The 136,668-nt window shown below is 40.8% G+C and overlaps 1 protein-coding gene and 1 pseudogene across 1 annotated transcript; both read right to left on the reverse strand.

Moving 5' to 3' along the window:
- Positions 1-28,546: 28,546 nt before the first annotated feature.
- On the reverse strand, positions 28,547-108,941 carry OTOL1 (otolin 1). Its single transcript, XM_044914964.1, has 8 exons — positions 108,893-108,941; positions 51,029-51,134; positions 50,765-50,926; positions 41,330-41,383; positions 37,455-37,826; positions 33,472-33,561; positions 30,139-30,210; positions 28,547-29,502 (listed from the first exon to the last, which is right to left on the reverse strand). Exons 5-8 carry the CDS (start codon positions 37,816-37,818, stop codon positions 28,604-28,606), a joined length of 1,425 nt encoding a protein of 474 aa, XP_044770899.1. The 5' UTR covers positions 37,819-37,826; positions 41,330-41,383; positions 50,765-50,926; positions 51,029-51,134; positions 108,893-108,941; the 3' UTR covers positions 28,547-28,603.
- LOC123326871 lies at positions 58,465-58,560 on the reverse strand (annotated as a pseudogene).
- Positions 108,942-136,668: the final 27,727 nt, after the last annotated feature.

Genomic DNA, 136,668 nt, shown 5'->3' on the forward strand with positions numbered 1-136,668 from the left:
GAAAATGAAATAAAGGAGCAAGGACTGTTATTAGAGGCTATGTTTTTATCGTATTACCACCTGTAAAAAAACTAAGACAAAGCACTCTGGTTTCAGGAAATACAGTAATAAGAACAAGAAGAAGAATAAGCTTGGCATCTATCTGTATGCTAACTTGCAACTTAAAAACTCCTTGAACTTTCCCAATGTGGATATTACTATTCCTGCTTTATAACTAAGGAAAACATTAAGTGACCTGCCCAAAGTATCCCAGCTCTACACCACAGAGCCAAGCCTGCCTTCTCCTCCTATGCTCTCATGAAGTGCTACTTAGCAAACGGATTTGCTAATGAAGATAAACACTGCTGTTCAGTGACTGAATTCAAGTAAAAAGTTTTTAAGAAAAACATAACCTGGGAGGCTCAGTTGGTTAAGCATCTGCCTTAGGCTCAGGTCATGATCCCAGGATCCTGGGACCGAGCCCCGCATCAGGCTCCCTGCTCAGCAGGAAGCCTGCTTCTCCTTCTCCTTCTGCCCCTCCCCCCCCCACCCGCACTCTTGCTCTCTCACACTTTCTCTCTCTCAAATAAATAAATAAAATCTTTTAAAAAAGAAAAAAGAACAGAAAATAGCACGTGTTGACGAGGATGTTGAGAAATTGGAACCCTCGTGCTCTGCTGGTGGGAATGTAAATTGGTACAGCCACCGTGGAAAACAGTTGGAGGCTCCTCAAAAAACTAAACATAGAATTACAAGTTCTGGGTAGTTTTGCCATAAACATCTTTGCCTCAAGCATCTTTGCTACAAGTATTTTCACCACAAATATTTTCAGCGGAAATATTTTCACCACCTAACTAATTGGACATAAGGTGATTTTGCCATAAAAGATAAAATCATGAAAAATAAAGAGATGATGAAACATGAAAATGAATTTAAAAATTAAAAAGATGATTACAAAAAAAAGATGATTACAAAATAAAAAATATTTGAATACATTCAAAATGTATAGTGTAGATTCATGACAATACTGGAAATAATAATGGATTTGATTTTGTGCCTTGTACCTAAGCACCTGTCTTCAAAATCTTTTGTTCATATTACACATTTTTGTTTGTTCAGCTGTTCATTCTTCTCTTTTGGCATTGCACTTTTTCCTTTTTCACTAAAATTTCTTCTTTCAGTAAGAGAGGTATCAGTGTCCATATACTAGGGTGCATATTTGTAACTGAGCTTTGTATTGCACTGTAAAAGCCTTCTACATTGTTCTTTGTTCTTGGCATGTTGTAAAACGTTTGTTGATACATGTTCCCAAGTTCTACAGGAAATGTAGGCTCAAAACTCTGTCACTGTATAGACCATTATGAGGCTAAGATTTATACAATATAAAAATGGGAGTATTGCATCAACGGAGAAATGAAACCAAACTGTCAATAAGTTGTATTTTTATCTTTTATGGCAAAATTGCCTTACAGCCAATTAGCTATGCGGCAAAAATGTTTGTGGCAAAAATGTTTGTGGCAAAAATGCTTGCAGCAAAGATCTGCGGCAAAGATGCTTATTGTGAAAATACCAGACACAAGAATTACCATGTCATCCAAAAATTTCACGTCTGAATTGAAAGTAGAGATGTGAACCTAAGTGTCCATCAACAGATGACTGGATAAACCAAATGTGGTCTACACATACAATAGGATATTATTCAGCCCTAAAAGGGAAAGAAAGTCCAACACATGCTACAACATGGGTAAACCTTGAAGACGTAAGTAGAGTGAAATGAGCCAGTCATGAAAGACCAAATGTGGTGTGATTCCACTTCCATGAGCTGCCAAGAGTAGTCAAATTCAGAGAGACAGGAAGTAGAATAGTGGTTGCTAGAGACAGGGGAGGAGAAATAGGGAGTTACTGTCAATGGAACAGAGTTTTAGTCTTGCAAGATGAAAACAGTTCTGGAGATAGATTATGGTGATGGTGGCACAACAATGTGAATGTACTTATTGTCACTGTACACTTAAAAATGGTTAAAATGGCACCTGGGTGGCTCAGTCGTTAAGCGTCTGCCTTTGGCTCAGGTCATGATCCCAGGGTCCTGGGATCGAGCGCCGCATCGGGCTCCCTGCTCAGCAGGAAGCCTGCTTCTCCCTCTCCCACTCCCCCTGCTTGTGTTCCCTCTCTCGCTGTCTCTCTCTCTGTTGAATAAATAAATAAAATCTTTAAAAAAAAGAAAAAATGGTTAAAATGGTAAATTTTATGTTATATATATTTTTATAATTTAAAAAAATAATCTTTTATATAACGTGTTTATTCATTGAAAAGTATCTTTGATAGTTAATTTTATCCATGAACTTGGCTAGACTATGGTGACCAGATGTTTGGTCAAATACTAGCCTAGATATTACTGTAAAGGTATTTTTTAGATGAGATTAACATTTGCAATCACTTGACTTTCAGTAAAACAGATTACTCTCCATAATGGGGGTAATGGGGAGGGATCATCCCATCAGTTAAAGACCTTAAGAGCAAAGACTTAAGTTTCTCAAAGAAGGACGTCTGCCTCCATACTGCAACATAGAAATTCTGCCTGAATTTCCAGCCTTCAGACTCAAGGCTACAGCTTACCCTATGGATTTCACACTTGCCAGCCCCCACCTTTGCATAGTCAATTCCTTAAAATAAATTAAAACACCTCTCTTCCTCTCTCTCTCTCTCCCTGTGTGTGTGTGTGTGTGTGTGCGTGAGAGAGAGAGACAGAGACAGAGAGAAAGAGAGAGAGATCCTGGGGCACCTGAGTGACTCAGTCGGTTAAGAATTCAACTCTTGATTTCTGCTCAGGTCATGATCTCAGGGTCATGAGATCAAGGCCAGATCCAGCTCTGTGCTTAGTGGGGGGGTCTGCTAGAGACAGTTTCTCTCCCTCTCCTTGTGCCCCTTTCCCCACTCACACTCCCAATCTCTCTCTCTCTCAAATAAATAAATAAATCTTTAAAAAAGAGAGAGAGTGAGAGAGATCCTACTCATTCTGTTTCTCTGGAAATCCTTAATATAGTATCTAAAAATCTTAAAGAAAAGTGGTCTTTAAACAATAGCTAGTGTGCTCAACATTATTAGCCAGTTGAAAAATTCAAGGTAAAACCTACAATGAGATACCATTCCGGACATATCAGAATAAGTAAAGTGAAAAATAGTAATACCAAATGCTGGCAAAGATGCAGAGAAACTGGATCACTCATACACTGCTTGGGGGAATGTAAAATGGTACAACCACTCTGAAAAATAGTTTGGCAGTTCCTTTCAAAACTAAAAATGGACTTACTACATGATCTAGCAATTGTATTCCTTATCATTTATCCCAGAGAAATAAGCATTTATTTTCACAGAAGAACTTACACACAAACATTCATAGCAGATTCATTCATATTAGCCAAAAACTGGAAACTCCCCAGATGTCTTTCAAAGGATGAATGGTTCAACAAACTGTGGTACATCCACAGCACGGAATACTATTCAGTAATCAAAAGCAATATACTGTTGCAACAATTTGAATGAACCTCAAAAAAAATGGGCTCAGTGAACAAAGTAAATCTCAAATCTTGAAAGATTCTATCTCTGTAACAATCTTGAAATGACATAATTAGAGAAATAGAGAATGGATTAGTGGTTGCCAGGGAGTAGAAATAGGAGAGGGGATGGGTATGCTGTAAAGAGAGAACACAAAGGAATCTTGTGACGGTACAGTTGAGTATCGATTGTGGTGGTGGTTACAGTTTACACAGTGACAAATTTGCATAGATCTACACATACACACACAATGCATAACAAATGAAATCTGAATAATCTTTATGGATTGTGCCAATGTCCTATTCTTGGTTGTAATATTGTCCCATGGTTGTATGGGATATTGGTATTGAAGATTTAGGAAGGAATGCATGGGACTTCTCTGCACATTTCTTTGTAACCTCTTATGAAACTATAATTATTTCAAAATAAAAATTAAACTAAACAACTTCATTTTTTAAAATATTAGTATAAACTTCCTCTCTGCAGGACATTAGACCCTATTCTAAATAAATTCTTTTAGGGGCAGCTGGGTGGCTCGGTCGTTAAGCGTCTACCTTCGGCTCAGGTCATGATCCCAGACTCCTGGGATCGAGCCCCGCGTCGGGCTCCTTGCTCCGCGGGAAGCCTGCTTCTCCCTCTCTCACTCCCCCTGATTGTGTTCCCTCTCTCGCTCTGTCTCTCTCTGTCGAATAAAAAAAAAAAAAATTTGCATAGATCTACACATACACACACAATGCATAACAAATGAAATCTGAATAATCTTTATGGATTGTGCCAATGTCATATTCTTGGTTGTAATATTGTCCCATGGTTGTATGGGATATTGGTATTGAAGATCTAGGAAGGAATGCATGGGACTTCTCTGCACATTTCTTTGTAACCTCTTATGAAACTATAATTATTTCAAAATAAAAATTAAACTAAACAACTTCATTTTTTTAAATATTAGTATAAACTTCCTCTCTGCAGGAAATTAGACCCTATTCTAAATAAATTCTTTTAGGGGCACCTGGGTGGCTCAGTCGGTTAAGCGACTGCCTTCGGCTGGGGTCATGATTTCAGGGTCCTGGGATCAAGGCCCACATTGGGCTCCCTGCTCGGCAAGAGGCCTGCTTCTCCATCTCCCACTCCCCCTGCTTGTGTTCCCTCTCTCGCTGTCTCTCAAAAAAAAAAAAAAAAAAACTTTAAAAATATATATAAATAAATAAATTCTTTTATTCTAGAATTTCTCTTTTAAGATTTTATTTATTTATTGAGAGAGAGCGCAAGTGGGGGGAGGGAGAGAGGGAGAAGCAGACTCCCTGCTGAGCAGGGAGCCAGACTCAGGACTCTATCTCAGAATCCTGAGAGCATGACCTGAGCGGAAAGCAGATGCTTAACTGACTGAGCCACCCAGGTGTCCCTAGAATTTCTTTAATAAATATGCATTTTTCCTGATCTACTCTAAGACCAATTTTTTGCCCATTTCATTCGCCAATGATTTATTTCCCAAACAATAAATGCCTGTGTAATGAAATAAAATTATTAAGAGGCAAACTTTCCTCTATTAAGACTATTTACAGATTTGTGAAATGTAGCTACAGAAAAGACATCAGGCCTAATGAACAAAATAGCCATTTCCACTCATATACATAATATGATTCTATTATTTTAACAGTTTATGTCCACCCCTCTTTAAGAGAAATAAGCTTTGAGATTAGGAATGCCAAAGACTATTCCACCACCAGATATTTTTATCAACTGGGTTGGTTCCCTTTCAATACCAAATTGATGAACAGTCATTGAAGGCAATCCTGTTAAGGTAGTTTCCATATTTATGAAGACCCTGTAGCTTAATAAGCTGTTATAGGGCAATGAAAGTTTATGGAGATCACTAGAAATGTCAGAATAGTACTTAAAAGACACAATAAAATTTAGCAATTCACATTTAAATCCCAACCCATCTAAAATAGAAAGCAGTAGCTTTTTTCATTATTAGCCCTGTCTCACTCCTAACTAAACCCAATTTTTTCACGTAGTGTTCTGCTTACCAAATATTTAACTGACCATATTGAAGTCCTGCTGTGGTCTAGAGTGTCTACAATAAATTTAAGGCATTTGGGTTTAATTTCATGAAAGTTGACTTCTATATTCTTTAGCTTTATGTGTAAAGGGGAGATAGAGAAAAGGAGAGCAGTAGCTAAGATTATAAGTAATACACAATACCAGTAAAACTGCAACAGTACTACCCCTAAGGCTAAAATATTCTACTAGCACATTGTGGTCTGGAACGAGAGAATGAATCACATGCTCTTCTTTTAAACAGAGCATTTATCGGCTTAGAGTTTATCTCCACAGTGATGACAATTACTGTTCAAACTGGAATTATAGTTAAGAGTTTATGTATTATATAAACTAAAACCAACTGATAATTTTATGATGACAATAGCCTTTTTTTTTTTAAGAGTTTATTCATTTATTTGACAAGACAGAGCAAGAGAGTACAAGCAGGAGGAGGAGTAGAAGGAGAGGGAGAAGCAGGCTCCGCCCCCAGCAGGGAGCCTGATGCGGGCTCGATCCCAGCACGCTGACATCATGACCTGAGCCGAAGGCAGAAACTTAACCATCTGAGCCACCTAGGCACCCCGACAATAGCCTTTGAAAGCAGGATTCGGTAAGTTACTTGTCAAAATCCAGTTCCAGCCCAGGGCCTTTTTCTCCCAGCTACAGCATCCACCAACCTTCTCCTATTTCCTGAGTCTGGACTCATTTTCATGGCTGGCAGAGAAAGGATTAGAACAGTACCCAAAGCTATCCTGTATATCCCAGCCCATCACAGAATATAGGATTATGAAAATGATTTCTGCAAAAATCAAAGAAATGTTTCTTAAAATGTATTTAATTATTTATTTATTTATTTGCCAGAGAGAAAGAGAGAGAGAGAGGGAGCACAAACAGGGAGAGTGGGAGAAGCAGGCTTCCCGCTGAGCAGGATGCCCAGTGCAGGGCTCAATCCCAGGATCCTGGGATCATGACCTGAGCCAAAGGCAGATGCTTTAATGACTGAGCCACCCAGGCGCCCCTAAAAATGTATTTAATTTTAAGTAACTCACAGATTATTCCTGAGAAACTCATAGAATTAAAATCTCTGGCAAACCAAGTTAAATGGATAAGTTGTTTTTGTTTTGTTTTGTTTAACTAAGCTACTGAGTTTTTCAAAAACATTCTCTATATAGATCCAGCCAAAACTATCTATACTTACAAGCCAAACTTCCTCAACTAGTATCTTTTCTACATATCTACCAGTCAATGTATGTTTGAGATAGCTAAGAGTAGAGAGAAAAAATCTGGATCTAAACCAAACCAAAAGGAAAACAGGCACTAGATTTTGTGTCCTTTAATTTACAACCAAATTAAACAACCTTTGAGAAGACTCAGTTTACAGTTAATATTAGAGCAGAAGCTTTTCTTCTCCATATCAAGGTTTCTTCCCCAAACCATGAAATCATACCAAATTGGCTTTAAAATAGACTGGTCACAAAAAGACCTTAACTTCACTTTACTTTCTTGCTGATACAGTTATATGGGTTTTTTAGATTTTGGGGGTGGGGGAATGGTTTTTGTTTTGTTTTTTAACTTAACATTCAATCATTTCAAATCAAGTAAGCAAATTTAACACTTTATAAAGTTGAATGCATTGCTAAGAATAATAGTTCCCATGTGCATCCTACTTAAACAAGTTGAGCCCTTTGGACTCCATTAAATCCCTTTAAAATAATTATTGTAACACCTTTATAAGCTACACAGAGCCAATACCATTGTCTTCATTTTACAATGAAGAAACTGAGGCTCATAGAGATTGATTTCCCCAAATCATACAAGTAATTAACAAAAGAATTAACAATAAAGGTTTCCTTCCACCTTTATTGTGCTTACTCAGAAGTAGTCACAATTTACAAATATATTTTTAAATAAACTTTAATTTGAAAAAAAAAATGTTTTTGGATTAAAACACAGAAATCCATAGCGTACATCATTTATTTTCCTTTTAAATTTCAGTTGGATAACCCCCTATGCTGTTATTACTGTCAGTAACAGTAATATAATCTTAAATTTATCTTCAATTAATTCAAAGTAGGAAATCTTTGAACAGACACCTTTTTAATGACTTTAATTGATTCCGAAGCCAATTATGCCTTATTTTTAGTCTCCCACGGAGCCCAATTCTTAATAATCTTCCTTTTGTGCAACTTAACCATTTGCATGAATCTTTTCTGCCTTTTTCAAAACTCAACATGCATGCTCAGTGGAGGAAGTTTAAACACATACCACAACGATGGAGGTACCATTTACATACAGAAATGTGAGAGCTGTGTATTTATCAGAAATGTTTCTAGAAGATGGTACTCAAGTGGCTTACTCTAACAAAATCATTATGACTTGATAATTTTCTAACAGATGGAAGTAAAATGTTTTACAGAAGGGTGACTTTTTTATTTCACAAAAAGATGTCTTATGGGCTAGCAGTGGTCCTGCAGAAATGAAATATCTATAAAAATATTAGCCAGGCAAGGCAACCATATAAAAACCTTTAAATGTCTCTAAAATGGGAGCTTTCAAGACTAAAAGGAAAATGGGAAACAGGCAACAGATGTGACAGAGAGAGTTAATAGCTTCAATTTGTAAAAAGCACTTTTAAATGAATATGAAAATAATTTTAAAAAGAAAACAAAGACTATAAATGGAAAACTTCTAGGAAAAATTATTAAATAGCACATATGTTCAACTTCATTAGTGTTCAAAGAATGTGGGCAAGGCCATGGTGAAAGTATGATAAAGGCATGCTGCCAATGGCATTGTGAACTGGAAATTCCTGCTGAAAAGCAATGTGAAAATACATAGTAAGGGGCACACAAAAAAAAAAAGCCATTGCACCCTGACCTGACCATCCCCCTCCTGGGAGTATATACCAGATAGAACAGACACTGTCGAGTCCCTCAGCCCTTCTGTCCTATGCCATCATCTGGCCAGATGTGGCCATGCGTCATAGTAATTAATGGTCAAGGAGAATAAGAGTAGGTCTGCTGGTGTACCTTTTATTCTTCTTCCTGCTTTAAATGGGAAAGTGGTAGTTGCAGTTGTAGTAGCCATATTCTGAACATAAAAGACCAAAAATATGGTAGAGACATGGTCTTGAAATCAGTGAACCACCACACCCTCATGCCAACAACCACCATATAACCTCCAAACTTGTTATGTAGGAAAAACAAACCCTGGTTTATTTGAGCCACTTGACGATACACAAAGGAATGAATTCAAAAGGAGAAAAAAGTGATATGCTTATGACTATGACAAGATTTTTCTACAGGAGTGAGAAAGGAGGGCAACCTATTACCTACTAATGTTTAGGAATAGTGATGCAAATAAATCAGATTTAAATGATCACAACCTGAAGAATATGAGTGTGATAGATTGCTTGTATTAATGACCCCATTTTTTTTTTTTTTTACCTTTTCTTAGATTCACACTCTTTGCCATGAGACTTTGCAGTTATTCTCAACAGAGGCAAGTCAGTTTTCCTCCCCCTTGATTCTGAGTTCAGCTATAGAACTTGGACAACAAGATGTGAGCAAACATGGCCCAAATGTTCTTGTCCACACACTAGCACCATGGCCATCTCTATGAGAATAATTCCAGGAGAACCTGCTAGAGGCCGAGACATGTGGAGTGGAGCCATGTATACCCAATTGTCTGACCTGAGGGTATTCTAAACTGACAGCCAGGCAACTCCCAGATACATGAGGGAGCCCAGCCAAGATCAGCAGAGCTGCCTAGATGGCCCACAGCTGCCACATGAGGATGCCCAGATGAGATCAGCTAAGCCCACCCAGACCAGCTGATCTCTACAGATTTGTGAAATAAATGTTTACTGTTGCTTGTCATAGAGGTTTTATAGTTGTTATGCAGTATTTACAGGGCAATAGATAACTGATCTAATACAAAAAAAACAAATTTTGTTAAATATTTATTCATTCATTTAACATCCACTGCACATCTACGATATATCAGGCATTATGTTCAACGAAGAGAGGCAGGACACAGAATTGCATGACTGTGAGGATAAAGTTGTAAACAATAGGACCTATATGGGGAAAGGCTCAGAAGAGTGCTAATGCCATACGTGGTCTTTATTTCTTTTTGTGCATTTTTACTTTCTTTAAAATGGTCTTTGGAGCACCATTTTTGTAGGTTGGTGGCCTGCAAAGGATGGAAGGGTAAATGTGAATTGAAAGAGTGGGGAAGGGCGCCTGGGTGGCTCAGTCGTTAAGCGTCTGCTTTCAGCTGGGGTCATGATCCCAGGGTCCTGAGATTGAGCCCCACGTTGGGCTCCCCACACCCGCTCCCACTTCTTGTGTACCCTCTTTTGCTGTGTCTCTCTCTGTCGAATGAATAAATAAAATCTTTAAAAAAAAAAAAAAGAAAAAGAAAGTGGGGAAGACGTGTGACAAGGATGATATAGAATTGGGTGCAGAGATATTAGAATGAGGCGAAAAATAGGAAAACATATTTGTAAGCTCAGGTGAAAGCACTGTAAATGATGGAGCATCGGAAAATATGGGAGACAGGAAAAAACTGATAGTGACGAGAAACAGGAGGACACAGGATGCCCAGCACAGGTTGGGGCTTAGGTGAGGGCTTAGCTGGGGGCACAGGAGACATCTGCTTGCTCTCAAACAGTGGGGAAAGGACAGAACAGTTTTATGTGCTTTGAACGGTGGTGGGCAGAAAGGTGATAAAGCTACAACCTCAAGGTCTCTATTTTCTGAAGTTCTGATGCAACAAAATTATGTATGAAGAGTAGAGACTGTCATGAGGAGGGAGCCAAGGGTTTGAAAGAAATAGTAAAGGTCTGTGCAAGGGGGCTGAGTGTGGGTCACCCAAATGACTCCTGAGTGATGCTCAAACTTACTGTTATCTGCCTCATAAGAGAAGTTATGTCTGAGAAAAATTTTGAGAAGTACTTGGAACAGGAGAGAAAAACCCATATAAAAATAATGTCTTTTTTATTATCTTGATTATTGGTATTTCTGAAAAGTTTCATTTTTTAAATTCCTTGCTAATTTATTTAGGGTTCAGCATAGATTCAGTAAAACATGGAAGTTTCAGTATAAAGAATTAAAATATAGAACAAAAATGCCCAGATGAGAAAAAATTTCAAGTTCTCTTCATGCACTCAATTTACAATTATAACTTTAATTAGAACATCTTAACCGCTCCATTACTTGGTGTGTTTTTTTCCCCCAATTCTATTTTTGCTGCCTTAATATTTTCTGCCCTAAACTGCATTAAAAGATTCTATAGCTATAAATTCCTTAGGATTTTTGAAATAAAGTAACAAAAAAAATGTGAATCTAACCAGAAATATATATATGAGATAATGATGTTTTTGGTGAAAAACATGATTTAACTCCCCTTCACCAACTGCCACCATATTACTTTTTTTTAAAGCGTGTTGGAAGAAGCTGATATAAATTATTTAAAAGCTAGCTTAACTTTGACAACCAGGGAATTGAAAGTTTTAAGTTTTGAGGAAAGGAACAGAGTGGAATCCACAGTTAGTGACATCCACTCTTTCTAGGACTTCACCAACTTGAGGGATAACCTGAGTAAGGAACAGGATTACTTTTGTACTCACAGGTGGCTGGATCCTCAGAAAAAAAGGCACTGTATATGGACAAATTCTGCAGTACTCTGTCCAGAGGTTCCTAACCTGTTTGGAGTCCTAAACCGCCCCCCCTCCCAAAAAACGTAGGTCTTTTGACATTGAAACTTGTGCATCATTCCAGGAGGCTACAGATCCCAGAAGGCCCATCCAGGGGTCCTTGTTGAACCGCTTCTAAATCCAGATTTTGAAGGTTCCATCAGATTGAGGAGTACCGAACCAAACAAAGGTTACTTTTGTCCTGATCACTGTGGCATCAGCTTTACCCAGAGTGACAGTTGAGCATTACCAAACTGGTGGGTTTTTTTTATTAAAGATTTTATTTATTCATTTGAGAGAGAATGAGATAGAGAGCATGAGAGGGGGGGAGGGTCAGAGGGAGAAGCAGACTCCCTGCCAAGCAGGGAGCCCGATGCGGGACTCGATCCCGGGACTCCAGGATCATGACCTGAGCCGAAGGCAGTCGCTTAACCAACTGAGCCACCCAGGTGCCCCAAATTGGGTTTCACCCTGAGGCACCCACCTGTGATAGATAGCAGATCAAAATGCAGAGTTGACAGAGAAAATGATGAAAACTGGTCCCCTGACTCTTGGACCTGTCAGCCAGGCTAAGGATTTTTTTTAAAAAAAAAGGTCCGAGAAGGGGTTTTTGTTAAAGGATTCCTTTGAACAAAACCACAGTGTTGGCCCCAACTACCCCTCTCCTAAGTGCTCCCTCACCTCAAGCCTAGTAAACAGGGACTTCAACGAGCTACTCAGAGAGCCCAGTCTATGTGATTTACATCCCCCCTATTGGGAGATAGAGTGGACTGGAAGCTGACTCCTATCCTGAGAAATCCAGGGTGGCAGACAAGTGACTGACTACCGTAGTGGGGAGTTGCTGAGAAGAGTTGGAACTAGCCTGTCCTCCCAGAAATTACCAGAGGAAAGAACACACAAGCATCCCCATGTGCCTTCACTGGCCATACACAAGTAAGAGCCAGTGTGAGGTCAGCATCAGTCGGGTCCAGCAGGAAGGAAAAGACTCAAGCAACAAAAAGCTAAGGTGGAGTTCAGACATGCTAGAGCTCACAGATGAAGCCTCAAACTGATACTCATTGCATCCCCTCCTCCTACCAAGACAACTAGAGGCGAGGAATCCCCAGCAATGGGAATCACGGAGGGAGCTACGAAAGAACCCCAAAGAGAGTGAATGCTAAGTACCTGCCTGAGCCAGCTCACTCTAGCGCATCTTGGGGAGGAGCTTTATTATAATCTGTACCTCCCTGCCTCTCTCCTTCCCTGCTGGGGATAACAAAAAGCTGTGAGTTGAGAGAAAATCTGAGGAAGAAAGAAAAGAAGGACATGATCCTCTCTCCCACGCAGGGGGCCAAGCTGAGGGGAAGAAGACACGTGACAAATCAATTACAAAATATGGGTTATTGCAGAGGACCGAAGATTCTAATTTCTGAATGCTTGTGACTTGAATCCATTGTGGCCATGTCTTTTACCTAGGAAAAGTTCACTGAACCTGCTCACACTTTTAGCGGGATTTTCCCCACTCGCATTTTCCACTAAATAAAACGAGGGAGGGAGAGGGAGACAAAGACAAAACTGCATTTTGATTGTGTCTCTCCAATCTATTTGTTCAATCTATGCATTCATTTAATCTAAAGCATGAAAATTTAACAGCATTTAGGAGGTTGCAAACTCTTGGTATGCATGCCTGATTAGGGTAGAAGTTTGTTCCGCTGCCAAAATGATTTTTTAAATTCAATGCGAATGCCTTTAGGCAAAATAGACATCGTCCAGTTCAGCCTCTATGTGGCTTATACCCCCTCCCACCTACCCTTCAGAATTAGCCGTTTATGTCCCTGCCTAATTGGTGAAGGCATGTGAGTTCGAGATAGGAATGCCTCCACCTTAGAGTAACAGAGATGGATTTTATTTGGATTCAGGCAACTCTGAGTCAAAATTCCAGCTCCATCATCTATTGGCTTAGTGACCATGGACAAGATATTTAATGTTTCTGAAAGTTCTTATCTACAAAATATATCAAATGTCTGCCTCACCAGGTTACTTCGAAGTTAAATAAGGTACCACGTGCAATGCAAGGCATCTACACAGTGATGGCCCAGTGACTATTAGCTTCCTTCTTCCCCTTTATTTTTTATTGCTCAGTTCATTAGATGAGAAAATAGGGTAGTATAAATAACTATTCATTACATATACTGCTAGCTTTTCTTTTAGCTGTTTTGAAGGCTTTAGTGAAATTACATTAAGGGAAAATTCTACCTAATTATAAATAATAACCAAAAATTGAGTTGGCCTCAATTAAAAATTTCATCCAAGATTCTTCAAAACATTAAAGTTAAAATATGTAGCAACAGTATAATTAAAAAGTCAAATGTCTTGTAATTGCCTTGTTTTTGCAGTGAGTAAAGGTAAATGCATGAAATTTTTTAATTCTCTCCAAAGACTGTTTACCTTTCAATTGGCCTCATCAATTTTTATTTGTTTTTTACTGTCATATTAAGGTCCTTTTCAAGGACTATTTCAAAAACTGTAACTTCGGGGTGATTAAGCTTTGTCTTTGAGCGAGTAGTTTTAACTGCTGGCTTTTCCAAGGAATTATACATTCTGACTGACATTGACGATTCACCAACTGAAGAGTTACAAAAGCTTATTAATAGATCAAATTCTAAATGAAGGCTGTATTTATGTTGACATGACTAGAAATTAAGGCATAGTCAAAGCAGCTCAGAAGTAAGCATAATCTAAGCAGTCACCTAGCCCAAATATGCATTCTGTATGGGAGCCTCTCAATCATATCTCTGATCAACGATTGTCCCCCTTCTGTCTGGAAACCTCCAGTAACACAACTCACCAATGTCAGGAGCATCTAATTAAATTTTAAGACAGGTGTAATTTTTAGACAGTGTCATTTTATACTGAACTGAAATCAACTGGCTCATTAGCAGAGATCCTTCCAGTCCCTGTATCAGATCCCTACATCCCTACAGACTGTCTGCTCAGAGTCCTCAGCTGAATGTCATCTAAGATGAATGTTAAACCAGTTGGCAATTGTCTCTAATGGCATCAAAATTGATCCCTTTTAGGGGTGCCTGAGCGGCTCAGTCGGTTAAGTGTCTGACTTCAGCTCAGGTCATAATCCCAGGGCCCTGGGATTGAGCCCCATGTCAGGCTCTCTGCTCAGCGGGGAGCCTGCTTCTCCCTCTCCTTCTGCCTGCCACTTCCCTTGCTTGTGCATGTGTGCATGCTCTCTCTCTTTGTGTCAAATAAATAAAAGCTTTAAAAATAATCAATCCCTTTTAAAGGTGTATGTGTGTGTGTGTGTGTTTAACTTCTTTATGAATGAAATCTAGGATAAGCAAAATTTCTGGTCAGTGTTGCTTAGGGATGGTTTCTAGTAAAAATGGAATCCTCAACTTATAAGAGAAATCCCTCTTTCCATGTCATCTGAATGTTCTTCAAAATGAAGAAACAACTAGAAAAGAAGCTGGGGAACCCACATGACCTGCAGTGACTTTTGTGATGTTCCCTTTCCTATGTAACAAATCCTGTGCTGAAAGCCTTGTTCTTATTTAAACCTCCAGTCACCCACAGGTAGGTACTATCATCGCTGCCTTTAATAGTGAGGAAACAGACATTGGGAGAGAGCACTTGTCCAAGTTCACACAACTAGGAGGCATGATTTTTATACTATCGTTGACTCCTAGAGCCCAATATCTTTACTGTACAAATCAGTGGCTTTATCAGCATCTAGTTACCCAAACAATTTAATGCCAAGCTCCTAACCTATATTCTGTGTTTTCTTCTCCAGAGACTACCTGTGCAATCATTGATCTACTTAACTTCTTCGGTCCTGTTTTTCATAAGTTATGCACATTTTAAGGTCTTGGTCAGGGACATGTGACATCCAGGAGAGTAGCTCAAGATGGTTTCCAGCAATATAAATGGTGTCGATGCCAGGTAAAACAGCAAAATTTGTCCCTTCTTCTCTCCATCTAGATAACACTCTCTACCTTACTCTCAGAAGTCAGAATAGTGAAAGCACTGGTGGGTAGTAGGTCAGTTGATGAGCTCTTAAACTATTTAGGCTGTTAGTGGACTGATCAACTATTGGAGATGATTTCTTTTATATTCCTGAAGCCTGGTGGCAACAGTTCTAACTAACTCTCAGTTAACAAATCAAACAAGCTTTTCTCAGATGCCAAGATCCAGAGGAAGGAGAACTTTGCCCATCCCAACCATATGTAACATGGATCACCCCCCTCAACAGCCACATGCAAACACACATGTGAATAAATGAAAACCAAACATGCTAAATCTGAAATAACATCCAACATTTAGGCTATAATCTCCAGCCCAGGCAATCTAAGAAGGAGAATGCCCCCAGGACTATATCATAAGAGTGGACTAAATTAGTCAACTCTTATTTTCTCAGACCACTATCTGTTAGCTATTCCAATGAGAAGAGACACACTTCTAATGGATCTTGCTGGATCAACCATTCCTTCCATCTTCCTAATAGAAGCCCCAATATGACCTAACCCTCCAGTGACCCCATTAGGTTCTTGCTCTAGGAGTGGCTCCTGAATAATCCTAACAAATCATTGTGATCCTATCCCCCTTTTCCAGTGATTAATTCAGCAACCTAGGTTTAAGTCAATTAATACACTCTATTGGTTCCCGTGGAGACCATTTCTGGCCCAGGGATGAGTACATGACCTAAAGGGATATAGAATCCTGAAGAGTGGACTTTATTCCACTCTTCTATTGGTGAAGACATCAGTTCAGGAAATTTATTCACAAAAACTTGAAGTAAAACTGCTAGTTTATTATTCTCCAAAAAAAATTCAAGCTGGTAAGGTAGCTTTCCTCCACAAAGCTGTCAAACGTCCCAGCTCTTTTCTTCTACTTTACCATTCTGCCTTTTTCCATAGCAGACCTCCATCTCAAGGACTAAGCCCACCAACAAGCCCTCATTCCACTACATATATGAGATTTATCATAGAAATTGACTTACATGATTATGAAGGCCACAAAGTCCCACGATCTGCCATCTGCAAGCTGGAGAACAATGGTTCAATTCAATGGAGTCCAAAGCCCTAATAACCAGGGAGGTCAATGGTGTAAGTCCCAGTACGAGTCCAAAAGTCCAAAAATGGAGGGGGTGCAACTGTGTAAGTCCCGGTCTGAGTTTGCAGTCTCAAGAAACAGGAGCACCAATGTCTTAGGGCAGCCCAGCTCAGGCAAAGAGCAAATCTGCCCTTCCTCCTCCTTTTTATTCTCTTTAGGCCCTCAACAGATTGAATGATGCTCACCTGCACTGGTGAAGATGATTTACTTTACTCAGTCTACTGAATCAATGCTAATCTCTTCCAGAAACATCCTCACAGACACACCCAGAAATAATGTTTTACCAGCTATGTGGGCATCTCCTGGCCTAGTCAAGTTGACACATAAAATTAACCACCACAGTATGTGACAAGGGAGAATAGATATTGGATAACAACTAAAGTGTCTGACATATTGGGAGAGCATTATTTTCATTGGAACAGGATCACGGTAGCATGTTTCCTTGGATGTTACTGGCAACCATGTTATCACAATGAGAGACACCAGCTTGAGTATAGAGATGATGCACAGCAGAACAAAGATCCAAGAAAACAACAGAAATACAGTGAGTATCCTAGTCTCTCCATGACTGGGGCCCACACTACCTCTTGACCACCTGTTACATGAGCTAATAAATTTCTTTATTGGTTGAATTAGCCTTCCCATTTGTAGCAGCTGAAAGGACCCAACTACTATAATGGTCAAAAGATAAAAGGAGGAGGGAAGGAGAGAAGCAATTGCACCCCAATGACCTCATAACAATTTAATGAGGGTTTTAATCTCTCTCTTTAGGTGTAAGATCAAACTTCTTTACTGGTTTTTTACTCTATCCCCTCAACACATTTTCAGTGGCTTCAAGAATACTAACAAGTAGGGGCATCTGGTGGCTCAGTCAGTTAAATGTCTGATGATTGATTTCAGCTCAGGTCTTGATCTCAGGGCCGTGAATTCAAGCCCTGCACTTGAATTCAAAAATTTAAAAAAAAATTTTTTTAAATAATACTAACAAGTAGTTTTCTACAGGAACGTTTTGTGTCATCTGTATTTAAAAACAGAACTGATTTGATCCACATAACAGGATGGGCTGCCTTGTGCTGAATTGCGAGTTACTCTAAGCATGGTACACAATGATATTTCTTAATTAGAGAGGTTCATTGTGATCTCTACATCTATTGAAATTGCTCAATGGCTCAGTTTTAAGTAGTGGTCACTGAAGCTGCAGAAGTGTGAATAATAATCTAAAATCATTATCATTGCACACTAAGAACAACACCTAATATCAGCATAAAATATAAAAGTACAAGGAGGAACAGAAAATGTGCTGTTTCCAGCACACTATGAAATGTCCTACAGTCACTTCAATATTCGCACAAAATACACTGCATTTAAGCTCTTCTAAGTTTTAATCCATTCTATAACCAAGTTTAACTCATGAGTTCATACCTCAGACAGAGATTTATAGTCCCATTATAAAAACTGATTTATGCTTTTCCCACACACAGGGAAAATGACTACTTCTGTCATTTGTTAGAGCAGAAATGGCGATATACCACCTGGTTTTGCAGGGAAAATCAGTTGGGAGGCACACTCTTCAACTAAACAAAACATAAAGACTCTATCAGTAACATAGTAATTATATATAGCTCAATCTACACTGTAAAAGATTCACTGTCTCTCCCACTCCATCCCAATCTCTCAAATAAATTTTTAAAAAAATTAATTGACCCTTTTGAACCTGATACTTACAAGTTATTTGACCAGAAAATAGTCATTAGAAACCCAAAGGGCCATTTTCTTCTTGACACTTTAATAGGTTTATCTTTTGTCTGCTCTGACACTTCTCAGTAGAGCTGAATAGCCCCAAATCACTACACAAGTCGTTGAACACCTGAGGATAAAGGAAGGGAAATCCCTATTGAAAGGTCAAAATTCTATCTTAATTATGATAGATAGAATGAAGCCGAATTGAACCATGAGCCTAACTCCTTCCATCTAAATCCACCTGTTTCTCTCACCTTAATACCATTTGTAAATGACATTCCTATATTCAATTAGAAGAATTTTTAAGGATAAGATAGGGACCGTGTCATATTCATCTCCATATGTATCCCCCCAGGGTTTTTAATTACCATCCACAGAATAGGTCTTACTTTTAATTACCATCCTGCAGAATAGGTCTTACTTACTTACATAGATAAGATGACAAATAGATAGACAGACAGACAGAGTAATTGATCTAGCTATCCCAGCCTGTGGTAGATTTTAGCTGCAACATTTTTGGGAGAATCTACTTCACTGGATTCTCATCAAATGCACTCCACATGATTGCAGCCACATTCCACTATTTGTAGTTCTCCAAATTCACAGACCTCTTTCTAAACTCTGCAGTTCTATCTCTAGGAGCCTCTGCCAGGAATTGCCTTCCTCCCTTTTTCACCAGAAGTATTGCAAGACATAGTTTAATGACATCTCTGCTCTCTTTCCCACTAAACCGCCAGCTCCATGAAGGCAAAGACTCTTCTTTCTCGCTGAAAGCTGTATCCTCGGCATCTAACATGATGCCGGGCATGAGGTGGATGCTCAATAAATACTTACTGTATGGAGAAATAAATTAATGCAAAAGCTCCCCTAATCCTCACGGACTGCTTCCAACCTCTTTTCTGTTCTAATTAATAAATACTTTAAAGAATTTACAAAATTGTATGATGATTATCAGAGCACCTGACAATAAGTGATCAATAAATATTTGAGGAGTGAAATCTTTATGGCAGAAACAGATGGATTCTCAAATCTGTGCCCCCATTCTGTTTTTAGCATATATAACTGAGAACTAGATCTACAGTGAGATATTAAATAGTTCAGTTTGCTTAGGTTGGACATCTCAGAACCATGCTTTCTTTTCCAGCATAGTCTTACTTTGAGGATGGGCAAAGACTGCTTGGGACCACACTGTTTTGTTTTGTTTTGTTTAAGATGAATTTATTTATTTTAGAGAAAGAGAGACAGCACATGCAAGCATGGAGGGAGGGTAGGTCAGAGGCAGAGGGAGAGAGAATCCCAAGCAGACTCCACCCTGAGTGTGGAGTCTGATGTGGGGCTCCATTTCATGACCCCGAGATCACAAAATGAGCTAAAACCAAGAGTCTGATGCTTAATCGACTGCGCCAATTAGGGACCCCCCCCCACACACACACACACACACGCACACCCTTTTCTAAATTTCTTTTCAGTGCTTTTGGTCCCTCTTTCACATCACATAAATAGCCTTCATTGATATTTCTTTTTTTTTTTTCTGTTTTTTTACCCTTATTTTCAAGGTCATGTTAAATCATTCTCCTCCCTATAAGGTGTTAGACCTCACTTCCCAATCTAATGTCACTAACTTCATAAGCGTGCTTTGTAATCTCCTGGAAAATCATTGTTGCAATATTAGCACTGGTTTCTAAGAAAACAGTGTCCCTGAAACACCACACCGTAAGGTTGCTAGACTGGCAATCAGCCACTGATGGTCAATCTTTGACAGGCCTGAAACCAGTGATCCAGGTATAGCCCCATATATTTTAATTCTTTATCTTTTAATGAAGCAATTATTTGTTGATAAATTTCTTTTTTCCTTTGTCCAACATTCCTTAAAGCTATTTGGCCCAAATTCAAAGAAAATGTTAAGAAATGGTAGCATTGTTGGATTTCAGAAACGAAAAAGTGCATCTCATTGGTCATTCTTGTCCCCCAGTCTCCCTCCAAAAAATTCCCCATCAACTTTCTAGTTTCTAAAATTCTACTATTAGAAATTCTGTTGGTTGGCTTCATTTCCTTTGAAGAGATAAATATCTAGGGGCAAAAGTAACAAAGTACTTTTAGTCATTTGCACCTGAGCATTAATTTGTTTTTTTGGAGAAAATTTTAGTCCTACAAAGACAGAGAACCATCAGGGGAGCTTACTTTTGCGAGTTTGAGAAACCTAAGAGGAATGAATAAAAGAGAGGAGGGGGCTCAGAAAACAAACTGACCCACTTGTAGAAAAAAAGAAGTCAATTAAAACTCAAGAGTCTTGTATGCAAACAGTCTAAAGAACTCCTACAGGAGCACCTGGGTGGTTCAGTCACTTAAGTGTCTGGCTCAGGCCATGATCTCAGGGTTGTGGGCATGGAGCCTGCTTAAGATTCTCTCTCTCCCTCTGCTCCTCCCTGCCTCTCTCTCTCCCTCTCTCTCTTTCTCTCTCTCTTAAAAAAAAAGAAAGAAAGAAAGAAAAGAAAAGAAGTCCTACGGATAACCTACTAAAATTTGGCAAAAAAAAAAAAAAATTGAACAAGCACTTCACAAGAGAGTACATACAAATGGCCAGTCATCACATGAAAATATGTTCAACATTTTAGGTGCTACTGATACACACAGCAGCATGGATAATCTCCCAGACAGGATGTTGAGGTAAAAAGCCAAACATGAAAGATTACAAACTATGTGATTCCATTTATATGTAGTCCAGGAACATGCAAAACTAATCTATGGCAATAAAAATTAGGGTAGCAGTTATGTTGGTGAAGTGATTTGACTAGAAGCAGGCACAAGGAAGCCTGCCAGGTGCTGGAAATTTTCCATATCATGACATGGTGGCAGTTTCATAATTACCCATCTGTCGAAGTTCATCAAGCCATACATTCCACATGTGTGCACTTTTCTGCAGGCATATCACATCCCAATAATTTTTTTTTCTGTTTTAAATCAGAAGACTTTGGTTGGAATGTGAATGCTATAATCTGTGGATCCTTGGGTCACATGTTTTGAGTTACGGAATCCAGGTTTAGGACTCTTTCCCTCAAGAGAAGCTGGTGACATGATTATTGAGAGTCCTTCTAAGTAAGCTCAAGTAACTGCCTCTGATGTCTTTGTTTTGTTTTGTTTTTTTAGTTTGCCAGGTCCACTTCTGATTTCCCCAGAGAGTTCTTTTAGTCCTCTCTTGCTTGTCAATCCAAGGATTTAGAAACAAGATTTAGGATCCCACATGGTAACACCCAATTGTGAAAATGTTGTTCTTGGATTTTTTTTTTGTTTATATTTTTCTCCTGCTGAGGCTGAACCTTTTGAAATAAATTGCTTACCTAGTACTCTGTGCAGTAGTTAAATAAGAACATCAATCAACCAACTTGCTGGATTAAGTGTTTTCTCAATTTCCCCTATAATAGCCCTGACATTTAGGTCCTTGTCCATTCCTGAGACAAAAAAGATGGAACATCCATTGTCCTCACTTAGTCGCCTCTTCCATTTGACTGTGACTTCCTTGAAGACAAGAAATTATCTCATTCGTCTTCGTATCCCTGGCATGGAGCCCAGTGCCTGGTACATAGTAGGTGCTCATTAATTTTTCTTAAATTAAAATGAATGAATAAGACCTTCACAAAACCTTTTGCCAGAGGCAATTTTAACTTGCATCCAACATCCAAGGACAGTGGGCGTGCTCCTTTGGCAATACCTCTGACATTGAATAATCTGGATGTTCCAAATTTCTTGTTGCTCATTTATCCTCAGGGGGGGAAAAAAAAAAAAGGAAGCAAGGGAGGATCGTGTTTGTGGGCCTGGCAGACACATCTCAGACTCATCACCCTGCAAGATGAATCAGATGAGGCAGCAACAAGACCAAGGCCACCTGCCCTGCTGCTGTCTTCTGACGGCTGATGTTGCCTTAATCACTGAGCCGATGCAATTTCCTGCCACTAACTCTCACTATGGTCCACTAGGAGTTCTCATTTGTCATTGTCATTACCTTTCAGATCAGCAAAACATCCATCTTTAGTTGCACCCTCCTTCAGTGCCTTGTTCAGGTGTATAGGAAGTTCATGGTCAGCATGACAATCCAAAACAATGGTCCTGGGTGCCTCAATATGAAGGTAAATCCATGCATTTTGGTATGTTAACTCTTTTAATAGTGATTTTGAAGAAAGGGTGAACCTCAATCTCATTTCAAAGGAAAAACATTTTATTGTTATGTATCCTTTATAAAACACAGTTTTTTGGTATGTTTTTTAATAACTCAGGTATTTCATCGGAAGGCCTTAATTAAATGCATAGCTCCAATTCAGTCAACACTATGACCTCTGATAGTACACTGAACCCAAACCAGCCCTGATTTCACCCCCCCTTCTACTCATAAGCCCATCACCTGAAAAACCAATACATTTCTGACCATAAAAAGGAGTCTGAACACTGAACCATACACAAAATATGCCCTCTCACATTTGACTTTAATAGAGCAGGCTTTCTATGTGCCAGAGACAGTTCTAAAAGTTTTACAACTATAAATTCATTTATAACCTCAAAACCCCATTTTAGAGAGGAGAAAACCAAGGCACAGACTAAGTATCTTGCCCAAGGTCACATGGCTAGTAAATGAAATTCTAACCCAGCACCTCCAATTCCTGAGTCCGTGCACTTAATCACTATAGTCAGCCAGCAGAGGTTCTTTGGACCTAAATGTCAGGCCCAACGCTTTCAATAGTGCTCCACAGTGTTAATTAACTAAATAATTCTGTAGCCCTGGCCCAGAACAAAGGAGAAAAGTATGCAGTGTGTGTTATGCTCATGTGTGAGTGCACAATGACCAAGTGGCCCACAAAATTCTGTCCTCTACCACTTGCTCTCACAGTCTACATCTCAGGGTCACCAGTTGGGTCTCTAGAACCAGATGTGCAGAGAAAGTTTGAGTGCAAGATGTTTAGGAATCAACACCTGTGCAGGGAAGGAAAAGAAAATCAAACTGGGGAGGGAAGAGCCGAAACATCATGAAGACCCAGCAAAGCCTCAGTCACCTACAGAAAGCTCTGGATAGAGTTTGGCGCATCCTGGCGGCCATGAAGGGCTCACCCACCTTGTTTGGTGACCAGATTTGAACTGCCCTGGGAAAAGCATAACCTCAAAAGAGGGAGTTCTGTAGCTCAAGCAGACCCTGAAGGAGCTGACAGCCGGAACCTGTCTGCTGAACATAGTCCCCTTAGCGGGGCATCTAATCCTTCCTTGATGAGGATCTGGGGGGTGCACCTCTATGTCTACCAAACTCAGAGGAAAAGCTTAACGCATCACAACAGCCTAAAAGTCCTACACACTCTGTGACTCCATTACTTCTCTGACCTCACCCCCTACTTTGTGCAGTCCCACTGGCCTCCTCACCAAGCAAGCTCCTACCTTCGGGATCTTCTCCCTGCACTCCCTCTGCTTTCTCAGATACTCATGACATGCTCTTTTGCCTTCTTTATATCTTGGCTCAAATAGTACATTTCAATGAGGTCTTTTCTGACCTCTATTTTAAATCTCTCTCCCTGCTACCACCCGATTGTAATACTCCCAGTCCTCCATCCTGCCCCGTTTTCCTCCCTAGAATTTATCAGCTTCTGACATACTAGATAACTAGTAGCTTATCAATTTTTCATTCTTTATCATCATAAGTTCTGTGAAGACAGAGTAGTATTTTCTCCCTGTTGTGCTCACTGACTTATCCTCAGTACCTCAGCCAGGCACACAGAAACCCTAAACAAATGAATGACTACACGAGAGCATGTGAGCCTTCTGCCTCGTCAGCTCTTTCCACAAGCTCAGGACAAGAGAGGATTCCATGCATTTTCCTACCTCAGGAGGAAGGACCCTGAATATACAAAGCTCTCATACCATCTCTATTAGATGCAACATAATTCTTATAATTCAATCAACAATAAGGATGCTTTAATCCTAAATTCCTAGAACAATCAAGCACTCCCACTAAATTTTTCCACCAAATTCACACGGAGACACTAGGCTGATCAGAACACCCAACTACAGTCTCGATTATCAGTAAAGCCCTTGGTTTCACCTGCAGTTTTATAAGAAGCCCACTCTTTTACCCCCTGCTGAGATGTCAGTAGATTTTTGTCCCCCTCCTCATTCCCTTTTCCACCTGGGGTGCTAGCCTTGAGAAACTAGGCTACTACCATTCTTTTTCCCATTATACCAGGTTCCACTAGCCAAGCTTTTTAGGAAACTACCCTGCTCCATTGGTTAAGAGTGGCTTCATGGATCCCCCACCTAACAGATGGGTGCCCTTTGGGACATGGCCTAATCAGCCCATGCTTAGACTCCTCATGGGGTACATATCACTTAAGGCACTGTAGACCCATAAAGCTCTGTGCTTGGCACATTGGTAGGACCTAGGAAACAGTGGTTATTATGGCTCCATAATTCCCAACATCTCTCTCTCCTGCCTGCCCCCACTCATCTTGGTCATTGGCAGCAGCACCGCTCTCAATTTTTCCTTCTCCCTATGTCCTTCTTCCAGGTCTTACAGCATTCTTAAACCTTCTAGTTTAGGGGTGCCTGGGTGGCTCAGTCAGTTAAGCATCTGACTCTTGATTTTGGCTCAGGGTCCTGAGATCAAGCCTGGCGGCGGGTTCCACATTCAGCAAGGAGTCTGCTTGAGATTCTCTCTCTCCCTCTGCCCCTCCCCCTGCTCATGAGCTGTCTCTCTCTAAAATAAATAAATCTTCTTTTAAAATTTAATAAATGAATAAATCCTTCAAGTTTATAGTCTCCTTGCCTCATTTTAAACCTTTTTGTAAGTCTACAGCTGTAGAATATATTAATGCCCAGGACTCAAAATGGAGTACTTTTGGGCTGGAGTGGAAGATAAAAATGGATTGGGCGCCCACTCAGAAGGAGCGTCACATGAAGACGACAGGAGACATGCTCCCCCTTCCAGAGTTTTAAGTCTCTCACTGCAGTCCCAGAGATCATCCCAGAGTCCTACGTCCCAACAGGGAAAGAAAATGTGTAGTTCTCTGAAACAAGATGAAACATAAAACATGGTATTTCAGGAAGCCAGTTTCTTAAGAAATCCAAGTCATCATTTTATTTACTTTGCAACTGTTGTTTTTGAAGGTGCAATCCAAAAGCAAAAATAATCTGTGAGCACCACCTTGTGGAGAGATCTACAACGACCACATCAATCTTTATTCACTGAATGCGTATTCAAGGTGCCGGTGCTGGGGAGAGAGCAATAAACAGACAAAAGTCCCTGGGTTCATGGAGCTTAGTTTCTAGTGGAAGACAGAAAATAAACAAGATCAGTAAGTGAAATACATGGGAATACATGATATATTAGAGGGTGCTGAGTGCTGTGGAGAAAAACAAAGCGGGGCAGGTCAGGGTATGGGGACTGCAATTTAAAATTTCATGGCCAAAGAAGGCCTTACAGAAAAGGTGGTATTTGAACAAAGGCTTGAGAGAAAGGCAGGGGCCAGTCATCCAGTTACCTGGGATAAGAGCCGTGTAGATAGAAAGGCACACACAAAGCCATAAGTGGACACATGCTGGGCAAATTTGAGGAATTAGCACTGAAGGCAACACCCAGAGCAAGTGTGGAGTAGATGGCAGGAAAGTTTGAGAAAAAGCGGAGGCCACGTCACCTGAGACCTCTCTGATCATCGTAAGGATTCAGCTTTGACTCCAGATGAGACAGGAGCCTGAAGAGGCTGTGAGCCGAGAGAAGTAAGATGATCCAACTTTTTTTTTAACAGGATTGCTTTGCTAGAAGGAGTCAAGGGCAGAAATGGGGGATACTGCCTTTAGACCCAAGCAAGAGTGGTGCCTGCCCCAGGCCCCATGCTTTAGAGGGTTCTGCATAAAACAAACACACAACATGTAAATTTACGATAGTGCCCAAGGCACCATTTTTAGAGATCAAGGCTCAATTCTAGCACAGCACAACCTGCAGTCTTAAATATGTATTTCTAATACTACCACTTGCAGGCCCTGGGGAAACTCTTCTCTGCACCTCTAACCTAATGTGCATCAAATAAAAGATGACCATCTCCAAATGCCATCAAGGCTAATGGGTTGTACTGCTGCGAACATAGGAGATGGACACTGCTTTGGGGTGTGCACAGAGTTTGAGCAGTGAATGTGCTTAATTAAGAGAAGTACAACTTATCAACTTCCTAAGATTATATCTCAGTTGTGCTGAGCATCCATTTCCTTGCTCTCTTTGTGTTCCAGTTTATCATTCTTTTTTTTTTTTTAAGATTTTATTTATTTATTTGAGACAGAGAGAATGAGAGACAGAGAGCATGAGAGGGAGGAGGGTCAGAGGGAGAAGCAGACTCCCTGCCGAGCAGGGAGCCCGATGCGGGACTCGATCCCGGGACTCCAGGATCATGACCTGAGCCGAAGGCAGTCGCGTAACCAACTGAGCCACCCAGGCGCCCCCAGTTTATCATTCTTGAAAATTGCCTGGTGTTTGCAACAGTTGCATGCTTAGTGGCTGGAAATATTAAAAATTCACATCGCCCTAAATTTGTATTTATGCAGGTCCAGACAGAAAATTCATGATGGATCTAGATTCTAGAATATTGTGTTAAGAGACGGCGAAAATGGCAATAGAAGTGACCGCCGTTTATATGATAAAATTTAAATATTTGCAACCCTGTTTACAATAGTGATAATGCATTATGCACAACCCCAATTACAATTTCTGAACATGATATGTACAATTTGTGGTTCACTTCCAGACCTTACGGCTAACTCAGCTAAACAAACGTTCACCAAATTGAAATTAACTTTTAAAAGTTAATTTTTTAAATACAATGATTCAACAAAAGTGGTCTAATTTGATCAAAGTATCAATAGAACATGAATTATGTGGAAATCTTGATCATGAAAACATGCATTTTGCTAAAACTAAGTTTTAAAAATAACATCTAGAAGATAAAGATACAGTAATTCATCAATTAACATCTTTCTCTTACAACTCATCCAAATATCACCCGCCAGACACACACAATAGTAAGGTAGTCATATTTGATGTTTCATTAACTGTCAGTCATAAAAACTATAGCTTTTTCTTTCACTTTTTCAACATAAAAATATACATTAAAGCAAGAGGATAGAACATATTTTAAATAAGTATATTTTAAATGTATATATAAATCTCAAAAGGAAATCATGTTTTTCAAAGTTTATTTGTCCGGCAGAGCAAGACCATCATCCATTTCCCAATTTAACTCACTAAGGCTTGCAAATGTATGTAACTATATGCCTTCATTGAACCAAGTTCAATTTGGAGTCAATAAATTAGTTTCTTAATAATGCCAAATTATTATATATTCACAATCATTAAATACTCATACCACAAGTGAATTCCCAAATACTCACCTGTTCACTGAATAACCAGAATTAATTATTATAGACATGATGATAATGAAGCCAAAGAATTTATCCAAATTAAATGTCCTTCCATGAAGAAAAGAAGGCTGAAATTTTAGATCAATAGTGATTTAATTTTACTCTTGTATCTTTGGGGGACATTTAGTTTTTCTAAATACAATAGTCTGATGAATGGCTGGATCTTTGCTATGACTGAGCAATATCTTTATCAACTTTCTTTTTATCTTTTACCCAACATACAAGTCTATCTAATACAGGGGTTTTTTATGGGCAAACCTTTACAGTGACTCATTTTAAAGACAGTTTAGCTAGTCTTTAGCATTCTTTCTGTGTAATCTCCCTGAATTCTACTAACATGGGAATAGCTCCATTTTGTTGGAAGGCAATCCTAACAGTTTCTAAACATTTGAGAGATACCCACCCATCATGTGTCACTTGTTAGCCTTACACTCACACAGAAAAGAGTTGCACACATTGATATGAGATATAGAAGATATTCAGTAAGAATATATTTATTAATTACCGACATCAATCATATTCCCATACAGGTATTATCTAAATGGCATGAGAAATGCCATTATAATGCTAAATGAAAAAAAAAGCTAGCTACAAGGTTAATAGATACGTACTTTCAAATACATATAAATATATTCTTTTAAAAAGGTGATGTCTTAAGGGACACCTGGGTGGCTCAGTTGGTTAAGCATCCAGCTCTTGGTCTCTACTCAGGTCACAATCTCAGGGTCGTGAGATCAAGCCCCACCTAAGGCTCTGTGCTGAGTGTGGAGCCTGCTTAAGATTCTTTCTCTCTCCCTCTCCCTCTGCCCCTGTCCCATTCTCCCTCTCTTGCTTGCTAAAAAAATTTGTTTTTAATTTTTAAGAAAAGGTGATGTCTTAAAATAGGCATAATAATTGACTCTAGGGGATATAAGTTCTTCTTACTTTTTCTGCATTATTTTTATAATTACAAAAAAAATAATGAGTTATTCTTTTTAATCGTGCTACCTTATGTTGCCTGACTTATTCCACTGAACGAACCTAAACTACAGTGTTGGAGACACAAGTTTATGGTGAAATTCCAGAATTTTCCTCTGGGTACAAAAGGAACCCGGTAAAAATGCTGTCATCCTCAGGGCTGACATATACCCCGTTCCAATCTTTTGAAACTTCCAGCCAGACTTGGTCCCCTGCATTTAATTTCAGGATGATGAGGAAAGAGGCCTGGTCTATTTCATGACCATAGAGCGTTTCTCTGGATTTGAACCTCTTCCTGTTCCAGGCCACCAGGCTGATGTGAGCGGGTCGGCCCCTCACAGTGACGTGGTAGGAGAAAACATATGCCCCAGGAATACTACAGTTGAATTTGCCGGTGATGGGGCTGTAATTCCCTTGGTCATTGTAGAGAACCTTGTCAAATTTGATAGGGATGTTGGGAGGAGGGAAAGGCTTTGATAAAGCAGCACTGAAAGCCGACCGCTGCACTCTGGCTACCTCCCCCTTGGAGCCTCTGAGGCCCCGAGAGCCCTTCTTGCCAACAGGTCCCCGGATTCCTTGGCTCCCAAGCTCACCTTTTGGCCCTGCAGGTCCCACAAGGCCAGGGGGACCTAACTCTCCCTTTTCTCCTTTAACGCCTGGATCCCCTGGGGCCCCGGGCGGGCCGTCTGGGCCACCTTTGCCTTCCGTTCCAGTATCTCCTTTGCTACCTTTTTCTCCTTTCAGACCCTCCGCCCCTTTTTCTCCTTTTCGTCCCCTCTCCCCAGACTCTCCGCCGTAGCCCTTATCCCCCATCTCGCCCTTCTCCCCCTTGGCCCCAGGCTCTCCATTCAAGCCTGGTGAGCCCACAGCCCCCTGGTCTCCTTTATCTCCGTGGGTACCATTTGCACACGTGTCCCCCTTGGAGCCTTTTTGTCCTTTCACTCCGGCCGGTCCGATGTTTCCTCCATCCCCCTTAGGACCAAGGCCACCTGAAACGGAAGATCAAAATAATGTTCAAGGATCACATAGACCATGAACAGAACCCTATCATCACCGAGCTCACGGAACAGAAACGGAACCTCATGCCTGGGACTGGAAACCTGACTCTCGCCGCAGCCACGGCTGTGCCGTTCAGATCACGCTGCTCTCTCACACGGGGAAGAGTCAATGCCACCGAGAAGCCAGGGCTTCCGTTTGGAGCTCATAAATCTGGTTCTATCTTCCTTTCACTTTTAAGGCAATAAAGAGTTTCGAACGAGAGTGGCCCGTTATAGTCCATTACACTTTGCATTTTGGCCCCACCCAAGTATTCTCCTAAATCTCCATTACGCCCTTCCAAACCCAAAAATCTTACCGGCAAAGAAACGGAAACCCACAAAGATTCAGGGATCTTTTTCCCAAGGACAGCTAGACTGAGGTCACGAGTTCAGATGCTTGTATCTAGTCTCCAAACTACCAGACCAGTACTTGCTACACTCCGGCCATCAGTAGTACACTGAATTATTAGAATAATAGCAATTCATATTCCATCTTACCTCCCGGGTAACTGTAAGCACAAGCAGGAAGAAAATTAGGAGCTATGCTGTGCACATGACTGTACAGGATAGATATAGTTTATGCTCTACCTGGGTCTCCAGGTTTTCCTGGGTATCCTGGAACTCCACTTGTTCCTTGGTCCCCACGTTCTCCTTTTAATCCTGAAATGATACCAAGATTACCTTCCTTCCAGCTACAGTAGCTATGATGTAACTAAGATCCATTTCCCAACCATGTCACATTCCAATGCTTCCCTTACCAAAATGCATAAAGGTAAAACCACATGGAAAAATGATATATTGAGCATCGTTAGGAATATTTTGTCCCAGTTGATGGTAAAACATTTAAAAGAGATTTGGGGATAGTGCCAATCTCTTCAAACAGAATTCAGCTTTTCCATCCCCCCCCCCCCCCCCCCCCCCCCACATAGCCCTTCAAATCTCTCATGAAATTCATGACATTTTGCCTTGTGTTATTTATGTATGTGCTTGTGTTTTTCTTCTTATGAATTTTGAATGACACTGAAAACATGCCCTTCTTTATATTCCCCACAATGCCTAAAAAAAGTGTCACCACCATGTAAGTTTAAACAAAGAGCACAATATTCTGCAGTTAGCTAAAACTAATCATATCAAAAAACCTTTCCAGGAAAGTAAATATAAATATAGATACAAATATAAATATAAGGTCCTTGACATAGAACATAAACGAGAAACCAATTTTCATTTTGTTTGGAAAATTTTTCATACACACTTTGGACAAATCGTAGAACTGTGAGAATTTATGTTTGAAAAGAAATCTAAACATGCAGGTTTTTAGATATTTGCCAGGATACCACAAAGTGGCTTTTCATATTGGGCCTGGCTAAAGGCCCATCCTGTTATAGTACAGTCACACTGAATTTATTTTAATTATAAATAATCATAGTAAAATAATAGTTAACTCTTATTGAGCATTTCCTTTGTACCAGGTAATGTTCCAAGCTCTTAACATGATTTTTTAAAATTTAATCCAGGCTTTTAAATTCAAAATGAATTCTTATTTGATATTAATACAGCCTCTTGTATAACAGGGAGGCTCATATAATAGAGCACATGTCATTAATTGGAACATTTTTCACTTACAAAAATTTATAGCATCTCCCTTCACAAAAGGTAGAGCAGATCTTTTTATCACAGAAAAAAACTGAGGCATGAGGGGCACCTGGGTGGCTCAGTGGGTTAAGCGTCTGCCTTCAGCTCAGGTCGTGATCCCGGGGTCCTGGGCTCGAGCCCCATGTTGGCCTCCCTGCTCAGTGGAGAGCCTGTTTCTCCCTCTCCCTCTGCCACTCTCCCTGCTTGTGCTCTCTCACTCTGTCTCTCAAATAAATAAAATCTTAAAAAAAAAACCTGAGTTATGAAAGTTTACAAATTTGCATAGAGTCAAACATGACTGCATATAACCTTGGTTGGCATCAATTTGCCAACCATGTTATTTATGATATAACTAACTTTTTTTGTTTTATTTTGCTAGGGAAAAAGAAATCCTAAGTCAAGTTACAAGTCATGAGAAGAGACTCCCCCAGATTTCACAAGACGAACTAGAGAAATTCCACCATAAGCTGCTCAGCAGTTTCCTAAGTAGCTAATCCCCCCCCATTACCATTCCACATAAAATTTACAATTTGGAAATTAACCCATAGGACATCAGGAAAATGTCCGGATCCCTTTGGAGAGAACTGAACTCTGAATGGAAGTGAAGGACAATTCTATTGCCCATGCTTGTCAATACTCATATGCCAACCATCACTGCACAGTTACTCTGGTTCTCAAATTCATTTAAGGAATTTAACTGCTTACACTGGATGTACTTAATCAGGTTGTGGTCAACCAGAATTGCAGTCATTCAACTCATTTATTTTTCTAACTTTCAATCTTAACCAAGGGTCCAAGCTAAGTCTGGAAGTAAAAGGAAAGTAAAGTTGCCACTTTATAGAGACTGGCTGAATGAATTTCTACTTTTGATCCTTCATCAAAGCATATTCTTAAGAACCTTATCTTATGATACTTCCCTGTTTTTTCCTCTACTTCCAGAAGTCTAGCTTCCAAAAAGTATGAATCACTGGGGAGGTTCATCACTCATCTTTATTTCACAGGGTTTTCTGCTAACATAATTCAGCCACAAAAGGATTAAATGTTTCTGAGAGTGAATATCGCATAACTGACAAGTGTGAAGTAGCTCTCTCACCTTAGCATCTTTTTTGAGTAATTACTTCACTGAATGTTCTACCAGAAATGAGTTAGACAGTTTCTGAGCCATGTGGAGGGTGATGTATAGATGATATTAGGTCTTTTGACATGTGACACTGAGGCTAAAACATTTAACTTGATGGATAGATGGTATTTCTACAGGCTGGCAGTTTTCACTGAGGGATTTCTAAATGTCCCAGTGAATCTGTAACCTTCCCTCAATGTCTTGAAGCACTTAGAGAACCAGGGATTTCCCAGGGCAGGACACCCTCCTGGCTGATACATCTGTGGAATTATAGAATTGCTGAGCTGGAAAAGATCTATGAAAGCACACATAACCACAAATCTTCTTTGATAATAAATAGGGTATAAGTAAATATCTAGACTATTCCCCCTTGGTTTCCAGATAAGGTAAAAGTCCAAGGTCATTCTTACAAGCTCAGTTTCTTTCATTTTAATTCAGTCCTCTTCCCACCATAGGCATTGCCTAGATTTGAGCGAGCCAAAGGCCATGTCCTATTCTCCTTAGCAGAGATGCTACCCACCTAAACAGAATGTTCTATAGGATTGCCTGCTCTAGTTAGTTCTATCTAATACAAAATTAATTTGTCTCATAAGTAAGAGCTCACTCAGTAGTATATAAGAAAGGACACGCCCCCCCCCAGAGACTACGCCCTGTGGCTCCTAGTCACTAGGTCAGCTGTGTGGCCAATGAGAGATAGAAAAGATGTGTGAGAGCCTCCATGTATGCAGGGGGAGGGAGATGGAGAGAAAGAGAGAAATGTTACCAGGAAAGCGTAAAATTTTTCAATGGGCTATATATAAAGTTAACCTTTTTATATTGAATGTAACTTACAACATGCTTTACCAAGTTTTTGCATTTTTAAAAGTGGTTCCACCTACAGGACACCTGTGTGGCTCAGTCAGTTAAACGTCTGCCTTCCACTCAGGTCACGATCCCAGGGTCCTGGGATGGAGTCCCGCGTCGGGCTCCCTGCTCAGCGGGGAGTCTGCTTCTCCCTCTCCCTCTGCCACTCCCCCCTGTCCATGCTCTCTCTCTCAAATAAATAAATAAATCTTTTTAAAAAATTGTTTTATCTGCAAGAATATGGTATTTACTTTGCAAGTTGCTCGCCTGAAAAATGATGCAGAACACATCTTGAGTTTTGACATGAAATCAATATAATTACCTACCCTTCTCTCCTTTTTGGCCTTTTGGACCTTGGGGTCCGACAATTCCTGGTGGCCCTGGGATCCCCATATCACCAGCCTCTCCCTTAAGACCTGGAAATGAGATTTAAAAATCATCAGGATAAAAAAAATTCTCTTTTGAAATGCATTAGTTCTGAAAAAAAAAATTTTTTTAAGCAGTCATTTTATTGAGACCAATGACTGTCAGTGTCCTAATAATAAAATCTGGGTAAGAATAGGGGCACCTGGGTGGCTCAGTCGTTAAGCATCTGCCTTCGGCTCAGGTCATGATCCCAAGGTCCTGGGATCGAGCCCCACATCAGGCTCCCTGCTCAGCAGGAAGCCTGCTTCTCCCTCTCCCACTCCCCCTGCTTGTGTTCCCTCTCTCGCTGTGTCTCTCTGTCAAATAAATAAATAAAATCTTTAAAAAAAAAAAATCTGGGTAAGAATAAACTACTACATAACTCTCAGGACAATATTTTTGTCTGATTTGTCATTTCGTACTACCTGAATAGATAAATTGAGCCCATCAGTACTTATCAGTACTTGTCACTGGATTCGTGGCAGCAATCAAATGATTCAGGGAAGCAGTGCAATATCAAACAACAAGAACAAAATGATTATCTGGCTCTTCACTTCATGTGGACCACACTTTCAAACTGGAAGTAAAACCACAATACCTAGCACTTTTGGTTTTCCCATTCACTCGCTTATGCAATTCTTCAGGAACTATTGCTGAGGCAGCCAGCCGTACACCAGTACCCTGCCAGGTGCTCGGCATCAGCCATCGACATCCCAGCTGTCCTTTCCCCCATGGAGCTGAGGAAGGTATCACATTGTAGTTAGTGATGTCAAAGAAAATAGGAAGATCCTAGTAGAGATTGTGGTAAGAGAACTAATTTATGGGAGCAGAGGAGACATCCCTGAAAAAATGGCATTAAGCTAAGAGCCAATGAACAAATTAGGATTTTCTGAAGCAAAAAAAACCATAGATGAGTATTTCAGGAAAAACAAGTGTGGAAAAGACCACAGTGTTTTCAAGAAACTGAAAGAAGAGCAGAGTGGGTAGAGCTAATGATCAGATGAAGGAGGCTGAGAGGCAGGCTAGGGTCACACGGTGCAGGGCTCAGACGTCATTGGGTGTCCTGTCTCATCCAGACAGTGCAGGTCCTTTCCACTTACCTGGGCCACACAGGGACCCTGAACCTAGGATAATTACCCTTCCTGCACGCCCAGCCCTGTTCGAGCCATGGGAATTCTTTCACAACCCCTGACTGGAATAGTTTATGGCCAGGTTCATTGGAAGTTAACTATAGAGATAAGTGAGCTCAATAAAATTGTACTATTTCATCTTAATTTTTGTAACTAAGGCCAATGGAGTGGAGAAAATTATATTCAACAAAATTTTTCTTTGAAAAAACACTACATTTGTTTGGAAGAAAGTGCTTGTGATGGAGGTTAAAGCCAAAGGCAAACTCAAATAACCAAAGGTGGTGATTAAGTTCTGTGTAGAAAAAAAAAGGAGAGCAGAGAGGAAAGGAGTGAAGGAATGGGCAGTGCAGGCAGAAGCAAGCAAGATGGCCAGTTGCGGTCCGCTGTGCAATGTCCCCCTTCCTCATGAGTCCCAAATGCCTGGTGTGGTTATACTACTGAGGGAAATGATAAAGGACAGCACCCAGGTTGGCACAGGGAGCACATGGAAACCACATGGGAGGGCACAAGGGGCAGCATCCCTCCCTCATCCATCTAGGTGACACATGCTTGTGGGTGAGATTGGTATAAATACTGTAAGGCTGGACATATGGGAAGAACAGGGGCTTGATGGTGCACAAACCAAATCTGACTCCACGTTCGACACTGAGAGGCAGTATAACCTCTAGAATTACCTAAAACTCTTGGAAATGTGACTAAATCATCCACTAAAATGCAATAATATTTTTAACAGTTTGTGCAAGATTAGACACAGTAAAAAGTGCTTAATGGTTCTTGGCGCATAGTAGGTAACTACAATTATAACTGAACCAAATGAGAGAAGCTGGAGATAAAATTTCACACAGAATCTTACCTTTGCTATCTATTAGCTGTATCTGTACACTTTAAGACATTTACATTCAGAAACTATTAGGTTTGTGACTTTTAAAGTCTATAATTAGTATCTACATTACAGTGGATAATGTGAATGTCATGTATGCAATGTGTTGTGTGTATGTGTTCATGTGGCCAAGAACTGAAAGATAATGAAGAAAAAATTAAAATAGTTGTGTTTGAGTAGGTTCATTTTCATTTTCAAGTTTGATTAATGTCCCTCTTATGCTAGATCTCTAATTTTTTTAACAAAACAGTATTTTTGAAACACTGGAAAAGCTAGAACAAATGTCTATGAATCTCAGAAACAAGACCTTGTCGGGCTACTTCCCAAGATAGGAAAAGGCTCCTATTACAGCTACTGGAAAAAGAAACACAGTTCATTGAGCATTTATCCTATCCCAGGTACTGCACTGAGCCTTTCTATATCTATTACCTCATTCCATCTCTTGATGACCTCATGAAGTTGGTATTATTCTTATCCCATTTTACTATTTTGAAAACTGAATACAATAGGTAATGAAGCTTCCCCAAGGTAGGACTGTGAGAGACAAGACATTCTGAGCTTTTAAACACTACGCTCTGTGCAGAACCAGTCAGACTAAAATGTATGAGCACCCGAGGCAGGCAAAGAATTTGGCATGTCTCCAAAATATTTGTCCTATGTATTTAGAGGAGAGACTGAGCTGTGAGAACAGCCCAGCTAATCCACTAATCGGTAAAACAAAAGCTCTGATGCGACAGACCCATGGCCTTAGAAGACAGTTTAGCAACCAGCTGTGTTTACTTGACCATGCCCTTGGGGGTCTTCACCCCCCAAGCAGCTCACCAGATACGATACTAAGAGAAATTCTGGTAAATGTAATTTTCTCAGTATCATTGCATTTCCAATAATGTTTCAGCAACCCAGAAATCTCTGTGCCCTGACCACTGCCCAACAACTGTACCCTTTAATTCCAGCTCTGCATGAATATTGATCACATTCCCCAAAAGGTTCCTATTATAAGATAAGATGAATGAAAAGCTTAATGAAGATACACAATTCCTGATTTTATAACTTTAAGTTCTTTTGGCAAGACACAACAAATATATCTATATAGTCATTTTTTTCCCCAGGGGATAGCAAATTTGAAATTGACATTCCGATCTCAATTTTACCTGAGTTCTCTGCTATATGACATGTAAAAGCTGAAATGTATTACAGTAAAACTCAGCATATGCATCATGTATATATTAAAGGTATCTGGAATTTTGAAATACGTAACCATGATCTTCAATGAAGAAAACTGTGGGGCAAGGATACAGTGTTGCCCTGGAATTTCAATGAAGAGCAAACTGAATCCTGCCCCTTATTCTCCACCTCACAGACATGCCATTTCTAATCCAAACTACAAAAAGCACTCCAGAAACCCATCAGTCAGCACACACTCTAGACAGCAGAATTTTCACTTACCCTTTTTATATCAGCCATTAATGAGATAACTGTACTGCTAGGAAATGCAGAATTTGAAGAACCGCGTGCCAGCACTTGGGTTGGTAGCCCAGTTTCTGCTCTCACCAGCACTTTCCAATAGATCTTTCTGCAACAATGGAAGTGCTTGTATCCGAACAGCCCAATATAGCAGTCATTGGCCACAAGTCACTACTGAGCATTTGAAATGTGGCTAGTGTGACTGAGGAACTGAATGTTTAATAGTAATCTTTATGTTTATTTTTATTAATAGCCACACATGTGGCTAACAGGCAACACAGCACCCATTTGCATTTGTCACCATGTTACACCTAGGCCTGTCACCATTTATAGGACACGCAGAAACCCTCTGAGCAATTCTGCCTCCAACCCACCTCTCAACTCCAAGGATACACAGGTAACAAATATGGCTTTGGGTATTGTCAAGTACCTGGCTTTCCAGTCTCTCCGGGTTCTCCTTTTTGCCCTGGTACAAATGAACAACAATCACAGCAGTTCAAAAAGAAATCGGCCGTGTCAAGAGTGAAGTTTTCAAAGGGGAAGAGAGTGGCAGCACCAAAGGCAGACTCTAGGGCAAGGGGGCTTAGGGTCGGTTCTGCCATTTCAGCCACTTCCATGAAAGGAATTTCCTCTTCTTCTGGAGCTGGGCCACTGGACGGCTTGAGACCCTTCGGCATCTCTTTTCCCTCAGATTTCTTCGTAAATTTGGTATGTGGTGTGGTCTTTGCTACTGTGTCCATACCAGCGATCGCCAAAATAATTAAAATGGCACAAAGCCAAGAAAACATCCACATATTTGAGGCTGGAAGAAAGATATAATAGGAATAAATACACCTATTACATGAGATCCAATGCAATTAGTAAGTGATATAAACATATAAGAAGGAAATACAGATTCATATATGAAACATAAGAATAAATGTTATGCATAATATTGAATGATATTTTTAATGTATTTTAATGCAAATATATGCTTGAAGCACAACAGGATATTTTATTTACTTAAAGTATTTATTATAAGGAACACTTTGCCTCAATTCTCCTTTCTGGTTGTTTTCCTAGCATTACATGTTCTAAAATATTGTTCTCAATACTTCAGATTATCTCGCCAACTAGTAAACATGATCTATAATAAATGCAACATGACTTAATAGCTTATACACCCTGTGGAAAACAAATATGTACAATTTCCTGACTGACCTCACTCAGATTTATAGGAATCAAATACATTTGTATTAGAGGGAGATGAAAAATACTGAGCTGAGTAGTTTATTCCAGCAAACTCAATTATTTCAAGAAAAAATACTGGTGAAAGAGTCCTTAAATCTACTAGGGCTAATGGTCCTGTTGTAAGAATAATTTTTTAGACTCTATTGTAATAAATGGAGAGAGAGAGAGAATAAAATATCATAAACTTGAAAATACGCTATGTCCTTAGATTCTTCACATGTCATTTAACTCTCCAATTCTTTGCTTTATAATTTGAGGAGTTTTTCTGAAAAGTCACATTTATCCTTGTATTACTTTAGTGGGGCAAAGAGTGACTCTTCTTATTAAGGCTTTTATTAACCAGAGGGATATGATATACAGTTCCCAATGAAGTGAAATTGTGAAGTTCTTAGTGGTGTGGTACCCAGCAACTCTCAGCAGTCCAGAGGCTGCTAACAGATGGCCAGGGTTAGAAATGCATGTTTTCTGGTTGGAAAAAGGAAGAGTGCAAGGGTAAAGAAAACGGAAATAAGGACAGTGATAACACCTAGTATGTACAGAGCTCCTACTATGAGTCGGAGCCTTACATTCATCAATCCAATCAGTTCTCAAAACAGTTCTGCCAGGTAGAAGACACACCATTGATCGCCTTCACGAATAAGGACACAGGGACCAAGAGGTTAAATGCCTCACTCAAGATCATACAATCAGGAAGTTGTGAATTCAGAACTGAAATCCAGGTCTATTTAACTTCAAAGCCTCAACCCTTTCCCACGAATCACGTGGCATTTATAAGGATGAGATTAAAGAACAATAAATCCAAGCATAGGATCAATGGAAGAGCTAGAGAGGAGACAGAATAAATCAGAACAGATGAGAATGGACAATGATAGGATGCTACATTTCTAAAATCATATAAAAATCCAAAAATGCTTACTTTCCTTCAAGCTGTCTTTGCTACCATATTCATCCACTCAGCCAATATTTACTGAATATCAACAATGTCACAAGCACTGAGAAACAAACATAAGCCATGACCTCTGTCCTCAGGGAGTGTACAGTCTACCAGTAAAGATGAAAAAGAACAAAAGCAAAGAGGAAAGTACGAAGGGCGAATGATCACACTGCATTTCCCCAAATATAGATCCCATGCCCCTTTCTCCCCCTAGGCCCCTGCAAGAGTGAGCACATAAACCACAGTTACCAAGCATATCTATCCAACTCTCTGTCTCAAAATAAATAAATAAATCTTAAAAAAAAAAAAAAAGAATGAAACTGGACCACTTTCTTACAGCATACATAAAAATAAACTCAAAATGGATTAAAGACCTAAATGTCAGACCTGAAACCATAAAAATCTTAGAAGAGAACACAGGCAGTAATTTCTTTGACACTGGCCATAGCAACTTCTTTCTAGATATGTCTCTTGAGGCAGGGAAACAAAAGCAAAAATAAATTATTGGGACTACATCAAAATAAAGTTTCTGCACGGTAAAGGAAACAATCAATAAAACTAAAAGGCAACCTACAGAATGGGAGAAAGTATTTGCAAATGACATATTTGACAAAGGGTTAGTATCCAAAATATACAAAACATACAATATACACACACACCCCAAAAAATAATCCAGTTAAAAATGGGCAGAAGACAGAATAGATATTTTTCCAAAGAAGACATACAGACAGCCAACAGACCAAAGATGCTCAACATCACTCATCATCAGGGAAATGCAAATCAAAACTACAATAAGATACCACCTCACACTTGTCAGAATGGCTAAAATCAACAACACAAGAAACAACAGGTGTTGGTGAGGATGTGGAGAAAGGGGAACCCTCTTGCATTGTTGATGAGAATGCAAACTGGTGCAGCCACTCTGGAGAACAGTATGGAGGTTCCCAAAAAGTTGAGAATAGAACTACCCTACGACCCAGCAACTGCACTACTAGGTATTTACCCAAAGGATATAAAAATACTAATTCAAAAAGATACACACACCCCAATGTTTATAGCAGCATTATCTACAATAGCCATATTATGGAAATAGCCCAAGTGTCCATCAACTGATGAATGGATAAAGAAGATATGAGATAGATAGATAGATAGATAGATAGATAGATAGATAGATAGATGATAGATAGATAGATAGATAGGTGATAGATAGAATGGAATATTACTCAGTCATAACAAAGAATGAAATCTTGCCATTTGCAACAACATGGATGGAGCTCGAGAGTATTCTGCTAAGTGAAATAAGCTAGTCAGAGAAAGACAAATACTGTATGATTTCACCCATATGTAGAATTTAAGAAACAAAAGAAATGAGCAAAGGGGTAAAAAGAGACAGACAGACAGACAGATAGACCAAGACTATAGAGAACAAACTGCTGGTTACCAGAGAGGAGGTGTGGGGCGGTGGGGGGGGAGATGGGTGAAATAGATGATGGGGATTAGGGAGTGCATTTGTTGTGATGAGCACAGGGTGATGTATGTAAATGTTGAATCACTATATTGTACACCTGAAACTAATATTACACTGTATGTTAACTAAGTGGAATTTAAATAAAAACTTAAAAACTCAGGCACAGAGAAGTTAAGTAGCTTGCCCGAGATCACAGTGTGAGTAAGCAATAGAGTTACAATTAACATCTAGGCCCATTTGACTCCAAATCAGCCCATGCACTTTCCACTGTGCCACACTGCCTGGGGATTAATGTGTGATCACTGAGGCTGCAGAAGGAACTAAGTTGAACCCTTCATGGAGCTCACCTCTAGGCCCTTCAGTAGAAGAAAGTGGTTTCCCACAGAGAAGAAACAGGAACTTAAAAATGGGAGATATGAAGAAGAGAGATGAGAAATCTGGTTCTGACAGTGGAATGTATTAGTGTGGAGCAAACAAAGTTACAGAGGGAAACAAACACATTCAACCAGAAACTAAAGAGCTACAGAAAAAAATGAGCGGAGCAACTAATATAAGGAAAGTGCTCAGTGTCCCTATTTGGGAGTGTGAATTGTCCTCATATATGTTTTCCTTGCATTGTGACTTCCTGCTTCCCAATTTAAATATAGATGTTAAAGGATAATATAGTTGGTACCTTAAGACTATGATGAAGCTTCCCAGGAATCAGAGATGAGGAAAACATAAAGCCCTTTGAAAAACAGCAAAGCAAAAGTTGATACCAAGCTGACGGTACATATATATATTTCTTTTTAATTGGAATTTTTTCATGTTTATACAAATACATAAAAACCTAACCAAAGAAAACTTCCACAGCGAGTTAAGCAAGTAAGGACTTCTGACCAAATTTTAAGTCACAGTAACAATAAAACATAACTCAAATGCTAAGTCTGAAGTTTAATACAGGTATAAACCTTAACAGAGAGATTAGAAGTAAAGATTTAAAAGGAGGTTGAAGTCCCTGATAAACACAAATACAGTAAGCCTTTTTACTCATCCTGAAGATCGGCTGGGCTATAAGCATTTCAAGAGCAGGAAATTAGGTCTCTCTCTCTCTCTCTCTCTTTGTGTGTGTGTGCGCGCACGTGTGTGTGTTCCCAGTGCATAATGTTTGCCAATAATACGTATCCCATAAAAGTTTGCTGAACCAAAATGAAGTAAATGTAGTAGATTGCATTATACTCTCCAATTTTCCACTCCTCCCTGTATTCATACTCTTTGATTTTGCATCATCTCCCACAAAAGAAATGAGGTCTATACTCCATACTCTTGACTTTGAGTTCAGCCATGATGGGACTTCAGCCAATAGAATGAGGATAAGTGACAGGGTGCCATTTCCAAGCCTAGGTCTCAAGAGCCTTTATGTGTTTCCACTTGCTCTCTTGCACTTTTTGGTCATTTCCATGAGAAGGATGTACATGGCCAAGCTTGCTGGTCACAGAGAAGGATGAGAGACACGTGGAGCAGAGCCGCCTCAGGTAAGCTGCCCTAGTCAAGCACAATCTGGGTAACAGTCCCCAACTGATCCACAGACACATGATGAGCCCAGGTGAGACCAGCTGAAGCCAGTCTAGATCAGACAGCCCTCATGAATCCCACAGACATATGCCAGTTATCTACCATGGTGCAACAAACTACCTGAAACTCAGTGGCTGAAAATAACCATTTTATCATAGTGCACAATTTCATGGGTCAGGAATTGGGCCTGAGACATCAGGCTTAGGATCCATGAGACATCAACTTAGGATCACGTAGCAGTGTTCAGCTAGTGCATGGGCTAGTCTGGAAAGGCTTCACTACAAGTCCAGTACCTTGAGAGAAATGGAAAAAAACTGGGCTCTTCAACCACCCAGTCTCTCTAGCATGTCAATCTCAAGATTGTCAAATTTCTTCAGTCATGCCTTAGGGCTCCCAAAGAGAGTATTTCAAGAACATGGAAGTGGCCAATCCATTTAGGCTATACCTGAGAATGGCACAAAAGACACTTTCATTAAGTTCTATTAGTCACAGCACTCACAGAGGCCAGCCAGACTCAAAAGGAAGGGGCATCGGCTCTCATTCTCAATAGAAGGAGTGCCAAACAATCTCTGGCCATCTTGAATCCACCACAGACACTCAAGCTATAATTTGTAAGCCATAGAGTTTTGATAATGTTGGCAGCAAAGGCTAACTAATACCAATAGTTCCAGCCTCTGGCCTAACATCATATTTGCTGTCATTGAGACAAAACTGACTAAGCAGACTCCAGGCAGCACCATTTTATCTTTACCCAGCAGCAGACCTCCTGTGTGCTCCTCCTTCTCATCCATCAGCTCCCATAGTCCTGGAAGTTGCACCCATTCACAGTTCCTGAACAGAAGCTGGGCCAACCCTTGTTGAGATGCTATCAGAAGGGATCTTGAAGATTCTTCAACCTTGAATGCCCCTTCTAACCTTGAGATTCTATGATGTGGTTTCATAATAGTAGATATTTCATCAATAAGTGAAAATTTCTCATAACATAAAATTTCACTCTAAATATAGGAGACATTACATTTCTTCTACTGATAAACCTTTCTCTCTCATTAAGATAGAGCCCATGCTTGGGAGAACATTCTTTGAAGATCTGTTCGTTCTTTTCCCAATAAAGGTAGGTATTTACACGGACTTAAGAGTCTACATTTGTAAAATGACTTGGCAAGTTTCATGCTGAGGCTAGGGCCATGGATTATAAAGAAATTTAGGGTATTATGCTAAGTGAAATGAGTCAATCAGAGAAAGACAATTATCATATGATCTCACTGATACAGGGAACTTGACAAACAAGGCAGAGGAACATAGGGGAAGGGGAGGAAAAATGAAACAAGACGAAACCAGAGAGGGAAACAAGCCATAAGAGACTCCTAACCTCAGGAAACAAACTGAGGGTTGCTGGAGTGGAGGGGGGTGGGAGGGATGGGGTGGCTGGGTGATGGACACTGGGGAGGGTATGTGCTATGGTGAGCACGTGAATTGTGTAAGACTGATGAATCACAGACCTGTACCCCTGAAACAAATAATATATTATATGTTAATAAAAATAAATAAATTTACATTGAAATCATGAAAAAAAAGAAATTTAATAACTGACTAGCAAGTACTATACAAAGCCACTGGCTTTGTAGATAGTCAGTCATGAGTAAGGTTCAGCTCTTCTACTTACTAGTTGTTTCATTTGGAGCAGGTTACTCTATGTCTCTAAGTCTTGGTTCCTCAATTCTAAAATGGAGATAATAGTAGCTTCATTTTGTGTGGTTGTGAAACTTAATGAGATAATGCATGAATACCTCTTAACATAGTGCCCTTAGCAACTATGGGCTATTGTTTTTAGTAAGGATTAGATCTAATGAAATTAACTAGCCAGAAATAGTATTTCAAAGCCGTGACAGGTATTTCCTATTCTCATATTGTGTCAGACTGCCATCTGGCCCCATTTCCACCTTCTTTTATGTACTCCTCTCTATCTCAAGGACTCAAAGCCTGAGAAATACTTTTCCCAGAATCTCTTGTCATCAGGGTTCCAGTTTAGTTTCTGACATTGAGAGACACTTTCATAAGACATAGAAGACAGAAAAATAGCAGAAGCCATTATTCTTCTGCTGGCCGCAGTTGGAATGCATGGACTTGGGCAGAACTGAAGTTTGGCATACCAACATCATTTCCTGTCTTGGCTCTGTGGGTGGCTGTGACCACGGGCAGCAGTTTTCTGTAGTTTCTACCCTGGGCATCAAGAACAAAGTCCCAGGGGCACCTGGGTGGCTCAGTCATTAAGCATCTGCCTTTGGCTCAGGTCATGATCCCAGGGTCCTGGGATCGAGCCCCACATCGGGCTCCCTGCTCTGAGGGAAGCCTGCTTCTCCCTCTCCCACTCCCCCTGCTTGTGTTCCCTCTCTCGCTATGTCTCTCTCTGTCAAATAAATAAATAAAATCTTAAAAAAAAAAAAAAAAGAACCAAGTCCCAATTCTCCGAAGGCTAGAGGCAAACCTGGCAGCTAGTGGCAGCCCTGTGCCCCTCCCCTCTTCAATGACTGCATTAGTACCTAATTACCTATACTAAATCCCAGATTTAATCCTGTACTTAATCTTGAATCCTGTATTATTCTTCTTTTCCATTCACTTTATCTCTATTCCCTTTATTATAAACTCCCAGCCTGTCTTATCCTATCTCATATCCAATCCTATATTCTCTTTCTTCTTACCCCACCCACTCCTTGGCCACCCATAACATCTTAATCCATCAGAAACTAACTGGATCCAGTTATGTCCCAAAAAGTTTTGTCAAAAGGTCCTTGCACAGGGGAGCCTGGGTGGATCAATGGGTTAAGCAACTCACTCTTGATTTTGGCTCAGGTCATGATCTCAGGGTTATGAGATCGAGCCCTGCATCGGGCTCCATGCTCAGTGGGGAGTCTGCTTGAGATTCTCTCTCTCCCTCTGCCCCTCCTCCCACTCTAAAATTAAAAATTAAAATCTTTTAAAAAAAGATCCTCCCACAATGTTTTGAGCCTACAAATGTATAATCTACACCAATGTTGTATTTCAGGTGCATTCTTTTTTTTTTTTTAATTTTTTTATTGTTATGTTAATCCCCATACATTACATCATTAGTTTTAGATGTAGTGTTCCATGATTCATTGTTTGCGTATAACACCCAGTGCTCCATTCAGTATGTGCCCTCTTTAATACTCATCACCAGGCTAACCCATCCCCCCGCCCCCCTCCCCTGCAGAACCCTCAGTTTGTTTTTCAGAGTCCATCGTCTCTCATGGTTCATCTACCCCTCTGATTTCCCCCCCTTCATTCTTCCCCTCCTGCTATCTTCTTCTTTTTTTTTTTTTCCTTAACATATATTGCATTATTTGTTTCAGAGGTACAGATCTGAGATTCAACAGTCTTGCACAATTCACAGTACTTACCAGAGCACATACCCTCTCCCGTGTCTATCACCCAGTCACCCCATCCCTCCCACCCCACCGCCCACTCCAGCAACCCTCAGTTTCTTTCCTGAGATTAAGAATTCCTCATATCAGTGAGGTCATATGATACATGTCTTTCTCTGACTTATTTTGCTCAGCATAATACCCTCCAGTTCCATCCACATCGTTGCAAATGGCAAGATCTCATTCCTTTTGATGGCTGCATAATATTCCATTGTATATATATCCCACATCTTCTTTATCCATTCGTCTGTCGATGGACATCTTGGCTCTTTCCACAGTTTGGCTATTGTGGACATTGCTGCTATAAACATTGGGGTGCACGTACCCTTTCGGATCCCTACTTTTGTATCTTTGGGGTAAATACCCAGTAGTGCAATTGCTGGATCATATGGTAGCTCTATTTTCAACTTTTTGAGGAACCGCTGTACTGTTTTCCAGAGTGGCTGCACCAGCTTGCATTCCCACCAACAGTGTAGGAGGGTTCCCCTTTCTCTGCATCCCCGCCAACATCTGTCGTTTCCTGACTTGTTAATTTTAGCCATTCAGACTGGTGTGAGGTGGTATCTCATTGAGGTTTTGATTTGGATTTCCCTGATGCCGAGTGATATTGAGCACTTTTTCATGTGTCTGTTGGCCATTTGGATGTCTTCTTTGCAAAAATGTCTTTTCATGTCTTCTGCCCATTTCTTGATTGGATTCTTTGTTCTTTGGGTGTTGAGTTTGATGAGTTCTTTATAGATTTTGGATACTAGCCCTTTATCTGATATGTCATTTGCAAATATCTTCTCCCATTCCATTGGTTGTCTTTTGGTTTTGTTGACTGTTTCCTTTGCTTTGCAAAAGCTTTTTATCTTGATGAAGTCCCAATAGTTCATTTTTGCCCTTGCTTCCCTTGCCTTTGGAGATGTTTCTAGGAAGAAGTTGCTGCGGCTGAGGTCGAAGAGGTTGCTGCCTGTGTTCTCCTTTAGGATTTTGATGGACTCCTGTCTCACATTGAGGTCTTTCAACCATTTAGAGTCTATCTTTGTGTGTGGTGTAAGGAAATGGTCCAGTTTCATTCTTCTGCATGTGGCTGTCCAATTTTCCCAACACCATTTGTTGAAGAGACTGTCTTTTTTCCATTGGACATTCTTTCCTGCTTTGTCGAAGATTAGTTGACCATAGAGTTGAGGGTCCATTTCTGGGCTCTCTATTCTGTTCCATTGATCTATGTGTCTGTTTTTGTGCCAGTAATTTCAGGTGCATTCTTGAATGCTGATCGAAGTATAAATATAAAAACTTTGAAAGGGCGCCTGGGTGGCTCAGTTGGTTAAGCGACTGCCTTCGGCTCAGGTCATGATCCTGGAGTCCCTGGATTGAGTCCCGCATCGGGCTCCCTGCTCGGCGGGGAGTCTGCTTCTCCCTCTGACCCTCCCCCCTCTCATGTGCTCTCTTACTCATTCTCTCTCTCAAATAAAAATAATTAATTAATTAATTAATTAATTAAAGACTTTGAAATAATTTAAGGCACGTGGATATGTGTGGATTGGTTGTCAGGCTACAAAAATGATGACCTTTTCTGACTTTATACAGAGCAATCTTCCCCCTCTGACCTCTGTATAGTTATATAAGATTCTAAGATGGACTTTTATGTATATAGCATTCTTTTCCTATCTTAATAGTTACTTTTAATTTTTCACATTTCATTATGACCGATATTCCATGCTGTGCTCCTTCTCATACCCAAGTTGCACATCATTCTTTCATTCTTTCCATCAACAAATGTTTATTAAACACTTACTCTGAGTCAGACATTGTATTATAGGCAGGAGTTAGAGCAAAAAATATCTGCTGTCAGAAAGCTTATATTCTAACGGCAGTGATAAATATCAGATGGCAAAAATGATCAATATTTCAGACTGTAATAAGCACGATGGAGGAAATAAATAGGGGTATTTGATAAAGAGTGACAGAGAAAGATTGTTTCAGACAGGTTCTTAGAGAAAGCCTATTGGAGGAAGTAGGCCTTAAGCTGATAGGAAGGCCTGAGGAAAGAGCACTGACAAATCAGAAGGAGCTAGTCACAGGAGGAGCAAGAAGAGCTTTCCAAGCAGCTGCAGCCCAGTGTGCCCTGTCACAGAGAGAGCAGGAAGGCCCAGAGGCTCTGCATGTCTGGGGTGAGAGAGTGAGAGAGAGCCTGGCATGGTTTCCCCAGGACACACTGAGTAGCTGCTATAGACCGTCATAAGGATTTGGGCTTTGTTCTACAGGCTACAAGAAGCCACTGAATGGGGCGCCTGGGTGGCTCAGTTGGTTAAGCGACTGCCTTCAGCTCAGGTCATGATCCTGGAGTCCCTGGATCGAGTCCCGCATCGGGCTCCCTGCTCGGCAGGGAGTCTGCTTCTCCCTCTGACCCTCCCCCCTCTCATGTGCTCTCTCTCATTCTCTCTCTCTCAAATAAATAAATAAAATCTTTAAAAAAAAAAGAAGCCACTGAATGTTCGAGCAGTGGAGAGACCCTGGCTGCTGTGTGGAGGGTGGTTGCAGATGAGACAAAACAGGAAGCAGTAAAAGCAAGTGGGAGCTGCTGTAGTCCAGGCGGTAAGAGACACAGAGGCTCACATTTTTGTTGCCATTATTTCACAAATTAAAAAATCAACCCCTTCCAGAAAATAATCATTATTGTATTTAATATCTATCTGAAAAGTGCATTTGCAACTTAGTTAAATTGGAATTTAACTTTACAGTTTGAGTCTAGAAGGTTTCTTAGATTGTGGCGTTAATATATATCACCTTGAGAAAATGAAGATAAGAGAGCACAGTAGGAGTCTACATGTGGGAAAATTCTAGAAGACTATGATTAATAATTACTTTCCCTTAGGAATATGAGATGAGGTTTAGTCATTGGTCAAGGTTTTAGTTTAAAATACACAATGAATCTGAGATAATTTTGCACTAGGCAGCGCAACCTAGACACACAAATGTTTGCATAGGAATGATTCTCGTTAACTTTTGTCTCCCTAAGACCAGAGTAATGAACCCCTAGCTGCTCTGAGTGGATTTTAGGAATAAAGTGAGATCTTAGCCCCAACTGCTGATATAACTAGCTTGAGTGGGATGAACTGGGTTGGGCTGAGAGGCTTTCCCTGTGCTCAGTTATGGAAGGAAAAGAGGCAGGGTTCTAAGATGCCTGAGCTCCAGTCACGACATGGGGATGACCTCAGGGCTTGTTCATCCTGCAGGGATGTCGGCCTCCCCCATGAATTTCCTGCTTCAGGAATAATCCAACGTAGAGTGGAGAGTTAGGGGAAGCAGCTACAAGGGATCACTACCATCACACCCACTTCCTGTGTGGTCACCCTCAGGCGGAAGGTCCAGAACAAGGAGGAAAAGGAAAATGGGGAAGGACAGTTGCTGCCGCGACTTCCTTCTCTGCTGGAGAGCTACATCCATCCATTGACCGATCTTATTCTCCTTTCCTTTGTAACATGCCTGGTGTTGAGCTCTCAATGCTAAGCAACCTCGAGGGAGGATTTCCGATCAGCTGTTTCCTTCTGCCCTGTTCTTCCTGGGAACTCAGACGGGCCTTCTAAAGCTTAGATTTTGAGCTCGTTCACAAATGTAACGCCATCAAAGGGAAGAAGGAGAAATTTTGTAATGGCAGATTCTTATTTCTCACTTGATTTTTTAAGGGCAACTCCAGAGTGATTGTAATCAGCTCTGATAAGCTTTGCTCATCCCTTTGTGTTGATAGATGCAGCAAAAGCACCATAATTTCTACTATCCAGAAGATACTACTTCTCCCAGAGTGTCTAAATAAGTGAATCCATTACAATTTTATTAAGCACATTGAATATCATATTACATTTCACCAAGTTAAATGTTTCTTGTATTTAACAAGGGTGTGGTAAAATAAAAACCTTTTCAGCATTTTTCTGTTAGATAAAAGGGATTGGTTTGGGTTCAGAATCTAACACTAAAAAAAAAAAAAAAGTCCAGCAGCAAGTGTGGATACTGGTTTTTTCCGTCAATGCCTGCCACCACTTTCTCAGTTACTCCTCTTCTCCTTCCACCCTGTCTTAAATCAAGGCAGTATGACAGGAAGCAGAATGTTCCAAATGGCAAGTGAGGCCTGTGGCACAGGATTGGGTGCAGAAAAGGAACTGCGCTCAGCAGAGCTGGGAGCAATCAAAACAGGGCGACTGGTTGGTGGAAATGCAAACTCACCCACATGGGTGAGTAGACAGGTTAAAAATACACATTAAATTTAGACATAAAAATAAACCCTCACGCCACATATCCAAAACATAAACGAAAGCTTTAAGGATGGGATTAGGCAAAGCCAAGAACAAAATTATTACAACTCAAATTTCATCTTTTTTCATTTTCTTCACAGGGATTCCAAGTGTCCGCCGAAGGAGTTTTCCTACTTTAGGGATAGGGAGAAAGGAGGTGGGGAGAGCACAGTATGAACGTCCACGTGTGCAGCTTTTGATAATTTTCGGGCTGATGCAGTCCGCTGGTTGTAAGACAGCCAGGGGGAGCTGTGTGTGAAAGGTGGGGGGTGGGGAGCTGTGTGTGAAAGTGGGTGGGCTGTGTGTGAAAGGTGGGGGGGGTCTGTGTGTGAAAGGTGGGGAGAACTATGTGTGAAAGGTGAGGGAGCTGTGTGTGAAAGGTGGGGGCGCTGTGTGTGAAAGGTAGGGGGGCTGTGTGTGAAAGGTGGAGGACGTGGAGGAGATGCCAACTGGCTATACTTCCTGCTCCATTTTTCTGTAAACCCACAACTCATCTAAACAATAAAGTCCATTCATTGAAAAAAAGGAAAAAAGCAATGGAGTCAGAACATGATTGAATTGTTCACTTATTTGTTTATTAGTTGGTCCTGGTAGCAGTTAATAATCTATCAAAGTTACTGTTGAAAAACTGAAATTTAAAGTTGACATGTGCTCAGAATACTTTTTGTTAATAAAGGAATTATGGCATGTTACTAAATCTCTGATGAAGCCAAACTGAGTTCCATGTTAGAAACTTTCTCCATGAAGCAGAGATTTCACTGAGACTTTCCTACTCCCTTGCCATAAATGATTTATATACCCATGAAATAAGTACACACAAACCTAAGCAAACCACTTTACCTTTCTGGAGACCATGGAGAATGCCTGCTGTAGGGTATTCCTCTGTAGGGAATCACGATGGAAAAGGAGTAGTAGGTCCTCACTCCTGCTCTATCAGGTCCATCAACAATTAGGCAGAGGTTCCCTAAGGGGAGGTTCTGGGGAAGCTTCAGGAAACAGAATCTAACAGATTGGAGGGTTTTAAAGAAAAGGAGTTGGTCTTTGAAGGAAAAGGTGGTTTTCGGATGACATGCTAGATACAGAATTTCATCACTAGCAGCTTACCTTCCGTTGATAGTCTTGCTCCTTGGTGTTGAAAGATGTGTGTTGCTCCTTTCATCAGCCTACTCACATGCTCAGATGTAGGGAACTCAAATACGAAGTAAAACTACTACAAATATAGCATGAAAGAAGGGCTTTATTACAAAAATATTTCCAATTACCAAACTTCTGCTTGTCTTTAATTTCTGCAATGTGTAAGATCCTTCCCCCCCTTTTTTTTTCAACCCAGGATTCTGAACCTACTCCAGTGCTCTGACCGTCTCATAAACAGACATTTGGAAAGGCAGAAGTTTGTCAACAGACACTGTGTACATCCCAAAATATATCAGTCCCTATCCCGCCCACTGGAATCTGAATTAGTTCCCGAGCCATTAAACAATTGAAATCAAGCTTAGAGAAGGCACCATAGAAACATTTTAATCAGAAGTTACCAAGAGAAATCAATCCAGGCCTGTAGGTATTGGAGTTAGTTCCTACCCTGTCTCCAGTTCTCAAAAAATTCTTGAAAAATCCTTAGTTGCTCCTCACCACTCAAAAGGCCATTATCACTGACCTGTACCATCATTTTAAAAAGGCAGAAGCATCGAAGGATGCTTCGAAGGCCACACCGTATGTATCCGGGTTGTACTGATATGCTGATCCTAGCACCTTCCTGCTTTGCTGAAACTCTGTAATTTGGCATTAGGCTCCAAGACTTCATTGTGGATCTGGGCTCTGTTAACTCCATGAGAAGGAGCCCTGAGCCTGGGTCACTAGCAACTGCATGAGATGTGGAGTAAGTCGCTTTGCCACTAGGGCTCAGTGTCCCTATATTAAAAACAGTAAGTTTGGACTAGATGAGCCAGAAATAAAGCCTTTTCTAGTTCTAAAGTAGTGAAACTCTTTTCCCAATAAATTCTCCCTAATCACAGCACTCCGTAATTAAATAGTATTATATCTTCATTTTGTCCCCTGCTCCGGGGCCTATGCTAGGACTTCAGAATTAGGTCATGGAAAGCTCTACCTGGAGCAGTGGTTCCAGAAGACCCTCTAGAGGTCAAGGGCTCTCCCAGGGAGAATTGAGAATCCCAGAATAACGGTATCTCTGATAAGCATCAGGTTTGGTATCAGCCCAGGGAAGAACAGAAGGGAATCTGTCCCCGAAAAAGCTACCAAGACGTTAATGCTTCACATCAAAACCAGCAGTCACTTTCTCTTTCAGGACAGCCTTGCTATTTAATACCCAAAAGATCAAGGACAAAGAACGGCATTGTATAAGCTCTGTAACTCAAGCAATTAGCCAGGTAATGGTCTGTGGGGTTCATTATAGCAGAATGTCAATTAAAACACTTGGAAGGAAATTATGCAAAGCCCTTAGATTTCAAATCTTATGAACTACCCAGTAAGACTAAATTATAGTAAATGTCATATCACTACAGTAGGTATCCCATAAATGAAAATAAAGTTTTTCTAATATGGACTCTTGCTTAATATCTCATAAATGCCAGAAATTGAAAAGAGTGGCCAAGTGTCTAGTCTTGATTCAACAATAAAGGAAATGAGATCAAGGATGTCATGTTTGACTTGAATATCTTCTTTCCTACCTTTGGTCTAATTAAGTAATACTTTGTATATCTCGTTAATTGTTTTTTAAAGATTAAAAAATATAGCTATTAGTTTTAATTTGGATTTCTGCCAGTGGACCTTAAGCAGGGAGATTAGAAGAGGAATGGGTAAAATGTGAATTTCAGAAAGCAAATTATTTCTCAGAAAGATCTTTAGATAAGATTTCTCTGTTTAATGACTTGTCTGACTTCATTCCCACAGAAGCACAGCATTTCTTTTTTTGTGTATGTGCAGATACGTCATCAGAAAAATTGACTTCTTCAAAATAGAAAATAAATAATGGTGTTCTTTATGAAATTTCAAAAAATGCAAATAGCATTTTGCATCCAGTAGTGACTTTTCCTAAACACTGTCAGAAAGAACATGATATATAAAAATTAGTTTCTGTCCTGAAAACCCTCAAGTTTAAGCAAGCAGTTAATTTTTATTCATGAATTATAGATCCTTTAGAGAAGGGAGGGAAAATAAAATGACTAACAGATCTAGAAATGTAATGTTCCACTAATTCTATCATAAAAAGCTAAATGCATGTTGAATTTGTGTTTTTATTCATAATTGTTCTATAAAATACCACAGCCATAACACATTTTTAAAGCAAAATGTCTTTTCTCCTTACCAGATAATTGTTACAATAGAAACCATATTTTTCATGTGACTACCTACATCATCTCAACTGAAGATATACCACACTATTATAACCTAAACAAAAGCTGATTTTTAAGACCTTCATTGCACATCATCTCTGAAAGGGGATTAAATATTGCATGGAACCAAAATATGTAGTTCTATCCCAGTAAACTCAATATATTACAATCTGCCTTTAGAATTTATTTATTCTGCTTATCTCACAGATATTCATAAACTTAGTGACTTTAAAATTAAAAATGATTCTATACTCCATACCACAACCTTCCACATTTCAAAAATCAATACAAAAAATAGATTTAATACCATAGAGGAAAGACTGCCTTCTATCAATTGCATGCTTTTATCATATCTATTCATATTCTTATTTCCTTGAGGCAAATTATATCAACAGGACTTTTTTAAGCCTGGGATCTTATTGCAAAAGGCCTGATGGAAGATAAAGTAAATCAATGTTTGTAATCATCACCTACCTTATGGATGTTTCCTTATCAGTAATCCCTCTCCTAGAAGACACATTGGAAAATTCAATCTCATTTATCATTAGACAGGGGTCTGTTTTATTTCTTTCAAGATCTGCCCCTACCCAATGAGAGGTGAGTGCCCTTGATGAGGGGAGGGGTGACTTTTTCTGACTCTGAATAAAGGTTCTGAAATCCGATGAAAGGCAAATGACTTGGGAATACTGAAGTCTTAGCTGTTCACTGGCCTGACCTTTTCTGCCAATCCCCTCAGCTTGAGGGATTATCTTTCATCCTAATACTTTAAGGTCATGACATCATAATGTCAAGCAACTCGTCTGTTTAGTAAATACTATACTTTTCTGAAGGATCTCCACTGGAATCTGTTACTCAGGCAGCATTTGGGTATTCAGAAGCATCTACTTCCGTTGCTGAGTGAGCCCTGAATGCAGGAGAACAACCGCTTGGGTGACATTTCTGAACACACACACTCCCTACCACCACCCCGCCTTTTACTGCATGGACTTTCCACCCATTGAGAATTGACCAAGACTTGTAGATTCCTGGCCAGATCCATTTCTAGGAAGATATCCTTGTCATCTTGTTTGGGACTATAATAAGATGTCCCCAAGAATTTATAAATTACAAAAGCACTATCGGCATCTTGATAGATCATTCATTCGGCAAGCAAGCATGCAAGCAAGTGAGCATTCACGAGAGCCTGCCAAGTGCCTGCTCTAGATGCTGGGCACAGAGCAGGAGAAAGACTGACAGGGTTCCTACTTTCATGGAGTTTATATCTTAATGGAAGAGACAATATTTAAAGCAAAGAGATACAAACAGTAAATACCAAATACTAATAAGCTAGTAAGCATTATGCACAAGCTAAAATAAAATGAAGTAATGGAGAGGACCAACTGGCTTCTTTAAACTGGAAGCTCAGGGAAGACCTTTCTGAGAAGCTGGCATTGAAACTGCTGCAATCTGGGGGTGCCTGGGTGGCTCAGTTGTTAAGCATCTGCCTTCGGCTCAGGTCATGATCTCAGGGTCCTGGGATCGAGCCCCGCATCGGGCTCCCTGCTCAGTGGGGAGCCTGCTTCTCCCTCTCCCACTCCCCCTGCTTGTGTTCCCTCTCTCACTGTGTCTCTCTCTGTCAAATAAATAAATAAAATCTTTTAAAAAAAAAGAAAGAAAGAAAGAAACTGCTGCAATCTGAATGAAAAAGAACTGTGGAGGTGGAGGAAACCCGAGGATGGGCAAGAGCATCCCAAATGGAGAGACTCCGAGATGGCAACAAGCATTAGACTGTCAGAGGGACACAAAATGCATCAGAACACAGATCCAAAGAAAACCAAATTAAATCCCAGACAAGCAAGATGGTGCTATGATTAAGTATCTTAACACATCTATGACTGGATCCATAAACGAGGACTATTCAATCAACAAAACATAGAAAATGGAGTCTGTGAGGCACGAAAAGAATTAGAACCCATCCAGACAGTCCCAAGGAGCCTAAGCCAATGGGATTTAAGTATCACAGTCCCATTAGTAAGTTGATCCCCATTATGAACTGGATGCAGCTGATTAGCTTAACCAGAAGCATGAAATATTTGATTAATGTAAATCCTCTCATTCTGATTCCACACTTACCAAGTGCTTCCTGATTCTGCCCTCAGAGAAAATATGCTCTCATAAGACTTCAAATAATTCGACACGGTGATTGCTCCGGGTTATATACAATGTGGGTTTCTAATCATCATTTGGTTCCCCCTGTAACTTGCTGGTTTGGAGAAAATGCTATGGACAAACTGATACAAGTACAGCAGCCCACATGGTTCTATTTCTCCTTGTGAATTAATGGGCCTGATGAAATCTATCTGCCTCCTCCTCATTTTAGTGTTTCTGGGGTCCTGATCACTGCTGGACCCCAAAAACACACATCTAATCAAGCCTCCATCTAGAGTAGCCCAGCCAAGTTCTAACTGGCCTTTCCTTAGCAGCCACTGTCTCCTGATGCTGAGGATATATATATATGTCTGGAGCTACCACATCTTCATCAAAAATGCCTGGTAAGTTCAACTGGGCATGACGAAGAAAGTTCATGCTCTGAACAAGCAATCAAGCTCACTGAAGTCCATCTTTGAGTTTATCATGCTATCTGAGATCCTTGGAAAGCAAATATCAGTGTCCTCATCTATAAAATGGAGGAGTTGGGCTAGGTCTTTTTTCATTGATTTTTAATGACACAAGGAATATATTAATGCATTTTCTCTGTAAGTGCATAAAACATTAGAGGAAACAACACCCCAATTGTTGTCTCCTGCTTCTGCTGCCCCAAGGTGAGCACTGTTACCACATATGAATCCTTCCAAATCTTTAAGCATTTATGTATGTCTACATACATATAGCTACTTATAAAATATAGTGTTGTTCACTTTATGTTTAATAAATGGTTCCACATTGCATATCTTGCTCTGTAATTTGTTTTCACTAAGCATTATATCTTGGAGATTTTTCCATATCAGAACATACAGCTCTCCCTTAGTCTCTTTAATTGTTGCATAATATTCCATTATATGACTACACTCTACATTTGTTCACTATTCATCAAGTGGGGGCTATTTAGACTTTTTCTAATGTTTATCCTCTACAAAACATTGCAGTAAATATCCTTGCTTATGCTTTATTGTGCAAATAAAAGAGAGTAGCTAGAATAGCTCCAGGAAGAGGCACTACCAAATGATGGCATCTGAGTCTAGACTCAAGTTCTAGTCCCTAGACCACCTGAATCATAAGAGTGTTTATTGGGACGCCTGGGTGGCTCAGTTGTTAAGCGTCTGCCTTCAGCTCAGGTCATGATCCCAGAATCCTGGGATCGAGCCCCGGATCAGGCCCCCTGCTCCGCGGGAAGCTTGCTTCTCCCTCTCCCACCCCCTTGCTTGTGTTCCCGCTCTCACTGTCTCTCTCTCTCTGTTAAAAAAAAATAATATAATAAATCTTAAAAAAAAAAGAGTGTTTATTAAAAATAGAGAAAGAAATACATAAGAAAAAAAGAAGGCAGCTTTCTTGGTCCCATCTCAGACCTTCCGAGCCAGAATTCATGGATGTGGGAGCCAGAAGCTATGCTTTAAACCCTTCAGGTGGTTTGCACAGTAAAGTGGGAGAACTCCTAGACCATGCGGCTCTGGTGCTGTCTCCAAAAATGTACTAACATGTTCACCTACCAACCACTTCCATGTGCAAGGCACCGCATTAGGAGCTTGACACATATGATCTTGTTGAATCGTAACTCCCACCATCCAGGACCAGAGCTGGGTGGCAGTTACATCTGGATTCCAATCCAGAGTTAGGTCTAAGAAAATATATGAGAGCCCATGGACACAGTGCTTCACACCCAGTACACCCCCAGAAGAGTTACCTTTCACCTCCACTTCCCACCCCTGTGACTATCCCTTCCATCCAGGTCTGTTTCCACCACTGCTCCCTCCCAGCGTGTGCTCTGATGAGCTCTGGATCATGCCAGAGGGAGACTGGCTTGCTGCTCCGACAGTTCGGTTTTCCTCTTATTTTCCCTCTGTCACTACCAAATCTTCCAGAAAAGCCTTTCTCCTTAGACAACAGGAGAGGAAAGGGAAGCTAAATGAGCAAAGACCCATGTCCATTGTGCTTAGAAGATCACAGAGCAGAAAAATCCATAAATATTAATATATTAATAATTATATTCAGTTAAGACTTTCCCATTAACCTTGAAAGGTAGGTACTGTTATCTGCATTTTATAGATAAGAAAACTGAGCACAGAAATGTGAAGAAATTTACCCAAGATCACTAACCAGGGAAAGGTAGACCCAGCATTCAAACCCAGGTCTGACTGCTGCCAAAGCTCAACTCACAAGCCTGCTTTATACTGTTTTTCGTCTCTAATCCATGTGTCTGTGATTTTTATCCTGCCCCCTTTCTGGACAGTTATGGAGGACTTCATTGCCGAAGTATAAGAAACAACCTTGAGCATGAAGTTTAAAGGAGTGTGGCCTACAGAAATCTTCATCAATTCATTTGGAAGTGTTCAGCAGGCATCACACATTATGCTGAGTCACATTAGGAATTCATGCCAGCCTATAATTCTTTACACTCTCTGGCATGCTAGCACCAGATGGATTTATGTACCACTAAACTTAGATAGCTTAAAACACCTCATTGCCTAAGCCCTCGGTAATGCTGATAAAATATATGTAGCTGCACTTATAAATCATTACCTTTACTTACATTTTAGAAATTGAAAATAATGTTTTCCAAGAAGTTGTTGGACAGTTGCAACTCACTAAAATGGACGGGCTATAGTTGCTTTCTATGCCCTGTATCTCTATACTAGATCACCTTTTACATAGTTACCATGGACTGAATTGTGCCCTCCCCTCAAAATTCATATGTTGAAGCCCTACCCCGTAATGTGATGATATCTGGGAACTTTGGGAGGTAATTAATTAGCCTCAGATGAGTTCATAAGGGTGGGGCCCTCGTGACAGGACCAGAGAGCTGTCTGTCTGTCATGGGAAGACATAGCAAGAAGGCAGCCATTTGCAAACCAGGAAGAGTTCTCACCAGAACCCTGCCATGCTCTGGCACCCGGATCTCAGTCCACCAACCTCCAGAACCATAAGAAAATAAATTTCTGTTGTTTAAGCCACACAGGCTCTAATATTCTGTTATGGCAGCCTAAGTTGACTAAGACAATAGCATTAGATCACTTTGTTTTGGTCATTTTATGAATTTCTTTGAAGATAAAATTAACAAACTATAGAAATGATCCCTGAAAGTATAGTCTTTAAATTAAGACACAAAAATTTTTTTATTTGTAACTTAGTTCAAATTTAGTTGAATGGAAGAATGTCCTTATTCTTAGAATGAAAAGCTTAAGCATTTAGCTTTAGTGAAGTATCAGGATGCCTACAACTTAATTTCAATGGTCCCTGAAAAACTTATAGAGAGATAAATTTATAAAATGTTAACAATTGTTGAATTTCAGTGAAGAGCATACAGGTACTCATTCCATTCTTCTTGCATTTTTCTGTAGATTTCAGTTTGAAAAAGGAGAAGTTGGAAGTGTATCAGTCAGATTCTGCTGTGCCATTGTTGTATAACAAACAGCTCCAGAATCTCAGCAGTTTACAACAAAAAGCTTTCATTGATTTCTCATCCACAGGCTTACAAATTGGCTAGGCAGCTCCACTTTAAGATGTAGGTCGAGTTTATTTCTGCTCTACAGATCCCTGTAGTGAGACAGGTAGCTACCCAGCATATGCTCATCTTGTAGCAGATGAAAGAGTCCAAGCAGTTAAGAGAAACATACCGTGTTTCTTCAGATTGGAATCACAATAGCCATTTCTTCCCATATCCCACTAGTCATATCAAGACATGGTCAAGCCCAACCTCAATAGGTCTAGAAAGCATATTATACTCACATGAACATAGCAAGTATGGGGAGAAAAGAAAGAATTGATGACAAGTAATACAATCTAGCACAGAGGAAACATTTCTGAAATATCAAAAAGCTCAGTGGGGACAAATATCAGAGAAAGAAGAGGAAGAGGGTATTTATACCTAATACAACATGATTTTTTTTTTTAAGTCAATTTTGAAAGATCAAAGGAGGCCTCACTGAAGAAGTCATGTTACAAAGCACATGGAGTCATAAAGGTGGATAAACGCTTTTTTCACTTTGCTTGATAATGGGGTATGCGAAGTGATTTTAACAAGGGGGTGGCTTTTTGAATACCACCAGCCTTCCAGTCATTCAAGATCCCAGACAACTGCCCTGATTCACGGTCTCTGCAGCCAGATACCCAGGAGGAACTCTGGGATAAAATTCAACCTTGAGAATGAGATCTTGCCATTTGCAACGACGTGGATGGAACTGGAGGGTATTATGTTGAGTGAAATAAGTCAAACAGAGAAAGACATGTGTCATATGATCTCACTGATATGAGGAATTCTTAATTGCAGGAAACCAACTGAGGTTTGCTGGAGTGGGGGGTGGGGTGGGAGGGATGGGGTGGCTGGGTGATAGACATTGGGGAGGGTATGTGCTCTGGTGAGCGCTGTGAATTGTGCAAGACTGTTGAATCTCAGATCTGTACCTCTGAAACAATGCAATATATGTTAAGAAAAAAAAAAGAAGAAGAAGGTAGCAGGAGGGGAAGAATGAAGCGGGGGAAATCGGAGGGGTAGACGAACCATGAGAGACGATGGACTCTGAAAAACAAACAGGGTTCTAGAGGGGAGGGGGGTGGGAGGATGGGTTAGCCTGGTGATGGGTATTGAGGAGGGCACATTCTGCATGGAGCACTGGGTGTTATGCACAAACAATGAATCATGGAACACTTCATCTAAAACTAATGATGTAATGTATGGGATTAACATAAGAATAAAAAAAAAAAAATTCAACCTTGAGCTGTGCTTTGGACTTCGACTTCTTTCACAATTAATTGTACTTCCCCGACACTGAGCAAATTACCCTGAAAATCAGCATTTCTTGTACTAATGCAGTCTCTAAGTACTAACTTTTCCTTAATGGCCATCACGATCACTTAAAGGAGTCTTTTCTGTATATTAAATTTTGACACAGCAATGTGTCCAAGTGAAATTTAAATTATGAGCAGTATAAAATCAAATATATAAACATATTGATATTGATATATACTTACATATATGTCATAACATATATTTCATATGTCAATATAAATATATTTATAAATATATATATTAAAAACCAAACGAATTCATAAAAAATTTTGTGTTCCTCTTCAGGGTAGCATTTATAATCAAAATAACTTATTAAGAGGAAAACAATGAAGGCCCAGAATAAAGCTCCTTTTATAAAACAGCTACATCACCAAGCAGATTATATTCCTGACCCTGAATTGAAGGAGTTTGTCAGCTTACTTTCCCAGTACATCAGCCCTGCTGGGCTTCAGTCCAGAAAGCCTCTCTGCTTTAGCTCACCTCATCTTTTACTGACCTTTACTCCCCAGATGTGTTTCTCATGTAACACGTCTGTGTACTTGACCCTGACCACTTTGATCAAACACAGAAGAGAAAGGAGTTAAAGGAGAAAGCTTCCCTTACTAAGCAAACAACAGGAAATCCTCATATTTCAGAGCCTTTTGTTTTTAATAATATTTCTCTTAAACTTACCTATTGAAAAATTAGTTTCACCAGTAGCATGGAGTTCTGAAAGTTCCAGTTTGAAATTAATTTTATACTTTATAAGATTTTAATTGCTATGAAGTTTTGTTTCATCCTTCCTCTTATTGAGAATCTTATTGCAAAAATATTCATTTGTTGTCAGCTCTGGTAAAATGCTAAGCCTTATAGTGGAAAATTTAAATGGCAGAGAGCTTCCTTCTATTTTGTAATTTAATGTGTAAATAAAGTCAAATCTTAACAACTAGTCATTTCACTACACTTGTTCATCATTCAAATTGACTACCAGAAGAAAAGAAAGATTATCTTTTTGTTTGCTTCAAACCTTTTTATAAAACCATTTAACTTTGTTCCCATTGATTCAAGCAATAAGAGACCTGATGTTCCTTGAACAACTTATATTTGAAAATGCTTTTTGCTTCCTGAAAATATTCAAGTTTTATAACATTAGGACTTTTTTTCAATAAAGTGGAGTTCAAGAATATAGGCAAATCTCTCACCAGGGACTTTTGAAATATTGCAATATATCAGCCATTCAATTTAAACTAAAAATAGTTTCTTTTATACTATACATTTTCTTAAGGTCTGATAGATTTATACTTCCCTCTATAAAACCAATTAATTTTTGCTAATAGGCATCCATTACTAATATACACTAATATCTCAGTGTTTGTTTTAAATACACAGTAAGGTGCCAATTAAAATTAAATCCTTTTTCAGTTCTTTGAATTCTGTCAGAGCAGTGACTCTATGCATATGGGAACAGTCCTAGTTAGCCACAAAACAACCCCAACAATATACTGATAAATTAAAACTGAAATACGTGTATGACCTGATTTTTCTCCAAGTTCCAGGTCACCTAAAAAGTAATTACTCACACTTTACTGACTTTTTCATCTAAGACCCTCCCCTAAGTATTTCTAGGATTCCCCATGGGTGTTTGCCAGATAGCCCACAAGCTCTGCATAATCCACTGTGCCCCACTTCTCCTCAAGGCTCTACTGGACTCTGCATCTGCTCCTCCTCCAGCAATGGAGGATGACAGTACATTGTGAAGCTGGGGGATACCTCTCCCCACTGTATACACCCACTTGGATGTTTGCTTATTCTCTTGATGTCTTAGAGAAATTTAAGTGAAAATCCTTTCCTGTTTCTCCTGGCCCACATAGAACTTACACATGAGACCAAAGAGGGATAGCCTGTGAGATAAATCTAAATAACACAGACAGGTTGCATTAGAATTCCCCTTTCCAAGTGTCAACTTATATGGCAAGAATGAATTCTTCTCCTGGAGGAGTTCTTAGTCCTTATGCTTATCAGCTTCCCATCCCTTAGGGCTAACCCAACATTTTCCACATGACTCCAGAAATATCTGGATCCCACTTTAAATATAAGACCACTGGTCCCAGTGATTACCTGCATCCAAAGTAATACATAGGGGTGCCTGGCTGGCTCAGTCAGTAGAGCATGCCACTCTTGATTGTGGGGCTGTAAGTTCAAGCCCCATGTTGGGTATAGAGATGACTTAAAAATAAAACATTTTAAAAATAAATAAATAAAGTACTATGTACATTTGACCAAAACATTTTCAAAACTACTACTCGCATATTAAAATAAAAACTTCCAACTTTCATAACTTAGCTTTCGAGATGCATGTTGTAGTAGACATTTGTGTGTTTTCTGACTGAAAACTTTCTTTTTTTGGCAAGTTTTTAAGCTTCAGAGTCTTGTATCTTCAAGGTAGAACCCAGGAAACTCAGCCTCCCTTGTAGCTAAGGCTCGAACATGTGACCTAGATTTTACCAATATGTTGTTTACAGTGAGACTTCAATTTGGAAGTGAGCAACTTGAGAAAAGAGTTCTGCACACAACCCAACGTGGTGGCAAGGCTTACAGCAGAACTGTACGGCTTTCTCAGAGACTTAATCTATGAAGAGATCAAAGTGAGAGACAAAGAGTCTCTTATTTCTGTTCGCCTTTGTTAGCAGGATTCCAGAGTGCTCCTAATAGCAGCCTCAATATTCTAAGAAGCTTTCACTGCAACAGCTCTTCCTATGTTTCTCACAGCCTTTCCGAGTTACCCGGGACTCAAACATGAACCCAATAGTAACTACACTCTATTCAGAGTATGTCTTCCTGATTGATGACTAAGTTTTGTCCACTGGGTATTTTCAGCAAAATTGGCTTATTCTTCCCCAAATAAGATCCCTCAAGGCTCCTACATACAGGTATGTGGTGGGCCTACCCCATAATTTCACTCTAGTCACACTCAAACCCCACTTAGACTCAAGCCTGAGTCCCTACTTTATTAATATCTTAATGATTAAATTACCAACGAATGAGCATATTCTAACAAGTTTAAACATGTTTAAGCAAATAATCAAATAATGAATGCATATGGGAACAGTCCTAGAATATAGGCAAATCTCTCACCAGGATCGCAAAAAAAGGTCTTTTCACTACTAGAACAATTCCAAGCCCCATCCTACAATTGCAAGAGGTCCCCCATCTTTTTCCCCAGGTTCTACTGAGATTACCAAGGACCTCCAGTATTGTTTACTTAAAGAGTTAATTCCCATTTATAATTATCTGAGCCTCGTCAGACAGCCCAACAGCCCTGGCAGTTTCTTCCAATAGGAGTCACAACCACCCAGACAGGGCACCTGGGTCGTTCAGTTGGTTAAGCGTCTGCCTTTGGCTCAGGTCATGATCCCAGGGTCCTGGGATCGAGCCCGCATCAGGCTCCTTGCTCAATGGGGAGCCTGCTTTTCCCTCTCCCTCTGCTTCTTCCCCTGCTTGTGCTCTCTCTCTCTGACAGATAAATAAATCTTTAAAAACAAAACAAAACAAAAGGACCACCCAGACAAATGGCCCATCTGCTGTTGTTATTGTAGTTCTGTCAGTGCTAGGCCAGAGATGTTCAAGTATGAGCCACATTTTGTGCCCAGAACCAGCCTCTCTTAGGATTGCTCTAAGCCCGGCCAGACTCACCTTGTTGACTTTTCAGAAGGATAACTAAAAAGCAAACTCTATGCTCCGGAAGAGACCATCTCAAATTCTTAGGTATTCAATCCTTAACAAATCCGATCAAGGACACTAATAGTCCTGATTGAATATCTTTTAGGAAAACTATTTCTATCCCCTCTTTTAGAAGTAAAATATGTACATCTAATTGATATTTACTAAATAGAACACAATGTGTGCATTCTCAGATTCAAGGTAACCTCATACCTTTATCTGAGAGCAATGGGTGGGTGTTTCCTGATCTTACTGACCCAGAATGAAAGAGCCTATTCTGAAGAACTTCCTTAACAAAGAGAGTCCATTCCAAAGGTAAAGACATTTTTACCTCCATAAAGCCAAATTGCCAGCCACCTTGAAAAGAATAGTTTCCTCAGTAAATCTTTTAAAAGGTAGAGTCCTTCTGGGTAGTTTTTTAAATCTAAAAACAATGCTTTCTTACCTAAAAAAATCATTTTAAAGCCTTTTTAAATTGTTTTATACATGTATTTTTTGAAAAGTACTACCTGCAGATGATCTAAAATTCAAAATACCCTAAGTAGATTTCTCTCCCACCCCATTTGACTTCTCAAAAACAACCACTCTTTGCAATATTTTATAATCCTTCTAGAGGTTGTAGAAGAATCAATGCCAGCATAATACTTCTTTGGAAGTCTCTTGAGTCAACTTCTTCTCCTTCATTTACAACTTTCCACATGTTGAGATTCTATGGTGTGGCAGTTTCTGTATTTTTGTCTAGTCCTTATAATTATTTTGATCTGCTACCTTACCATCAAGTAGGCTCTTTCACTTTTCTTCCTCTTCCCAGAAATAGATCTACCCATACATATAATTGGATTTTTTTCTCTTTATCCTTTATCTGGATCTCAAAGAGATATTTGCATACCCATGTTCATGACAGCATTATTCACAATAGCCAAGAGGTGGAAGCAACCTAAATGTGCATCAACAGATTAATAAATAAAGAAAATGTAGTGTGTACACACACACACACATACAGGAATACTATTCAACCATAAAAAAGAAAGAAATCCTGTTAATGCTACAAAAATGAACTGCGAGGATACAATTTTATTATGCTAAATGAAATAAGTCAATAACAAAAGGACAAATGTGGTATGATTCCAGTTATATGAGGTGTCTAAAGTTGTAATCAAAGTCATAGAAACAGAATGTAGAAGGTTGGTTGTCAGGAGCTGAAGTGAGGGGAAAATGGAGAGGTGCTGTTCAATGCATAGAGAGCCACATTCATGCAGGATGAAAAAGTTCTAGAGATCTGCCGTACAACAGTGTGCTGCTAGTTAACAATACTGTGCTGTACACTTAAAATTTTTGAAAAAGAGAGACTTCATGTGATTTTTTTTACCACAGTAAAAAATATTTAGCTGGGAGGGACAATTATCAAAAAAATATCTGAAATGTTAGGCAAGGATGAATGCTATGAAGAAAAATAAAAACCAGGGTAAAAGGATAAAGAGAAAAAATCCAATTATATGTATGGGTAGATCTATTTCTGGACTCTCCAGTGTGTCCCATTGATCTATAAGTGTATCTATCATTATGCCAAATGACACTGTCCTTCTTTTTAAGTATTTTATCAAGGAAGGTATGATTGGCATACAAAACTCTGTACATATTTTACTTTAAATATCTTATAGTTTTATTTGCCAATTATACCTCAATAAACCTGGGAGTAAAACTATAATTCGAGAATTCCGTGAAAATTTTTTTAAAAGGCTGGTGTTTGGGGGAAAAAAATCTGTGCATATTTAATGTATACAACTTGAAGAATTTAGAGTTAAGTATATATCCATAATACCATAACCACAATCTATGCTTTACACATATCCGTCTATAAATTATTTTTTTAATCCATCACCTACAAAAGTTTCCTCCTGTTGTCTTTATTTATTGTGTGTGTGATTAGAACATTTAATATAAGATCTATCCTCTCAGCAAATTTTAAGTATATAATACAATATTAATGAGGAATCTAACATAGTCATACTAATAGAAGCAGAGAATAGATGAATGGTTGCAAGGGCCTGGGAGGAGGGGGAAACAAGAGGATTAGTCAAAGAATACAAAATTTCAGTCTTTCAAGATGAATAAATCCTAGAGATTTACTGGGCAGCATAGTGCCTTTATTTAACAAGACAGTTTTAGACACTATTTTTGAAGCCATATAAAAACACTGATTATTGAAGCCATATAAAAATTCTTGAAATCCAGTAGCACAAAAAAGCTTTATTCTTTTTTAAAATTGTTTTGGCTATCTGGGATCATTGTATTTTCACATAAATTTTAGAATCAGCTTATCAATTTCTACTAAAAATTTCTTAAAGGATTTGGATTGGGATTGAGTTAAACGTCAATTTATTTGTGTAGAATTGACATTTTAACAATATTGACTCTTCCAATCTATGAGCCTGGTATATATCCCTCCACTTATTTATGTCTTCTTTATAATTTTCTCAACATTGTTTTGTTGTATTTAGTATACAGGTCTTGAACATCTTTTGTCAAATATATCCCTAAATATCTCATATGCTGGTGCAAATGTGAAGAGTATTGTTTATTTAATTTAAATTCTTGTATTTTGTATATTGATTTAGTATCCCACAAGTTGCTAAGCTCACTTATCACTTCTAGTTGCTTTTTATAGATTCACTGGGATTTTCTACATAGACTATTATGTTTTCTGTGAATAAAGACAGTTTTACATTTTTTTCCAATCTGTATGACTTTCATTTTTCTTACCTTATTTTGCTGGCTAGGGCATTTATTCTAAGGCTAAATAAAAGTAGTGACAGTAAACATTTTCCCTTGATTCCAATGTTAAAAGGACATCATCAGTCTTTAATCATTAGATACGATGTTGGCTGTAAGTTTTTAATAGCTATTCTTTATCAGGTGGGAAAATCCCTTGTGTTCTTAGTTTTCTGAGAGTTGTATCAGGAAGCTATGCTGAATTTTGTCAAATGCTTTTTCTTTTTAGTTTTTTATCATTATTATTTTTTTTAGAGAGAGAGAGAGAGAGAGCATGGGTGGGGGGGGGCAGAGGGAGAGAGAGAATCTTTTTTTTTTCTAAAGATTTTATTTATTTATTTGAGAGAGAGAGAATGAGAGACTGAGAGCACGAGAGGGAAGAGGGCAGAGGGAGAAGCAGACCCCCTGCTGAGCAGGGAGCCCGATGTGGGACTCGATCCCGGGACTCCAGGATCATGACCTGAGCCGAAGGCAGTCGCTTAACCAACTGAGCCACCCAGGCGCCCGAGAGAGAGAGAATCTTAAGCAGGTTCCATGCCCAGCACAGAGCCCAACACATGACTTGATCTCTCAACCCTGAGAGCATAGCCTGAGCCAAAATCAAGAGTCAGACACCTAACTGAGTCACTCAGGTGCCCCTATGACATTTCTTGTAGTACTGCTCTGCCGGTAATAAATTCTAGCAACTTTTGTATGTCTGGAAAATACTTTGATTTTACCTCCATTTTTAAAATATATTTCAGCTGGGTGTAGATTTCTAAAATAATAGGGATTATATCATTTGGTACTTTAAACTTGATGCTCTACTACTTTCTGGTTTGCACTCTGTCATATGTATTTTTGTTTTTCTGTATGTAATATGTCATTTTCCTTTGACTGATTTAATTATGTTCTGTTTATTCCTGCTTTTAAGCAATTTAATTATCTCCTTTGTATGGTTTTCTTCATGTGTCCTCTGACTGGGGTTTGTTAAGCTTTTTATATTGATGGGGTTTACTGTTTTCTCAAGTTGGGTAATATTTCAGCCATTATTTCTTCAGACATTTTTTTCCGCCTTCCTCCCATCTCTCTTTTTTCCTTCTGAGACTCCAACGGCATGCATGTAAAGATACTGACAGTCTCCCACACTTTACTAGGGTTCTGTTCACTGTTCTTTTTTTTCTCTCAGTGTTTCATTTAGGATAGTTTCCATTACTGTGTCTTCAAGTTCTCTAATTTTTCCTTCTATAGTGTATAATCAACTGTTTAATTCCATTCAGTGTATTTTTATCTCAAACATCATATGTTTCATCTCTAGAAATTCAATTTAGGTCTATTTATATCTTTCATCTCTCTCTTCATCATGCTCATGCCTTTCTCTGCCTTTTTCAAAATATGGAGTATAATAGCTGACTTATTGTCCTTTTCTACTAATTCTATCATCTATCTAATTCCACCATTTATGTTTCTATTAATTGACTTTTGTCTTCATTATGGATATTTTACTATCTCTTTGAATGCCTAGTAATTTTTTATCAGATGCCAGACATTGTGGTTTTTACATTGTTGGATACTGGGTGCTTTGTATTCCTTTAAATATTTTTGGACGTTTTTCAGGGATGCAGAAATTTTCTTGGAAATGAATACTAGTTTTTTCTCTTTACATATTTTTAGGCTCTGTTCCAAGATGTGGTTAATTTACTTGAAAACAGATATTTTGAGATTTTCTTCTAAGCTTTATTAGGCAGGTTTAAACAGCCATTAGTCTAGGGCAGGGCTCAGCAAACTTTTTGTAAAGACCACATCGTTAAGAGCTAGGCTTTGTGGGCCACATATAACCTGTTGCATACTCTTCTTTACTTGCCTTCAACAACCCTTTTAAAAAGTAAAACCAGGGAGCTGGGTGGTGGGGGGACAGTTTAAATAGATGATGGGGATTAAGGATTGCACTTGTGATGAGCACCAGGTGTTATATGTAAGTGTTGAATCACTAAATTGTACACCTGAAACTAATACTACACCATATGTTAACTAACTGGAATTAAATAAAAATTGTTAAAAATAAAAATAAAAAAGTAAAACCATCCCTAGTTGCACAAAAAAGGCCAGATTTGACCTGCATGTCATAGTTTTCTACCCTTCATCCAGGGCTAATTTGACTCTTCACTAAATTCCTTGGGAATAAAAAGGCCTTTCCACTCTTACTGGTGGAAACAAAAGCCATTTCTGGAACCATGTGAGTTCCATGGGATGTTCTGCCTGATCCTTTCTGAATAAATATCTGAGAGCCACGTCTCCAGAACTCTCTCACTGGGCACTGTCTTCTCTCCAGTACTCTGCCTTTTCCATTTTAAGTGCCTTGGCCTCCATGAATTCTGCACTCTATCTCCTCAACCAAGAGAGAGTGCCAGTTTCTGCTTGGGCTCTCCTCCCTGCAATGAAGCCTAGAAACTCCCATTAGCCTGTAGCTTGGATAATCATTGGGCTCACCTGGCTTGTGCCCTTCTCTCAACGATCACTTTTCTATACTGCCTGTTGCCCAATATCTGAAAACCATTGTTTCATATCTTTTGTCTGGTTATTTAGTTGTTTAAGATAAATCTCATCCGTGGTTAATTCATCATGAACAAAAATGGCAGTCAAGAATATAATTTTAGAAATTGAGGAAGACACAAAAAGATGGAAAAATATTCCATGCTCATGGATCAGAAGAATAAACATTGTTAAAATGTCTATGCTACCCAGAGCAATCTATACCTTCAATGCCATCCTGATCAAAATTCCAATGACATTTTTTAAAGTGCTGGAACAAACAATCCTAAAATTTGTATGGAATCAGAAAAGACCCCGAATCACCAAGGAAATGTTGAAAAAGAAAAATAAAGCTGGAGGCATCACGTTGCCCGATTTCAAGCTATATTACAAAGCTGTGATCACCAAGACAGCATGGTACTGGCACAAAAACAGACATACAGACCAATGGAACAGAATAGAGAACCCAGATATGGACCCTCAACTCTATGGTCAAATAATCTTTGACAAAGCAGGAAAAAACATGCAATGGAAAAAAGACAGTCTCTTCAATAAATGGTGCTGGGAAAATTGGACAGCCACATGCAGAAGAATGAAACTCGACCATTCTCTAACACCATTCGCAAAGATAAACTCAAAGTGGATGAAAGACCTCAATGTGAGACAGGAATCCATCAAAATCCTAGAGGACAACATAGGCAGTAACCTCTTTGACATCGGCCACAGCAACTTCTTTCAAGATACATTTCCAAAAGCTAGTGAAACAAAAGCAAAAATGAACTTTTGGGACTTCATCAAGATAAAAAGCTTCTGCACAGCAAAGGAAACAGTCAACAAAACAAAGAGGCAACCCACAGAATGGGAGAAGATCTTTGCAAATGACACTACAGATAAAGGGCTGGTATCCAAAATCTATAAAGAACTTCTCAAACTCCACACCCAGAAAACAAATAATCAAGTCAAAAAGTGGGCAGAAGATATGAAAAGACACTTCTCTGAAGAAGACATACAAATGGCTAACAGACATATGAAAAAGTGTTCATCATCATTAGCCATCAGGGAAATCCAAATCAAAACCACACTGAGATACCACCTTACACCAGTTAGAATGGCAAAAATGGACAGGGAAAGAAACAACAAATGTTGGAGAGGTTGTGGAGAAAGGGGAACCCTCTTACACTGTTGGTGGGAATGCAAGTTGGTACAGCCACTTTGGAAAACAGTGTGGAGGTTCCTCAAAAAGTTAAAAATAGAGTTACTCTATGACCCACCAATTGCACTACTGGGTATTTACCCCAAAGACACAGATGTAGTGAAAAGAAGGGCCATATGCACCCCAATGTTCATAGCAGCAATGTCCACAATAGCCAAACTGTGGAAAGAGCCAAGATGCCCTTCAACAGATGAATGGATAAAGAAGATGTGGTCCATATATACAACGGAATATTACTCAGCCATCAGAAAAGATGAATACCCAACTTTTACATCAACATGGATGGGACTGGAGGAGATTATGCTAAGTGAAATAAGTCAAGCAGAGAAAGTCAATTATCATTATGGTTTCACTTATTTGTGGAACATAAGGAATAACATGGAGGACATTAGGAGAAGGAAGGGAAAAATGGGGGGGGGGAATTGGAGGGAGAGATGAACCATGAGAGACTATGGACCTGAGAAACAAACAGGGTTTTAGATGGGAGGGGGGATTGGTTAGCCCGGTGATGGGTATTAAGGAGGGCACGTACTGCATGGAGCACTGGGTGTTATACAAAAACAATGGATTGTGGACCACTACATCAAAAACTAATGATGTATTGTATGGTGACTAACATAACATAATAAAATTTAAAAAATATATATATATATAATTTTAAAATATTTACATAAAATTAAATATTAAGCTCAAGCAAAAGCATCAGTTTTTTTCTATGACTTATATAATTAAAATTATGCTCACATATTACATAAACCACAAGAAGAAAATATTTTCCCCTATGACCCAGCAATTGCACTACTAGAAACAAAGAAAGAATTGCACCCAAAGAAAACAAACATAGCGATGCAAAGGGGCACCTACACCTCAATGTTTATAGCAGCAATGTCCACAATAGCCAAACTATGGAAAGAGCCCAGATGTCCACTGACAGATGAATGGATAAAGAAGATGTGGCATGTAGACACACACACACACACACACACACACAATGGAATATTATTCAGCCATCAAAAAAAATATATCTTACCATTTGCAGTGATGTGGATGGAACTAGAGGTTCTGATGCTAAGTAAAATAAGTCAATCAGAGAAAGACAATTATCATATGATTTCACTCATATTTGGAATTTAAGAAACAAAACAGAGGATCATAGGGGAGGGGAGGGAAAAATAAAATAAGATGAAATCAGAGAGGGAGATAAACCGTAAGAGATTCTTAACTCTAGGAAACAAACTGAGGGTTGTTAGAGGAGAGGTGGGTGGGGGGTGGGGTAACTAGGTGATGGGCATTAAGGAGGGCATGTGATGTAATGAGCACTGGGTATTATATACAACTGATGAATCACTGAACTCTACCTTTGAAACTAATGTAAGGAAAACTAAGGAAATATTAAGATGAAAAATTTTCAATTTTTTTTCTAAAGATTTATTTATTCATTCATAAGTTTTGGAGAGAGTGCACATAAGCAGGGGCAGGGGAGAGAGATAGAAGGAGAGGGAGAGAGGAAGTAGACTCCCAGAGCCCAACATGGGGCTCAGTCTTACGACCCTGAGATCATAACCTGAGCCAAAACCAAGATGCTTAACGGAATGAACCACCCAGGTGCCCTAACAAATTTTTTATTTAATTGTACCATTTCCTGAGAATGAAGTAGTTGTTAAAAATTATCATTAGCTAAAAAGAGGAAGCTATAAGATATGTGTCACCTAGATGTTGTAATAAGACATACTCTTATTTTTTAAATTTTGGAATATGGACCAGACATCATATTTTATATGTAAGTAAGCTTTATATTCAAAATAGCAATAGATATTTTTAGGGTTCTAAACAATTTGGTTTTGAAAAAAAATAAAAGAGTTTCACTTATTAAAAACTAGGACAGCGGGCGCCTAGTGGCTCAGTTGGTTAAGCGACTGCCTTCGGCTCAGGTCATGATCCTGGAGTCCCGGGATCGGGTCCCGCATCGGGCTCCCTGCTCGGCGGGGAGTCTGCTTCTCCCTCTGACCCTCCTCCTTCTCATGCTCTCTGTCTCTCATTCTCTCTCTCTCAAATAAATAAATAAAATCTTTAAAAAATAAAATAAAAAAAAACTAGGACAGCAATTTATATTTAAAGCCTCTAAATGTATAGAATAAATAAATTCAACTTACATGGGCCTTTTAAGAATCATCAGCTAATTGCTCTGAATACCTCTAATGACTTCTTTCAGATTTTGTTTAGAATGCCAATTATTCTAAATGACATGTTCACTATAATTTTAAGTCTTCCCTATTTTAAAACTATTTCAACTTGTGGTAATATTGCTTTCCAGCAATTAAGCTAAAAATGTGCCTTAAATATTCAACATTAGAACCTAAATTACATGGGCAATAACATCTCATCCATGAATTTCCAAGAAAAACCCTTTTTAGAATTTAACTGACTAACCATACTTCTTCCACTAACTGAAAAAATAATACTCCTCAGAAGAGCTTACATTAAAATGCCACTTCTAACATGGGATAAATTGACAGAAAACAAGTCTACCTTCATTAGAAGGTACTAAGGTCATTCTAGTGCTATACTCAAATAATTCAATTTCATGTTCTTATCAATGAACTATATCATTTTTACAGAAATTACCTTAGCCCATGCTAGGCTTTCTGGAACACAAGGAAGTATAATATGCATGTTTCCTGCCTTGAGGTAACTGACAATCTGGTTGTAAGAGAAGTCATACAAATATAGGAAATTAAATAATGCAGGAGATTTAATAAGTAATTTGTTATTTAGTAAAAACAATGCCATTTATTAAAATTCTAAAAAGTCAGCCATTTTACACATATTTGTCTAATCCTCTCAAAAACTATTTAAGATGAGGGGGACCTGGGTGGCTCAGTTTCTTAAGTGTCTGACTCTTTCTGCTCAGGTCATGGACACAGGGTCATGGAATTGAGCCCTGCTTCAGGCTCAGTGTTCAGTATAGAATCTGCTTGGAATCGCTCTCTCTGCCCCTCCCCCAGCTCACTCTCTAAATAAATAAATAAATAAATTCTTTTAAAAAATTATTTAAGATGAGCATATTAAATAGAACTCAAATAACATCTCTTCCTTCTCCTCCTTTCCCATTCTCTGTCTCTCTCTCTCTTTCACTCACTCACTCACTCACATTTTTCCTTCTCCTTTCACATCGGCTTCATTCTCTAAAGATCAATGGCTACCCAAACCTGAAACTCTGACCAGAATCATCTGGGGCTTGCATCCTTATACTCCCACACCAGAGAGAAAAGAGAGCTTTTCTCTCCCAGCTTTACTTTGGAAAAAAAAAAATCTGAGGGGAAAAATTCTAAGTGGTCTGCCTTAGATCAGATGTTCACATCTTGGAGTGATGATTGTCGCCATAGAGATGAAAAACAATAATGGGTCTAAAGAGAAGTTTCCATTACCACTAGGAGAAGGAGAAACACAATAAAGTCCTTCGAAGGGGCGCCTGGGTGGCTCAGTCGGTTAAGCATCTGCCTTCGGCTCAGGTCATGATCTCAGGGTCCTGGGATCAAGCCCCGCATTGGGCTCCCTGCTCAGTGGGAAGCCTGCTTCTCCCTCTCCCACTCCCCCTGCTTGTATTCCCTCTCTCGCTGTGTCTCTCTCTGTCAAATAAATAAATAAAATCTTAAAAAAAAAAAATTTTTAAGATATAACACATATTACGCAATTCATCCTTTTAAGGTATACCATTCAATTTTTATTATATTCACCAGAATTGTGCAACCATCACCACAATGACTCTTAAAACATTTTCATTCCCCACGTCAGGCTCCCTGCTCAGTGAGGAGTCCACTTCTCCCTCTCCCTCTGCCCCTCCCCCTGCTCCTTTGTCCTGTCTCTCTGTCTCTTGCTCACTCTCTCAAATAAATAAATAAAATCTTTAAAAAAAAATTTTTTTTAAAGAAATGTGCATTTATATTATCTCTTATAATTACATACTTACCTTTACCACTGCTTTGTGTTTTCTAGTGTACAACTGAATTAAGGTCTGGGATCATTTGCTTTCAGCCTGAAGCACTTCCTTTAGTATTTCAGGTAAGGTGGATCTCCTAGCAATGAAATGTCTCAGTTTTTGTTTATCTGAGAATGTCTTTACTTCACTTTCTTGCAGAATGTAAGATTATTAGTTGGTAATTTTTTTCTTTCAGCTTTGAATATGTCATCCCACTATGTTCCAGCCTACATTGTCTCTGATTAGAAGTCATTCATTAATCCTACTGGAGTTTCCTTGTATGTGAAAAGTCATTTTTCTCTCACTTGTTTCAAGATTTTTCTCTGTTTTGGCTTTCACCATTTTTACTAAGATATGTCTGGGTGTGGACCTCTTTGTGTTTATCCTACTTGAGTAGGATAAAATCCATCTCACTAGAAAGGAACAGTCAAAATGCTGTGTTCTAAAGTATCTTTAAATAATTCATTTCTGGGGTGCCTGGGTAGCTCAGTTGGTTAAGTATCTAACTCTTGATTTCTGCTCCGGTCATGATCTCAAGGTTGTGGGATCGGGCCTGGGTCAGACTCTGTGCTGGGCATGGAGCCTGGTTGGGGTTCTCTCTCTCCCTCTCTCGCTGCCCCTCCTCCCCCTAAAAAACTCCATTCATTCATTCATTCACTCATTCATTCATTCATGTGTGTGATTATGCTATCAAATTAATATGCATGCAGATAGATTTATTTATTTCTATTAGTTTTTAATGTTTAAGGGTTCTTTTTTATTTTTGTTTTTAATTATGTAAACCAACATAGCAAAGTCAAAAAATATAAGAAGGTGTATTCACAAAAGACTATCATTGGTCCTGTCTCCTCCTCCTTGCCCCCCGCAAAGTTCCTTCTAAGTAACCATTTTTGCTTATTGTGGTTAATCATCCTGCCATTTTTTTAAATATAAGAATAGGCATATAAGTATTCATATTCCCCTTTTCTTATATAAAAGATAGCACTTGGACAAAACATTCCTCACCTATATCTTCTTTATTCCTTTTTAAACTACACAGTACTCCATTGTGTGGATGTACCATAGTGTATTCAATCTGTCCACTGTTGGTGGACATTTTGGTAGTATTTTTTCAGTGTATTAGTTTTCTATTGCTGTATAGCAAATTATCACAAATTCAGTAACCTAATAAAAAAAAATTATTATCTCACAGTTTCCGTGGGTTGAGAGTCTGAACACAGGTTATCTGGGTCTACTGCTCTGCATCACACCAGGCTGAAATCAAAGTATTAGCCAAGTCTGTGATCTCACGTGAAGCTTGGAGTCCTCTTCCAAGTTTACTGGTTGTTAGCAGAATTCAGTTATTTGTGGTTTTAAAGTGAAGTTCCCATTTTCTTGCTAGCTGTCAGCTGGGATGATAGTACTCAAGACCCTTTCCAGAGGTCCTCTCACATATGGGAGTTGACTTCTCCAAGGCCATCAAGACAATCTTTTTTAAGGATTCACCTGATTAGGTCAGACCTACTCAGAATGATCTTCCTTTAGACTAGCTCTAAGTCAGCTGATTAGGGACCTTAATTATGACTGAAAGATTCCTTTACCTTTGCCATATAATGTAGCCTAATCCTGAGATTGCTATCCTATCATATTCACAAATTCTACCTGCACTCAAGAGGAGGGGATTATACAAGGTATACATGGAGTAGGGGTGAGAATCTTAGGTCTATCTTAGAATTCTGTCTACCACATTTAGCATTACAAATAATGCCTGGCTGGCTCAGTCAGTGGGAACATGTGACTCTTGATCTTGGGGTGGTAAGTTCGAACCCCATGTTGGGTGTGGAGATTACTCAAATAAATTAATGAAACTTTAAAAACAAAACAAAAAACAATGCTACAATGAAAGCTCTGTGTATATGTTATTTTATTTTATATTTTTGCTGGTTATCTTTGAGAAAAATTCCTATAAGAATTATGCATGCGTAATTTTGCTATGTATTGCCACAAAGTTTCCTCCACAGAGGTCAGACAATTTTATATTCCCATTAGCAATGTAAGAAAGAGTTTCCAAACAGCTTCACTAACAGACTATACGTCAAACTTCTAGGTTTTGCCAATCTGATTGGCAACAAATAGTATTTTACTGTAATTTAAATTTGTATTTTTTTATTATGAGATAATTTAAGCATAGTTCTCATATACTTAAGGGACATTTTGAGCTTTGAGCATGATGTATTCAAGCTTTTCAAGCTGAAAAAGAAAATTTGGCACTGGGGAAAAGTATGAGAAGACATTGGCTTTTTGAAAAGTTCATAAAACCTATGGATCTACTCCAAAAAAAATTTTTATCTAAAAATACCTGAATCTTTTGCACGGCAAAGGAAACCATCAACAAAATGAAAAGGCAACCTACTGAGTAAGAGAAGATATTTGCAAATAAATTATCCAATATAAATCCAAAATCTATAAAGAACTCATACAATTTAACACCAAATAATAATAATAATCCAATTAAAAATGAGCAGAAGACCTGAATAGACATTTTTCCAAAGAAGACACACAGATGGCCAAAAGACACATGAAAAGATGTTCAACATCACTCATCATCAGGGAAATGCAAATTAAAACCACGATGAGGTATCCCCTCACACCAGTCAGAATGGCTAGTAGCAAAAAGACAGGAAATAACAAGTGCTGATGAGAATGTGGAGAAAGGGGACCCATGGGCACTGTTGGTGGGAAAGTAAATTGGTGCAGCCACCATGAAAAATAGTGTGGAGTTTTCTCAAAAAAATTAAAAATAGAAATACCACACAACCCAGTAATTCCACTTCTGGGTATTTACCCAAAGAGAACGAGAACATTAATTCAAAAAAATATGTGTTCCCCTATGTTTATTGAAGCATTATTTACAATAGCCAAGATATGGAAGCAACCTATGTCCATGGTAGACGAATGGACAAAGAAGAAGTGGTATATATAGTAGACCTTAAACAACAGAGGGGGTTGGGAGACCGACATTTGTCCAGTCTAAAATCCACATAGAACTTTTGACTCCCGAAAAACTTAGCTACTAATAGCCTACTCTTCACCAGAAAACTTAGTGATGACATAGTCAATGAATACATATTTAGTATGTTATATGTATTACATACTGTATTCTTAAAATAAAGTAAGCCAGAGAAAAGAAAATGGTTTTAAGAAAGTCATAAAAAAGAGAAAATATACTTACAGTACTGTATTCATTGAAAAAAATTAACTTACAAGTGAACACATGCAGTTCAAACCCATGTTGCTCAAGGATCAACTCTATATACAATGGAATATTTCCCAGCTATAAAAAAGACTGAAATCTTGCCATGTGAGACAACTTGAATGGACCTAGAGGGTATTATGCCAAGTGAATTAAGTTAGAGAAAGACAAATACCACATGATTTCACTTATATGTGGAATCTAAGAAGCAAAAGAAACTAACAAAATAGAAACAAACTCATTAATACACAGAAAAAAACAATGGTTGCCAGAGGAAAGAGGGTGGGAGGATAGGCAAAATAAGTGAAGCAGATTGAGAGGTACAAACCTTCAGTTATAAAATAAATAAGTCAGGGGCGCCTGGGTGGCTCAGTTGGTTAAGCGACTGCTTTCGGCTCAGGTCATGATCCTGGAGTCCCGGGATCGAGTCCCGCATCAGGCTCCCTGCTCGGCGGGGAGTCTGCTTCTCCCTCTGACCCTCCTCCCTCTCATGCTCTCTGTCTCTCATTCTCTCTCTCTCAAATAAATAAAAATAAAATCTTTAAAATAAATAAGTCACACGGATGAAAAGTACAGCATAGGGAATATAGTCAATAATATCATAATAACTTTGTATGGTGACAGATGGTAACAGATGGTAACTACACTTACGTGGTGAGCACTGGGTAATATATTGAGTTGTCAAATCACTATGTTGTAAACCTGAAACAGATACAACATTGTATGTCAACTCTACTTCAAGTAAAAAAAAAAAAAAAAAAAAAACTGAGTTCATTTTTATATGCAATTTATATTATTGCTTTGAATGTTTCCTGCTTTCACCTAGGCAACACAGAAAAAGAAACCATTTTTATTAAAAAAAAAATCATTTCTCTCAAGGCACCCAGCTAGCTCAGTCGGTGGAGCTTGCGGCTCTTGCTTTCAGGGTTATGAGTTCAATCCCCACATTGGGTGTAGAGATTCCTTAAAAATAAAAAAATTTTTTAAGGATTTTATTTCATTTTATTTTTTTAAGTAGGCTCCACACCCAACGTGGGGAACAAAGAGATGACCCTGAGATCAAGAGTGACATGCTCTACCAACGGAGCCTGCCAGGAGCCCCCCTAAAAATAAAATCTTAAAAAAAAAAAAAATCATTTCTCTCAATATTGCATAGGATTGTAATTTCTATTTCTCTTTTGACTTCCTGGCATATTAACCCCGTTCACTGCTCAAACTTACTTCCCACCATGGGAGCCACAAAACCCAGAAGCTTGTTCCCCATCTCCTCTGACAGTTGGGACATGGACTCCTGGCACAGATTTGGTTCATTAAATGCAGCAGCCTGGCATTCTCAATTTGGACGAAGAAGCAGGTAACAGTAGCAAATCCGTTATGGTGTTGGGGCAAGTGGCAGCTAGGTGTACTGTTCAGCGCCTTCTGTGACAGTGATAAAAACTGAGACATACGGGGCCCCTAACAGCGGCAGTGGTCCTCCCTGAGTTTGGTTCTGTGGTGCCATCCCAGCCACGGCTCTCCTAGTCTGCAACTGTTCCTGCCAGCGTCACCAGGCTCCCTCACCAGCCCTCCTGGAAACTCTGGGAACAATCCCATAGCCTTTCTGAAAAATCCTTTTCTGTCTTATCAGCCCTGGCTGGTGCACTTTCTTTTTTTTTCTTACAGAAATTCATGGCAACTTCCTGAAAATGTGAACTAAATTAAAATTGTTCAGATGAAATGAAAATAAGCTTGATGACTGCTCAGAAGTGAGAATTCTGAAGTTATCTGGCAAGAATAAGAAGTTCATATGACAGTGCTCTTTGACCTAACACACTTGTCGGCTTTAAGATCCACCTTATTTCCATTGCTGGTTCCTATTAAGTACTTAATCGCAAAGATGTGAATTATTATAACCCCTCAAGGCAGCTGGAGGCCTCGCTGCCCCCTTGGTCTTGAGGTAAAATTTCCTTGTAATCAATAATTCTACAGCTCATGAAATCCAAAGCTCTATCTCAAGATTTCTGCTAATCCTGCACCATCTGGCATCTGCCCGGCCTCACTTCTAAGCCCTGAAGTCCTTACATTCTGCCTTATCTCACCCAACACTGATTCCACCATAGGCCCTTCTCACACACAAGGTTTTGTGACATTAATAGATTTGACTGCATCTTTTTTCAGGGAGGGGGGTGCAGAAAGGTCACATCAAACAATGTTGTACTATTTTACTGACTCTAAATGTTTATCTTTCTATTAGACAAAGCAGTTATGGCCATTCTCTGAAGCTTTGAGACTCGTTGACATCCAGGCCTCAAGGGGGCTCCCCTTTGACCCAGTGATAATCACTGTACCTTGTTTTTGTTGTTCTTATACCACTTCTTTGTACTGACCCAGTCAGTAAGAGGCAGCCATGTGCCTTGAAAAGAATTAGAATCATAAAAGCAGGCATACAAAAAGCAAAAAAACCTAATGTAGGGTTTCACTTTTTGCTGGATTTCTGCTCTTTGTTCACCTTTGGATTTCTGGTTTATATCTGCAATGGGCTGTTAAGTGGGGAACAGGAAAGCCTTGAGGGAAACAGAGCATGGAATTTATTTATAATAATTTGTTAAAAAGAAAACCGAAGGAGACAATTCCACCCTCAAAGCTCCATGGGAATTAAATGAGGGTTCCTTGGGTAAGGAGGTGACAGGGACAAGAGTGTGTATTGGAGCATCACCTGAGAGGAGGCGGGAGGAAGGGCTGAATCACAAAGGGGAGTGGGGGGACAGCAAGTGAAAGAGCAAAGTCACCATCAAGGGCAGCTAGATCTCTAAAGCACCCTCTGCAGGGAGCCTGATGGAAGCTATGCTGATGCTCACCCACCATCCCCAGCTATTCCAGTGACAATCACAGCTGGCTCAGTAACTATCCCACAGGGGTATGTTAGCAATCCTCCCATTGCTATCAGCCTTGTTAATAAGACTTGTTACCCGTGGATCATCCACCAGCAGGACTTCTATCTAGACTTCCCCCACATCCAAAATGTGTCATATAGACTCTTCATTTTACAAAAGCCCAGGATTTGCCAAAGTCTGGAGGTGCAAGTCACCGGTTCCAGCACCTAGGCAAAATTTAGTACTGACAAAATCCACCCCTGTTACACATTTATCAAAATACAATTCCCAACAAAGACAGTTCTAAGAGGGATTTGGAGGCAGCCCTTAATGTTACAGTATTTTTCTGCAGTAAATGGAATCAAAACTACCATCATTTGATTGGCCAAATTAAGCTTGTATCAAACAACACCAGGATTCTCTAGGACTCTGAACTGACTCTAAGTCAAATTCTCTCTTTTATCCTCACATCAGCAAAGGTATCTATGTTAGTCAAGTTTCTCCAGAGAAACAAAACCAAAAGAATGTAGTCATAGAGATAGACACAGAGATAGAGAGAGAGAGTAAGAAATTGGCTCACATGATTGTGAAGGCTGGCGTGTTCCAGGAGGTCCAGTGGTATAGTTCCAATTCAAAGGCTAGCAGGTTTGAGACCCAGGAAGTAACAATGTTTCCATTCAAGTTCAAAGGCGGGAAAAGGCCAATATCCCAGTTCAAAGGCAGTAGGAAGAATTCTGTCTTACTCAAGGGAGGGTCAGCCTTTTTATTCCATTCAGGCCTTCAAACTGATTGAATGAAGCCCACCTACATTAGGGAGGGCAATCTGTTTTAGTTAATCTACCAACTTAAATGTTAAACTCATCCAGAAATACCCTCACAGAAGCACCCAGAATGATATCTGGCTAAATACCTGGGCACACCATGGTCCAGTCACATTGACACATAAAATTAACTATCATAGTATCTTTAGCAAAGTCTGAATCATTGATGCTATCTTTGTCAGTAGGGAAGGCATTTCAAATACAAATTCCTATTTAAGGTTATCTACGCAAAATAACTTTCAAATAAACTCTACCATATTGCCAGGAATCTGTACAATGCTACTTCTTCAGCATCCCCATTTCCACACATCTTTAACTAGCAACAAAAAATTCACATACGTACTTGGCCAACTCCAGCAGCAGTTTGGCCAAAGAGCTTGTGATTTTCCAATAGCACTCCCAATTGTCACTGCAGAACCTTGAATCGAAAGATTCACTCAGGTATGTGACTAAAAATATCTGCCAGATAAGTCAGGCCATGAACGAGCTATTCCCATGTCAAAACTATCCTAAAAATAGATTTCCTTTCCTTTTCTCTCAACAAAGGGAAACTTCCAACAGCTATCCAACCACTTGTTCCAAGATTTGCTTTCGGAAAACCAGTAAATTGTGGAATAGAGAAGAACTTTGTATCTAGTTTCTTAACGAAACCTCTTGAAAAGAAGCTAGTTGTGAATTTAACACTTTCCATAGCAGTAAGCACGACTTCTTTCAGAATTCTTGATGCCAGCACATGCCCGTGTCAAAAACAGTGAGTCACTCTGACATGTCACCAGGCAGTAAAGTCAAGTGTGGTGCCAAGCATCCAGAGACCCCATCTGTACACAGAGTATCACAATTTTTCTTTCAGGCCAAGTTTTACTTGGCTAAGAAGCACGGCATCATTTTGAAGCTGCTGACAACCTTTCCAGTTTCCAAAAAAGAAATGGGACTTTTTCTTTGATGGCATCAGCATGCACATACCAGGCAAAACACAGGAGCTGGCTGCACTGAAAAACATCATTAGTTTTATTGAAGAAACCGGCGTGTCAGCTCCATGATCAGCTGTGAAATATCGGGAGAAATGTCAGTGGCTACATAGTGAATCACATAATTGAGGAGAGATACTGCTTCCATTACCTTCCACTGCTCCAAGCTACTCCCAACTTGACCATTCCCAGGGCATAAACTTTCATCAAGACCTCTCTGGATGTATGTGGCTTCTTTCCTTTTCCAGTATAAATCTAGTAGGATTTAAGCGTTTTGTCTGAGGTCAAATCCAAGCGTTCATAAACCCCTAACCTTTTCAAATCAAGATTTCTTCCTGAAAACTTCCAGTGAGTTTCGGAATGGATAAACACAAAGCATCCCCTGGTTTTACTGGATTTGGGATCTCACTGGCAAGAACTCAGCTGCACAAGAAGCACACCAACTTTTGTGTTGGTGATAAAAGGGAAAGCAAATGAAATACACATCATCATTTTACCCATGTGAGTGTCTCAATTACAAAATATGGGCTTCTCCTTCTCATTCCTCTTTGACTTGACAGAGTGAGTTGAGTGTTAGGTTGTAGAGTGGGGACAGCTTCTCCCACCTCCCTTTCCACCACGCTCACTGAGAAGCAGACATGTCCAGCTCCCCAGGCAGTCTGGGGGCTCCCATGCATTCCCCTCACTTTTTCCTCCAATAAGGAGGGGAAGATAATGAAGAACTGGTCATTGGCCCACCTTTTATTAGCAGACGAGGCTGCTTTTTCTCAAAAGGCTTGCAGCCACTTTCCAATGCTTCCCTTCCATTTTGCTTCTCTCATCTAATTAGTACATGTATGTGACCCTGGTTCTTTGCAGCAACCCCACAACAGTCTCTGTGTTCTAGCAGCTACTCCTGAGACTGGAAAGGTAAGTCTGGCCAAAATCTTCTCCTCAGATCCACCCATCTTAGTTTCAAAAAAGTTTGCTGAGACCTTTAGGCCTTGGTAGTTCTGCTGTCCTCCACAGGAGCTTGCCAGAAGAGCCCTAATTGGGGGGGGGTGGGGGGAGTCAGGATTCAAGCAGAAAAATAGAAAGCACTCTGGTTACTTAGAACAGAAAAGACATAAATGCAGGGAATGGGGCTGTAACATCGTTGGAAGGCCGAGGGGCGATCAGAAGGGAAGGAGGTATTAGCACATCAGGAACCCCAAGGGGCCATGCTGTTCTGCCCAAAGCCGTGGGACGACATTTGCAGCAGCTGCTGGCTCTGACGCTGACACCCGGCAGGCAGTCCCACTGCACTTCCCACTGCACTTCCGACTGCTGCTAGAGCCAGAAGTCCAAGGGCTTCCGCTGGCATCCACCTTCTCATCACATAAGACTCCCTCCCATTAGAAGATCTCACTGGAAGCCAACTGTAAGGAAGTCTGGGAATTGTAGCTCCCAAGCTTTCCACTCAGGGGGACAGGACAAGCATGGGGCTGAGGACTCCCAGATAAGAAGATATGTGTCATGTGAATCAAAGACAAAGGACTTCATTACTTGCAGCACAGCAGGGAGCATGACGCTCATGTTCACCTCAGTTCTCCTTACCTCCCCCTCAAGTGCTACAGGTCAAGGTCCAGTAGCCAGCGTTAGATACTACATACACAATGGGTTTGTATCCCAGGTTCGGAGCCCCACACTTTTGGAAATCCCAAAGTTTAAAGGGCACTGCAAGCAAACCTGCTCAACCTTTGTTCGAGAGGGAGAGATTATCTTTATCATACTGAACAGCAAACAAATCTGCCCCCTGCCTTAAGATAGACACCATCACTATCTTCCAAGACTGCCATACAAACATCCTTGAAAAAATAGTTGGCAACAAAAGTTCATGTAAAACATGCAGAAACACAAGAAACTGATGAAGAATTGTCTCCCACAAAGTCAGCCATTAGATTTTTGAAACAACACTAGGAAAAATATTAGGGAAGCAATACCTATACCAAAGAAAGACTTTCCTTCACCTGTGAAAGTTGCCCCTTTACTGAGTGTACTATCCTCCCTTCTGGCCAAATCAAGAGGTCAATGCTAATGATCATTAGGGTAGCAGATGTTAAAACATACTACCTTCTTTTCTTAGTTGAATTATCCTACAGTGCAGCATCTTTTTAAAATCATTAGCAAATAGTCAAGAAGGAAGGGCAATAAAAAAAGATGTCTGGACAAAAATGAGATTTCTCTTGATAATTGATTCATTTTTTTGCAAGGGAGTACACCAGAAGAATGACTTCAGAATCTCTCCAACAATTTTGTATTAAGAGGTAGGTTCTGTGGGGTTTTTTTGTATAGTTGACACACAATGTTACATTAGTTTCAGGTGTACAATGTAATGATTTAACATCTTCATACATTATGCTATACTCACCACAAGTGTAGCTATCATCTATCACCATACAACGCTATTACAGTATCATTGACTATATTCCCTATGCTGTGCCTTCTATTCCTGTGACTTATTCATTCCATAACTAGAAGCCTGTATTTTCCACTCCCCTTCACCCCGTTTGCCTATCCTCACACCCTACTTCCCTCTGGCAATCATCAATTTGTTCTCTGTATTTATAGGTCTGATTCTGCTGTTCGTTTATTCATTTGTTTTGTTTTTTAGATTCCACATAGGAATGAAACCATATGGTATTTGTCTTCTCAGTCTGACTTATTTCACTTAGTATAATACCCTCACAGTCCATCCATGTTGTTGCAAATGGCAAGATCTCATCCTTTTGTATGGCTGTGTAATATTCCATTGTACATATATACCACATCTTCTTTATCTATCAATGGACACAGGTTGCTGCCATATCTTGGCTATTGTAAATCATGCTGCAATAAATATAGGGGAGTAAATATTTTTTTGAATTGTTTTTTTTTTTTCCTTTGGCAAACACCCAGTAGTGGAATTACTGGATCATATATATGGTATTTTTATTTCTAATTTTTTTGAGAAACCTCCATACTGTTTTCCATAATACCTGTACCAATTTACATTCCCACCAATAGTGCACAAGAGTTCCATTTTCTCCACCTCCTCGTCAACAGTTGTTATTTCTTCTTTTTTATTTTGCCATTCTGACAGGTATAAGGTGATATCTCATTATGGTTTTGATTTGTATCTCCCTGATGATTAGTGATGTTGAGCATCTCTATGTCTTCTTTTGAAAAATGTCTATTCAGGTAAGAGGTAGGTTTCTTGAAACCAGTGAGATGCTGCCTTTCCAAAAATTTCCTGCCAACACTTATAACACAACTAAATGTTGTAAATGTATCAGACTTACATTTGTTCATTGATTAACACTTTTTCTTTTTCCGCATGCCAAGCATTGTGCTAAGTAGTAAAGACAAAAGTTAAACAAGACAGACAAGATCCTTGCCCTCATGAATATTACATTCCAATGGGACAGACAGGAATAAAAGAAATACATAGATACAATAATTACAGATTTTGAGAAATGCTGGAAAGGAGATGAACAGGAGAACCACAACAGACGCAAAGGTCTTAATCAGATAAGGTAGTTAAGGAGATACTGTCTGATGATATACCGTTTATATCATCATAATGGATGAAAAAGAGCCAGTGCTGCCAAGTGGGGGAAAGAGTGTTCCAAGCAGGGCAAATGTCCTGAGCAAAGACCTTGAGGCAGGAAAGTTCTAGGAACTGACCAAAGGCCTATATGACTGCCTAGTTTGTAAGAAGAGATTAAAGTAAAATTTAAATTTAAAAAAAATTACCACTATCTCCTTTATTGAAGAATCCTTTGTTTCCATTTATAAAACAACTAACAAAGTTTGATCATTAGAAGCAGATGAAATTTCAATCTTCCTAAAGATTTGAGAAAGACTATGGTTATGCACACTCACAGTCTCTCTCTAGCACTCCCCCACCTTCTCCCTTACTAAAGTCACAGAGGAGTTGGTACTGACCCCTGCCCCTCTAGATGTCATCAGGGTTACTTAGGATATTTACTGTTGGTGACATCTCCCATAATCCTCTCCAGACTTTCCAAGCACCATGGGACGGTCTGACACTGACTGCTGTGGCTTTGGGGTGGGCTCTCCTTGGTTCTTGTGATTCCTCCACCCACCCCCACAAAACCCTGACATAATCCCCTGGAAAGGTTAAAGCCCTCTCCTCCCTAGAGGCTGAGGGTGGTTTGATGGACAGGCCTCCCCTCCCCTTTACCACCATTCAGTGGCCCAGGACCAGCTCACCAGACAGGGCAGGCATGTCCAGACACTTCAGAAAGCAATCAGCACATAGGAGGGGAGCTGTTAGCATTTAGCTGGTGCAGATGCTTCTTCAAGCCTCTTCATTCCAAATACCCTCCTTCCCACAGGAAGAATTCTCATCTCCTACGTTCTCCTCCTGCCCCAAGTCAGGGGAGTCATGGTCTTGAGTACCTTCCACCTCAACCAAGGAGATGGTTACTCATCTTACCTCCCAAGATCTTAGATGGGGATGAGTTTCAGTCCCGCAGGTAAATGAGCATCCATCTTCTAATTCAAGGTCTCTCTTTTTTTTTTTTTTTTCAAGATTTTATTTATTTATTTGACAGAGAGAGACACAGCGAGAGAGAGAACACAGCAGGGGGAGAAGGAGATACTCCCGCCGAGCAGGGAGCCTTATGTGGGACTCCATCCCAGGACCCTGGGATCATGACCTGAGCCGAAGGCAGACACTTAACGACTGAGCCACCCAGGCACCCCTCAGCGTCTCTTTTTAAGTCTCACCAGTGAAAGGTGAGAGCTGTGGTCCTGCTTGTTTCTTTCACAGTTCACCTACATAACAGCCTGCCCACTGACTTTTTGGCAAGACTGAGAAACAAGGTGCCTTGAGACTTTGCTCAGCCCATATCCAACTCCTTAGTGCAGCCTCATCTTCACCACCCAGGATCCTCCTGAGCCCCCCCACCCACAGTGAAGAGTGTGGACTTTGGACTCCCAGGGACAAGCAGGAACCGTGGTACCAAATACCCTTGTTACAATGCTTTAAGAAGCCATAAATGGAAAAAAGAAAAAACATGCTTAATAAACCCTTCTCAAACTCCTCTTGATGAGTACATAATCTATTTGTATTCAAAAGGATAGACAGCATGCCTAAACCCCATGTGGCTTAGTTATCTTCTTGGAAAAAATCACTAAAAATTCTATAAAATTCCTAATATATTCCTAATTCCTAAATATACTCCACTCACACTTTTGTGGGCTAAACTCAGGAACAAATATGATTAATGATCTAATAACCCCTATCAACAGAAAACAAAAATGAGATGAGAGATTCTTCTTTGTTAACTCTGTCAGGGAACAAGAGTTCCTGTCCCCTTCAAGGGTCCCTCCAGGTGGACTAAGAATCACATTGACATGAGACAGATTAACAGGCGAAAATCAAATGTACTGGGGTGCCTGGGTGGCTCAGTCATTAAGCGTCTGCCTTCAGCTCAGGTCATGATCTCAGGGTCCTGGGATCGAGCCCCACATCCGGCTCCCTGCTCAGCAGGAAGCCTGCTTCTCCCTCTCCCACTCCCCCTGCTTGTGTTCCCTCTCTCGCTGTGCCTCTCTCTGTCAAATAAATAAAAAAAATCTTTTAAAAAAAAAAAAGGAAATCTTTCATACAGTTAATCATTTCTATCCCAGTTTCTATTTTTATCGAACGACACAATTCAATAATAGTAACCTGCTTTAGTAAAAAAACTGGGAGTCAGGCAAAGAGAAAAGGATCTTGACACTGGTTTTCTCCTGGTTTTTTCCTATTTTCAGACACAGTATGGTTTAGTGGTGTTACTAAAATACAAGAAAACTGATAGTTCAATACAGTGCCTTTGTTGGAACCACCTAGCTGGATCATTAGAAAACAGATTTCTTCTGTTCTGTTTCATGTTTCCCTAAAATGGTGCCCAGTTTGTGGTGGTAAATTGTTTTTAAATGATAGGTTCTCTGAGACCAATAATGCATGAATCCTCCTCTCGAAGATTAATATTATTTTCCGCTCCATCTATCTCGCTATGTAAAATGGCGGCAGTGGTGGAAGTTACAGCAGGCTGGGAAGGCTGGTGAGACCCGGCCATCTGTGCCTGGATCAGTTTCAGAGCTCTTTTAAAGTGAGTCTGGTGAACAGAGGAGATTTGTTTAAAACACTTTGTCATGCTGCAAGGCCAGTAACTAGTTGGACAGGCCGAAGATGGGACAGGGTTATAGGCCCCTAGATAGTTCATCAGAGAATTTGTATTAGTAAATCAGAAATCACACACCTGAAACAAACAAACAGGCAAACAAAAACAGGGCAAAAAATGCTGTTGTAAAAGTGATTTAAAGAAACTCTACTCCCCAGAGGAAAGGCTTTCAATGGCTTCTCATTTTTATTCACATATGCAGTTATGTAACAAAAATAAAGAAAAAATAACGCTCAGAAGTTGTCTTTGGGGCAAAAACACTTCACACATCTCTCAAAATATGTGAGAGAAGATTGTGAGTAAATATACTGCTCTTATGAGGTGTTATACAAATTTGCTAGACTTTGATGCACGTAGAAGTGAAAAAAGTTTACATGAAGAATCTACGTGTTTGTTGTTGTTGTTTTTTTTTTACCTTACTAACTACCCACAAATAAGGGAAAGGCTCCAACAGATTAAAAATTAAATTAGAAAGTATAACAGAAGATGAAAGTAAATGAGATTTCATTTCATATTTAAAATAACAATGTTTTACATTTAAATGAAATTCTACCTTAAAATACAGCATATGTTATAAAAAGAAAAGCAAGTTTTCTCTTATCTTGTGGAGAGGGTGCAGATGTGCCCAGATGGAGAACTATTTATACTACTCCTCAAACATTCACTAAGTATTAAAATTTATGGATCATTTTCACATAATCAAATGTCACAGATGGATTTGATCAAATTATAAATGTTACCATTATGTAAGAATTTTGTGGGAAAGTTGTAGGGTTTCAATTTGATCGTTACCATAAAATTTTTAGCAATTTCAAGTAATCCAAAGATTCTGTACAAGTGAATGGAAAGTCCACTTGATCTGATAAATTGACTTCAGGTTACAAAATCACCAGATGTCACTGAGGCTGTCCTCAAGTAGAACCGTCCCTCCCTCCTTAAAATGGTGAAAAATGGATTATGATTATATTCTTTAGTCTCACATAAAAAAACACATCAGTTTTATTGGAGGCACCACTCCCCGTTACTACAACTTCAAACTAGTACCATCCACTGCGCGCATGGGCACGCGCACACACACGCACGCACGGACACGCGCGCACAGTCAAAAGCACCTTTGTCAAGGTTCTAAAGACTGGACCACCGTTCATCCTGCCGCCAGTGCTGTCTTTGCCACCCTACAGTTTATCTAAAACAATAGGTATACTGATCCTGCACGCTTAACAAAAAAGTTGTAATAAGCATCTCAAAATCACAGTTGATGAATTTACGGTCTAGCGATTCTGAATCTGACAACGTCTGTCAAACCTGGGTCCAGATCCTGACCTCATGACTTACGGCCTCTGCCACCTCGGGGTCACCCCTTATTCCTCTGAGGCTCAGTTTCCTTGTCTATAAAATAGAATTGTATCAACTTTGTGCATTGTTGGGAGAATTATAGATAATCGAAGTAAGGCGCCCAGCACCAGGCAAGCTGCATGTACTGCTCAGTCACTTAACACTTGTTAAACTCTTGATGCTTTGGGAACAGGATTCTCTCATTTTTGCTATTTGCACAGAGTCTTCTTGTACCATTAAAAAAAAGTTATAAATTTTAAAATGAAGGGATGATTTGGCCACTCTAAAGTGGTCTGTGCCTTCTCTTTTCCAGGTTTATTTCACTGTTTGATTCCATTTGGATTGGAAGGGATACTGGTGTGCTAGGGCCGCTCCAACCAGTACCATAAACAAATGGCTTAAACAGAAACTTAACTGTCACAGTTCTGAAGGTTAGAGGTCCAAGAGCAAAGTGCCGGCAGAGTTGGGTCCTTCTGAGGACTGTGAGGAAGAGTCTGCTCTAGCCCTCTTCCCCAGCTTCTGGCATTTTGCTGGCCATCTTTGGCATTCCTTGGCTTGTTAACACATCACCCCCATCTCTGCCTCACATGGTGTTCTTTCCGCGTGCGTGTCTGTGTCCAAATTTCCCCTTTTTACAAGGACACTAGTAATACTGGACTAGAGCCCACACTCCTCCAGTATGACTTCATCTTTAATTTCATCTGCAAGGGCACTTAGGACCTCAACATATGGGGAGGGGGGGGGGGTAGTTGTACAATTCAACCCAGAACAGAAGGTTATAAGACTCCCATCATTTCCATGAGCTTTCTGGACCATAAACACCAAAGGAAATAAGCAGGACCTAAATATAACTCTGGTTGTCAGCCTTTTCACACTGCAAGCCCTCTAATGCTGGAGCACGAATGTGTAACATTATATACACAACAGAAAGGATGTGACCTTCCTACAGAAGAGCAGATCTTTCTAGAATTCTATCCTTTTGTTTTTTTTAAATAGCAACACCACAATGAATGTCTCAAATTTATTGTTCACTTTCATCTATTGCAATTCATAGTTCAGCTAACAATCACTTCATTGACAAGCTGGGATTTCAGAAACCCTGCAATAGGAAATAAAAAAATATGACACAGCTTGACCCAAAGCCTAACAAAGAGCTTCACCTAAATATGTGAACATTTTGAGGTTGCTCAAAACAAGGGAGCCAAACTCTGAGGCTGGGAAGTGTTTTTCTTAGGACAAAATTTTCTTCGGCTAGATTTTTCTTATTGCGGGTTTTCGGTTATTTGAAGAAATGATCCATAGACGGAATTCTTTTAATGGGGGAGAGCTGCAGGCACGAAAGGTTCGCAGGAATACTAAAGAAGGTCTGTCTCTGTGCCTCTCAGCTACCCAGTTCCCCTCCCTGGAGGTAACCCCTGCTGCCCGGGTCGTCAGTCTCCACAATTAGAAAGAAAGACGCCTGTAAACTCATACCAAAGATAGCGCTGTGGACCGTCCTGCGCCTGCCTTGTTTTCTCTTTACCTTGTATCTTGAAGATCCTGCCCTATCAGTAGCTGTTTCATTAGTTGTGTAACTGCGGCCGTCATTGTGTTCCAGAGTCAGTATTCCTCCTGGGCAGGAATTTTATCTACACAAGTAATGCAGTGTTCTCACAATACTATAATGGACCCCTACACTCCCCCCCCACCCCCGCCCTCCCACGCCCGCTAAGACCCAGAAGGCAGGTTTGTGCCTAACACACAGTATCAAATGGAAAGCTGGACATACTTACTCAAGGCTTTCAAAGGCACCATTGTACTGGAAAAGTTCTGTTTGATACCTTGCAGTTTAAAAAAAAAAAATTAAAAATCAGGGTCAGGAATTGTTGCTTCCCTACCCGGCCTCCCTCTGTAGTTCCTTTACTAATGGAATTTGCAAGCGAAGGAATCGGCAATTCTATTCCACCATTGCTAACAGCCAGAGCAACTCCACCCTAGGGCTGGAATAGGATTTATGTGAAATTCCCCTATTGTTGAACATTTAGGTGGTTTGTACGTGTTAAGCATTCAAAACAATGCTGGCATACCCGTGACCTTTAGGGGGTGGGGCGCAATTTGCCAATTTGACCCCCAGAAATAAATTCAACATTTGTTTTTAACATTTGAGAGCATGGGTCCCCTTGAGAATCTGATGGAACTTTCACCTCTCCTCAGAAAAAAAAAAAGGCAAATACACACAAAAATTTTCACAGTTTTAGGGAAACTCTCCCCCACAAAATGACCCCAGGTTAAGAACCTACTATCAAATTATGCTCCTACCAACATGTAAATGCCTCTTTGCCCTCACCTTCACTTTCTTCTCAAACTTTTTACTGATTTGATAGATGAAAAAAGTATACCACTCTTATCTTAATTTTTTGATTGCTGATGAAATGTGAACACTTTTTTAAAAAGTTGATCTGATCATGTATGGTTTTTATACATGGCTTATTCAAGTCTTTTATAGAATGACTCAGATTTTAAATATTAAATAAAAAATTTTTAACTCAACACTATAAAAGCAGATGATAAACTTGGAAACAGCCAAGCCCTAAGCATTGCCTGGACTAAAATAATGAAATCGTTCATCTAAGAGTGTCAGATTCTAATATTGCATGTTTCATGATTTCCACTAGAGGGCAATATTAGCTTGTCTGTTATTCTCTGGCTTCTACAGCCCTCAAGACTGCTCCATTTATATTCCCTAAAGTTTTTTTTCTAAAAAATATTTACAGAGTAAAGAGTTATAAATACTTCATTATGCATATAACACATAATATAAAAATAACATTTTAAATATTCTATTTAATTTGTTACAACACAAGAAAATGTACAAATGGTATTTTAATTATCATAATCAGTGCTTCATATGAAAACTATGTCTTCATTAGTATTTACTATTACATAGATTGAGTGAAATTACCATTACTTACAGAATGGTGCTTACAGCACAATTTAGAATTGAAACTTTATTAATCATTAGTATAAAAAAATGGAAGAAAAGCAATGGACTCTCGAAAAGACAACCAGATTAATTCTTGATTCCAAATATTTATTACAACTGGTTGGCCATGTACTATCAGACATAGCCTGGTTTGTTCTTTTCATTCAATAAATACTTACTGATCACCTGCATTTGCAGGGTATTCTTCTGGGGCCTACAAATACAGTCATGAAGAATACCAAAATCCCTGACCTCAAGGATTTTCTCCCACTAGAGGGGTAGGGCAGAGAGGATATACAAATATGTATGTCTTACATACACACCGGCAGGTGTTAACAAAAGTTCCTTTGAATTTGGGTGCATTTGAAGATCTAATTAGCTTTATTAAGCAATCAACTTATGAAGGAGTCAACCTAGCAAATACAAAGGAGCTCTAAGATGTTGTACAAAGTGCAAGGTTTTTATAGGAAGGAGGGTGGAGTAAGGAAGTTAGTAACAAGAGAAAAGAAAGGATTGCTTGCTTCAGGCAAGGTCACTTGGGGGGGGGGCGGTTCTTATCATGCAGATTATCTCATCTTCCTTAGAGTGATGGAAAGACCCTCAGGAGGGATTACCTCACTGGTGCTGACCTTAGAATTCCTGACTGGGGCGCCTGGGTGGCTCAGTTGGTTGAGTGAATGCCTTCAGCTCGGGTCATGGTCCTGGGGTCCTGGGATCGAGTCCCACATTGGGCTCCCTGCTCTGCGGGGAGCCTGCTTCTCCCTCTGCCTCTGCCTCTACCTTGCTTGTGCTCTCTCTGTCTCAAATAAATAAGTAAAATCTTTAAAAAGTAAAGAAATAAAATAAAATTCCTGACTGATCTGTTAAAACTTCATTTCTGGGGGAGGTTGAAACTGCAATTAGGTATTAGGCCCCAGTTTGGTGATTTGGGCCTGGTTTTCTTCTTGACAAAGATTATAGGGGCTAAGGAGGGAAATAAAGCTGGGAAGGGAGTTATACCACACTGGGGAAATGGAGGCAGCCAGTGGAGGCTTCACACACGATTTGACATCTGAGTACCCAGCTTGGGGAGCTCAGTCATGAGCTGACAAAAGATCATTCCATGAAGAGAAGGGACATCAGGTGCAAGGGTGTTCACGAGGGAGTGGATCTGACCAGTGAGGAAGAGCAAGGAAGCCCATGTGGCCGGAGAAGGTGACCCAGGGAGGGGAGAAGGCCTAGGCAGCAGCATCAGAACTGGGACTTTTACTCTGAGATGAGGAAAAGCTGGCAGGATATGATCTATATGCATAAGAAGAATCACTCTGACTACAATTGTAAGCAGAAAGAATTAGGGGTCCCCTGAAAAAGAAAGGCAAAGCATAGCTCCCTTGACATAAGGAAAGTCATTGTCGGCCCCTAACCACCTGTGGTGTATGCCTTACAGGCACCACTTGCCCAAAGCCGATTTCTAGCAGAACTTCCTGGGATATGTCGAAATTGTAGAAGAATAGACCCCAGTAGATCAAGATTTTAAGGGAACTAAAGAATGTAAGAACAAATAACCACTATCAGGCCAGGAGATAGCTTACTCATATCAGGGACAATAAATCAGTGATAAATCTCCCAGTGCTGGCTCAAAAGCAGAGAATGACCGGACACACATTCTTGAGTTATCTTTGCAGGATCTAAACCCCTTTGAGCACTCAGATACCCGGCCAACTAAAGCCAGAGAATTGGTGATGTTGACCCATGCCAGCCCTCAGGACTGGGACCTGGTCTCTGTCACCTTAGGATGACTTTGCCTCAATTCCAGGCTGAAAGCTTTAAGTCCCTTCATGAATATACACGAACCCTAAGCTTGAAATTTCCCCACTTTTGTTGTTTGAGGAGACACCGCTTTGGGAAATATCCCCGGTGTTCTGGACCTGTTGCAAGTAAAATCCCTCTTTTCTTATTCTTTGGCTTAGTTGTGTCTTTTGGCTCAACACCCACCAAGAGGTGAACCCGGTTTCGGGTAACACTATTTGAGAATAGACTATAGAGGGGCCAGAGTAGAAACAGGAAGACTAGTTAGGAAGCTGCTGCCATTAAGTAGGTGAGAAACCATGGGGATATGGACCAGACTGATAGCAGCAGAAGGCTGGGGGCAGATGATGGTTGAGGTGCCCATGAGCTTCTGTACAGCTAGCTGCATGCAGAAGACTGGCATTCGCGGCAGGAGTCTGCGTCAGAAATAGAAATGTGAGAGACATCAGTGTAGAGATGGAACGAGATCAAAGAGAACAAGTGTAGAAAGAGCAGAAAAGAGGCCTGGAAACCGAACCCCAGGACATCCAGTGTTTAGACGTCAAGGCAATCAGAGGACACCAGCAAAGAAGGTTGAGAAAGAGAGTCAAGTGAGGTAGGAGAAAAACCAAGAATGAGGGGCTCGGACGCCAGTAGCCTTCAGGAGCACAAAGTAAGCCATTGTTAAAAGCTGAGGGCAAAGACTGACCCTTGATGTTAGCAGGGCTGAGCGTGAGGGCCAGCAGCAGGGTTCCTGGGGTCGTGGGGCTGGAAGCCTCAACAGAGAGGATTACAGAGATACAGCATGACACAGGAGATAGCAAGTGTAATAGTTATTTCAAGGTATTTTAATAAAAAGGGAACCTAGAAATGAAGTGATAGCTGGAGAGGGATTCGAGGTCAAGAGAAGGTTTTCAAAAGCTGGGAGAAATGATAGCATGATTCTCTGCTATTCGAGAGAGGGAAAACTGGTCGTTGCAAGAAAGAGAGGACATTTTCCACAGCAATGTCCTTGAGTAGACAAAGGGGATGAGATCTAATGCAAAAGATGGGGGCTAGCCACTTTTAATATGTGGCCAAGTACATGGGCCCAGACACCAGGAGGTGGGAGGATTTTGAACAAGAAAATAAGGTCACTGGTTCCCATGGCCCTTTACTCTGCATTTTTATTAGGAAATGTGTCTTACAGGAACTGTTTATAAAGCTCTCTCTCTACTATACTATAGCTAACTAACTGAGTTGACACAGCAGCCTGATTATTCGTTTCTCCATTGTTCAGTGTGGTACATTCCACAGCTGCCTGGGCTTTGGTGTCACAAGGGAGGAGTGCCAATGGGTTGATGAAGCCTGCTTCAGAAGGGACTGCTCTCATCCAGAAAAAGCCTCCGCACAAGAACAGTGGGGTCTCTGGGGTGCCTGGGTGGCTCAGTCGTTAAGCGTCTGCCTTCGGCTCAGGTCATGATCCCCGGGTCCTGGGATCGAGCCCCGCATCGGGCTCCCTGCTCCGCGGGAAGCCTGCTTCTCCCTCTCCCACTCCCCCTGCTTGTGTCCTCTCTCTCTGTATCAAATAAATAAATAAAATCTTAAAAAAAAAAGAACAGGGGGACTCACCCAGTTATGATACATCCAACGTAGGTGCTTAATCAGTGTAATTAGGGGGTGGCATGAAATGGCAGGAAGGAGTTATGATGAAATTAGGGTCAGGTAGGTAGCCCTGAAATCATGATGCTGTTAAATGCCAGTTTTAGAAAACTTACTTTCTTGTACGCTAGAAAGAAATCTGATTGAATTATTTGCTCAGTATATACTACATGCCAAGCACTGGACGAGCACATAAAAGTCATTCCATGATGAGACGAATTTTCCTACATCTCGTTAGATCCTTTTACTTTATTGACAACATCTTGCAAAGTAATTACCTTCTCAAAAATTCTATCCCCTCATTTTTGCCCAGAACCATGAAAGAAGTCAGTTCTTGCTTTTTTTGTGGAAGGATACCTGATTCTATGGACAGGATTTACTTACCAACAATATGAGTCTTTTTCCTTTAAGTTAACATATAATGTATTATTTGTTTCAGGGGTACAGGTGTGTGATTCAACAGTCTTACACAATTCACAGCGCTCACCACAGCACATACCCTCCCCAATGTCTATCACCCAGTCACCCCATCCCTCCCACCCCCTACCACTCCAGCAACCCTCAGTTTGTTTCCTGAGATGAAGAGTCTCTTATGGTTTGTCTCCCTCTCTGGTTTCATCTTGTTTAAAATGAGTCTTTCAGGGGCCCCTGGGTGGCTCAGTCATTAAGCATCTGCCTTTGGCTCAGGTCATGATCCCAGAGTCCTGTGATCGAGTCCCGCATCAGGCTCCCTGCTCCACGGGAAACCTGCTTCTCCCTCTCCCACTCCCCCCGCTTGTGTTCCCTCTCTTACTGTGTCTCTCTGTCAAGAAATAAATAAAAATCTTTAAATAAATAAATAAATAAATAAAATGAGTCTTTCAGTCCAGCTGTACCTGAAGGATTTTTCTCCACCATTTTCATAACCACCTCACCCTAATTTAAGATCACAAGCTCATGAACTTGTAGTATTTACTATATATTCTATTGTCTTCCTCAGCAACATATTTTGTTATTCAAAATATATATATTCCCACTACCATATGTTCCCTCGGCAAATATTAGTGATTCTTTCCTCCTTGAGTTTTCAAAGGGGCATTTTTCAACAAGGACCTGGGTCTTTGTTATCTGTTCAAGTAGCAACACTTAGTTAACATTGGATTACTTCAGGCCTACCAAACCGCCAACTACAGGCCCGGTGTCCTTCATGGGGAAATAAGGGGGTGTGATGTTTGAGTAGCATAAATTCATTAGTGATCTCCCACGAGATTAATCTAGTCTGAAATCTGTCACTGGACTGCACTTTTGGTTTCAGACCTGACAGTGAAGATGATAAGATTCATTTAAAAAATCAATTAGAAGAATGGAGGAGAAATGATAGTTTCCTAAAACAACAACAACAAAGTAGGAATATTGCTCTCTGTGCAGCATTGAAGAACAAATTGAAATGAACAAACCAAAACTGCTTGGTCAGATTTTGACTGTCCTGTTGTTTTGACTATTGGGGCAGGTATTATGAAAGAGATGTTCCTCTCTTCACAGGAAACGGCTTCGTGCGCTCTAAGTGGTGGCTGTGGTGATCTGGGCGTTGGAAGGTTCATCTGAGAGGTCCTTGTTCTGGGGTCACTGGGCCCAACCTGCCTGTCAATTTATGAATCACATTCATAGGCCCCAAGGTGTGTGGGACAGACTATATGGCAGCCTTGCAAATTGTATCATTCCGCATACATTTGTACACAGAAACCCCTCTGCTTATTTACTTCCTGTAATTCTTGATATTCCCTGTGAGCTCCTATCCAACTAAGAGAGAAAATGCAAACACAATTTGATAAGGGAAATCTGTGTCCTAAGATGGCTGACCGAGCCAGCAAGGGAGTCCCAGGCCCTACCCCAGGGCTCTTCCGGATCCTTCTCCCTGCCCCGCTTCATGCACGCGCCAAGAGTGCCCAGTATGCAGAAGTACAAGTGTATAAATTACCCCCTTTGTTTGGGCTCCAGGCTCAGACCTTTGGAGATCACTCTCCTCTGAGCCCGCCAGCATTAAATAAACCTCCTATCCTCCAAGATCTCCAAGTGCCCCTTGGTTCTTCCATCGGGTGATCCAGTCCAGGTCCGTAACATTTGGTCCCCTGACGGGGAAACCCAACCGCACTGGCCCATTGTTGCCACCGGTTTGGGGGCAACGGCAGGGCAGTGACTGAACGAGAGATCATAATGGAGAAGGCGTGCCCTGCCTAATTTTCGGCAGTCTCCCGCCCCGGTCACCTCCAGCCAGCCCCGCTCCGCTGTTCCCACTGGACTTGAGGAGACTTGTCAGGTGAGGACCTGGTCCTGACATCAGATTATAGTAAGGCCTGGGGTCCCAGGACCCAGACAGGCCCACCCATCGGGGTGGAAGGGGAGCCTGATCACCGACCAGAGACCTCTTAGAGGTCTCATAGGTAGGGATTCCCAGGGAGGGAATGCAATAACTTCTGGAGTGAATGTGTGAGTGAATGTGCAGTCTGACCTGGCTTGCTCAAGTGGACTGATTCTGACTCCACGGGCAGGCACCCTTAAGGTCCCCAGAAGCCTATGGAGTCTGAGTGGGCCTGTCTGTGATTCCGTGGTGAATGGCATAGGGTCTATGGTGGCATCGGAATAATTTCCGATTGTAAGTCACAACACTGAGACCCCTATGGCTAAGCCTCATCAAAGCTTCTTTGGGACATGGCCAGATGGGCATCTGATTGGTCTCCTCACCTCAGGAGGCAATTCCCCCTTTGTCTGTCTCTGCACCACCGCACACGGGAACATCACCATGGCATCAGGGCAGAGTAAACCTACGGTTCTAGAGACCATGATCAAAAATTTCAATTAGGGGTTTTTGGGAGACTATGGAGTCAGGATGAACCCTGGCAAGTTCAGAACCCTATGTGAATTGGAATGGCTCACCTTTCATGTCAGGTGGCCTTCAGAAGGAACACTGGATGTCCCAACGATTCGTAGAGTATGGCGAGTCATAACAGGAGAACCAGGACACCCTGACCAGTTTCCGTACATTGACTCCTGGCTAGGAATTGCTCAGACCCTTCCCCCGTGGGTGCGTTTAGCTTGCAATAGGCAGGGACAGGCCAGGGTCTTAATCGCCTCATCCAACCAACCTAAGAAAATCAGCAAAAGCCCCAGTCTCCACAGATCCTAGCCGGAGATCCCGAGGACGAACCGACCCTGCCCCCACTATACGTACCCCCAAGACCATCTATACCTGGCCCTTCAGCTCCAGATACTCCACTGCCATCGGTTTCACCAGCACCCCCAGGCCAGAGGATCCACCGGTGTCCCCAGGCCCAAAAGATCCACTTTCTCCAGGACCAGCAGCCAGGCTGTGCCCCAGGCCGGGCGCAAGCACCCTCCAAATGCCATAGGAGAGACACAGGAACCCGAGAGGCACGATGAAGACGGGACGGTCCAACCCTTCTCCACCACCAACCTCCTCAATTGGAAACATAACACCCCATCCTATCCTGAGAAACCACAGGCTATGGTAGACCTCATGAAATCCCTCTTCCAGACCCATCAGCCAACCTGGGAAGACTGCCAACAGTTACTCTACACCCTGTTTAACACAGAGGAAAGGAGGAGAATAATGAAAGGTGCACGGCAGTACCTGGAAGAGCACGCACCAGCGGGAGTCATCGACCCTGCTGCCTGGGCTAATATGGCTGCACCCGAAGAGCGCCCAGCATGGGACTTCACCACAAGTGAGGGACAGGCCCACATACACCAATACCAGGAGGCCCTCCTCTGGGGAATCCGGACAGGAGCTAAGAAACCCATGAACATGACTAAGGTATCCTCGGTCACTCAACAACCAGGGGAGTCCCCGGAGGACTACAATGAAAGACTATGTGAAGCCTACAGGATATACACTCCATTTGACCCCGAGGCACAGGAAAGCCAACAGATAGTAAACACCTCCTTTGTGGCTCAGGCCACCCCAGACATCAGCAAAAAACTTCAGAAACTAGAGGGTTTCGCCAGGATGAACATCACCCAGCTCATAGAGATTGCCAATAAGGTCTACATGAACAGGGAGGTCACAGCCGAATGGGAAGCCGACAAAAAGATGAAAAAGAAAGTCAGCCTCCTCACCGCCACGCTGAAAGAAAAGGACAACACAAAGGCAGGGAGACCCCAACCACCAAAAGGGGGAGACCCAGAACCCCCTTGGCAAGGGATCAATGTGCCTACATAAGGAGAAAGGGCTTTGGAAAAACGAATGTCCCAAAAGGGGAAAGACTCAGAAACCCAGCTGCTACAAGGAAGAACCCCAAGAGGAGGACCTCATAGGCCTTGTGGGAATGGACTCAAACTGAGGGGGACCAGGCCCTTTCCTCCTCAGCCCCCATGAGCCCACAGTCAGAATGAAGGTGGGGGGCCAACCAGTGACTTTTATGGTTGATACTAGGGCCGAGCACTCTGTTGTCACCTCCCCAGTGGCCCCTTTCAGCAAAAAGATTGCAACCATCCTTGGGGCCACTGGGACGTGGGTGATACAACAGCCCTTTTGCCAGGCTCGCCAGTGAGAACTCAGGGGCCACAAGGTCTGACATGAATTCCTTTATCTGCCTGATTGACCCATCCTTCTCCTGGGCCAAGACATACTCTCCAAGCTTAGGGGCTCAGATAACCTTTGCACCCACCAGACACACTAGCCTCCGACTGAACCCAAGGCAAGAGGAGATGGGGTCTCTGGTACTAGCAATTACCATGCCACGGGAAGAAGAATGGAGGCTATTCTGTGCCCAGGCCCAACCGAGCAGCCCGACGGAGTTCAGACTCACCTTCCCTTCAGTATGGGCTGAAAACAACCCACCTGGACTAGCCCAGAATTGGGTCCCCATCATTGTTGAACTGATCCCAGGACCCCAACCTCAGAGGCAAAGGCAATACCCCCTTCCACAAGAAGCTAAGATCAGCATACAAGAACATCTGGCCAAGCTCAAAGAAGCAGATATTCTAGCCGAGTGCCAGTCGGCCTGGAATACCCCACTCCTGCCAGTCAAGAAGCCAGGAGGGGGATACCAACCAGTTCAGGACTTGTGGGCCACCAACAAAGTGACTATCTCTCTGCACCCAGTGGTCCCAAATCCATACACCCTCCTCAGCCAAATCCCAGGATCGGCCAGATGGTTCACTTGCCTAGATTTGAACGATGCCTTCTTCTGCCTCCACATAGCTCCCCAGAGCCAGCCACTGTGTGCCTTTGAGTGGTCTGAACCTGATACAGGGCACCAGATGCAACCATTGAGAGGGCCCCAATCTCCTTAGGGTCTCAGGTACACTCCTTCCAGACAGGGGACTCAGTTTGGGTCAAAGATTGAAAGAAAAACCCCCTCAAACCGCAGTGGACAGGGCCCCACACTGTTGTTCTAACCACCCCTACTGCCCTCAACGTCTCAGGTGTCACCCTGTGGGTCCACCAATGAAGAGTGAAGAAAGGTCATCATTTGGATGAGGAGCTGCACCAGTGGAGAGTCCAGCCAGACCTCACGGAGTGGGCTTCACCTTCGATGAGACCCCACCAACTGATGGACACCTGCTCACTGGTCCCTGGCTCTCATCGGCATGATTTCCCTCATCGTGGGAGTCGGACTCTACACTGTTGCCCCTCCTGACTGGACTTTCCCCCAGAGGCTTACTATTGTCATTGCTTATTGGGTAACCCTAGGGTGTATTACTGCACTTACTTGTTCACAGGTCTCATCTGCTGTCGGGTTAGTCACAATAGCTCCCTCTACCTAAGGTCATAGACCCTGCTTTTACTGGCCCTCTGCTGTCTACTCCTGAGAGCATTTCACCATGGTTTTCCTGGCCCCAGTCAGTCCCGATTTTCTGCTACCTGGTGTGCTGTTCCTCCTCACTGCCTCTAGCTTGCCCGGCCAGGCAAGGGGGGCAAACTCTCGTATCACCATTACTGGCAAATGGACTTTCCAGCTTATACCCCTCAATCCCGCACCAGTGCCCCCACTGACTTCTTCCAACTGGGATGGGCACACACCAAAGGTTGACCTCCATTTTGATAGATGCCAGCTTCTTGACACCTCCTGGGAACCTCACAGACAGTGTTCCTACCATGGCCCTCACTCAGGTTACTAGCTGATAGATATCTACATCTGTGGGGGCCCTACACCTCAACAGCCAAACACCTGCCCTCAGTTCTGCTCACAAGCCTGGGGATGTGAGTTATGGGTGGCAACTTGGCAGGGAATGGAACAATGGTCCACCAGGTGGTGCCTCAAACAGCACAGTGACATCAGGATTTCTTGTCACATAATGCCACCCCATCCTCTTGCCCTAACAATCACTGTATACTGCTCACCCTCTCAGTCTTAGAACCCAATGCCACATCATGGGCTACAGGAATCATTCTCCTGTTGGGCCAATATCACCCTATGGGGACCGATCCCATGGCCAAATTTATGATTAAGTCCATGTTCACTCCAAGCCTTACAGTCAACCCCCAGAGTCAGACAGAAAATAACTTGCCCTGGCGCATCCCTGGGTCCCCCATCCACAGGCAGCAAGCATCTATAGCACAACTCTTCGGTATGATTAATGAATCCCACCAAACACTTAACCACTCAAATCCACCCATAGCGTCTGACTGCTGGATCTGTATGAAGTCCGGTCCCGTCCAATACCTAAGTGTCATCCTCAACCAATCCACCGTGTCACCTCCCACCTCGGCACCGGGGACCTCAGATTATCCCTTTCTGGCTCTGGTACCGCTGTATGGCAACTCTTCTTCTCCCATCACAGGCCACAGTCGGGTCTGTGCACCTAACATTTTTCTGGCTTGTGATCAAGGTATATCCATCTGCATCACCCTGCACGATCAATTTTGCAGCCTTGTCAGTCTCTTAGCCGATCTTTCAGTCCTCCCCAGGAGTGATGCCCCACTCATATGGAGACCTCCTAGCCACCCTCGATGCTCTCCCATGGCCATCCCTCTAATCATGAGCCTGCTGGCTGCATCAGGTGTTGCCCTCAGCGCCACTGGTGTCAGGATGTCTCAGGTTCAGTACCAGGGGATAACTCAACAACTCACAGTGGATTTTTCCGCCCTCACTCAGTCGGCCCTAGCCCTGCAGTGCCAACTCAATTCACTGGCCTCAGTGGTCCTCCCAAACAGGCGCAGGCTCGACTTGCTCATGGCCGCGCAAGGGGGGCTCAGTCTCTTCTTACAGGAGGAATGTTGTTTCTATGCTAATGAGTCAGGGGTGGTCCAAGAAACTCTGACCCAATTACAGGAACGAGTACATCGTCGGTGGGAAACACTCCAGCAGACAACTTGGTGGGATACCCTCTCACAATGGTTCCCTTGGTTTGCCCCCCTCATCGGCCTCCTCCTATTGCTTCTTCTCATAGTCCTTGTATTCTTAATGCCCTTACTAGGTTTATCACTACTCAAATTATTAAAATCAGACTCCAGTTGCTCCTTACTCACTATCGCCCCTTAGAAGATGAAAATGATGCCCTCCAAACTAGGTGTTTAAAGGGGCATCAACGCACGCGCCAAGAGTGCCCAGTATGCGGAAGTACAAGTGTATAAATTACCCCCTTTGTACTCGGGGCTCAGACCTTTGGAGATCACTCTCCTCTGAGCCCAACGGCATTAAATAAACCTATCCTCCAAGATCTCCGAGTGCCGTTTGGTTCTTCCGTCAGGCAATCCAGTCAGGTTCTGTAACAAATTCACTTGGTAAACTCCATTAAACATATAGTGTCTTTGAGTAACTTGGGCTTCCTGAGGAGAAGGTCAAGCACTTTTAAGTTTCTTCCACTTCCCATGCTCTTCTCCAAGATGGCTGCTCAGGAGTGGTGGTGGGCCCTGGATAAAACCCACCATTTTTTGCCTTCTAGCTCCTAACTGGTCACTGGAGCCCCCACCTGCCATCTAGTATTCAAATCTGGGCCTGAGGAACTGTCAGATCTTTCTCAGCTGGGTCTGATGAGGTCTGATCTTCAATTTCTAGTCTACCTCCAGCCCAGCTGGGCTACCCTACCCTTGCTTCAAGTCACTTTGCCCTGACCATGTTTATACCCCTCCCCTTAAGTTCACCTACCATCCACACTCCACCTACCTGACCCTGCAGTTGCCCACATTGTCTTGGGAAGAATCGCTCTGTGAAATTTCCTCCTCACAAGAAGGAAATAGGGCAAAGACCACTCTTCTTTCACCTCTGCCCTCACCCTACCTAAAATGTCTCCACGTTCAACACCTTGGCCTAGACAGAGTCACTCAGACATGCTTTGTCTCACCATCTGCTCCCTCTGCCTCTGTTACCTCCTTCCTCCCACAAGGATGGGCTCCCCTCTTTCTCCTACCTGGAAGAATATGGCTCATGCACTCAATCCAAAGAGGGCCCAGATGGAACCTACGCTACCCTATGCTTCCCGGAAGCTTTTGAGTTCATGGTTCAAGCTTGAAGGTGAAGGAAAAGAAGGAAAAAAATTTATTGTAAGACAAAATGAAAATACTTCCAAATATTTCAACATTTTCCAAAACGTGATTCCCTCCCCTCTATCTTCTCAGAAGCAGAATTTTTTAACTCCTTTCTAGAGTTTCTTCACCAGCCTTTAGTGCCCTAAGTTGCCAGTGTACCTTCAGCATTCCAAAGACGACCTATTATCTCATTTAAACAAACAAAACAAACCCACCCAACCAGTCCTCGGAGCTTTGATGTTAAGTCAAAGCAGCGTGCAGTAAGGACTGGAGGCCGCAGAAAAGCCAAATGTGAAAACATAATATGGTATTAAGTTGAGAAAGAAAATGACTCACAGAATTCGGGGCACATGAAAGTATGTTTGGAAAATCAAGGCCAGCATTATTAATGAAGCAGACCTGTTTCATATGGTGGTGAACACACACCCATAATTACTTTAATGATCTTCAACATCACATTGGGAGGACATAACCTGCCAGATTGAAAAGGTGAGCACTGCCCTACGAAACTCATCATATAAAACCAGCTTTATCTAGCTTTTATAAATTAATCTTCTAATGCGATTGCCCAATTGAATACAGCTTTAGTATGACTCAATCTTATTTGAATTTAGGAATTCAGTCCAAATACTGAGGTAATGGTTGGCACAAACAGTCATTTGCAAGGTCAGGGGGGTTCCAATCAAAAAGACTAAATTTCTCATTACTTGTAATTTCCACATAGTGTATATTTGAATATTGAATGGATCTCAGGGGAAAGCTGAAGATCATTTCTAGAGCCTTATTATTAAAGTCTCAAATAGATGCCAAGTAAAGAAATTTACATAGTTACTAATACAGGCATTAGTTTAAAAAATCATTCCTAAGCAACATAAATTTTATTCCATTAAACGGATAAAATACCCATTACCTATTTTTTAAGCAGGTTCTTTTCAATATTTACATAACAATTTCATTGTCTTTCATGTGTGACTTAGATCCACAATCAAAAAGAGTCTCCAAAAAAATTAATTAAAAAAAAAAGACTAAGTCTCTGCTTTGGTGCCACTGTCATTTTAAAGGGGAAAAACAAAGAGTCATGGAAAAGTGATGAGAGGTGTTGAAAAATGTAGCTATGAAGAAACTCTTGGAGAAACAGCATGTATAGGGTGATAAACTGAGAATGTCAAGTCTACTTAAGCTCCCTAAACTTCCCTGAAATGTAATATAATCGTTAACCAGAATATAAAATGTCACTGAGGAAACCACAGCTTTTTAGGAACTGGAGCCTCTTCAGTTCTTTTTTGTTTGTTTGCTTTTTCCCCAGTTGCAAAATCCACTTTTCTATAACAACAAAGAAATGAATATTTATGAACTCCTGCAGCTCTTTGTTGGTACACATATTAATATACTGATCATCAACAAGCTTCTGTATATGCTTGTCCACTTCTTCACACACACACACCCCAGATTATAAACTAGAGCAAGGATTATGTCCTAATCTTCTTTAATCTTCCACAGTTCTTATTCTAGTTCTTGCAGACAGTAGGGACTTAGTAAACGTTTATCAAGTTGAACTGGATTTTGCGTTAGTGGTTTAACTAATAGATGGCAAACCTGCCACAGTCAAAAGCTTTAAAAAAAGAAAAAGAATTTCTAAGTAAGATATTTTAAAAACTCCCTCATTTTATGGTACGCTGGCATGGTGTGCAGACTAACTTATATTTTTTCATCAATTCTTTTATACTTGGGTTCAGCAGAAATTTTGCTGGTAAATCAATATGGCAAATTTCCAGGGTTTTAGAGTGTTGATTCAAAACCAAAAGCTGTGTTGACAAAAGATACAGAGACGGAGTGCCCTGGCTTCTGATTAAATTAGTGCTGGATGAGCTTAATTGCCTGCCTTTTTAATCTCTCACCACTAGAGACTCAGTGCAGGAGGGCTGAATTTAATTGTTATATCAGGTTTCAGAAAGTATGGCTGTCCTTCCAGATTCTATCCACTTTTCCCTCTAGGACAATTTCCTTTAATTAAAGAGGTAAGTGTCTGCTTTTTGTGTGTGTGTATTAAGAGTGGCTCAAGATTAGGGTTCTAGGACAAGCAATGCACACACGTGGGATAAAGACAAATACACCTTTGATGAAGCAGAGTAACTAGAAGAGAAGGAAGGAAAGGAGGGAGAGAGGTAGGGAAGGAGGGAGAGAGGGAAAGGGAGCAAAGAAGTGAAAGATACTTCAGTGAAAATGAAAAACAAGAATAGAGTAGTGAGTTGTTGTGAATTTAAAGACACCACCTAGGCAGGCCCAGGATGATGTGTCTTCTTGACTTGGTTACCCCAAGTCCTTAAGTCACACTGCCATGCCCTCTGTAGTTTTCAGAGAATGTTAGTCCTGCTTTTCCAAACTGATGCAGATTCTAATTTAGTGTGTCTGCCGAGGGTCCTGAGAGTCTGTATCTCTCACAACTGTCACCTGGGGACCAGCCTTTGACTACTAAGGCGTCAGCTGGTACCCTAAGCAAGAAACTGATTTTCTTGTATTAAAATATAGAACAAAGTGTCTCAACTTCGACATTTCTGCCATTTGGGGCTGGATGATTCCTTGTCGTGAGGTGCCATCCCGCAGGCTGTCCAATGTCCCTCACTGTAGGATGTTTATCAGCATCCCTGTCCTCTACTCACTAGATGCCCGGAGCAAATCCCCCAGTTACGACAAACAAAAATGCTGCCGAATACAGCTCAATGTCCCTCGGGAGGCAAATCACCCTAGCTGAGGTCCTCGGAAATCAAGGACATGTGGGCGGTCAGAGGGAAAAGGCCAATAGGTAAAACGCATGCATTTTTGTAAAAACAGCCCTGTGTTTTGGTTCTTTGCCAGCCCTGACCCTTAGCCAACCTTGGCCTTCCTTTAGAAATGACAGGGGAGGAAACAGCGCTGGAAGCCTTCATGCCAACACCTTGGATGAAAACATTACAACTCGGCCAACTGCAGCCTGGCCTCCCTCCAGGGAAATCTGCCATCCAAGAACCACCCCCTCCATTCGCTGCAGAGCTGGCAAGATCTGAGAATATTCCTAGCATCTAGAAGAAATAAAATCCTTCGGACCTATTTTTAGGGCTTAGATAAATGTTCAACTAGTAGAAATGTTCACTATTTCAGACACACTAAAATGTAGTTTTAATATCATCTATACAATGTATCTCAGAGATTCCTTCCTTCCTTCCTTGCATTTAAGGAAACAAATAGCCAATATTTTCTAGACTGTTTCAGAAACATAGCAGAAGTTGGCATGCCCTTTTGTGTGAATTTTAGTTTTCCCTCCTGTCAGAAACGCCAGTAAAATAATCTCTCTCATCATTGCAATGTGGTCATTTCCTTCTCCACTTAACTCCCAAATTGCTTAAAATTTCGGTTCAAAGTCTTTTCCTTTACCTTCTTTATTTATTCTGTGTTGTTCAATTATAATTATTTGAGTATTTATTGGGCCCTACTAAATTAAGACAGTGTTTCTAATCTCAGAATTACCTATTAAGTAAGACTAAATTAACTAAAGACTAAATTAACTAAAATAAGACAGTGTTTCTAATCTCAGAATTACCTATTAAGGTAAGACTAACACAAATAAATAGACTAGTGACCAATACAAACAACTCTAAGACTCCCTGCCTCCTGAACTATGCCCAGCACATAGGAGACTCCCAACTAATCTTTGTGGAGTGAGTGGATGAACCACTAATGCTCCAGTTTCCAAATGCCATCAAAGTTGACAGACGAAGAATTATATTGGTTGGAGAAGGCTTCAGGGTGAGAACTGAAGAAGTCTACCCACACCTCTTTACTAAGAGACGACCAAACTCTAGGATGGCTTTTAGCAATATAAGGCTGTGTCCTGGGACGCCTGGGTGACTCAGTTGGTTAAGCGACTGCCTTCAGCTCAGGTCATGATCTCGGAGTCCCAGGATCGAGTCCCTGCTGATTGGACTCCCTCCTCAGTGGGGAGTCTGCGTCCCCCTCTGACCCTACCCCCTCTCATGCGCTCTCTCTCTCTCAAATAAATAAATAAAATCTTAAAAAAAAAAAAAAGAGGCTGTGTCCCTAGGATGACCGCACTCCCACCCACCCCCCATAAAAACACCTGCCCAGAGAAAGCTCACCTGCCAGAAAAGTTGGCTGCTTTTTTAACCAGCCTCCCTGAGGACAGGCCCAACCTCCCTTTCTTAGAGCATCTACTAAAAAGAACTTACAGCTGTGAATCCTTCTTCTGTCCCTTTGAGAGGTGTATGTATCTCCTACAACTCTGGAGTGTCCTTCTTAAGGACCTGAGAGCCTTGGAAGTGTAACCATCCGGCGGTACAGAGCCTCTGCCTACCAGCCCGTGTCAGAGGATAGAATCCACACTTCCGTCCCCGCCAGGGGGCACGCACAGCTGGCCTCGACGTACCTATACCGACCAGCTCTTTGTCCTTCTCCTGGAGCCCCACTCTCTTCCTCCATACTTCCTCCCTTTAAAACGCCCAGTCACGCCCACCCAAATCAGGGTGTAGCTCACCTCTCTCCCCCGCTGTCAGAAGTGACTGAATACCATCTGTTTTCACCGCTTCAACTCATGCCCCCCTTTGTTTAGCTTTGAACTGGTGACGTTGAGACTAGGACGGTGAGCAGAATTCCCCTGTCGTCAACCTCTTCTAGGGCCTTCTTCCAGCCCACTTCATAGACATTGATTGTGCCCCACGTTCCCACCTCCCTTTACCATAGTTGCCGCCCACCGCCAGCTCCCATTTACCCGGCGTCGCGTCTTTCCCCAACCGGTGACAGCATCTGGGGAGTGTGGTCCTGGGGCAGACTGACTGTATACCTCTGGAGGGGGTCTAGGATCTGAAGCGGCCCCCACTGCATCTAACTCCACAAAGTACTCCGAAACTGTGGTCCACAGCAGGGGCCCCTCCCGGCAAATTAACTGAAATTCCTACTCTTCCCACGTGTGGTGGGGGGATGGGCTTTCCCAGGTGGGCAGAAATAAAAACTGCTCCTCCCCCACTGTCTCCTTTCCCTTTCCTCCTGCATCTATAGGTAGGATCAGAGATGTTAAAATTCTACAGAGCTCCTTTACCACAATCTTCTCATGTAGTAATAGAGGACCCAACCACCACTATTACTTGACTTTTGCATGCATGCTCTGCAGCAGGAACTGTGTTGAATGCTTCACAAATCGCACTCTTCTCCCCCACCCTTGGAAGAGGAAGACACTGAGGCTTGAGAAAATGGAGTCTTAACTGAGTTTCTGTAGCCAACAAAAGGGGCAGGGCTAGAATTCAAACCCACTCTTTTTTTAAGATTTTATTTATTTATTTGAGAGAGAGAGAATGAGAAAGAGAGAGCACGCACACGAGAGGGAGTAGGGTCAGAGGGAGAAGCAGGCTCCCCGCTGAGCAGGGAGCCCGATGCGGGACTCGATCCCGGGACTCCAGGATCATGACCTGAGCCAAAGGCAGTCGCTTAACCAACTGAGCCACCCAGGTGCCCCAAACCTGCTTTAAAAAAAAAAATTTTTTTTTCCAAATGTTTCACAAATATAAAACTTAAAATTAGCCACTCTCTTATCCTCCAGATTTATAAAATAGTAAGACCACCACCACGTTTTGTTAGATGCATTTTTTAAAAAGAGATGTGTACAAAACGATCAGCCCTGAGGGTATAGGTGAAGGGGGCTGTGAAATAGTTACAAATTTGTACAAAGTCTTCCTTACTTACCCCAATCACATTTTCCTTAAATTTGGCAAAATTTCAGTAGCAATTGATTTAAATATGAAAATGGTAAGATACCATGTTATCCTGAGAAAAGTTAATGCTTATAAATGTTTTATTTGTCTCAGTTTAATGAAAGACTAGTCAGTAAAGAATTTTGCAAATATTGGAAGTTCCACTAGGGGGCAACATGGGGCCGTCACATAGGTGAGACATTATTTAAAAAAAAAAACAAACAAAAACCCTGAATCCTCTCTTTAACCTCAAACTTTTCCAGAGCCCAAGCTTACTACAAAAATAATATTCTAGGAGTTGATTTTAAGAATTACTGCCAGAAATTCGAAGCTCTGTGACACCCTCCCAATGGCAATGAGAGCGAAATATCAGAATTTAGGAGTATAAGAACTGAGGTTAACTACATCTAAAACTCATGATGTAATATATGGGGATTATCATAACAATAAAAAAAATTTTAAAAACAACAAAGAACTGAGGTTAGACCTTGGGCGAGTTCCTCGCCTACTTTGGGTCTCCAAGTTCATGTTTGTTAAACAGGCTAAAATCACCTGCATTGCTTACTACAGAGGGCAGATGCTAATTTCCAGGGAAACGCTATGCCTGCACAGGTCAGATTTGATTAAAAACACAGTTAATTCAAATAGATTGCTGCGTTACCTGTCTGGAGCCAGGATCCTGAAGACAATATATGCCCAGAAGCATAAGTGGGAGAGATAATCTCTTGACACCTGAATCCCTAAAACCCTGATGTAAAAGGACATCAAGGCCTCCGGTAAAGACCCTTCCTCAACTGCAGCCTTCCACTAGCAGCGATTAGGCACCACATGGAGACATCACTCAAAACCAGTGGGGTCTGGGTGGGCGAGCTCCATCAGGGATGGAGGAGTTTCCAGTGGGTCTCAAGAAACTGGGGGTCTGTCTGCATACCGAGGGCCCATAACTGTAGATAAATCAGTTAATTATCAGCCTTTTTAAATGCCTCTGCTATAATTAACTTTTGCAAAAATGATTATACAGGCTTTTATGAAAATTATGTTGTGCCAATAGGTTGCCTAATGACTTAATTGTCTGATCTTCACTATAAAGAAACTAGGTATTTTTAAATCATTGCACTCCCTGATACTGGTTGATGTTAATGATTCAACTATGTGTACCTTGCTTTGCTTTGTTCATATTTAGGAACAACTATGCATACTGCCTTACAGTTTACAGTTTAGGATTTCATGTACACGTTTATCTCCAGAACTAATCCTGAACATTTTGAAATTCCATCATTCAAGGTTCTTTGTTTATAAGAGGGCAGATTTTTCACCAGTCTCAAAATGAGAATATTAAAAATCAAATGAATAAAATAACTCAGCAAGTCCCATCAAATTCCCTAGTGACCTGAGGTAGGTCACCAGCAGGGGTCACTAAAGAAGTGATGCGGTGAGACCAGGTATTTAGCCTAAACCATAAAATGAATTTTCAGTGGGAGACCCTGGGTGATAAAAAATCTGTTTAGCATTTTCCATAGATGTTATATAGTCTGGGTGGGAAACTATCCTGTTCTAGAAAATTCATCAGTTGGGGAGGAAAAACATAATCCTTAGTCAGTCATAATAGGCCCAACCCTTGAGAAAAAAAAAACAGAGCATGTTAACCATGGTTCCTCCATCTATGGAGTCAACATTTGTACATTCAAAACTTGCAGGTATCAAATATACATATTTGTTTTGAAAAGAATTTTTGGAGCCAGAAAATAATCTACTCTTAGTGACAACCCTCTGACATCTCCTGACTTCTGTTCTACCATACATGAAGATGTCTCAAGAGAAATTTCAATTCTTACAACTTGAAGCATTCTTCTGTTGTGCTGAAAAACCCATACCTAGAGACAAATGAATTTTCATGTCTCTGGGTCCCACACTCCTCCACAAAGCTTCACTGTAGACCGGATTCTGAGGGCTGAGCCTCTTGCAAAGTGCAAAAGAAAGTCCTTAAGAAGCAACGGAAGAAGGCAAAGTGGGAGAGGGAAAGTAAGGGAAGGCAAAGGGAAAATGTCTTATTTGTATTCAAAGAGAATTCCATGACTGTGGCGTTGAGATAGAAAAGAGCTGTGTTGGGGCACCAGAAATAAAGGCATAGAGTATGATAAATATGCTGCTATTTCGGGAAGAGTTAACAAAACGTATGAAATCAGAGCTGTCCTAGACCCAGGTTCTGTTAACCAGGCGTTAAAGACCCTTTCACAAGGCTCTTGGTCTAGGACTCCCGGAAGTCCTAGTGTCATCCACAGCCTTCTCTGCTTTGCCCTCCCCCCCACACACCCGAAAAAAATGGACAACTTTCCTCAAACCCTAGAGCATCTGAACTTAATGCACGCCAAAATTTTCAGACCAGTTTTTACATGTAGATAGGGCTTAGCTACCTGCAATCCCTGCTAAGCCAGTCTTTGCCCTAAAGAGACATACTCGTCCCCAACCCGGGAGAGCGGGTCATCAGCCTGGTTCATGTCTCCCAGCTCCCAACCTAGCAATCCGTGTGGTAGTTTCCACAGGGGTTTCTACCCACCAGCTCCCTCTCCCAGACATTAGTCTGAGCCCTTTTCTGTATGTTTCTTTCTCATCACACGCCAGTCTCCAAGTCTGCTGCTTCACCACACCAGCGAACGTCAGGATTGCCCACAAGGATCCAACGCTTCCAGGAAGTTTAAAAAGATAAACCGCGCCTCCAGCACCAGCTCCCGCATCTTACCCACCACTTTCAGTTCTTCACTCACTCTTTAATGTCCCCTCACCTGTGCCCCCACATCAGGGACAGCCCCTCCGCTCCCAGGCCTGCACGCTGTACCACTCCTGCCAGAGGACCCCATGGAGAAGCTGAAACTAGGGTTTCTGGGGGGCACTGCCACAGGGGTATCCACTGTGTTGGAAGGTGAATTCAAAGATGTACGAGACACATAACCCCATCTTCAAACTGATTAGCTTCAAGAGTCAGAGGTAACCTCACAATTCAACCCAATGTTCTCAGGCCTGAGGAAATGTTGTAAAACAACTAGGTTGTCAAGAATGTAGGTTTTATGTCAGTAGCTTCAAAGATAAGTCCCAAAATTTAGTTTAGGTGACAGCAGGAAGGTTTCCAAAACCAAAGAAAGAAGTTCCACTGGATTTGATGGGTCACAGGCCACGGATAAAGGTTTGGGGGCAGGGGGTAAACACAGATGATGTGTGAGTTGTAATACTCCCCGGCAGACAGCCTCACAGAATATCTGGAGGGTGAGTGTCTAAAAGCAGAAAAACCAGCTGGAAACCTAGTATAATTCTCCAGCAGGGAAAACACCAGGGCCTGAGCCAGAGAAGGGCAGAGGGAATTAAGAAATACGAAAGACCTCGCAAAGGAAGCAGCCCCAGGAACGGAACACAAAACAGTCAAATGCAGTAAAGACCATCTACCCCTGGTTCCAGGGAGAGGAGTGGTGCCAGGAGCAGAGATCCTTTTTGAGTTCATATAAATCTGTTCCTAAGGCGCAGAGACCCTCTGGTTTCTGAAATCACTGTGACCTGACACGTGAACCTACTTTCTCTAGTTGTTCATTCAACAAGCCTTGATTTAGTACTTCTTCTGTGCGAGGCATTAAAAAGTCAGAAATCATTAAAATGAGGTCCAGGCCCCCAAGGAATTCACCGACCAGTTCCATGACTTACAGGTAATGATTTTGGTTTCCTCATCTCTCACACGGAGAACTGCCACTCCGTTTTCCTTCATGATTTCTCCCATAACCAATTATGATGATGCAGTGATCATTATTTAAATGCGTACTCTCTTGGAGGTGTCACGACGAGCCACTGCTAAGGTGTGGATCATTCATTATGCCTCCCCCTTTTTTTTAAAGCTGTGTGGGGTTTGGGGGGGTTTTTTTAGATTTTATTTATTTATTTGACAGAGAGAGAACACGGCAGAGGGAGAGAGAGAAGCTTATCAAGGAGAACACAGAGTTTAAAGAACAGCAATTCAAAGGGCATTTCAAACATCACAGAGGACCAGAGGCATGGTCCTTCGCAGTTTGTAGCAAAAAGTCTCCTTCTCTGCTGTTTCTCAGATGGAATTTTGTGCTCCATCAGGAATATGGGCAGTACTCTAAGCTGTACTCGGAGCCACGGGAAGCCGGGCACATTACTCTGGAGCATCTATTTGGCTTGAAGATTTGGGGTAATTTTATTGATTTGAAGTAGCTTATATTAAAACACACCAAAACATTATGCAGTTCAATGAAGTTTTGCACATATTTTTCTTTAAAAAAATTTTTTTAATATTTTATTTATTCATTTGTGAGAGAGAGAGTGAGAAAAAACAGCAGGGGGAGAGAGAAGCAAACTCCCCACTGAGCAGGGAGCCCGATGCGGGGCTCTATCCCTGGACCCTGGGATCATGACCTGAGCCAAAGGCAGACGCTTAACGACTGAGCCACCCAGGCACCCCCAGATTTTTCATTTTAAATAGGAGTCTTAAAATAAGTTTACACTGGGCCTTTGGGAGCATGTGAAGGAGACCTAGGGAAGGGGAGAAGAAGATAAATAAATTGACTTTTGGATGCGCTCCAGGGTGAAGTTTGGGAATCCTGGCTCATATGCCTTAGGATGAAAAAAACAATCAAGGACCACTCAATGAGACCCAAAACTCAGTACATTACTAAAATGTCCTTCCTTTTTCCCTGTATTTACTTTCAGTGGAAGTTTTCTGTGCTTTATAATTCTGAGCCTCCTGGCTATAAGTTAGAAACTCAGTAACTGAAAATGAAAGAGCAAGCTGTGAACAGAAGGACCATCAGAGCTGACACTGGCATGTCTGAGGTTAAAGAGATTTGTGAAGGTGGACTCCATTATCTGCAGAACACAGCCAGCTCCCTCACAAACCAGTGACCGTTCGATGGCAGGGCTCAACCAAAATGTCAAATTTAAGGTTTGTACACAGGGTCTGCTATGGTCCCCCCCACCTCACAAGGCCTTTAAAGAACTTAGGAGCCCAAATTCTTTGGCTGTCTAGGTTGTCTGTGTAAATCTTGACACAAAGACAGCCATCTCCATGGTAACCATAGATAAATCTAGACATAAGAGTGGCTTTGTATCGCTTACACAGAAATGAGAAAATCTGGCTCAAACTGTCTGACTTTTGATGCTAAAGATGATGGATTCAAAAGATAAAGTTATTTTAAATCTGTCCTCTGTGGCACTTAAATGAAGTGGACATACGATTTTCCCAGAGTTGAGTAGCTCCTGCGACTGGTGGCTGGGACTTTTTGCTGCTGGCCTTGCTTGGGTGCAGCAGCAGGGGGTCTTCAGCAGGCAACAGCTAAAACATCACACAGCTTAGAAAGGCCCTCCGAGTGAGGTCCAGAGCAGAGCAAGCTGAAGTCCCCCATTTAGAAACATTTGCAGAGTCAAGAAGAGAGCAGAGCATTGGCAAAATAAGGGTCTCAGCCGACTGGTTTTCCCCAATGACTGTGCCGCCTCCCACCCCTCTTCTAGAAGGCCAATTTTAGGAGGTGTTTTAACTGCCTAGAAATCACAAGTTAGAGAAGCAAGGAGAGCGGCAGGTCAAGCCAAGCCCTTGGCTCCCTGGGGAGCTTGATCTAGATAGTCCCCACGCAGGAGGCACAGGTAGATCTGATCTCAGCCAGAAGGCCCAGGCCCCTTCCCTGACTCCAGCCTGCCTTGCCCTGACAGATCCTGGCAGCCATTCGGCCAAGGCTGGCTTCCAGGAGGGCAAAGCTCTTTCTGCTCCAGAAAAAGAGGTACCATGGGTGGGAATGGCAGGCTGACTGTGGACATAGCATAGTTTATAACTTTAAAATATTGAGATATATGATATATGGCCTGCTTTCATACTGCTGAACCTGATCAAGGGTCAGTAATCAATTTCCAAGAAACACCAAGTCAGCGAAACATGTTCACCAGAGCCCAGTGATACAAGCAGCAAAAATTCAGAATATGGAAACTCTACAGGACAAATAACAAACAAACTGCAGGGGCAGGGGAGGCTAGGCTGTAGAAACAACAGATTAAAAGAGACTCGAGAACCTATTCAACCAACTATACGGTGCAGCCCTTGCTTGGAATGGAGCAAACTGACTAGAACAGTCATTCATGAGCCATTCGGGTGATTTTAATACTGATTGGATATTTGGCAGATCTAAGGAATTATTGTCAATTTTTAAAAATATGTGGTAGTGATATTAAGGTTACATTTTAAAAATTATCTTTTAAAAATTATCTTTTAGAAATATATACTGAAATATGAATGGATGACATGATATGATATCTGGGATTTGCTTCAAATCCTCTAGTGGGGGGATAGAGATGACCTAAAAACGGCCAGGAATTGACCCCTGGCGAAGCTGGAACGTGAGATATGAGGGTTCCTGATACTATTCTCTCCAGTCTTACATAGATTTCCTTTCTTCCTTCCTTCCTTCCTTCCCTCCAGCCATACCTATACACTAGACTAAAAGAAAAATAGGAGTAAGTTTGTGCAAATAAATGCAATGTTTTCAGATATTTGAGGAACTTAATCTTTTGAGTCAAATGCTTTCCCCATGTTAAATAGAGGTATTACCTATTTCAAAACATTTACTATATCAAGACAGTGTCTGAGAGAAAGCAACTCTGAATCCAGAATGAGCTTTAATTTAAATCTCACTTTACCAGCTGGGCGACCTTGAGCAAATCATTAAGCCTTGCAGCTCCTCCCTGGCAGTTTTCTCACTCGTCAGCCTGCAGTAAAACCACTTTGTGTGCTTTGTTGTGAAGATCAGCGAGAATGTTTGAATGTGGTAGGTTCTTAGCACACAATTTACAACAATTGATTATAGACACTGTTATTCCGATTATTTCTGCAAGGATTTAAATTCTTTGCCACAGAAGACCTAATTCTTGATTTTCAAACTTTCACATTTCACCATTTTACTAAAGGTTTAGTTGCGTTTATTTTGACGGCTAACTCCTTTTAGTCTGAGACAGCAGCTATAGAAAATAGCAAGCAGTTCAAAGTTTAACGTTAAATGTTGGTCTGATAATGAAATCGACTTTGACTATTAAATTTTACTTTATTCTTATGCCAACCTGTGACTGAATATTTTCTTTGTATATATTTATCCATAACAATAAAATTATATCGGTTGCCATAGGAAAAATTAGTCAGCTCTTGGGAGTTTAAAGAATGAATGACAAACTGAGGTTTCTAGAGGGGAAGGGGGTAGGGGGATGGGTTAGCCTGGTGATGGGTATTGAGGAGGGCACGTTCTGCATGGAGCACTGGGTGTTATGCACAAACAATGAATCATGGAACACTACATCAAAAACTAATGATGTAATGTATGGTGATTAACATAACATAATAAAAAAAAAAGAATGAATGTAATGGAGGAATATTTATCATCAACACCCCACATCCTGCCTCCCCTGCCGGAATGTGGGAGAAGCATCCCTCCTCCGTGGAAGCCCTACCCCTCCATTGGTCCTTGGCTTCCCTCTCCTCTTTGCTTCCTCAAGGACATCACTCAGCCATTCTCCCGGGCATCTTTGGTACCTTCAATTTCTCCCTTACTACTGGATCATTCCCTTGAGCATAAAATACAAATACTATTATCTATTTTAAAAAACCCAACTCTTCCTTGACCCTATGACCCCATTCAGCCCCTGCCTCATTCCTCAGCTCTCTTTACAGCAAAACTTTAAAGTCCTCACTTCCCACTCTCTCGCCCACCCCTCTAATTATCTTTCATCCCCACCACACCCGAGAAACAAGTCTTGTCAAGGACCTTCAGCCACACCAAACCCCCAATGGCCAGTTCTGTCTCCATCCAACCTGACCTCTCACTGCATTTTGACCCGGCTGCCCACACTCATCTTCCCAATTCACTTTTTCCTCTTAGCATCTGAGGCTCCTCACTCCATGTTTTCCTATTCCAACCCCCTTTTCCTTCTTCTGTACCCAGTTGCCAACCATGGAAGTCCAGGGCTGGGTCTTTGGCCCTCTTTTCTTCCAGCCCTTCTGCTCCCACCTGCCCCCATGCCCACCATAGATGTCTTCTAGGCCCATGATTTTAAATGCTATCCATTCACTGATGACAACCTTATTTTTATCTCCAGCCCTGACTTCTTCTCTAAGCTCTGGTCCCATAAATACATTTTTGTTTAAATCAAGTATAATTGACATAGTGTTATATTAGTTTCAGGTGTACAATATAATGATGTAACAAGTCTATACATTTCTCAGTGCTCATCGCAATCAGTACTCTTAATCCCCTTACCTGTTTCACACACCGCCCCCACCCACCCGCCTCCCCTCAGGCAACCACCAGTTCTCTGTATTTAGAGTCTGTGTTTTTTATTTGTCTCTTTTTTCCTTTGTTCATTTCCATAAATACAATTATTTAATTAACAACCACATTTGGGTGTCCAATTGGCATTTCAAAGCTAACATTTCCAAGAGTTTCCACATTTTTCCTTAATAAGCCCCACCTCTTGATTATGTGCATGGAGGGAAAAAGGATCTAAGGACACCAGTGGTTTTGCAAAAGTCACTTTAAAAATATTTGGGTTCTGGGGGCGCCTGGGTGGCTCAGTCGTTAAGCGTCTGCCTTCAGCTCAGGTCATGATCCCAGGGTCCAGGGATAGAGCCCCGCATCGGGCTCCCCGCTCGGCGGAAAGCCTGCTTCTCCCTCTCCCATTCCCCTTGCTTGTTTCTCTCTCGCGCTGTGTCTCTCTCTGTCAAATAAATAAAATCTTTAAAAAATAAAAATATTTGGGTTCTGTAAATCGTTCAACAAATATTATGTTACAGATGCTGAGCTGAGTGCAGAAGATCCAAGAGAGATGAGACAGGACCTCCGCCGTCAAGAAACTCAATACAGTATATAACCATTGCTCCTTACAGTTGTCTAAACTTAGCAACTTCTTGCCTTGGGTTTCCTCATCTGTAACATAATAATAAAAATAATTATTATACTTTTCTCATATGATTATGTGAATCAAATAAAGTACTATATATAAAAGTGATTATTCCAGTGCCTGGCACAAAAAACCCACTCAATAACTGTTAAGTTGTTTTTTTTTAAGATTTTATTTATTTATTTGTCAGGGAGAGAGGGAGCACAAGCAGGGGGAGCGGCACGCAGAGGGGGAGTGAGAAGCAGACTCCCCACTGAGCAGGGAGCCCGATGTGGGGCTCAGTCCTAGAACCCTGGGATCATGACCTGAGCCAAAGGCAGACACTTAACCAACTGAGCCACCCAGATGTCCCAATAAATGTTAACTTTTAAATAAGTGGCTAAAATCATATGCCCTGTTGTCTCCTGAAATTCAAAATGTCACTTTCTTTATGCCTCAAAGGGAGACAGGCATATAAATAAATATGGAAATTATGCAATGCACTTGAGAGTAAAACATAAATTAGTGTAAGTTCTGAAAGAAAATGTTCTCCAACACAAAGCCCAAACCAAACAATTGCTACATAAACATCTGCTGCAGAAAACATCTTTTTCTCTAGTCTATGCTTATTGCTTTTATCTTATTCATCTTTGTCTTCTGGTCATCTCTTCCCTCTCAAGTATCCTTCATTAAAAAAAGGCACTCCACGTTTAGAGGCATATTCATTCTTTCTTCCTCCTACACTCAAGGGATCTGCTACCTTCAAAAGCTGAGCCAGCAGAGCAATGGTGTTTAAATGCCAATTATGGAAAGCCCTACATGAAGCCTATCATTTCGTTTCCTGCATAAATACTTGGCAGGCCCTCTGATTTCCAGATTTTAGGATTGTTGTGTCTCCGCAACCACGAGCACTGACTGAGTCTTTAGAAGTATGTCCTTCCCTTGGGAAGGCTGAGGATCCCAGGAAAGGGAAATGCTGTGAAGCACGGCTGGTTCTGCAGGGCTCTAGGTACTTGTCGAGGTCAGCTGTTTTCAACCCTGGTTCAGCAAAACTCAGTCATGTCATGAGCTGTTTGAAAATTCCCTTAGAATCTCTTACTAACCAAGCTAATCGTCCAACCATAATTTCTTCTAAGACTCATCCCCATTTTTGCTAGTTTAATGTATCCCACTATTAAATCATCCACATAGCAATCTTATAGATTGTAAGGTTTTCTTGGAAGCACACTTAACCTTATATTACATAATACCCACATAAGTACTTTTTTTACCGAAATCTTTGCATGCATGTAAATTATTAGAAGACTGAACTCCTCAAATTTCACATCAAATCCTGAAGTGTGTGACAAAGAGTGCTATTTTTCTTTTACAGGTAGAGAAGCTGAAACCCAGAGACATTACTAAATCCATAACAAGGCAGGAATGGGATGATGGAAGCCTGATATAAAATGCTTTCTCCTTTTGTTTTTCCTGCAGGCCTTCTTGAAGCATGAGGTCTCATCAGCATCCTGAACAAGGAACATCCTCCTGAATTGTTCGAGTTTTTCTTGAGAAGGGATGACAAGAGTGTCTTCAAAGGACACATTTAGCTTTATTCCTTTTCCCAGCCCTCTTAAAGCAAATGAGTCCCTCTGTGCCCCTCCTCTGATTTATTTTTGTGAGGACTTTACTGACAAGTAAACTTTCTTGTCTCTGTTCAGAGTCTATAAATAATGAATGACTGTCTCCCGATATAAAGAGGAGGATTAGTTCTTCCGCACAGTGGAAATCCCACAGCAAGGTCAACAGCACATTGTAATGCTCCCTTCAGCCCACCCTTGATAGAGCACAGAAAGGGCAGGTCCTGTGTCAGGAATTTCTACATCAGGACCTGGGAGAAAAGCACTGAACTATCTTATAGATGGAAACAGACTCAGGGAGGCGGAGTTGTGTGAGCTCCTTCGGCTAGCATGTGGCAGAGCTGGAAGAGAACAGAGGCCTGTTCTATTCTGCGTCCATCCTACTTCTCCTTTGCACCGTGGAAGACAAAGCTTCTCTCCTCAAGCGCCTTCAGGACATCTGAAGATCTATAACCTCACCCATCCAGACCCCCTGCTCTGGTTCCTCCCTGGGGCCAGCCTCAGAAACCCATTCACTGCACCCAAGAAACTAAGGCTTTGCCAAGGGCTACCCCAGATTGAGCTGAATTCCGGAATCTTGATGTTTGAGTCTTTCTCCATCAAATATGAGTCAGGGTCAGATCAAAGCAAACTGGCCTTAGAAAATGGGAGGGAAGTAGAGGCCCTGGGACCAGGAGACCAGGATTTCTGCCTGAAATCATCATTTGCTAGCAGTGAAAAGACATGGCCCCCCTTCTCTGAGCCCCAGTTTCCTAATCCGGAAAATGGAGACAGTAGAACCTTCTGCCTATCCAACAGCATTACGCCGGGAATCAAAACAAGTAATGGAAATAAGCCAGGTGTCGCTCAACAAGAAATCAGAAAAACAAACTGTGGTGTATCCACACAATAGAATATTACTCATTAACAAAAGGGAGCAAATTACTGATACTTGCAACAACACAGATGACTCTCAAAAGCATTACACTGAGGGAAAAGAGACACAAAGACTGCAATGATCTAATGTATATGAAGTTTCCTAGCAAGAAAAGCTAAGCAGTGATGATAGAAATCAAGATAGTGGTTGCACGGAGCTGGGGTGGGAGGAATTGATTGAGAAGGGTAATGAGGAGACTTCCTGGGGTGATGGAAGTGTTCTACGCCTTGATAGAAGTGTATACATTTGTTAAGACTGATAGAGAACGCACACTTAAGACCTATGCATTTCACCATATGTAAATTGTGCCTCAATAAAAAGGATAATAACATTTAAAACCTTTGTAAATAGAAGAGCTGTGTACAAATGTAAAATGTCACAGTCCTCCTTCCATCACTTCTTGGTCAGACAACCTCATACGAGTGACTTGTGGTAGCTCCCACCAAAAATGCACTTAACTGAGGTTGCCTTCTTTTAATATCCAAAGTTTATGATTGGATCTGAATGTAGGGATTTCTGAGAAAAGCAAATAGCAGACAAACAGAGGAACACTAAGTTTAGAAATAATGATTCATATTCTAATAGCAAAGTGGCATATGGGCCATTCCACAGCATATACACATTTCCTCTAAATCAGACTCCTAGATTTCCATAGAAAAGGGAAGTTGCTATTTAAAATTTAGCCAAGATAGCAAGCAGCAATAAAAAGAATAATAGCCAGCCTCTTTCAAAGTGTTGTTTCTGCTCACAACAGCCCTGCAACGCAATCAGCATTATCGCCATTTCACAGCTAAGAAAACGGAGGCTCAGGAGTGGCTAAGTTACTTGCCGCATGATACATAACAAGAAGTCAAACTTAGGCGTGTTGAACTCCATAGCTTCTTCACTCTATCCTGACAGATTATAGATAGAGGCCAGTCTCACCTACTCTTCTAATTAGTTATCGTCACAGTTGTACATAATTTTATATCATTACAGAACAGTCATAATAGTGACAGCTAATATTTATTGAACATTTATTATGTGTCAGGAGTTTAACATGTATTAACTCACTAAATGCTTAAAATTTAATAACAGGTAGATATTACTAGTAGCTTGATTTTACAATGAAAAAACTGGCCATGAGAAATAAAGGAACTTTCCCAAGGTCACAGATGTAGCGAGGAGCAGAGCCAGGTTTTGTGCCCAGGCAGGCTGGCAGAGGCCACACGAGCATTCAGTCCCCGCATTATCTCTTCTCAATGCCACATGAAGGATGGCTCACCTCCGAGAAACCCGAAGTACAAGGCATAACACAGTGAGGTTAAAACTCATTTTGGAAAAGAGTAGAAAACATTTCAAGTTTCCTAGGAACAATCTGCAACCAGTTGCTAGTCCTAGATTGCAAAACAATTGCACATCTCCTATTTCTGCCCAACTCATGCGACTAGGTGGGGCTATCAGTATCTCTATAGTAGATGCAATGACAACAGAATTTTACACATCTTTATTAACAAGTACCCTAAAAAGCTCATCAAAACTGACCATTTCTTGGAAAATTTCATTTATCCATCTAAAGGTTCACCCTGACACCTCCAAAAGATGTGTTCAGACTCTCAGAGTAATGGCTCATTGTGCAGTAAGGGAGGAGAAGGAAGAGTGTCAGAAAGGGAAGCGAAGACTGTGAGCTCAACAAGAAACCCAAGTGTTTCTTTTTTTTTTTTTTTTTTTTAAAGATTTTATTTATTTTTTGACAGAGAGAGAGACAGCGAGAGAGGGAACACAAGCAGGGGGAGTGGGAGAGGGAGAAGCAGGCTTCCCGCTGAGCAAGGAGCCCGATGTGGGGCTCGATCCCAGGACTCTGGGATCATGACCTGAGCCGAAGGCAGACGCTTAACGACTGAGCCACCCAGGTGCCCCCCGAAACCCAAGTGTTTCTGACGTGCTCCTCCCTCTTCCGCCTCCTAGAGAATTCCTGAGCTCCAGCTCCTATTCCTGTCACAGGGCTCCCAGATTAGCATGCATCACAACCACCTGGAGCAAGGGCAAGTTCTAACAAGCCCCCAGGTGAGGCGAATGCTGCTGGCCTTAAGACCACACCTGGAGAACCACCGCCCTCTAATATTTATTGCTAAGGAGCCTCTGTTTAAATATCTCCAACCACAGGGGGCACCGAGGTGAAATTAACACTGCCCACTCAGCAAAGCAGGAAGTTACAATTTTACTTACCAGCAGTAAGAGGGCACACTTTAATTTTGTTCAGAAACACCAAAAAAACCCAGCTCAAAAACTGTCTATGGAAGTGTTTACACCTGGTGGGGGGTGGAGAGGCCCTGCAGACCCAGCAGCTGACGTGCAGGTTCTGCATAAACATGGGCAGCCCGAGTCTCAGCTGAGCTCATTTAGCTTAACAAGTCTCTAGCTCCAGTTCACAGTCAGCAGCAGAGATCAATAAAGCTCCATAATGCTTTTCCGTTAGCCTCTGGACTTTCTTTGCACAAAATAATAAAAGATGAGCAAGGGTCAATAGTGCGATAGACATAACCCACACCTGCCAGCTCATTAGATATCACTCTGGTTACACAGAGTCAAGCAGCACTTTTTAAGGGGGTTTCTGTGGTTTTCTGTGGTCATTTTGGAGAGATCCCCCCCACTTTGGTTTGTTACAATTCACCAAATCCTAGATATGAAAGGGGCCTGGTTAGTACTTGGATGGGAGAAATCTTTTGGCTTCACTTCCCATCAGTCTATATTGCAAGAAACTTTCCTACAATATTCTTGGAGATGTAAATATGACAGTCTTCAAAAAGATGAAGGCAGACCTACCAGAGTAATTTGCAGAGTAACTTTACATGGATCCCTGACCTATTCACATGATATGATTGCTGTTTATAAAACAAATCCTTCAGGGGCACCTAAGTGGCTCAGTCCATTAAGCGTCTGCCTTTGGCTCAGGTCATGATCCCAGAGTCCTGAGATCGAGTCCCGCATTGGGCTCCCTACTTGGCGGGGAGTCTGCTTCTCCCTCGCCCTCTGCCCCTCCCCCTACTCATGCGCGCGCACGCGTGCTCTTTCTCTCTCTCAAATAAATAAATAAAATCTTGAAAAAAAAACCTTTCATAAACTTCACTGTTAAGGAAGTAAGACAACTAATAACCACTGAGTGCCTGCTATGTGCAAGGCAATGGGAAATTTCTTTTACAAACATCATCTTACTCATCACATCAACAGGTGCTAACTTTCAGCTAGCCAGGTAATCTAGATATCCAGATACACACTGAAACAAACAGCCAGTCAGGCAACTTCTGTGTCAAATTTAAATTAAATGATCCAACAGCTAAGTTGAAAAGTAAATTTTTAACACCTTCCATGTGTTAAATGACTAGCCTTGGCGAAAAGAAACCATCAGCTTTAGTAAATAAGAGTAGGAAAGATATTTCCCAGGCAAGTCAGGAATACTATTTGGTATCACTGGAGAGAACAGGCATTTCAAAAGACATTGATTATTTCCTCATCAACAACAAAAAGTCAACCAAAAGGGCTGCAAGTGATATTTTTAAAAGAATACAGGGAGGGTAGGGATCCTGTCCTTTGCAAGAGGTACAGGAGGTCAAAAACCTCCCCTAAGTAAAGGAGGGCTCAAATAAAAGCGGATTATTTATTAGGATGGTAAAAAAGCAGTGTCTCCGGAGCGCATTTACCACTAAACCCTTCCTCCTGTCTCTCATTCTCTATCCATCAATCTCCCTAGCTGAGCCACCTTGCATTCTCTCTTCATTCTAGGGGAGAACTGTGTGCTTCTCCCCCCACCTATGCAACACCCCATCATCACCGTCCTCCCTCTCTCCCTCTAGTGGCCATAGTATAGAATTGAAGCCTTCAATTTTACAGTCCTTGATTAAGAATTTTTGTAATTCTCCCTTAAGAATGCTTCAGCTCTTTTTTAAATGAGCTCCAGTCTTATTTAAAACTTCAAGGTTTATAATTCCTAAAGTTGTCTTGAAATCTGCTAAATCCAGAACACCATGTTCTACGCCTCCATGAAAGATAATTTTAAGATGAAATCAGGAAAAGCATAATTTCTGCCGATCCGGAGGAGGACATACCACAGGAGGATATGTATCTAGGAATGCCTGACCTCTTGTAAAGCCAATCATTGAATTTAAAACAAAAATAAAAGTCATGATAAAATCCAGTATAGAAGATTTGGGGCAAGTAAGATGTACCATCTCTGAGATGTAGTGACTCAAACTATTACATTGTTTCAGTGTAAAGAATGAAAACCTGAAACAAAAAAAAAATTTTTTTTTTAAAGAGAAAAACAGTTTGTCTTAATATAAGACATTTTTCAAAAGTACAGGGAAATTCCTAGTGCTCATTTTGTTTCAAGTATTGATCTACCTCTTAATTGCTCCTTCCTTTGCTATTATTGATTTCAAAATCAGAAGGAGGGTTTGAGCATTTATTCATTTATTTATCCCTCAAATGCCCTGGGAGAGAAAAGGCTGCTGGCAGAAAGCATAGGATCTTCTTGCCCCTGCAGCTTCTAAACTTAAGAGACAGGCTCTGAGCCAAATGCCTCAAAAGGGAGGACACAAATATTGAGATATTGCTGACTGAAATAACTTGTCCAGCTTATAAACATCAAACAACAAAAATCTGTGCTCCGAGTAGCTTCCAAGCTACTGTCGGGTCCTACCCTGGGTCCAAATTCACAGTTCTGTTATTTGTTCCTCAAAATCAGGTCTTTGGTTACTAAGTCCAATGAGCCTGAGTCTGGCTCTCTTCTCCTGGGACTTGAAATATCCTTAGTTCTTAGAAGGACTTAAGTTTGAGTTGGTAGTTTCCAGAGACCTGTCAAAGAGACTTCTGAGTAAGCCCTCCACAAAATTGTGCCGCATCCAAACAGCTACTGCAGTATAAATAACTTGACCCTGATCACTTGGAATTGATCATATATTAGTCACACAACAGTTGGAGGAGAATGCCTAGGTAACCTATTACTCAAAACTGTATCTCAGCTTTCCTTAGAAACAACAGTAATATGACTTTTTTCTTCTTAAGAAACCATAAGCCTCCTTGAAACTAAGATGAAAAAATAAACTCTTCCAGTTTTTCTTTAATATTCTCCTCAATTAAACTTGGATACTTACTGTGGAAATGCAGCTTCATGACAAAAGCTTCGCTTTCCTACTATTTGCCATATCTAAGAAATTTCTAAATAGAAATGTGGAACTGCTTGATTTCCTCCAAATAAACTCTATTATCGAGGTAATAAAAAATATCCCTATCTTTTATTATAAAGTGAAATAAAATCCAAGGCAGGCAAATATTTTACTGTAAATATTCATGTTACCTCCTACTGGTTTTTACCAGAGCTGATGGCACATTCAAAGCGAACGCAAAATAAAACAAAACAACTTTTTAAAGATTACCGCTTACGAGCTAGGTCACTTCCTAACTAAGGCACTTGCTCTCTCATTCCAACCTCAAAGTCAGAATTCAAGCCTGTGGCTCAGCAAAAGCACAGATTTTATGGACCTCTAAAATAATTTGAATATAGTGGCATTAAAAATGTTACACCCACATATGCCCAGGGTCTATTTCGTGGCCTTCATTAAAATGTCTCCCTTTCCTTTATTTCATTAGTTAGATTCTCAAACAATTGATAAGATAATAACTATGTGGCCAAGAAGTAGTTCAACTCCCATCTTCATCTACAAGTTCTTTTGTGTTTCACTCCCATCTCAGAAGCCCCCTGTCCCTCTACTTACATTGTCCTACAGAGAAGCAATCACAGATTTTAACCTGGCTTCCTTGGGGAATACTTCCTGGAGTACTAGGTCATTTCTTTTTTAACCATTTACCATTGAAAATTCCTTCATCTTGGGCCCAGGCAGCCATCATCATTCATCAAGGTCAGACCTGAAAGGTATCAGTCAGTCATGGTGATTCCTCCTAGGCCACAATGTCTCACACCCTTGTTGGCAGGCATTGCTCTTATTTATTTACTTATTTACTTATTTATTTTAAGTAGGCTCCACACCCAGCATGGAGCCCAACGCTGGGCTCGAACTCATGACCATGAGATCAAGACTTGAGCCGAGATCAAGAGTGGGACATCTAACCAACTGAGCCACCCAGGAGCCGCTGACGGGCATTTCTTTTAATGCATCTCCCATTTCCATCATCAAAACTCTCAGTAGGCCTGCTTTCCCCTTTCTTTCTTTTTTAAAAATTTATTTGAGAGAGACAGAGAGAGCACGAGTGGGGGAAGTGGCAAAGGGAGAGGGAGAAGCAGGCTCTCCACTGAGCAAGGAGCCCCACGTGGGGTTCCATCCCAGGATCCTGGGATCATGACCCCAGCTGAAGGCAGATGCTTAAACAACTGAGCCACCCAGGCACCCCACCCCTTTCTGATGAGAGTTGTGTGATCAGTAATATCTAGCCAGGTCTAGCACTCTTCTCTTGGTTCGTTTGGTTGCCTCACCTTGACAATGTCTTCCTGGTTTATAAGTGTTCTCTGTGAATGCTAGATAGCCTCCTCTCCTTTCAGTTGCAGTCATTTATTTATTTTATTTATTTATTTTATTTTTTTGTTTCAAGTTTTTATTTGAATCCCAGTTAGTTAACATAGAGTGTAATGTTAGTTTCAGGAGTAGAATTTAGTGATTCATCACTTACATATAACACTCAGTGCTTATCACAACAAATGCCCCCCTTAATACTCATCACCCATTTAGTTGCAGTAATTTAATACCTGTTTTATCCCATCATGCACTTCTCTATTGGATGCTCAACCAAACGCTTAACTGGATGCACAAGTCTAAAGCCTAAGGAGACACAACATTCTAGGAGGTGTCAACTTGTAAAAGAGATCCCTCCCTCTGAAACACAAGTAGAAAAGAGAGTCTAGAAGGTTTGCTATATGTTTAACTCCATCTCTGGTAGTCAGGCTTTAACTTTTATTAAGTCAAGAGTCTTGTATCTTCACATCAATGAGTCACTGAAATGTGACATGGGGATAACTATAAGCCTTTTCTCACTTTTCTCGTTTAGAAGCTCAAAAAAGAAATACATCATCTGAGTGAAACGCTTCTTTTAGCCCTAAAGGAACTGGATGATATGACAATACGCATTTTTAATGTAATTCAATAAAAACCATTAGTGCCATCCTCCTTTCCCCCCCCTGATCTTCTCCATGTGCTTCTTGGTTTAAAAGCTTTCAGAATTAATATAATACTAGTGGGAAATGTTAAACTGTGCTCTCACTTTATATTTGACATGGACTGAGCATCTTTAGCCATGCCAATTAACCTTCTTGGCCTTCATATATTATCCACCAGTTAACTTTCTTATAGTAAGTCAGACAGGAGGAGTTCCCTCTTAGCCTTTTTGTTCTATTTGGGTCTTCAACTGACTGAATTAGGCCCACCCACATTGAGGAAGGCAATCTGCTTTACTTAGTCTACAGACTCCAATATTAATCTCATGTAGAAACGCTCTCATGGACACATTCACAATAATGTTTGAACACATTTCTGGGGACCCCTGGCCCAGCCAAGTTGACACATAAAATTTATCATCACAGTGGCCAAAATTTTTGGATGATCCAACCATTTTACTTTGGATTTTGACATGTAACCAAATCTCTGCCCAGAACAAACTTACTTTGCCTGTATTTTGCTAAGGGATCCATTGCTTTTTTTTTTTTTTTTAAGCCTTTTGATTTAGCAACAATCTTCTCTGACTTCTTTTTTATCCTTAATTAGTTGCAGTAAGACTCCTCAGCTATAATTAATAGCTGTGTAATGAGAAAGAGAGAACTCCAGCCCCAACATTGCCCATTCCCCACTGAGCAAATTGTCAACCATCTTCAACAACAAAACATCTTCCTCTGACTTTTATGTACTATGAAACTTCATAGCTGCTCTAGCATTGTGACATTTTTCTGTGGAGAATTTGGCGTTCATTGTAAAGGTATTATTTTAATTACCATCAAGTGTAACTTTTGGGTCAGGTTGCTCTTAAGGATAAAAAGAACAAACAAATCCAGAGTGAAAATAAGAAATAAGAAAATAAGGCAACAAGAAAAATCAGATGCCAAGAGTAAACAACAACAGGAAAAGAAGCTCATGGAAACACAATGGCAACTGGAAAGTAGACAGGGTCCTTTTTGGGGCAGTCTGTCCCAGTCTTCAATATCTGATCTAGTGGCCTAGTGACCTGTATTTTAAATTTATATGATAGCTTTATGGGAGGCATCAGGGGAATTTGGTGAAGCATCTCACAAACCACATAATAATCACAGAAATTCTTCCCAGCAAGACTAGACTTTTTAAAATCAGGCAGGTCGCAACATGCCATTGCCCGTGTAAATTAAAACAGAATCTTACCACAAACAGCAACCAAAATTTAGATTGATCTTCATCATTTTATTTTTTAAATGGCTGTCATATGCTTTTACCTATCATTTTTAAAAAGCAACATTATTGAGATATAATTCACATACCATACAACTCGCTCATTTATAAAATACAGTTCAGTGGTTTTAAATATGTTCACAGAGTTGTGCAACCATAATCACTATCTAATTCCAGAATATTTTCAGGACTCCAAAAAGAAATCCCATATTCATTAGCAGTTACTTTCTATTCTCTCACCCCCACCTCTGCCCTAACCCTAGACTTGAATTGAAATATCAACTATTTATTTATTTATTTATTTATTTATTATATTTTAAGTAGGCTCCACGCCCAACATGGGGCTTGAACTCATGACCCTGAGGTCAAGAATCCCACACTCTACCGACTGAGCCTGCCAGGCGCCCCCCAAATCAACTCTTTTTGAGTCTGGAGTCTGCCATCTTTTTGACTGGAATTTACACCATTGGCTCTCCTGGGTCTCCAGCTTGCCAACTGCAGATCTTGAGACTTGTCAACCTCCATACTAAAGTGAGCCAATTCCTTATAAACTGTCTCCCTCCCTCCTGCCTCACCCCCTCTTTCTCTTTTGCTCTCACTCTCTCTCCATAATTGGATCTATTTCTCTGGAAAACCCTAATACAGCCATTTTAGACGAATCTGTATTTCGAACATTGAGAGTTCTGTCATTTTTCTTTTAAGATTTCATTTATTTATTTGAGAGAGAGTGAGAGTGAGAGAACACAAGCAGGGGGAGTGGGAGAGGGAGAAGCAGGCTCCTCCCTGAGCAGGGAGCCCCATGCGGGGTTGATCCTAGGACCTGGGATCATGACCTGAGCCGAAGGCAGACGCCTAACCGACTGAGCCACCCAGGTACCCCGAGAGCTCTGTCATTATTATCCTTAACTGATGAAGCAATCAATTTCTCATAAAATAGGAAGCAGTTATGTTTAAACTAATTTCTACTTTTAAAATCTGAGTTATTTTATCTTATTTTTTGTCAACGATTGTTTTAGTAAAAGTCTTTTAAACAGATAAGGAAGTGAAGAGTTCTATATCTGAATATATGATACTGAGTTAAAGAATGTTTTATGTTGGTCTGAAATATTAGGGTAAACAATGGGTTTCCCTGAAAAGGTAGTTCATAGAAAACACAGTTGAGTAAGTCATAGTTGGCACAAAAGGGGAGGAAGGGAAGAAGATAGGGAGGGAGAAAAGGAGGGCTGGAGGGAAGGAAGAGGAAGGAGTGACCAATTATGTTCCTAAAAGACTAGTTTAAAGCTGTATATGTTAGAAAAGATTTTAATAAGCAAAAGCGATGTATTAAGCATTTTCTAAGGGTCAGATACTTAGCTAACTGCTTTATACGCATTATAATCTCATTGAACTCTCAAAACAACAATAGGGAACACTTATGAGACATTTACTCAGTGCCCGGCACTTCTGACTGCTTTTTGTATATTAACTTAAGTAACTTAATACATTTACTATCGTTTGTGGCAGATGAAGAAATTGAGGCTTTGGAGAAGTTTAAGTAAGTTGTCCTCCTTCACAAGTTAAGTGGTCATGGATTTAAATATGGGAGGTCTGGCTCCAATATCTGTTCTCTTAACCAGCACAACACAGCCACCTTCTTTGAGAAAAGTGATACATGAGAAGTCATGGAAAGATTGTTTATAGTGAGCCAACGGAGGATACGGCAAATGACAGGGTTTGACATCGAACTCTTCAAGTTGTGTCACTTTAGATGAGTTACAACCTCTCTGATTCTTGGTTTACTGTCTATAAAAACGAGATAAAAACTCCTACCCTGCGAACTTGTGGCAAGACAAAGAGATGATGTATGGAAACCTTGGTAGTAATAGTTCAATAAATTATAGTTATATCAACATTATTATTATCTTTATCACTGTTATTATTATTATTCTTTTGAAGTTTGACATAGAGCTCAAAGACACAAGCCATACAACTTTCCTGGTTGGTTGGTTTGTTTTCAACCTTACAGTTCTAATTAAGGAAGAAAATAAAGTTCTATGTTGATAGAGGGAAACTGAAACACAACAATTGATAGTAATGGAGGATATCAGTTGCATCTTTATAACAGCATAACCAGCAGGGGGGAAAAATGTTTTCCATTTAACAGAAAAACAGAATTACACACTTATTCGGAGAAAAAAGGATAAATAAAAAATTACTAATGAAGATCCTTATACTAACCAGAAGGAAATTGAGATGGGTTCTTTGAGTTAATTAATATATTCCAGTAATTTATGCAAGTACCTGGGTTTAACCATGATGTGGTTCTGGAGACATTAGCTGGCTCAGCCAAAGGTGCAGAGTTACTGCAAAGCTAGTTGATGACTCAGTAAAAACTAGTACCTGTCAACTTCACAAACCTTTAGAATTCTCAGTGTTATAAAGAGTTCTACTCTGAGAGACCAAGAGTATTTTATGTCATCATAAAAATAAGTAGTGCTAACCTAATAATGTTTTTTAAAAAATAAGGGTTAAGGGGGCGCCTGAGTGGTTCAGTCAGTTAAGCATCTGACTTTGGCTCAGGTCATGATCTCAGGGTCCTGGGATCAAGCCCCACCTGGAGCCCCGCCTTAAGCTCAAGCCCCGCCTCAGCCTCCACACTCAGCAGGGAGTCTGCTTATCCCTCCCCCTCTCCCTCTGCCCCTCACCCCCTTATCCCTCTCCATCTGCTCCTTCCCCCCACCCCACCCTCGCACACCCCACCTCAAGCTGGCTTGTTCTCTCTGTCTCAAATAAGTAAATAAATCTTTGAAAAAATTTTTAAAAATTTAAAAAATAAAAATAAGGGTTAATCTGCACATTGTGAAAGCAAACCAGAAAGAAGTCAATAAAATTGGTCTCAAATTTGTTTTTGCTTTTTTTTTTTAAGACTTTATTTATTTATTCAATTGACAGAAAGAGAGAGACAGCAAGAGAGAGAACACAAGCAGGGGGAGTGGGAGAGGGAGAAACAGGCCTCCCGCCAAGCGGGGAGCCCGATGCGGGGCTTGATCCCAGGAGCCCGGAACCATGACCTGAGCCGAAGGCAGCGGCTTAACCAACTGAGCCATCCAGGCACCCCTGTGTTTGCTTTTAAATACTCCTGTTACTGGGTTTCTTACTTTTTCTCCTCCTGATCATAAAATGAACATAAGAGAATAAGAGTTGATAAAGAGAGATAGATGTTGGGCGCCTGGGTGGCTCAGTTGGTTAAGCGACTGCCTTCGGCTCAGGTCATGATCCTGGAGTCCCGGGATCAAGTCCCTGGATCGAGTCCCGCATCGGGCTCCCTGCTCGGCGGGGAGCCTGCTTCTCCCTCTGACCCTCCCCCCTCTCATGCGCTCTCTCTCTCTCATTCTCTCTGTCTCAAATAAATAAATAAAATCTTAAAAAAAAAAAAAAGAGAGATAGATGTTGCTGATATAGTTAGTTGGGGTTGTATTCTTTTCTCTTGATTTCACTGGCTTTCCATTGTCTTCTTTGTCTTGTCCAAATAGCTGTAGATACATATTGGATAGTGTATGTAAAGACAGTATTTGAGGCTGCTTTAGAATAGATGCTGCCGAGAATCTTCTGTTAAACTGGTCTTACAGCGGCTCTGGGGGTTTCTGTATTGTTCTTTGGGGGTCTCTTTATTGCTAAGAAGTATCCTTTTAAGGGCAAGAATTATGCCTATTATGGTACATCTCATGTTTGTTGACAATTAATGGGATGGTCACATTAGTTCCTTAATGAAATACTGCTTTTCCAATTTTTAGAACTACTGGCTCTCATTATTAGTATGATCTTTATTTTATTATTAAAACTGAGACTGTTTAAGGTTAGGGTCTTCCTACAATGAAAGACTTCAGCCTAAGCATATGCATATCTGTGAAACTGGAATCAGTGAGTTGGAGCAACGTCACTCACTCACTCACTCACGGTGCTAGACCATAGCTCCATAGGAACTTAAAAAATATATTAGGAAGGAAGTAAAGAAAGGGAGGGAGGGAGGGAGAGAGGGAGGAAGGGAGGAAGGAAGGAAGGAAGGAAGGAAGGAAGGAAGGAAGGAAGGAAGGAAGGAAGGAAGGAAGGAAAGGAGGGAGGGAGGGAGGAAAGACTGACAGACAGGTGGGCAACCCTGTTTTTGCCATGCACTTTATAAGAGAGGGGCTGAGTTAATTTTCAATTCAGGGGGGGGGTCTTTCTAAAGTATTCCAGAGGTGCTCAGTCATGATGCTTGGATTTCTCAATGCCAAAGAGCCATGGAGAAGGTGGCTGAGTCACTGAAAGAAAGGGAAGGTACATAGAGTTCCACCAACAAAACAGAAGAAATGTCAAAATACAGAAGAGAAGTTCCTGAATGATGGTATTTAGAGGAGAATGAAGGAAGGAAGGGAAGAGGAAAAGCCGGGGAGGAAGGAGATGGAGAACTGTATGAGTACTTAGTAAATGGTGGTTCATTTAATTCTTCAAAAGAACCCAATGAAGTCAATATTATTCCCACTTCACAGATGAGAAAATTAAGGTATAGAAATAATAGACAATTTGTCTCAGACTACAGTTTGTTAGTAGAAAAGCTGGGATTTGAACCCAGGGCGATTTTGTCCCAAAGTCCATAACTTTTTCTACCAGGACACCCTGGTTACGTTTGGAAGCTTGAGAAAACTCGTATTTCAAACTGTTCATTTTGCTCCCCCAGGAGTAAGACAGTTCTCAGCAGATGCATACCAGATCAGGTAACTGACAGCTGGTTATTTTAAGTGGATTCTCACATCAGGTCCTTTCTCCTTCCTGGTATGCTGAACTCCAGATACATTCCACACAACCTTTCTGGGTCAATTGGTACAGCTTTTACAAAGTGATCCCATTCCCTTCCCATATTTGTCCCCAAACCTCCCAGGTTACCTAAGGGAATATACTCTTCTATTACTTTTAACTGTTACTACTGCTAAAAGATTTCTACTCCATGCTTGCTGGAATACCTAAAGAATTCAACAGCTGCTTTATGATAATGACAACAAAAGGCTTTGTTCAAAATGTTCAGTTGATACAATTATCATTACTTTAGATTCTCATACTATTATATTCTAAACAATTCTGCCTGGTTCTTTAAATCTTATTCCCCTTTCCATAAGCTGTGGTGTGTCTTAACCATTTCTTATCTCACAATTTGTAGTTAGCATAAAGGGAGAATCCTCTTCCTGGCGAAAGAACATCATTTGAGACTTTTTTTTTTAAAGATTTTATTTATTTATTTGACAGAGAGAGAGAGATCACAAGTAGGCAGACAGGCAGGCAGAGGGAGAAGCAGGCTCCCTGCTGAGCACAGAGCCCAATGTGGGGCTCGATCCCAGAACCCTGGGATCATGACCTGAGCTGAAGGCAGATGCTTAACCATCTGAACCACCCAGGCATCCCAGACTTTTTTTTTTTTTATATCCTCCTTATCTGTGGTTATATACCATCTTTCCTTCCATCTTTCCTTCCTGATGTTACTTGTGTCTTTGTTCCTTGATTTTTTTCAATGAATAAGTTTTTTCTTTTATTGATCAATTCTCCTGGATTTTTACTTTTCTATTTCATTAATTTCTGCTTAATCTTTACTAGTTAATAGAATTCTTTTGCAATTTTTTCTAAGTTTCTTGGTTTGTACATTATTTTGCAATAAATACATTTAAGGTTTATGATTTCTGCTTTTCAATACTCTCCTGATTTTGTTATGCAGGATTTTTTTTCTTCTATTTCTAAAGATTTTGTAATTTCTCATTTGTTCTTCTCTTTAATCTAGATTTAAAGCATTTTTAAACTTTCAGTTGTATATCAATGAGAAGGAATTTTTCTTGTTAAGTTTTTTTGGTTAATTTTATCCTCATTGTGCTTCAGTAGATGATGTGGTCTGTATGATTTCTGTCTTTTAAAAATGTGATCTTTGGGCACGTGGGTGGCTCAGCTGGTTAAGCGACTGCCTTCGGCTCAGGTCATGATCCTGGAGTCCCGGGATCAAGTCCCGCATCAGGCTCCCTGCTCGGTGGGGGGTCTGCTTCTCCCTCTGACCCTCTTCCCTCTCATGCTCCCTGTCTCTCATTCTCTCTCTCTCAAATAAATAAATAAAATCTTTAAAAAAAGTGATCTTTATTTTATTTTATTTATTATTTTTTTATTTTTTTATTTTTTAAAGATTTTATTTATTTATTTGAGAGAGAGAATGAGATAGAGAGAGCATGAGAGGGGGTAGGATCAGAGGGAGAAGCAGACTCCCTGCTGAGCAGGGAGCGCGATGCGGGACTCGATCCCGGGACTCCAGGATCATGACCTGAGCCAAAGGCAGTCGCTTAACCAACTGAGCCACCCAGGCGCCCGTGATCTTTATTTTATGATCTAGTTAAGTTTTGAGAATGTTCTATGATTAGATAG

This window comes from Neomonachus schauinslandi, chromosome 1, assembly GCF_002201575.2.
Source record: "Neomonachus schauinslandi chromosome 1, ASM220157v2, whole genome shotgun sequence".
NCBI classification, from domain to species: domain Eukaryota; kingdom Metazoa; phylum Chordata; class Mammalia; order Carnivora; family Phocidae; genus Neomonachus; species Neomonachus schauinslandi.

Bases quoted from the DNA above. Each gene is read 5' to 3' on its own strand.
- OTOL1 (XM_044914964.1), bottom strand. From the start codon at position 37,818: ATGTGGATGTTTTCTTGGCTTTGTGCCATTTTAATTATTTTGGCGATC. The intron at 33,562-37,454 runs GTACTTGACAAT...TCTCATTTCCAG, and splicing joins CGGAGAGACTGGAAAGCCAG to GTCTTAAGGGAGAGGCTGGT. The intron at 30,211-33,471 runs GTAGGTAATTAT...GTATCATTTCAG, and splicing joins AGGCCAAAAAGGAGAGAAGG to GATTAAAAGGAGAACGTGGG.